The sequence below is a fragment of the Notechis scutatus genome, chromosome 9, assembly GCF_049901735.1.
Source record: "Notechis scutatus isolate UNSWTSFEM ecotype Mainland chromosome 9, rNotScu1.2, whole genome shotgun sequence".
In the NCBI taxonomy this organism is placed as follows: domain Eukaryota; kingdom Metazoa; phylum Chordata; class Lepidosauria; order Squamata; family Elapidae; genus Notechis; species Notechis scutatus.
The window spans coordinates 7,434,480-7,576,979 of record NC_142017.1 but is presented as its reverse complement, the minus strand read 5'-3'; the positions used below and the strand labels follow the sequence as shown (position 1 = coordinate 7,576,979).

Sequence of the window (142,500 nt, the reverse complement as noted above, 5' to 3'; positions counted from 1 at the left end):
TCTTTTCCTTCTTACTGGTTAAAATAAAAGTGCATCATGCATTGATTAAAATTCTTCCCTTGAAGAAGCTGAAGCCGGCTGCTTTCAGCTGATTAAAATGTTTCACAGCTACTTGCCATTCTGCTCTGGTATCTGCGTTTGTCTCTTTAGTGAAATGATCCACTTGGTTATAATTAGTTCTGGTTTTATCTCCCTTCACCTTCTCTACACACTACAAATATACTGAGATTCAACTCCCTGCTTGCTATCGGCTTAATATAGCATGGTTGCGGAATATTACCAGGACTGAGTTCACGTAACATACTAGCCAAACTCAAACAAACCACATTAGAAAGTCACATAGTGCATGGATTTATTTATCCAGGCCTCCCAAACAAACATGCTTGTTTGTCTTTAATTGCAATTAAAACATCAGGCTTATTTTCTGGGTTATAATCTCCAATTCTAGTTTGCGCATACTCCTAGACAGCAAGGGAATATCATCCAGATGTGGATCGGATCAGAATTTTAGGAACCAGTTCCTGGAGAAGGTCCACCTTTGTGGCTGCTAAGAGTCAACCTTGACTTGATGACACATAATCAGCAGGACATCTTCACAACAGAAATTAACAAAAGCCCTTCCAAAGAGCATTATGCTAGCAATCCTAAGAGTCCTTATCACTCCTTGAAAAGCACCAGCCTCTATTTCCAGTTAAGCACAGTTGGCCCTAATTTCCTGGTCTTCTCATAGATTGATCTTGATGGATCCAAGAGGCTCTCAGCAGTCTTCCATAATTCGGTCTTGTCTTGTGCTTCGGTCTTCCCTTTGCTAATCACAATATATTTGTGAGTTGGGTGGAAAATGCATTTGGAAGAGGTCAAAATCTGCTGTGGTTTAGTTGCTGGATTCTGGCAAAGTTCCTTTCTTGGTCTTCTTCCTTATCTGAAGGCATCTTGTTAGACCAGGTCCTGATGGACATCATCCAGACAGAATTACATTTCCTTTCTTTTATTCCCTCCCTTTGATATATTTTCTTACTATATTTTATTTCCCGGGGCTTTGCCGAACGTTTTGTTTCAAGCCAATTGAGAGTCCATGCCAACCCATTGATGCTACCTATTTCTTAAGTGACTTTTGCTCTGTTTGGCGACATTTCTCACCCCCGTTGTTAAGTGAAACAATGCAGTTGTTAAATAAGCAACATGGCAGTGAGGCGAATCGGGCTTCCCCATTGATTCTTCTGTAAATCAGGTAGCATGTGATGAAGTGCATGTACTCAGAGCCATTCTCCATGGAAATAAACACTGGGCTAGAGGAAGAAGTAATGGGATCATTATATATTCTTTAAGGCATCCTGGTGGTTTGTTCCATGAGGCTATTTCAAATCCTTAAGGCCAGGAATGAGAAAGATTGATTTCCCTCGGCTTCATTTGTTTCATAATGCTTGTTACCATCTTTAAAACCCCTAAAACAGCTGACTCCCTGGGTATTTCCTTTGTTGAGTCAACTCCCCAGCTGGGATCTTCGGGAAAAGATGAGATTCTCCTTCCAACTGGGAGATTTACGGTAGGCTAATCATGGTGAAACAGGCATTCTCCTAATGCTTCGGATACGAATCTTTTGCTCAAAGAGCTCAGTTGCAGCCTCCTTCTCTTTGTTTTGCAACAGCTGTGGAGAGGATTTTTTCAAACCAATTTCTGAATGTTTGATAACGTTGTTGGTCCAATTCTGTATCGGAAGTATCTGTTTCAAGTATTACTTGGGTCTTCCCTTTTTTTTTAAAAAAAAAGAGGAATTGCCCCTTCGAAGAACAAGAAGTCATCTCGGCATGGAATAACGAGGGTGCAAAAGCTACATTTAAAAACGGAAGAGAAACAGATGTCAGGGAGATTTCCACAGAGTTGGTTTCTTACTAGAGCTTAAATGAAACCGTTTGCAGCAAAAAAAAAAAAAAGTTTTCTCACATTAATATACAATGTGGGTGCTGAGTAGCTTCTGACAAGCCATCCTTGGGCTTCTTTTGAAACGGAGAATGGAGGAGATACTGGTTTGTTGTGGTTCTTTTCAAAACATTCATGCCGTTGACAATGTCATTTAAGACAAATGTGTAAACATTGTAGGATGCGTTTTATACCTGATGGGTTGCTGTAAACAAGCATGAGAAATGCATCCCTTCTCCTTTGCAAAACAGAGAGAGAGAGAGAGAGAGAGAGAGAGACCAGAACTCTTTGGAGATTTTTCAACAGAATCCAGAGAAGAAAATTCTGAATCATGACAGTTTATTTTTTTTTCTTCTTCTTCTTTTCTGAGAAGCCGAGAATGCATTTAGGAAGGAGGTTGCTCGGTTGAGAAAGAACAACATCTCATTAAAATGAGATCCAGGTTCTCTGAGGAACCGTCTCGCCCCCAATGGTGTTGGTCCCTGCCCCACTCTGTCTGCAGGAAGGAACAGATCAGACATCCAGCCCTCGCTTATCAATGGAGACCTAGTGGAGCAAGTGGCCAGTTTTAAGTTTCTGGGTATTACCATAGGACCGGACCTGGGGTGCCCACATTGCAGCCCTGGTCAAAAGGGCCCAGCAGAGATTATACGACCTGAGGCTTCTTGGGAATGAAAAACTGCTGGTGACCTTCTACCGCTGCAACATAGAGAGTATCTTAACTTACTGCACCTCTGTATGGTTTGCCAATTGCTCAGGGGCAGATAGGACAGCGCTCCAGAGGGTTAACATCATTGCCCAGAAGGATCATTGGCTGCCTTCTCCCCTCTTTGGAAGAGCTTTATAGCTCCTGCTGCCTTAAGAAAGTTCAAAACATTCTCAAAGGTCCATCTCATCCTGGGCAGCCTTTTTTTGAACTATTACCATCTGGCAGACGATACAGGATAATAATAAAAACAAGGACAAATAGGCTGAAAAACAGCTTCTATCCCAGGGCAGTAACTCTTTTGAATTCTACTGTATAGTTATAGTGCAATATTAATGCAATATCAGGGTTCAATTCAATGTGTGGAGTGTGTGTGTTTGTGTTTATTTTCATGGTCATGATGTGCATTGAAAATGGTGTTTGATTTCGTTGTATGAGGTGCAATGACAATAAAGTAAACTAAACTGGAAAAGGGGGGCATTCTATGGGACCCATGGGTCAGAAATTCAGCTGGCAAGATCTAGGAGCAATTTATGTCGTGGTCCCCTCTTTGGAATAACTTGCCACCTGGGATGAGTTCTGCCTCCATCCTGTTAGCCTTCCAGAAGGCATCAAAAGCTAGCTATGCTGGAAGCTAGCCATCAGTTTGGCTTATGGTCCATATTGGAGACAATTGGTGGATTAACTGGGAAGATGACAATCTCATCTTTTGTTTCATACCTTTGTTTCTGATGTTTTTAAATATTATGGAGAGAGAGAGAGAGAGAAATTCTGCAGAGAGAATAGAATTCCCTGAAAATGGGCTCCAGCATAAGCCCAAAATCTTGGAAGAATAAACCTTTGATCCTGGAGATTGGCTTAGATTAAATTTAGAACATTATCCTGGGACACCTATATTTACTTTCCTTCATAATATTGTCACATTTATTGTTTGAGTTGTAAGTCTGCCCGGAGCCGCTGTGCAGAACAGGATGGGCAGCTTATAAATTTACAAATAAATGTAAAATGGTCAAACTGGAAATCTGCCTCGATCCAGGGATCCATTCAGACAAAATGCAGGGAAGGTAGCTCCATCCAAAGAGATGGCAAGAATGAAAAACCTGATTTTTCTTGTTTCCCATTGTAATTAGTACAATTACTTCTGGGGTTGTCATTGATTCCCCTGAACGAACCTTTCTCTAAATTAAATACACAGTCTAAGATCCATCATTCATCTCAAGGACCATTAAGGGTGGGAGAGTTTTGGGAAGAAGCAAATTGATGCCGTATTTTTGCCTTGGCACTGGTCTCTGTTTTTTTGCATATGTTAAACTTTTGTGTTCCTTCTTGCTTGGCTCCCTTCTGCTTCAACAGTGGTATGACTGACCCTTGCAAATTACTCTTTCTTGTTCTCTCTGCAAACCAAGTGACTCAGAAGAGTGGCAATGCAGAAAGCGATGATCTCATCTTTTTGCATCATCAAGAGCTATGATGGCATGGTGGTTAGAATGCAGTATTGCAGGCTGACTCTGCCCACTGCCAGGAGTTAGAAACCGACCGACTCAAACTTGACTCAGACTTCCATCCCAAATGATGACCCAGTTTGTTGGGGGCAATATGCTGACTCTGTAAATTACGTAGAGGGCTGTAAAGCACTGTGAAGCGGTATATAAGTGTTATTGCTATATACAACACTTTACAGCACTCTCTGGGTGGTTTACAATGTAGAAGCATTATTTGCATGTTGTTCCCACCTTGGGGTCTTCATTTTACTGACCCTTCCACCCCATCAGGATCGAACTCCGGACTGTGGGCAGAGTTTTCCTGTAATGCTGCACTATAACCATAAGAGAAATCTAAGTGCTATTGCTATCTTTTATTAGGACCTTCCCGCGACCTTGCCACAACTCTGGTGTGAAAACCCACACCAAGCTGGTTATTTGCGTGGAGCAAATTAGCATATAAGAGAGAAGTGCATAAGCAAGTTGTCCATTAATATGCGTCTCGTGCTGTGAGCAAGTGTTAAGAGTCCAGCTCTCATTGGCAAATAGCTGGTAGATAAGATGACCTAATCACTATGCACATTAAGACATTTGTTTCATTAAGGGAGTCTAAAAATAAAGAACTTACTTGTGGGAAGCAGCATAGAAACTGAATCCATCAGCATGTAAGTGACAGGTATATTCTCATCAGTTCTTTCTTCACCTCATTAAAATATCCATTTGGGACCAGAGAATCAGTTCCAAAATAAAATAGGGGGAAAAGTTACTTCATTTCATAGACCTGAATGTCTGAAAGCTTGTTTTCCTGCCAGGCCTTATTGTTTTCCTAACATCCAAGGGCCACTGCAATGGCAAATCGAGTTTACAAGAGAGGTGTAAATTAGTTACTTTTTCTCTCCTTAAGAACCAGGTCACGGGTTGCATGCCCACTGATCTGGCAGTGAGTACAAAAATCACATCCCAAGCTTCAAGAAAGAAAAAAAGGAAACCAAGATCAGTTTTCATTTCAGCAGATAAATTAAAAATAAAATGAGAAGAGAAGAGCCAGAAATAGTAAGTGCTTCTTAAAATAAAACGAAGTACAACTGTCGGCTCCCCAACCTTGATATTCTCCAGTTGTGTGGATTTTGATTCCCAGAATGTAATTAATGACCATGTTGGCTGAGGAATTCTGGGAATTGAAGACTGTGCATCTCCAGGGTATCCAGGTTGGGAGGTTGAATTAGATGTAGACTTCATTCAAGTTCAATCATCCGATCAGGAATTTCAATCTTCAAAAGTGCAGTCAATAAGATGCATAGCACACACTGTTCTATATTCTCCACCGGATAAAACAAAGGTTCAGCAAACAACGAAGGAGCAAAGGAGATAAGAAGATAGGAATTTCCAGACAGGGAGAATTCTACTGATGAATCAGAATAACCGAATAAGAGTTGGAAGGGGCCTTGGAGGTCTTCTAGTCCAACCCTGTTGTATACCATTTCAGACAAGTGGCTGTCCGGTTTCTTAAAAGCCTCTAGTGATGGAGCACCCACAATTTCTGGAGGCAAGTTGTTCCACTGGTGAATTGTTCTCACTGTCAGGAAATGTCTCCTTAGTTCTAGGTTGCTTCTCTCTTTGATTAGTTTCCATCCGTTGCTTCTTGTCCTTCCTTCAGGCGCTTTGGAGAATAGCTTGACTCCCTCTACTTTGGGGCAACCCGAGATATTGGAACACTGCTATCATGTCTCCCCTAGTCCTTTTTTAAAAAAAATCAAACTAGCCATACTCATGAATGACTGGAAGTGTATTTCAGTTGATTTTTTGCAGGTTCTACTAGCACAGTGCTGAATTCTTAGAAAATTCAGTCACAACTGTTTAGAGTTTGTTCACACTAGTTCTTTCAGTTCTTTAGTTTTGAGGAATAAGCTACCAAGAGGGATTGGATTCTTCTCCGTTAACCCCAAGTTCTGGTTCTGTCCACAATGTCCCTATTGCCTTCTAACTTCACTTCTGCCTTTCTAAACTTTACAAGATCCCCAATGACATTGTCACTTAGGCTGGGGTAATTATGACGTGATCGTTGTAAGGAGGGTCCACGAGTCCCACCTCCATCCTCCACTATCACCTTCATTTAATGACCGTATAATCCCTCGTGGAGTCTGGGCAACTGAATGGAGCTAGCAGAGCATTTTAATGGCCGGCTGCCCTCCCTGTTGCCAAGGCAGAGTTTTGTTCAGCTGATAAGACTCTCATTGTGCCCAGAGAATTATCTGCCTCTACCTAGGATCGAACTCAAAGCCTCCTGATTGTGAGGTGAGAACTCCACTTCTAAGCACTACGCCCTCCATCCTTCACTACCAAGAGGCAAAACACGAAACGTCCTTGTAGCACCTTAGTATACTGCCTTTTGGAAGACTTATCAACCCAACCAGCCTAAGGTGCAATTTTTTCTGATACAACCCACAGCATCTTGATAATGATGAGCTTCTGTGGCGCAGTGGTTAGAATGCAGTACTTGCAAGCTACTTCTGCAGCCAGCTGCCTGCAATTTGGCAGTTCAAATCCCATCAGGCTCAAGGTTGACTCAGCCTTCCATCCTTCCGAGGTGGGCAAAATGAGGACCCAGATTGTTGGAGGCAAGAGGCTGACTCTGTAAACCGCTTAGAGAGGGAGGTCAAGCACTATAAAGCGGTATATAAGTCTAAGTGCTATTGCTATCTTCAAGTCATGCATTTTATTTAAACAGAGTAAATTGTGATTCTAGCTGAGAGAATCATCCTGAGCAAACATGGGCCTTTTTTAAAGGGAAGGGGGAAAATCCCCCCTCCCCCAGGTCCATATGAACACTGTTAGAAGATGAATTCAGATCTTTCTGAAAGAGAAGCCACCTCTCTCAACAATTCACCTTTCTGCAAATAACCGTATACACAGGAGCAAATGGCAAGTCAATCCAAGCATTGATCACTTTTAACTTCTCTTATTTATCGAAGTTTTGAAGACCCAACTTTCTAGACTTATTGATTTGTTATGAAGGAGCACTGAGAAGCACATCATCACATAAAATATTTCATGTGCTGCTTCGCTGCGAAATGAATATCAATACTTACCTTGAGTGTGTGAAGAAATAAAAATCCTCTGGGAAGTGAGGAAAGTAAGAACAAAACACCTGCTGTTGGAAAGATGAGATGGGCTTGGGGATTTGCGTATCTAATGATGCCGAAATCTTTGCAAAAAGTGGAAGTTGTGAGCTGTGAACAGAACCAGACCTAACCAAGGGGTGGACTACAAAAACGTTAGCAAAGGGTTCTCTGCCCGGTTGCTGGGTGGGCGTGGCCATGGTGGGCGTGGCCTAGTCAGCCTCCTGCACCACGGTGGGGGAGAGGGGGGGCGTTTTTGCCCTCCCCGGGCTCCGGAGGCTCTCTGAAAGTGGCAAACAGGCCCATTTCTGGCCTTCCCAAACTTCTGGGAGGCCTGTTTTTGCCCTCCTTGAGACCTGCATGTGCACTTACCTGCATCCAATTTGGGCTGCATGGCGACTCCTGGGAGGGGAGGGGCAGGGTGGGCAGGGCCAGCCAGGAGTGGAATTTGGGGGTTCTCCAAACTGCACTGAATCTTAGCTAGGGGCTCTCCCAAACCCCTGGGAACCCCCAACAGCCCACCCCTGAACCTAATTAAACAATACACATTCGTATATGCTACGTAGATTCAACCACTATCCTTGTAGACTTGGTCTTGTTCTTTCTGCGCCAACTCAGGAAGCTCAAACTGCCCAAGGAGCTGCTGATCCAGTTCTACAGAGGAATTATTGAGTCTGTCATCTGCACCTCTATAACTGTCTGGTTTGGTTCTGCAACCCAACAGGACAGACACAGACTCCAGAGAGTAATTAGGACTGCAGAAAAAACAATTACTACCAACCTGCCTTCCATTGAGGACCTGTATACTGCACAAGTCAAAAAGAGGGCTGTGAAAATATTGTTTCAACTCCTTCCTTCAAAACGACGCTATAGATCATTGCACATCAGAACAACTAGACACAAGAACAGTTTTTCCCCGAAAGCCATCACTCGGCTAAACAAATAATTCCCTTAACCCTGTTCAACTATTACAGTCTGCACTATTATTGTTAATCTTCTCACCACTCCTTATCACCCATCCCCTCCCACTTGTGACTGTATGACTGTAACTTTGTCGCTTGTATACTTATGATTTATATTGACTGTTTCCTAGTATGATTTGATTGCTTATTGTACCCTATGACTATCATTAAGTGTCATACCTTATGATTCTCAACTCCTGACGAATGTATCTTTTCTTTTATGTATACTGAGAGTATTTACACCAAGACAAATTCCTTGTGTGTCCAATCACACTTGGCCAATAAAGTATTCTATTCTATTCTATTCTATTCTATTCTATTCTATTCTATTCAAACATATTCAACTAGGGATTTCAAAGCTGGGCAGAGATACACTTGAGAACAAAAAGCAAAATGTTAGGAATATAAGTCACCTAACAGGTATTTGGGTTGACAATATATAAACCAGGATAGACATTTTAATACTGTCTCTTTAAGAGCATGCTAAAAACTGCAATTGGGTGTGGTTTCTCAAATGGTCATAAGATGGAGCCAGAAACCTGGGTTGTCTTAGCCTTAGGCTCAGAAGAGAGTGTGAGTGAGTCTGTTTTTCCTTCTGTTGAAGAGTATTGCTGTTCCTCCATTTTTCTTAATTGACTGCTATTTATGGTTTTGATGTAAGTCTGATACCGAACTGTTTTTGACACTGGAATTTGTTATTGGATTATCCCTGGATTGAAAACTAACTGATTTACCTGTGAATGACTTTGGACTGCCTATTTTGAACTTTGCTTAAACTTTCTGGAAGTAAAAACCAACATTTACTATACAGTGTATCTGTGTGCTGTGTGTGTATTATTCAAACCCTACTCTCTATACATCTCCCTGTATGCGCTCATTCTCCTAACGGGGAATTACCTCAACACTGTGGCAGCAGAGGATGGTTTCAATCCATCGACCTCTTTCTCTTTTAAACAGTTTCCCACACGCCCAATCAACCGGATAAGTAATGCAAGAGGACAATTTTGCTAAATATAAAGGTTTACTCAATATAGCTGAAACTGCTGCACAGCCATTACTCAAAAAACAAATTGTTCACTTTATCTGCAGTCAGGAGGTAGAAGGGTAGTAGTGCCAACAGTCTCAATGTACAGAGCTATATTTTATTTTCAAAACGAGGTGATTGATGTTAGATATAAATAGTGCAATAATAAATGGATACACAAAGCCAATAAGGATGACTCTTCTCCCTTTGGGAGAGTCATCGGGGAACTTTCAACTCTCAAGTTACGGCTTTAAGACTCACTCCAAGCAACACACGCATTTCACTATTGTGAAGCACACAACCACTGCTGCTGAAAAGGACACACGAGGAACACAGTGAAGCAGGAAATATAACCAGGTTTAAATTTAAAACAAAAAAAAAACAGGTGTCAAGAGAGTTTTAGCTGTTCTGGAAAGCATCAGTGCTTATCAGTGCTGGTTATTCTTGTTGGCTTGATAGTACAATTCGGAAAGTCAATAAAGAAAGGTTCCAAAACACCCTTTCCCGTTACGCTTGAACTGGTTGCCCGTGATGGACTCAAACATCTCCTGAGACATCTGGCTGCCTGCCTCTGGGATCCCCAACTGGCTCAGTCTCTTTTGGCACAGGTGGTTCTTCTTCAGCGAGGTGGCCCAAAGCTCCTTTGAAATCCGAATGTTGCCTTCTCCGTCATTGTCGTCACTGTCTCTTCCATCAGGGTCTACTTCGCCACAAGCCATTTCATGAGGATCTTCACGGTTCTCAGTGGTGGCACCTTCAGCATCTTTCGTTTGTTCTTAAAGCAGAAACAGGGAGACCAAATTGATTTGACAGCTTATGGGTGTAAAGCAGGGCTGGGCTGCTGGCGATTCGGGGGAGCCCCCTAACTAAGATTCTGCGCAGTTCAGAGAAGCTCCAAATCCCACTCCTGGCTGGCCCCTCCCCAGAGTCCCCACATGGCCCGTTTTGGATGCAGGTAAGTGTAGGGTGTGTGCGAAGGCTCAGAAAGGGTGAAAAATGGGTCTCCCGGAAGTTCAGGTAGGCCAGAAATGGGCCTGTTTCTGGCCTCCAGAGCCCAGGGAGGGCAAAATTCCCCCCCCCCCCAGCACCGTGGTGCAGGAGGATGACTAGGCCACGCCCACCATGGCCACACCCACCCAGCAACCAGGCAGACCCTTTGGTAAAATTTTTGAAGCCCACCCCCGGGGTGTAAGTCAGTCCATGATTGACGGTATTTGACTTAAATCTGCAATGGATTCATTGATCACACTGGGCCGTAATACGGTTTGGTTCGGTTCTGATTTGGTGCATTGGGGAACCGAACTGTTGCAGTAGGAAAACACCGGCTTAGGCTACCTTGCAATCTGTACCTTGCACCATGCCCTTTCTGCAAGCTTAGTGCCAATGCTGATAGATTTCCCTGCATCTAATCCCTTGCATCGGAGTGCAGTCAAAGCAACTGAACTGAATGGAGCTGAGGATTTACTGGCTGGGTGCCCTTCCCAATGCCTACACAGAGCTCACAGCAGATATTTTTTCCCTTTGTGCCCAGAGAGAGAAATATCTGCTGCTACCTAGGATCGAACTCACAGCCTCCTGATTGTGAGGCGAGAGCTCCACCTCTAGGCCACCATGCCGCTCATTTGCCAGTACTGTAAACAACATCAATAAAGCCATACCTGACATGCTTTCTGGCATGACCTCGCTAGCCTCTTTGGGTTTCACCAGCACCACACCATAGCCTTCATTATTGTGTATCACATTGTTCTTCATGGTTATCTTGGGAACGTCAAAATGCTCATCCAAAAAGTTCTAAAAGCCGAGAGAAAGAGAGTTGAATGAGATTTACCCAGATCAGCAGTTCTGAGAAGACTACTTTACAACTTATTTGCAGATGGAAAGCCAAAGCCCCACATGCAATGACTTTATGGAGAGCAAAGAGCCAATAACAAAAGCGAGGGATTCACATCCAGATGTTAACCAGAGATACTGTTCTGACCAAGGCTTCCTGAGACCGTAATTAAGTGCACGCTTAGTCCAAACAACTCTTGTTTTATTTCAATGCTGGGAATTATGTTCATTCCCAGCCTGTAATGAGTCCTAAATAGTCCCTCGAGATAAGCACCCACCTTTATCTCCTTTGAATTGCTGCCAACAACTAAAGTGCCAAATGAACTGTAAAAAGTCAAACGATGTACAAAGTCCACACAGAGCTTCAAGGTTTAATCCAAACAGAGCAAACAACTTTGCTTCCTGCAAAGGTTTCTCTACCTTTGCACTTCCTTTATGTCTTATGGGAGGGGCAATCACCTCCAAGCCTTTCTCCCGAGTCGCCCCTTTGGTTTCAGCTGCTCTCGCCTTCTAGCAGCTCTGCGCACATGTACACTGATAACAGGCTCCCCCTGTTCCTCTGCCTCGCTGCTGCCAGATTCTGGAGGCTCTGGAGTCAGCACATAACAAGTACAGAAAGCAGCAACTGGAATCCTCCTCCTAACTTCCTAATCCGTTTTGCAGTATTATGCAATGTTGTTTTACCAAATCTGGACAGAAGAGGTCCATGATCTAATCCTAGCTTGATCACACAGGTTTATTGGGTGACCTTGGAACAATTTATCTCTCTCTCTCAGCCTAATTTGCCTCCAGGTCTTTAGTGAGGATAAAGGGAGGAGAGATACACCAAACGCACTTTTTTGATCTCATAGGGAAATAACCCAATAAAAATTCTATCTTCCTACCAGTGGATTTTTTCCCCCGCCCTGATTTTAGGTAAAGAAATGTATTTTTTAATTGCACGATGAATATCCAATCAATTCTCATTCGTGGAATTTTACGAGTCCAGTTTCAGTTTGCAATGCTTCCCCCACTCTAGTGCAGATGTAATAAAACTGAGGGCAGCGTAAAGAGTTACTATACTATGAAAAAACACACTTTTTACTCCACAAAATGAACAAAGTGCAATGGCTGTCAGCCTTCAAAATCTTCCTTTGCTTTGCTTCTTTCTGGCTGTCATGAGTAACGGGGGGTGGAAGGGGGAAAAGTGTTACTAATTAATATTGTATAAACTGAGGAGGGTTTCTATTTCCTGCTTAGCTTTCTCTTCTCTGCGCAACTGCAAACCTTTATCTGAGTAAGCCAAGGTCAACTAATCATAACCACCTGAAGATGTCCACATGATGAGGTTCACAGCTTTTAATTGGAAGTTTGAACTATTTCCTCAGATTCAGAATTCTCTTGTTGCTACCACTTGACTTCCAGTAAAAGATATCTTTTCTCTAATTACAAGAGTCTAAGTATTCCTTTCTTGGATTTTGAACGGAGCACCAGCTGACAATGGCATTGGTTGTTTGCAAAGGAGCCAAATTTGCTATGCTTCCATTTGTGGTTCTTTGTGCTTTTTTTTTAAATTCCTGATTTGGGGGGTAAGACTGTTAAATGAGGAAAAAAATAGGAATGGCTAAATAATTCTTTCCACCATAGACTCAAATGAAGTGCATTTACTTTAAGGTACTCAGCTCTCAAACTAGAACTCACCTTGATCAGGATTCCTTCTTTACAATGATGTAGCCCATTCCCAATCAAAATGCAGGTGCTACCAGGGTAGATTTCAATCCCAGCACCCTGAAATTTAAGAGAGGAAACAGTTGAGAAGCGGGTTAAAAATAGGAGAGATCATGTCCCCAAAAGGGGCTTTTTCGAGAGGCAGTTGGGACCTTCTTTTGTTTTTCCTTTGAAGACACTTCGCTTCTTCTGAATAAGTTTCTTGGAAGAGAAGCGAAAAATGTCTTCAAGGAAAAACAAGAAGGTCCAATTGTCTCTTGAAAAAGCATCTTAGAGACAACCAAGACCTGAATGACCGAGAATCTCCACAGAAAGGAGAGACAATGAATGACTAAAGAATGCTAATTTGGTCTGGAAACTTCTCTAGGGACAGGAATCCATAAAACGGATGGAAAAGATGCAGGAAATGTAGCAAACAGTGTGAAAAACTACACAACGTTTCAAGTAGAGGTAGCCTTTGACTTAGGGCTGCAATGGGAACTGCCCATTATGGTTCTAAATCGTGACATTGGTGTTAACTCATAAAATATTTATCTGGTGTTTTTAGAGTTGTCAACAGAAATTGGGGGGGGGGCAGTGCAGCAGCTTGCAAAACCAAAACTGTGTTCCTGTTGTGGTTAGCCAGCAGCAGGTGTGGATGGCTGAAGAGAGTGAGGACTCAGATGAGGGGCCAGGACCATTAGGGAGTGGACTGCTGCCTTCAGAGATTGTGGAGCTGGCAGCAGCAAGGAGGAGGTTCCCGAGGTGCCTGTGCCAAGTGCCCGTGTGCACAGGATTGCTCATAGGAAAGAGTAGCTGCAGCAGCACGGGCAACTCGGGAGTATGGCTGCACGGTAATGGCCCCTCCTTCAGGAAGATAAGACAGCTGTGAATCAGACGTTCTTTGCAGGAAGCAAAGACATTTTGAAACTTGAGGCCTCGTGGACATTGCAGTATCTTAGATGGTATTTGAAGACTCTTGTGTTGTAAAATATTTCTGTTATCTCTTGGCAGCCTCATGGTTTTGGCGAGGCTCATGCTTATCAAAGTTAATTAGTTTGCAACAGCCTTTTAACCAGGGATTTGTAAGAATTATTAAAAGGTTTCTGTTCCCTTTGGTCCATGTTTGTTTTATTGGAAAAGGGTTGGGGTCAGAACAATTCCATCAATGTTTTCAGAAACAGTAACTAGGTGACTGAAGTTTCTGCTGCACAAAATTCTAACTGGAGAGCATGATTGATGACTCTTGGCTATGGATGTGTCCCATTGGAGAATATGAATTATGATACACCCAGGGGGTGGGGGGGGGAAAACCAGGGTCAAGGGTGACAATGAATTATATGTCTCAGAGTCGGCTATACCCAGGTAGTGCCAGACATGGGAACTCCCAATAAATCCTTTTTAAGTTTTAGAAGTTTGGCTCGAGACTCATGATTTAAATGGGGGTAACTGCCAGAGCCCTGACAATTGGGTAATCATGTGACCAGATCCGATTTTACCAGTTTTGTGGCGGTCATTAAACAAATGCCAGAGTCACAAAGCAAAAGCTGTCAGTTGTTAAGGGAACCCATTGTTCACCATATTGGGGCATTTTTGCCCAAAAGCAGAAACAAATGCTAGTTTTGGACAAAAACATTGTAAATGACAGTTATTGGACCATGGAACACTGGCAAAACAGCCATAAATGCGGGCCTTTTGCCAAACCCCTGAAATGCAGTCACGTGACCAGGGAGGGGTGAGGGTGTTGGACCTCCAGAACTGGTCATAAGTAAATTTTGAGGAGTCCGTCATAAACAACCGGTCATAAGTCAAGGATGACCTGTAGTGGAAGAGTCAGCTATTCGCTCTAGTTTGTATAAATCTATGGCTACATCACTAGCAACTAAGACATTCTGAACATAGCAAGAGCTATTTCTCAGCAAACATGCAGGGCTTCATTTTTGGACTTCTACCAGAATTTGCAATGTGCCATCGCTGAGATTGTCAATCCAGGTAGCTTCATTTGAACCCTTTATTTGTTATCAACCCATCTTCTTTTGATAAGAGGTGTCAACCACGGTGATGGATCCATAGAAGTTCTTCGATGCTCTAGGAAGGAAGGAACCAACGAATGCAAATATCTCTTCCTACCTTCGCCCCATACAGGTCAGAGTTCTTCATGAATAACTCGGCAGATGTCCGGATGGCAACTCCAGTTGTTTCACACTGCAACACACAGTTTTCCAGAGTAGTCCTTCCTTGATGAACACCTGTGAAAAATATTGTGGTCTTGAATTTGTGGGCGCACAAACAAGACTTCAAAGACAAAACTTCCCGGTGAGCATAAACAAGGAATTTTGAAATGCTTCAGCAAAACATATTTTGTCAGGTACCTCAATTCATTCTTAAGTCAACAGAATTGCTGATTTCCACAAACACAGCCATCCATTGGATGATTGGTCTCAAAACACAAAGCCCCAGGTGCATTTTGGTAGGCAAGTCCTTTTGTGGATGACACATGCTTTGATTAAAAATCAATGAGCGCAATCATTTCTTGATGATAAAAGTAGTATAGCCAACACACAGGCTTTCAGAAGTCTCGTATGAAGAAACAGAGCAGAGTTATTCTAAACAAGACAGTTAAAATAATAATAATAATAAATCTTTGAACTATTGGGTTGCTACTACCCAAATCTTTAATCTGCATCAGGCAAAGCTGGCTGGGGAATTCTGGGAGTTGAAGTCCACGAGGCTTAAAGTTGCCAAGATTGGAGAACTCTGCTCTAAAGAGTACACCTTGAGAATGAAGAAGCAATTCTAGGAGAAGTTTTAGACCACTTCTGATTTTCTCGCATCAAAAGGTAGCAGCTCATATTAAACACTTACTTTTTTTGAAAAGGACACAATGTATAAATTTACTCTGCTAAAGAATATATTAGGGACAAGCAATTAATAACTTTCTCCAAGAGTGGCTCAAGCACCCCCTACCCAATTATTTTCTTTTGGTGAGTGAATATATTTTCACATAAAAAGGTGCTGAAATAATCTTGCTAGCCCATACAGCATTTGTTATTCAAATCCACATCTCAGATGATGAAGCGTTAATTATCACCTTCTTTAAAAGGCAGAGGGACACAGCTAACAAAAATTCATCAAATTCGGGGGTGGGGGGAGAAGGGTGGAAGAAAAGAGGACAGGAGAGGTGGCTGGTCCCCATTAGGAAACAAGAGACTTTAAAGAAACTTTGAACGTCGAACATTAAGGAAGATCATCCCGTTTGTCTGTTTTAGCAGGTCACGTAAAATCAATACTATGGAAAGAAATGGATGGGGAAAGGGGAATACAATAAACTTAGAACAATGGATGCTCTAAAGCTGTTAATTCTGATTACTATAATCAAGAAGCAAGTGTTACCCAATGGATGTGATCCTCAAATGTATTTCTCTGCGGAGTCCTTGATCTTCTCTAAGCTTAGTTGTTTCCTTGCAGGTGCTTGTTACCTGAGCAGGTAACACCAGGAATAATTGGTTGCAAACAAACAGCTTAGCTCAGAGAACATAAAAGGCTCTACAGTTCAACCCTGAGTTAAACATATTGTCTACCATTGGAATATTTCTCTTTATACTAAATGAAGACTGTGTTCAGACAAGCAGTCTAGTTTAGAAAAAAAACAAAAACCTAGCAAATGCATTTCTTGGTTGGTCTTCCCCTTGATCACTTTTTGTGTCAATCATAGAAGAAGAGTTTTATGTATTCTTTCATCTCTACCAAAGAAAGTTGGAAGTCATTCTTTTTCCAGGTTTTTTTTTCTTCCTTGCGCTTCCACTATTATCTGAGCCTTTTCTTCTCTCAAATCTATGCCTGTTGGCTTATTTTTTTAACTTTGCCATTTTTTAAAAAAATTGTTAGTTAGGTCAACGAGCTTTGTATGTTGAGCCAAACCCAGCGATGGAGTCGATTCATTGTTCAGCGCCTTAAGTTTATTAGACAGGTCAGCAATCAATTTAAGGGTGCTGGTGAGTGCTTCTTGGGCGCTATTCCCTCCTGATGGCTTTTGTCATTGGTTAGCCAGCAGAAGATAACACCTTGCAATAGACATATATGGTGGTGCAGTGGTTAGAATGTAGTACTGCAGGTTGATTCTGCTCACTGCCAGGAGTTCGATTCTGAGCAGGCCCAGGCAGTGGTGGGATTCAAAAAATTTTACTGCCGGCATGGCTTTGTGTGCATGGCAGGGGAAGGTTGCTGCAAAATCTCCATTCCCTCCCCACCCCACTAACCTGCTTTTCACCTCCGTTCTCCTGTGCAGGGCAACCAAAGAAGACCCAGCCGATCAGCAGGGACTCCATGGGAGGCAGAGAATAGCTGGGGGTAGGGCCAGTCAGAGGTGGGATTGGCCGGTTCTCTGAACCACTCAAAATTTCCGCTACTGGTTCTCCAGAACTGGTCCAAACCTCCTGAATACCACTTCTGGCTCCAGGTTGACTCAGCCTTCCATCCTTCCGAGGTGGGTAAAATGAAGAGTCAGATTGTTGGGGGCAAGAGGCTGACTCTATAAACCACTTAGAAAGGGCTGTAAAGCACTGTGAAGTGGTATATAAGTCTAAGTGCTATTGCTATTGCAGGCTAACTCTGCTCACTGTCAGCAGTTCGATCCTGATGGGGGCTCAAGGTTGATTCAGCCTTACATCCTTCCAAGGTGGGTAAAATGAGGACCCAGATTGTTGGGGGCAGTATATAAGTCAGTGCTATTGCTATTTTCTTTCTTTCTTTCTTTCTTTCTTTCTTTCTTTCTTTCTTTCTTTCTTTCTTTCTTTCTTTCTTTCTTTCTTTCTTTCTTTCCTTCCTTCCTTCCTTCCTTCCTTCCTTCCTTCCTTCCCTTCCCTTCCCTTCCCTTCCCTTCCCTTCCCTTCCCTTCCCTTCCCTTCCCTTCCTTTCCTTCCCAATGGTTAGAATGTAGCATTGCAGGGTCATTTTGTCCACAGCCTGGAGTTCGATCCTGACCGGCTCAAGGTTGACTCAGCCTTCCATCCTTCCGAGGTGGGTAAAATGAGGACCCAGATTGTTGGGGGCAATAGGCTGACTCTATAAACCACTTAGAAAGGGCTGTAAAGCACTATGAAGTGCTATATAAGTCTAAGTGCTATTGCTATTGCAGGCTAACTCTGCTCACTGTCAGCAGTTCGATCCTGATGGGGGCTCAAGGTTGATTCAGCCTTACATCCTTCTGAGGTTGGTAAAATGAGGACTCAGATTGTTGGGGGCAAGAGGCTGACTCTGCAAAACGCTTAGAGAGGACCGTAAAGCACTGTGAAGTGGTATATAGGTCTAAGGCAGGGGTCTGCAACCTAAAACACTCAAAGAGCCACTTGGACCCGTTTCCCACAGAAAACACCGGGAGCCAATAATTTAACAACCGGTGTGACTGGGTGGGCGTGGCCAAGTCGATGTCACTCCCTCCCACCCAGTCACCTCCTGCTCTGGAATATGGAGCGACTCTCCACCCCCCGCCATCACCCTTACCTTCTCAGTCCAGGCAAGGAGTGATGGGGAGGGGAGGGGCCCGCCAGTGGTGGGAACAGGGAGCCGTAGCAGAGGGCCGAAAGAGCCACATGTGGCTCCAGAGCCGCAGGTTGCCAACCCCTGGTCTAAGGGCTATTCCTATCAGACACACCATTGCATCTTGGAGCATCCATGGGTTATATATGCCTCCTTTTGACCCCGGGGAGTCAAGATACTCACTCAGAATGCCTTTCTCCGCATCATGTTGGATGAGCTTCAGGTTAGAGATTTTCACATCCTTTCCGGTACATTCAACGAAAGCATGAGCCTTCCCTTGCTTTTCTATCACGATGTCGTCCGGCAGCCCGTAGCCTTGGCAAAAAATAAAAGACAAAACGAAAAGAGATGGGCTACCTTTCTGCAGGTTATTAGATCTCCAGAGACAGTAGATACTTCCATAGAGAAATACTCTCTCTTAATTGCTCCATGCTAGTGTAGGATAGAAAAAAAGTGCTCTCTAGGTTCTACCATCCCATCATGCTCCACAGCCAGGGATTATTCTAAACACCGATCGTCGATCTTTGCGTGGTTCTAGCAAAACTGACTGGGATTTAAATCATGATTCTATGCACCTGCATTACCAAGAACTGCCTGCTTTATTCAGTGGTCTCACAAGCCCATACAGGGCAGTGATGGCTAACCTTTTTGTCGTCACGTGCCGAAAGTGCGCATGTGCGCATGGCTTGCGCATGCAGGTGTGCCTGCACCCATAATGCAATGTGTTAGGAATCTGTACATAAATTAGTTGGGTTGGCAATATATAAACCAACAATGTACGTTTGTAGCTTTAAGAGAAGATCACTGTATTGGTTTGTGCTATATTCCGATTGGTTGATTGCATTGTAAGTTGCCATAAGAGAGAGCTAGAGAGATCATAGCTTGCTCTCTCTCTGACATTCTGTTGCTATCTAAGGTTCTCTGTTGTGCTTATACTTTGATATCTTTGTTTACTGTAAATGACAAAGGCAACCGGTAAGAAGACTTTGTAGTTGGATATTCTTTGGACTATTAAACGTATATGACCTGGACTGTTTATTGGACTGTGCTATTTCTTAAAGTAAACTTTAACTCAATTCAGTGTAGCTGTGTGTGGCTGAATAATTATTCATAACTACTCTCATAAACGTTTCCATGTGCATATCCTTGTTATTCAAGGGTTATTCTGTACATATCATAACACAATGCACACATGACCCCTGCTGCATGACTCGTGCCCCCCTGTACATGCGTGTGTAACCCCCAGGCTCCCCACCCTCTGTGCATGCGCATGTGACCCCCCCCATGCTTCCCTGGCCCCTGGTGCGCGACCCCCTGTGCCCCCCACCCCTCTGCGCATGTGTGTATGACCCCCGTGCTCCCCTGCCCCCTACACATGCATGTGTGACCCCATGCTTCGCCGCCCCCCTGAACATGCGTACAACCCCGTGGTCCCCACACCCCTCTGCGCATGCATGTGACCCCCTGTGCTCCCCCTGCCCCCCTACACATGCACGTGTGACCCCGGTGCTTCCCCTTCCCCTACGCATGCGCATGTGGCCCTGTGCTTCCCCACCCCCTGCACATGCACGTTCCCCACCCTTCTTGTGCATCGCACATATCTCCCGCATGCGCCCCGTCCCTCACACATGCGCAGCAGATACCCAAAAATCAGCTGGCTGGTGGGAGGTGCACGCACATGCGCAGTAAAACTGAGCTGGGGCGACAGCTCCTGTGGCGGCAGAGATGGATCTGCGTGCCACTTCTGGCACGTGTGCCATAGGTTCGCCATAACGGATATATAAGGTTTCCTGAACAGTGGGACAGCAGGTTTCCTGAGCAGAGAGTTGGACTAGAAGACCTCTAAGGTCCTTTCTAACTTAGTTATTCTGCCCAAAATCGTGGTAGTGCATTACACACAATGACTCAATTTTAAATTTTCTCACCCAAAAGTTCAGGAAGCACTATTGCAACTTCCAAATGGATTGGAACCTGATTCTTGATTAAACAAGCAACTCTTCTTAATCTGTGCAACATCCCTTATCTACTTAAAGCATTGTTTTTAAGGGAGATACTGTTATGTACCGCTTAGGAATGTTAAGAAGGCTTCATGCCGTTTGAATTAGCTTTCCTCAAATTGATATTCTCCAGATGTGCCCAGGTACGGCTCACACTATCTCCAACTACAACGCAATACACCTTGAAGGTACACTCCGGCTTAAAATAAATTCCTTGGTAATCCCTCCAAACAAATGAAGTAAGGTGCACTGGGGAAAGATACTTTTTTCAAGAAGCAGCCTCTTTTTCCTGGCCTTGTGGTCTGCCGGCGGCCTGCAGAGCTGGCAGCAGAGTCGGGCAGTGGGGAGGAACATGGGCCAGTCCGGGAGTCTGGGGAGGACTCAGATGAGGGATCTGTGTCCGACACAGAGATGGGGCCAGGGCCATCTGGGAGTTATGTGCTGACTCCAGAGCCTCCAGAGTCTGACAGCAGCGAGGCAGAGGAACAGGGGGAGCCTGTTCTCAGTGCGCACTTGCGCAGAGCTGCCAGAAGGCAAGAACAGTTAAGACAAAAGGGGCAACTTGGGACTAAGGCTTGGAGATGGGCCCTTCCCATAAGACATAAAGGAGGAGCAAAGGGACATGAGCCTTTGCAGGAAGCAACTTTGTTCGTTCTGGTTGGTTTGAACTCTGAAACTCCATGTTGACTTTGTGCTCTGTTTGGCCCTGTATAGCTAATTGGCAATTTAGTTGTTGGCAGCATTCAAGGGAGATAAACGTGGGTGCTTATCAGCCTTATCTCGAAAGACTGTGTCAGACTTCTGTGGGGCTATTTATAAAGCAACTTAGGACTAAGGAGACATTTCCTGACAGTTAGAACAATTAACCAGTGGAACAACTTGCCTCCAGAAGTTATGAATGCTCCAACACTGGAGGCTTTTAAGAGACTGGATAACCATTTGTCTGAAGTGGTATAGGGTTTCCTGCCTAAGCAGGGAGTTGGACTAGAAGACCTCCAAGGTCCCTTCCAACTCTGTTATTCTATTATAGTCTAGTCTAGTCTATTGTATTCTATTCTAAAGCTTAATAAATAAATATGTGAGTGTTCTGCTATGGGAGACCATGCTATTCCTTCCAGTTTAGGACTGATTTTTCTTTCCATTATCTTGAAATGGACAGAATTGAATGTTTTCTCATGGCAAAGCATCTGTTTGATCCCACTGTCACAAAAACCGTATCACAATTCAGATCTCCTATTTATAAACTGCGCAGGCGTCTAGGGGCATCTTTTAAGAAAGAGGGGGGCTCTGCGGCGCCAGGCTGTGGCTTCGGGCTGGGGGTGGCGCTTCAGGTCAGAAGGACCACAAAGAGGCGGCGCATAGCCCGGGAAAGTGGATCACTGATTTAAAAGGAAGAGTCTGCTGTTTTCTCAGACTTAGGTAAGTCTTTAACACCACCGCTCTTTTTTTCTCTTTGAAGAGCAAGTTAATTCAGTTATCCGCTATTGTTTACTCCAAACCACTTAAAGAAATTTATGAGCATGTAAAGCGTTTATGGCCCATCACTAGCATAACGACATGGCAACCGAGGATATCGATACCATCAGCGTGATGGCACATATATTTTTTTCTGTTTTTTAAGCATCTCCAAACTCAAAGAGATGGATCGAATGAAGAGATGCATGATAAACCTGTCAACTTTTTTTTAAAAAAATGTGAAACTGTGAGGACTAAGTCATTTTTTTTTTTCTCCAGGGCTAACCCCACCTTCTAATAATAGCTGAACGAATCGTTGTAAGTCAAGGATCCACCCATACTAGCAAGCCCAGCCTTCCTCCTCAAAAAGCAAGGCGTACTTCCAACTGCATCCTGCCAAGAATGCAACCGGTTCTCTTTTGTTTGGCCTTCCTTGCAATTATACCTCCTGCATCATTAACCCTCACAGCGAGCAGCCTCTGACATTCAAAGCCTCCCGTGACAGGGAGGGAGACTTTCTGACTCTTGATCAATCACCACATTGACTCTGTGAATAAACTTGACATGGGTTTTGTTCCTGAAGAGCTTCAGGAAGGCTGGAGGCTGGCCCTAACTGCGCTTTTAATACGCTTTTGCTCTTCCCGTTTGCCTGACCTCTCCAACGGGATGCGATTTGTCAAAGATACCACCTCATGTGCCCAAACCAGCTTATCCCTCGCCCCTACCGATAAATGAAATTTACTGCAATTCCATCTCCTGCAGGGGTTCGGCAGGCTGGCGTGGGTATCTGCATAAATCAAACATCGGAGAGGAGGAAAAGGCAAGGAAATCATCATAAAAAACAACAATGTCAAAAGGGGGGGGAAAGGGGGAAAAGAAAAGAGAGAAGGAAGGGTGGGGAAATTAGAACCTGAACAGCAGGAAACTTTAAAAAAAAAAAAAAACCTTCGGCTCTTTTTCTATTAGGGAGTTTTGACAAGATAAAGAATGAACCTTCAACAAAAGCTCGCTCCGGAAAGCCGTGAGAAATCTGGAAGAGCAATAGACATGCCTATTATGTTAACAATGAATGGCAGACCTCACCTTCTTCCTGCAGACCGAAGAAGAGAGCTCAGCCAACCCCAAAGTTTAAAAAAAAAAGATATTACAAGTGGGGTGTTAAAAATAAGGGGGTGTTAAATCTCCCAAGCCAGTTGCAGCTTTGTGCAAAATGCCTCGTTGCTGAAGGGGAAGCATTGACAATTGATATTTGAAAATATGGTACAGGATTCACTTCTGGGGGGGTGTTAGCAAAGAGAACTTCGAAGGTTTTGGAACATATTTCGGGCTTGGACAACCTAGAACTACGCCGCCTACGGATGGACTTAAGCGTAGTACACACAATTATCTGCTATAATGTCCTACCAGTCAATGGCTACTTCACCTTCAACCGCAACAATACAAGAGCACACAACAGATACAAACTCAATGTAAACTGCTCCAAACTTGATTGCAGAAAGTACGACTTCAGCAACAGAGTGGTCAATGTCTGGAATACACTACCTGACTGTTGTTACATCCACTAACCCCCACTCCTTTAACCTCAAACTATCCACTATTGACCTCACCCCATTCCTAAGAGGTCTGTAAGGGGCATGCATAAGCGCACCATCGTGCCTACCGTCCCTGTCCTATTGTCCCCATTTATTCATACCTATTTCCTGTATTCATACTCATGCTTATTGTCATCCCAATTCCGAGGAGAAGCTGACAGGGAGTGAGAGTGTGGCTCCGGTGGCTATGGAAGAAACTGGGGAAGGACACAGTCTGGCTGGGCTCTTCATCCTAGGGCATGCAGGGAGGAACGGAGAAGGGAGCAACATGGGTTATGGGGGGGAAAAGGGCCCTGATTCCCTTCATTAGCTGCAGCTGGGAAAACAGGATTTTAAAAGGGCATTTGCACACAGCACCTTGCTGGAAGCAAAGCATGAATTGTCTTGGTTTGCCAAGTCTTATCTGGGTTCTGGCGTCCTCCCAACTGTGTGTGTTTCGTTATCTTTTGAAATCTGTAATTCCTTATCCTGCCCTTTCTCAATAATTGCTGCAGCATGGTTTGTGTTGGTTTTTATTTATAATCTATATGTACTTTTGGGTTCGGGCTGAATTTCTTCCCTTTAAAAACTGTTCTTGGGAGTTTTCTTTTCTCCAGCCAAAGGTAACCTGGACATTGGGGGCCAAGTTGGAGGTATTAAAGGGACTTTACCTACTTTTGTGACTTTGTTGCTTTTGTGCCACGCCCCGGGTCATCACATTTATTCTTATAACTATTATATTGTAAGGGATTGACAAATCAAATCAATTGATCAATCAATCAATATCCATAGAAAGCACATATGGTACACCTTTTGGATTCAATGAAGGAGAATGCGTGGAGTTCAGGATTGAGATGTGGGGTCCCTGGTACTCTCTGAGCTTGATTGGTTGCTTTCTTGCAGATGTTTCATTGTCCAACATGGAAACCTTATCAGTGATAGAAGAGAATGGGGGTGGTGGTATATAAACAGAGAGCCAACCCCACTCCTTTCGAGCACTGATGATGGTACCTAGTTGGCTGATGAAACGTCTGCAAGAAAACAAGCAAACTCGGAGAGTAACAAAGATCCTTCATCTTTTGGACTCAACAGCACACAGGTGGTCCTCAACATATGACCACAACTGGGCCTGGAACCTCTGCTGCAAAACAAGCTGGGACTTAAGTGAGTTGGAACTGATTTTACAGCCTTTTGTCGCAGTTATTAAGAGAATCACAGCTACCGTTAAATACATCATGAGAACAATTCACCAGTGGAACAACTTGTCTCCAGAAGCTGTGAATGCTTCAACACTGGAAGTTTTTAAGAAGAGATTGGACAACCATTTGTCTGAAATGGTACAGGGTTTCCTGCCTAAGCAGCGGGTTGGACTAGAAGACCACCAAGGTCCCTTTCAACTCTGATTCTATTCTATTCTATTATTCTATTTCTAATTCTATTCTATTCTATTTCTATTCTATTCTATTCTATTCTATTCTATTCTATTCTATTCTATTCTATTCTATTCTATTCTATTCTATTCTATTCTATTCTATTCTATTCTATTCTATTCTATTCTATTCTATTCTATTCCATTCCATTCCATTCCATTCCATTCTATTCTATTCTAATTCTATTCTATTCTATTCCATGGTTCCATTCTTCTGGTGTGTTCTGTTGTGTTGTGTTCTATTGTTTGTATTCTATTCTCTATTCTATTCTATTTCTATTTCTACTCTATTGTTCTATTTTAATTCTATTCTATTCCATGGTTCTATTCTTCTGTTGTGTTGTGTTGTATTCTATTCTATTCCCACACATCCCGGATCTGAAGCCCTTTTGCTTTTAAATCAGAAACACTGCACAATGTTACTGGAAAGCTTTCTGTGCTCTGGGATCTAGACAATATTTTGCCTTAAGAGAACCTAAAAATAGGCACTCTTAATACAAGAAACTTAATAGTAGAATCATCTCCTGGTTCATTAAGGTTTGCCTCAAGCCTGGCACTCAAGCCTGGCACCAACTAAAGATCATCTAATCATAGTTAGGTTGCTTTTTAACCGATTTGGAATTCTCTCTGTATTATAGACTTTGAGCTGTTAATGGCATTCAGCACATCTTTCTTATATGTTTTTGTTTGTTTGCCTGTATACCATTTATGCGGCCATCCATCTCACAGCAGTGTATGAAAAGTAAAAGCAACAATGAAAATTAAACCAACAATTCAGATAACGAATGTCTAAAGTTGAAAAAAATAATTCCCATCTTACAACAGAAATTACCAACAATGAATCCAATCATCCAACAGAACTCACTTAACCTCCTGGCCCAAATGTTTTTTACCGAACGTGTTCCTTAGCTTACAATATATTTTAAATCCTCGCTTTTTAATTTAATTCTCATTTTCTTTAAATTGTTCCTTGATTTGGATTTATTTTTAAGAAAGGGGTTTTTTTTAAAAAAAAAACAGCAATTAAGCAACCTTTCATGAGCTCATCAAGGAAATACACCTTCAGAAACACTAGACAATTAATTATAGACAATTGGTGCTGCCAATTAAATAACAGAATATGGAAGGCTAGGAAAAAAGGAGTTTAATGATACTAAAAAGTTTGATCTGCACAAAATGGGCCTCGGAGTTAAGAGTTTTATCCTACTTTGCATTCAGAATCTCCAAATCTCTCATTCCCAAGATAACTGCATTATGGTGTCAAAATATAAACATCATTTAGGAATTCAAACAGACCCCCAACATAAAATAAGAGGTTAATTTACATTCATACTTAGCATTACTGTAAAAAAAAAATCTCTGAAGTGGTTTATTTATATTTCCTTTTTTGCTTCCTGCACTTTTCATCTCTTATTTTTTCCTAGCGCTTCCTTTTTTAAAATCCTATATTAACAGATCCTTGTTCAACTTTATCTTTCATCTTAAAATATATGGGAATATACATTCATGTATATACATATGAACTCAAATGGGACATCCAGCAGAGGTGGATAAATGAGGGAGGTGAAAAACTGAACACTGGTGTAGCTACTGCACATTTGGAATAAAAATCATAGGAATAGGATCACTTTATAATGCCGTGGTAAGTCCCACACGTAGAGTACTGCATCCAGTTTTGGTCACCACAATATACAAAAGATGTTGGGACTCTGGAAAGAGTGCAAAAAAGAGCAGCAAAGACGATTAGTGGGCTGGAGACTAAAACATATGAAGAACAGTTGCAGGAATTGAGTATGTTTAGCATAGCAAAAAAAAAAAAAAAAGGACTAGGGGAGACATGATAGCAGTGTTCCAATATCTGAGGGGCTGCCCCAAAGAAGAGGGAGTCAAGCTATTCTCCAAAGCAACTGAAGGCAGGACAAGAAGCCACAGATGGAAACTAATCAAGGAGAGAAGCAACCTAGAACTAAGGAGGAATTTCCCGACAGTTAGAACAATTAACCATTGGAACAACTTGCCTCCAGAAGTTACGAATGCTCCAACGTTGGACGTTTTTAAGAAGAGATTGGATAACCATTTGTCTGAAATGGTATAGGGTTTCCTGCCTAAACAGGGGGTTGGACTAGAAGACCTCCAAGGTCCCTTTCAACTCTTGTTATTCTGAATATCTGGGCTGTGGCAATTCTCCCATCCAGGAAAAAAGGGATTTCTCTCTCTTTAGGACAAGAAAGTTAAAAAAAAATACTCACCTTCTAGTGCAACAGAATCAGCGATAGGCAATGTTCCTTCAATAAGGTAATGGCCAGGACAAATTATAACCCGGTCTCCTTCGTAGCAAGCATTCAAAGCAGACTGTGGATCGTTGTGGAACTAAGAAAGAACACACAGAATAATGAAAGCTGGCAAACCCAACATTGTGGGGCAATTGCGTATCAAAAAGCAGAAAAGAAGCAGATAGGAACAACAGCTGAAGAACGAACTTGGATTCAGGGTGAAATGAAAGCTAATATAAGTCAGACAAGATTATCCCCCATTCGTTTCACCTCACCCAATCATTGCCTCAATTTTATTTATTTATTTCAAATGTTTATATGCCCGACCATCTTAAAAATAACCCTGGGTAGTTTGTAACCAATAAAAACAGGATAAAAACAATAGAAATGGTACAAAAATTCCAACTAGGAAGATTAGCCAGGTCTGGAATCTACAGCTAAAACTTTTTTTAAAAGGCTGTGGAGAGTTTGGCAGTTCAGCGACCTTTTGAGATAGTGAATGAAAAAAACCAGACATTGTGTGGAAAATGTTCAGGCATAGCAGAATAGCTGTTGTGTATTTAAAACCCCTTCAGATTGCTAACTCTGTAGTTGCTGAACATTTTAAGATGGCAATAATAAGCCATGATTACATTTGAGGGCTAAGACCCAGATCTGAGTCACAATTAATTCCTTTTACACTCTTGTTTACAGTTTAATTCGATCATTTTTCTTCCCCTTTGGTGAATCAGCTATTTTTATTTTAGTTTCCTCTTATTTTCCATGATGCTTTGGTTGTGTTCGTGTTTGCTATAACCTGGCTGGTTAGCCACCTTAAATAAAGCTTGAGGGTTGCTATAAAAAGAACCCAGGAAGTGCTATCTAGCCAACTCTTGAGCTTCTACAGAGAAAGGAAGATACCTGATCTCGCTAGAAATAATTTTAAACCAAGCCAACCTGGATTTCAATTTCTTCGTTGAAATGTTCCGGTGAAAGTTTGTCCCTGAATAGACATTGTAGGAAGCTTGACTGGATTGTAGCACAGACAACGTGGGTGATGATGGCATTAGAGGAACGGATTCCTTTTGCCTTGAGCCCAGCGTGCTTCTTATAACCAAAGACATATCTAAACAAAAACAAAAAAATAATAAGCAGCTAGCTAAGGAGAGCCAGTTCGGTCTTAGTGGTTAAGACTAGAAAGAGGGAGAATCCTGGGAACTGAAGTCTACAAGTCTTTAAAGTTGCCAAGGTTGGATACCCTTGGCTTATGTCATAATTGGTGTAACATATTGAGATGTTTCCTGCTCCAAAGTCAGAAATCTGCTTTGTATTCTGATACAGTTGGTTGCAGGAATTGACTAGGTCTAGTTTAAGGGAGGAGGGACGCGGTGGCTCAGTGGCTAAGATGCTGAGCTGGTTGACCAGAAAGGTCAGCAGTTCAGCGGTTCGAATCCCTAGCACCGCATAATGGAGTGAGCTCCCGTTACTTGCCCCAGCTTCTGCCAACCTAGCAGTTTGAAAGCATGTAAAAATGCAAGTAGGAAAATAGGGACCACTTTGACAGGAAGGTAACAGCGTTCCGTGCGCCTTCGGCATTTAGTAATGCCGGCCCCATGACCACGGAGACGTCTTTGGACAGCGCTGGCTCTTCGGCTTTGTAATGGAGATGAGCACCTCCCAGAGCTAGAAACGACTAGCAAGCACGTGCAAGGGGAACCTTTACCTTTAGTTTAATGAAAAGAAGGACAAGATAACAATGTTCCAATATCTCAGGGGCTGCCACAGAGAAGAGGGAGTCAAGCTATTCTCCAAAGCATTTGAAGGCAGGATAAGAAGCAATGGGATTAAGGAGAAATTTTCTGACAGTTAGAACAATTAACCAGTGGAACAACTTGTCTCCAGAAGTTGTGAATGCTCCAACACTGGAGGATTTTAAGAAGAGATTGAATAGCCTCTGAAATGGTATAGGGTTTCCTGCTTGAGGAGGGGGGGGCTGGACTAGAAGACCTCCAAGGTCCCTTCCAATTCTGCTATTCTATTATTCTGTAACAGTAACTGCAAAAAAATTGCAATTGCAGCTTTTAAAATCGCAGGTGGCACACGCTTCTGATTTCCTCCTATTGTCCTGACGCAGTTACTTTCTAGCCAACTCTTGAGCTTCTACAGAGAAAGGAAGATACCTGATCTCGCTAGAAATAATTTTAAACCAAGCCAACCTGGATTTCAATTTCTTCGTTGAAATTGGGGGTGGGGGGAGGGGAATTAAATCCATTAATTGCCATCAAATATTTAACCTATAATCAGCTTTGGCTCCGAGACCGAGGTAAGCAAACAAAACCATTCCACAAAAATAATTTAAACCAAGTGGGAGCGGAAAATAGACTTGAGGTTCTGCAGGCAGTGTAAATCCTTTGTTCCGGAGCTTTAAACCCTTCAATATTTGCTCTACCTGAATAGGAGGTTTTCAATCATCTTCAGCTTCTGTTTCCGGTGCTCGATCTGGTCGTAGAGTTTCATCCCTTCCGCCACAGAGACGTTGTCTTTCTCCGAGTCGGAATCGCAGGCCGAGAGGCTGCTCCTCAAGACTTGGAACTTGCGGTAGAGTTCCTCGCACTGAGAGAGGCGGCTGTGATAGTCGGACACCAGAGCGGGAGAGACGCGGTCTTCCGTGATGTCGTAATACCTAGAATGCCAAGATTGGAAACAACTGGAATAATGGAACCACACTTGCGTTGCAAATAGTCCTGGACGTCCGTGCAGAAATCCCTCAATTTAAAAAGTCTGCAAGTTTATTTATTTGTATCTCCCCTTTGTGGTTTTTACAAATAACCCGAGGAAGATAACCTATCCAACACACGTTTCTCCTATTTTCCGAACAACAACCCTGTGAGGTGGGTTGGGCTGAGAGGGAGTGACTGGCCCAAAGTCATCCAGTCAGCGTTCATGCCTAAGGCAGGACTAGAACTCACCGTCTCCTGGTGATTGGCCCAAGGTCACCCAGTCAGTGTTCATGCCTAAGGAAGGACTAGAACTCACCGTCTCCTGGTGAGGGGGTCCAATGACTCGGTCATTTGCTAAGTGACTGGGGAAGTAGGGAGGGAGGGATTGCTAGTCTCTGTTTCTCATTCAGATAAATTTCTCTTCCAGTTCTCTTGAGGTTGATAGTTTAACAGATTACTTAAACCATTGATTAGAACCCTCCAAGCAGATGCTGCCTGAAACTGAAGAGATTTTAACCAGTTTCACACTGAGGGCTTGCTATTCTTGTTGCAAATGCAGGCCTTGGTTGGAAAAGGAATATCTGGTTACCATTTATTATCCTTGCATTTGGCAAAACGGTCACTATCTGAGGCCGGCCGCTGAAAAAGGACATCCCGTATTACATGCATTTGCGTCAGACCGCACGACCCAGCGAGAGCCTCTGCTTTCAAAAGTGATTAGACCAATTCATGGGAAAAACAAGCGTCAGGGTTCCTCATTAAGCGTGTGAGCTAATGCAACCTCCGTGTTCTGAGCCGGTGCACTTTTGCACACCCGTGCCTTGCCGCTGCCTAGGATTGTAGATCAGAAGTGGACAACCTGTAGCCTCTGGCTGGATTTCAAACGCTCGTTGCAATCAATTAGCGCCGAGCTTTTGCCAAAAGCAACCTGTCTTTTCTGCAGCAGTAGACTTGCCTAAAGGTAGGAGTGGAAACATATTCCAGAAAGGCAGAAGGACTGAGTACCCACTGCTGCTGTGCAACGTTTGGGAGCGGCGGGGAGAGAGAGAGGAAGAAAGAAAGAGAGAGAGGGAGAGAGAGAAAGCAAGAAAGAGAGAGGAAGAGAGAGAAAGAAAGAAGAAGAAAGAAAGAAAGAAAGAAAGAAAGAAAGAAAGAAAGAAAGAAAGAAAGAAAGAAAGAAAGAAAGAAAGAAAGAAAGAAAGAAAGAAAGAAAGAAAGAAAGAAAGAAAGAAAGAAAGAAAGAAAGAAAGAAAGAGAGAGAGAAGAAAGAAAGAAAGGGAAGAGAAAAAGGAAGGGGAAGAAGAAGGAAGAAGAGGAAGAAGAAAGAGGGAAGAGAGGGAAGAGAGAAGAAAGAGAGAGAAAATAGGGGAAAGGAAGAGAGAGAGGAGGAGAGAGGGAGAGAGAAAAGAGGAGAAGAGTCAAGAAAAGAGAACAAGATAGGGAAAGGAAGAGAAAGAAAAAGAAAGAGGGGAAGAGAGAGGAAAAGAGAAAGAGGGAAAGAGAGTGAAAGGAAGAGAGAGAGAGGAAAGAGAGGAAAAGAGAAAGAGATAGGGAAAGGAAGAGAGGGGGAGAGAGAGAAAGAACAAGTAGGAAGAGAAAGGAAAAGAGAAAGAGAACGAGATAAGGAATGGAGGAGAGAGAGAGGAGAGGAGAGGAGGGGAAGAGAGAGAGAGAGAGAGAGAGAGAGATTTCCTATCTACCACCATTTACTCACAATAAATATCTTTTTGTGTCAATTGCAGGGAAATGCGATTGCTTTCCGATCTGCTTTGCTGGCAGATCTAATGCATCTCAATTTTCTTCTGCAGTGGAAGGAGACCAGGCTGGAATGCTGGAACGAGAAGGCCCTTGGCGTTCCACCAGCAAGGCAGGTCCTTCTGGAGATTGGCATGGCTTCCCAAGGAAGCAGACAAAATCCATTTCACTTAAGACCTTGTCAAGACGTTCCCCGACTTGAAGGAGAAAAGCAAGGACCCCAGACCGGCAGGGCCCTTTGGGAAGAGGGGCGGCGAAGAGGGCAGGGTCCCCAGCCCACGCACCCACAAAAATAAGATTTCCTCGGCAGGGTTGTTGCCAAGCAACAAGCAGGCAAGGCATTTGCTCTGCCCTGCCAACACACACACCCCCACCCACACCCCACATTTTAGGATTGCGTGGGGAAAGACAGGCTCCTGTTCGTTTGATCTGAGGATCGCGTTCGTTTTTCAGCCTCTTCAAATAAATCAGCTTGGGGTTTGCACCTCTGGGATGCAACCTCTCTGCTGCCAACATCCCAGAATGCAAAAAGAGAGAGAGAGAGAGGAGAGGGAAGGGAAGGAGAAAGGGAAGGAGGAAGGGAAGGGAAGGAGAAAGGATAGGGAAGGGAAGGGAAGAGAAGAAGAAAGGGAAGGAGAAAAGGAAGAGGGAAAGGGAAGAGGAGAAAAAGGTAGCGAAGGGAAGTAAGGGAAGGGAAAGGAAGGAGGAAGGAGAAGGAAAGGGAAGGGAAGAAAGAAAGGGAAGGAGTAAGGGAAGGGAAGAGAAGGGAAGGAGAAAAGGTAGGGAAGGGAAGTAAGGGAAAAGAAAGGAGAAAGGGAAGGAGAAAGGGAAGGGAAGGGAAGGAGAAAAAGAAAGGAAGGGAAGGGAAGGGAAGAAGAAAGGGAAGGAGAAAAGGAAGGGAAGGGACCTCCTATTTCAGGATGCTATAAGAATTTTCCAGAGGGATCAGCTCTAACGAATATTCTAAGCTGAATTTCCATGACCCAAACACGTTTTCATCAACCTATTTACAATCAGTTTTGTGCTGCCATCTAGTGGTAGATGGGTGCCATGCCTCAGTCAGAGCCAAAAAAAAATACCCCTGCATTTTCCCCTTTTCAATCGCTGCGTTTTCAGCCCGAAAATATCAATAAAACTATTTAATTCTGGAAATACAGAATGCAGAAAGGGGAGAAGAATTCCCTAAATTTTCCCTGTCGGCTCCACCCACTACTCTCTCCTGCCAACAGTAAACTAAACTCATCCAGTCATTCGCTATTTGTCCTATAGGAAGTTCTCGACATACAACATAATAGGGGCTGGAAAATCCGTTACTAAGTGGGGCAATCATTCAGAGAGGCATCACAGGAAGACTTGTCCAGGCAGTCTCCAAGAATCAAACACAATGGAAAGGATTATTTCTTTCTTTCTTTCTCTTTCTTTCTTTTTTTTTCTTTCTTTCTCTTTCTTTCTTTTTCTGATTTCACACATGGCAATCACAAGACTTCAGGATGCTATGAATGACATAAGTGTAAGCTAGTTTGTCCAGCATCTGGATTGCAATTCTGTGACACAATCACAATGCGGCTGCTGTGATGCGAGGACCAGTCATAAGTCCCTTTTTTTTGTATTAGTCATTTTCTTAGGGTATTACCGTGTTTCTCACATAATAAGGCCGGGCCTTATTTTTGACCCAAAAACGGCTAGGACGTCTTTTCGGGGTGACTTAATCCCCTTGCATCCTCGGGTGGGTGGGCGGGTGGCGACAGCTTGGATATTCGGAGACCTTCGGGTTCGGGCCACCGTTGCTTTCCCTTCTCCCTTGCTGCCGCGGCATTAGAGCAAAGCCGCGGCGTTTGGCGCAGCCACGTGCGACCAGTCAGGGCTCCTCCCTGCAACCGGAGCCCTGAGGAGACACTTGGTTTCAAGGCGCTCCGTCTTCCCTTTGCTTTCGAAGGTAAAGCGAATTATTTTACAAAGCCTCCCCTGCCCGAGAGGGCAACCCAACCCACTTGGGGAGGCTAATTTCCCGGGGCCTCTTCCGTTCCTCCCGACCTCCCTACACTGCGCGCCTCTGATGCGCCGGTCCCTTCAGCCCAGCGAGCTGTTCCACCTCAAAGAAAGGCCAGGCGGGCTGCTGCAGAGCAGCAGCAGCGGGTCTGAGCCGCTCGCAGCGGAAACAGCCACCACCCGTAGCCCGACGCGGGAGAGAACGAGCGAGGTTAGCGCCCGCCAGCCCGTCCTTCCTGCCTTTGGAGGCACCTGCACCGGCGCCTCCGCGGCTCGGTTTCCCCTACCGGCAGGACCTCCTTTCGTGCGGAGGGCTGCGGGGAATGCGCTCGCCCGAGAGGATCTCTCCCTCTCTCCCCGCAAGGTCAACGTCTGCGCTGCGGAGGAGAGGGCTGCAGCCGGTTCCTCCTGCTTGCTGAGAGGTGAGGAAGCGCGGCTCGCCGGTGAGTTTGAGAACGAGGGGCAGGAAGAGGCACACACACACCCGCGGCTCGCTTTCCCAGCTCTGCCCAGCATTTACGGCTCTGGCGCGGCCCTGGCAGGATGAGCGGAGGGTCCGGCGGGAGGCGCTCGCTGCCCGCCAGAGCCGCGCCAGAGCCGTAAATGCTGGGCAGAGCTGGGAAAGCGAGCCGCGGGTGTGTGTGTGCCTCTTCCTGCCCCTGGTTCTCAAATCTCACCCGGCGAGCCGCGCTTCCTCACCTCTCAGCAAGCAGGAGGAACTGGCTGCAGCCCTCTCCTCGCAGCGCAGACGTTGACCTTGCGGGGAGAGAGAGGAGAGATCCTCTCGGCGGCGATCCCCGCAGCCCTCCGCACGAAAGGAGGGCCCTGCCGGGGAGGCCGAGCCGCGGAGGTGCTCGTGCAGGTGCCTCCAAAGGAAGGAAGGACAGGCTGGCAGGCGCAACCTCGCTGCTCTCCCGGCGGGCTACGGTGGTGGCTGTTTCGCTGCGAGCGGCTCAGACCCGCTGCTGTTGCTCCTGCAGCAGCCCGCCTGGCCTTCTTTGAGGTGGAACAGCTCGCTGGGCTGAAGGGACCGGCGCGTCAGAGGCGTGCAGTGTAGGGAGGTCGGGAGGAACGAAGAGGCCCGGAAATTAGCCTCCCACGTGGGTGAGCTGCCCTCTCGGGCAGGGAGGCTTTGTAAAATAATCGCCCCTTCGCAAAGGGAAGACGGGAGCGCCTGAAGCCAAGTGTCTCCTCAGGGCTCGGTTGCAGGGAGGAGCCTGACTGGCCGCACGTGGCTGCTCTAACACCGCGGCAGCAAGGGAGAAGGGCAGCAAGGGAGAAGGAAGAAGCAACGGTGGGAGGTCTCCCGATATGAAGTGCCCCACCAACGCAGGTAGCACCATATCCGGGCATGCAACAAAAGTACTTCCTAACGGCAAGCCCCCGCTTCCCCCATTTCGCATGTTTAATATGGGGCTTAATTTGGGGGAGGGGCTTAATTTGATTTTATGCCAATAAAACATGGTGGGGCTTCCTATTGGTGGAGGCCGTATTGTTGGAGAAACACGGTATTAGCACTGTCATAACTCCAAACGATCGCTAAACAAACGGTCGTTAAATGAGGGAAAGAGAGAAAGTGTTTCCTTTCTCAGTTCTTCTCGCTTGATCTGCAATGCAGCCAACCGACGGTTACCCCTTTTCCTGCCCGACACATTCAGTCATTGCAAGCAGGCTGCGGGGGGCAACTTAGCAAACCCAGGCCCTAGACCTAATTCCATGTAATGCGCTACCTTTCATGCTCCCAGGCTTAAAATCATAATAATAATAATTCCTTCTGCAGGACTTACAAACGCAGACGAGGTTCCACGCATCGGACAAAGTAGTCGAAGTCGTCATCGTCTTCTTCATCCCAGCTCCGCCAAATGTGCTTATAGAAAAACCTGCCAATCCCACAAAAAAAGGTGAGGAAAGAGACTTCGTGATTTGCAGTTGCAAACTATGGATCTGGTTCACTTAGCACGTAGATTTATATAACATTTAATAGTGCTTTAGAGCATTCCCTAAGTGGTTTACAGACTCAGCATCCGCCCCTCCCCCCGCCATTTTACCAACCTCGGAAGGAGGGAAGGCTGAGTCAACCTTGAGCCAGTCAGGATCGAACTGCTGGCGGTGGGCAGAGTTAGCCTGCAGATCTGCATTCTCACTGAGTCACCATGTCTCTTTAGCAATAGCACTTAGACTTATATACCGCTTCACAATACTTCACATCTCTCTCTGAGCAGTTTATTGAGTCAGCCTATTGTCCCCAACAATCTGGATCCGCATTGACTGACCTCAGAAGGACGGAAGGCTGAGTCAACCTCTTTGAGCCAGTCAGGATTGAGCTGCTGGCAGTCGGCAAAGTCGGCCTGCAGTACTGCATACTAACCACTGCACCACAACTCTGTTACATGTTACATTAAACCCTGGCTTGCCTTAATCATTGGTCAATGAGTATGTTGCAAACCGACAGGTGTTCACAGAACACCCTAAGTCCAGCTCTAAACTACTTTCGGTGTCCTACAATGTGTAAATCTTTACTAATTGAGTATCCATTAAGTCCTAATCAGAACAATTTTGGTTTCAGAATTTAAATTAATTTTTAAAGTTCTCTATGTGGATAGGAAGTTTGATCTAGTGGCTAAGGTAGCAGGCTTACAAACCAGGAAACGGTGAATTCTAGTCCTTCCTTAGGCATGAAAGCTGGCTGGGTGATTTTGGGTCAGTCACTTTCAGCCCAACCTCACACGGTTGTTGTTGTGGGGGGAAAAGAGGAGGAGGGAGGAGTATCATGTAAATAACCTTGAGTCATTTACTAAGTAATAAAGGCAGAATAAAAAAAAATCTAATAAGGATGAGATAAAACACCAAATAAAAATATCTACATCGATCCAATATTTTGTCTTGCTTTCACACAAGTCCACCCACTCCTGTTAAAACGTCGCTTCACGATTTTCACATTTCCGACACAAATGAGAAGCACCTTTACACGTCTTAGACAATTTCCCCTGCTGATGTGTACCAATGGTGTGTCGTTTTATAGAAAATTCCCTTTTAGCATCACAAGATGGTGCAAATTTCAAAGCTTTTGAATGTCTAATCGTAACCCTGGTAGTTCATCCTGACTTCTGGCTGGGGCAGCTCTCTGCATTTCTTCCCTTTCCCTTTCATTCCTTCGCTGGTGTTATCGCCAGCTTTCACACTTTCACCCTGCAGCGAAAGTGGAAAATCGCCATTGTAAAAGGCTCATTATCTTGTTTCAATATTACTTCCTGTCACTCTCAGGGGGTCCCTCGCAACTTGGCAAAAAGTGCGATCAGCTCACAGTTCTATTTAAACTACGAAGGGAAGGGAAGAGTTTGAAACGTTGGCATGGTAAGTTTCCTTCTTTGCAAGCCACCAAGCCCAACTGAGAAAGGACCAGCTGTGTTTACACAACATGCTGAACCCGAAACTCACCAATCCCCTTTTGGTTTAGCAACTTGGTGGCGCAGTGGTTAGAATGCAGTATTGCAGGATGACTCTGCCAACTGCCAGCAGTTCGATCCTGACCGGCTCAAGCTTGACTCAGCCTTCCATTCTTCAGAGGTCAGTTAAATGAGGACCCAGATTGCTGGGGACAGTGTGCTGCCATTGTAAACCGCTTAGAGAGGGATGTAAAACACCATGAAGTGGTGTATAGAATAGGATAGGATAGGATAGGATGTAGGAATGGAATGGAATAGAAATAATGGAATGGAATGGAATGGAATAGAATAGAATAGAATAGAATACAATAGAATAGAATAGAATAGAATACAATAGAATAGAATAGAATAGAATAGAATAGAATAGAATAGAATAGAATAGAATAGAATAGAAATAATGGAGTAGAGTGGAGTGGAATAGAAATAATGGAATGGAATGGAATGGAATGGAATGGAATGGAATGGAATAGAATAGAATAGAATAGAATAGAATAGAATAGAATAGAATAGAATAGAATAGAATAGAATAGAAATAATGGAGTAGAGTGGAGTGGAATAGAAATAATGGAATGGAATGGAATAGAAATAATGGAGTAGAATAGAATGGAATGGAATAGAAATAATGGAATGGAATAGAAATAATGGAGTGCAGTGGAATAGAAATAATGGAATGGAATAGAAATAATGGAGTGCAATGGAGTGGAGTGGAATGGAATAGAATAGAAATAATGGAGTGGAGTGGAATGGAATAGAAATAATGGAATGGAATAGAATAGAAATAATGGAATGGAATGGAATAGAAATAATGGAGTGGAGTGAAATAGAATAGAAATAATGGAATGGAATGGAATAGAAATAATGGAGTAGAATAGAATGGAATGGAATAGAAATAATGGAGTGCAGTGGAATAGAAATAATGGAATGGAATAGAATAGAAATAATGGAATGGAATGGAATAGAAATAATGGAGTGCAGTGGAATAGAAATAATGGAGTGCAGTGGAATAGAAATAATGGAGTGGAGTGGAATAGAATAGAAATAATGGAGTGGAGTGGAATGGAATAGAAATAATGGAATGGAATGGAATGGAATGGAATGGAATAGAAATAATGGAATCGAATGGAATAGAAATAATGGAGTGGAGTGGAATAGGATAGAAATTATGGAGTGGAGTGGAATAGAATAGAAATAATGGAATGGAATGGAATGGAATAGAATAGAAATAATGGAATGGAATAGAATAGAATAGAATAGAAATAATGGAGTGGAGTGGAATAGAAATAATGGAGTGGAGTGGAGTGGAATAGAAATAATGGAGTGGAGTGGAATAGAATAGAAATAATGGAATGGAATAGAATAGAATAGAATAGAAATAATGGAGTGGAATGGAATAGAAATAATGGAATGGAATGGAATAGAATAGAAATAATGGAGTGGGGGATCACTGTGTTACATGTTACATTAAACCCTGGCTTGCCTTAATCATTGGTCAATGAGTATGTTGCAAACCGACAGGTGTTCACAGAACACCCTAAGTCCAGCTCTAAACTACTTTCGGTGTCCTACAATGTGTAAATCTTTACTAATTGAGTATCCATAAGTCCTAATCAGAACAATTTTGGTTTCAGAATTTAAATTAATTTTTAAAGTTCTCTATGTGGGTAGGAAGTTTGATCTAGTGGCTAAGGTAGCAGGCTTACAAACCAGGAAACGGTGAATTCTAGTCCTTCCTTAGGCATGAAAGCTGGCTGGGTGATTTTGGGTCAGTCACTTTCAGCCCAACCTCACACGGTTGTTGTTGTGGGGGGAAAAGAGGAGGAGGGAGGAGTATCATGTAAATAACCTTGAGTCATTTACTAAGTAATAAAGGCAGAATAAAAAAAAATCTAATAAGGATGAGATAAAACACCAAATAAAAATATCTACATCGATCCAATATTTTGTCTTGCTTTCACACAAGTCCACCCACTCCTGTTAAAACGTCATTCACGATTTTCACATTTCCGACACAAATGAGAAGCACCTTTACACGTCTTAGACAATTTCCCCTGCTGATGTGTACCAATGGTGTGTCGTTTTATAGAAAATTCCTTTTAGCATCACAAGATGGTGCAAATTTCAAAGCTTTTGAATGTCTAATCGTAACCCTGGTAGCTCATCCTGACTTCTGGCTGGGGCAGCTCTCTGCATTTCTTCCCTTTCCCTTTCATTCCTTCGCTTGGTGTTATCGCCAGCTTTCACACTTTCACCCTGCAGCGAAAGTGGAAAATCGCCATTGTAAAAGGCTCATTATCTTGTTTCAATATTACTTCCTGTCACTCTCAGGGGGTCCCTCACAACTTGGCAAAGAAGTGTGATCAGCTCACAGTTCTATTTAAACTACGAAGGGAAGGGAAGAGTTTGAAACGTTGGCATGGTAAGTTTCCTTCTTTGCAAGCCACCAAGCCCAACTGAGAAAGGACCAGCTGTGTTTACACAACATGCTGAACCCGAAACTCACCAATCCCCTTTTGGTTTAGCAACTTGGTGGCGCAGTGGTTAGAATGCAGTATTGCAGGATGACTCTGCCAACTGCCAGCAGTTCGATCCTGACCGGCTCAAGCTTGACTCAGCCTTCCATTCTTCAGACGTCAGTTAAATGAGGACCCAGATTGCTGGGGACAGTGTGCTGCCATTGTAAACCGCTTAGAGAGGGATGTAAAACACCATGAAGTGGTGTATAGAATAGGATAGGATAGGATAGGATGTAGGAATGGAATGAAATAGAAATAATGGAATGGAATGGAATGGAATAGAAATAATGGAGTGGAGGGGAGTGGAATAGAAATAATGGAATGGAATGGAATAGAAATAACGGAATGGAATGGAATAGAAATAATGGAGTAGAATAGAATGGAATGGAATAGAAATAATGGAATGGAATGGAATGGAATGGAATGGAATAGAATAGAATAGAATAGAATAGAATAGAATAGAATAGAATAGAATAGAATAGAATAGAATAGAATAGAATAGAATAGAATAGAATAGAACAGAACAGAACAGAATAGAAGTTAAAGACTTCTATTCTATTCAGCCGAAGGTAACCTGGACATCGGGGGCAAAGTTGGAGAAAATAAAGGGACCCTTATTGCTTATTTGGCTGTGTTGCCTCTGTGCCACGCCCCTTTGGGCCATCACAACGACCTGTAGTCAGAAATTTGAAACGTAGCATCTCCCTGAGACCTATGCCAGCGCCGTCTACCTGACATGTTCTATTGCAAGGGCGGTCTGGTCGAATTCTCCCGAGTCATCAAACACGACGGACAATTCCTGCAGCGGCAGCTGGTGTTCCTTCAGTTCCAACAGCGCGCACACCTGCTCCGAGGTGAAGCCTCCCTCTTGCACCCTGCACCGAAAAGGCCGGGAAAGGCGCACCACAGCTCTCAGGGAGGCGTAGTCCACATCAGCAACCTGGCCGGTTAGGGAAACAAGAAAGCGGAAGGGGATTATTTTCTTTCCTCCTCCTCCACCCCCTCCTCCTCCTCCTCCTCCTCTGGGAAAGAAACTCGCCCTAAAAGGATGCAAAACCTCACTTGTAACAGCTTTTGTCTGTACGTTGGCCGGGCAGATTTGAGCAGAAGAGAAGGAGGGACTTGGGGAGAAACTGAAGCGCTCCGGATGTGGTGAAAAATACAATTCCTGGCAATCCCAGGCAAAGCTATGGGGTGATGGGAATTGCAGCTCGGGAATAATCAGATAAAACAGGGCAAATGAGAGCAGGTTCAGCCTAGTGGGTTAAGGCACGACTAAGACTCCTGTGCTAGAAAGCAGGAGACAGCGAGTTCTAGTCCCGCCTTAGGCGTGAAAAAACGGCTAGGTGACTTTAAGCAGATCACCAGGAGACAGTGAGTTCTAGTCCCATCTTAGGCGTGAAAGACAGCTGGGTGCCTTTGGGCCGATCACCAGGAGACAGTGAGTTCTAGTCCCATCTTAGGCGTGAAAGACAGCTGGGTGCCTTTGGGCCGATCACCAGGAGACAGTGAGTTCTAGTCCCATCTTAGGCGTGAAAGACAGCTGGGTGCCTTTGGGCCGATCACCAGGAGACAGTGAGTTCTAGTCCCATCTTAGGCGTGAAAGACAGCTGGGTGCCTTTGGGCCGATCACCAGGAGACAGTGAGTTCTAGTCCCATCTTAGGCGTGAAAGACAGCTGGGTGCCTTTGGGCCGATCACCAGGAGACAGTGAGTTCTAGTCCCATCTTAGGCGTGAAAGACAGCTGGGTGCCTTTGGGCCGATCACCAGGAGACAGTGAGTTCTAGTCCCATCTTAGGCGTGAAAGACAGCTGGGTGCCTTTGGGCCGATCACCAGGAGACAGTGAGTTCTAGTCCCATCTTAGGCGTGAAAGACAGCTGGGTGCCTTTGGGCCGATCACCAGGAGACAGTGAGTTCTAGTCCCATCTTAGGCGTGAAAGACAGCTGGGTGCCTTTGGGCCGATCACCAGGAGACAGTGAGTTCTAGTCCCATCTTAGGCGTGAAAGACAGCTGGGTGACTTTGGGCCGAACACCAGGAGACAGTGAGTTCTAGTCCCACTTAGGCGTGAAAGACAGCTGGGTGCCTTTGGGCCGATCACCAGGAGAGACAGTGAGTTCTAGTCCCAACTTAGGCGTGAAAGACAGCTGGGTGCCTTTGGGCCGATCACCAGGAAAGTGAGTTCTAGTCCCATCTTAGGCGTGAAAGACAGCTGGGTGCCTTTGGGCCGATCACCAGGAGACAGTGAGTTCTAGTCCCATCTTAGGCGTGAAAGACAGCTGGGTGACTTTGGGCCGATCACCAGGAGACAGTGAGTTCTAGTCCCATCTTAGGCTTTAAAGACAGCTGGGTGCCTTTAGGCCGATCACCAGGAGACAGTGAGTTCTAGTCCCATCTTAGGCGTGAAAAGACAGCTGGGTGCCTTTGGGCCGATCACCAGGAGACAGTGAGTTCTAGTCCCACTTTAGGCGTTAAAGACAGCTGGGTGCCTTTAGGCCAATCACCAGGAGACAGTGAGTTCTAGTCCCAACTTAGGCGTGAAAGACAGCTGGGTGCCTTTGGGCCGATCACCAGGAGACAGTGAGTTCTAGTCCCATCTTAGGCGTGAAAAGACAGCTGGGTGCCTTTAGGCCGATCACCAGGAGACAGTGAGTTCTAGTCCTACCTTAGGCGTGAAAAGACAGCTGGGTGACTTTGGGCCAATCACCAGGAGACAGTGAGTTCTAGTCCCACCTTAGGCGTGAAAGACAGTTGGATGACTTTGGGCCAATTACTAGGAGACAGTGAGACCCAGTCCCATCATAGGCATTAAAACTGGATACATGAGTGTGGGCCAATCACCAGAGGACGGTGAGTTCTAGTCCTGCCTTAGGTATGAAAGCCAGCTGAGTGACACACACACCCCTCCCTCTGAGCACAGGCTAATTGTTGTGGGGAAAAGAGGAGCAGGAAGGTGTGCTGGGTATGTCCACCAGCCTGAGTTATTTGTAAAAATAATAAAGGCAAGGATAAAAATAAACAAATAAAAATAGGCCCAAGCTGCATAATGACTCGAGAAAGAGGATCAATAGGGCGACACACCCCTAAGTGTAAAGGAGGAGGTGGGAGAATTGTTTGCTTCCGACTTGCATGATTGTGTGAATGTAGCCTTACAATGACTTAACTCATCTCATTGTGTTTCATTCCCGGCCTATCTAGGAGGGACGATCATCTAGCAATTCCAAACTTCACTGATTTCAAAAATTAGGTCTTTTCCTAGTACCGAAATTCATCTCTCCAACATGGGTTGGAAAAAGGGCCAAATATGTGCAAGGAAAGATTTAAGCACATGCATGCACACAATGTTTTATCTTCGGCTGCACACGAACATGTTACCTTCGGTGCATTGGAGACCAACTTGCTCTTCAGATGGGATCCCATCTACCTATTAAAGGTCTTTTTGTGTTTTATTTTTAAATTGCCCATTAGCTGCTTGAAAGCCTGCAAATAAATAGCCTGGCTGTGTTATGCTTACCTCGACTAAGACTTCGAACGCATTAGTGCGCCAGATTGCCTGCCATCCGGAAGGTTCAAGGACCTTTTCCAAATATTCCGCTGTAAATTCTTTCACCTCTGAGGCTTTGCAGTCAGCTAAAAAATTAAACCAGGGACACAACATGTTTTTGCTCGGCTTTTTTTTGCCTGCGCTGCTCCTGTTACCATCATCATCATAATCGTCATCAGACTATAAATAATGTCATGACACTGTAGCGGCTATAATCCGTCACTCTCTGTGCAACCAGTTTTAATTTCAAAGTTTCCCAAATGTGCTTTAAACCTCAACACGGAAAAACTAAGTCGTAAATGATTGTTCTAAAAAGTTATGGGAACCTAACCACTTTTCTGTAAAAGAGACAGCAGATTTATCGTTGCAGACTTGCAAGTTTCTATTGTTTGAGACTTATAAAATAAAATAGAATTAGCCTGTCCGGATTACCTGGACAGCTGATACTTCTACAAAAATGGCATACGAATAAATAGAATAACAAAACACCCAGGGGTTCAATTCTGCAAGGATATAAGATTCCAGTGAGCAACTTTGCATTTCCTGCATCAGATGAGGAGAGCACAGCTTTCTCCTTCTGTCCTGGCCGCTTGTTACAGAGGCACGATGGGGAGCGTTTTGACAAACTGCATCCCTGTTTGGTTTGGTGGCCGCAGTGCCTCAGATAGAAAGTCCATAGAGAGAGTGGTGAGGACAACCGAGAAGATTATAGGAAGCTCGCTTTCTGTTATTCAGGATACTGCTCATAAGCGCTATGCACTTAGAGCGCAAAGCATTGTTAGAGACCCCACTCACCCACTCCACGGTCTGTTTCTGAGGTTTCAAAGTATTTCTAGCAGGACTACTAGATTCTGGAACAGCTTTGTTCCTTATGGTGGCATTTGTAAACTCATAGGATTCTTTTTTCTTCACTATGTATATGTATATATTCAAACTAGACTGTGATATAGTATAGTATAGTATAGTATAGTATAGTATAGTATTAGTATTAGTATTAGTATTAGTATTAGTATAGTGTAGTATTAGTATAGTATAGTATAGTATAGTATAGTATAGTATAGTATAGTATAGTATAGTATAGTATAGTATAGTATAGTATAGTATAGTATAGTATATAGAAAAGAAAATGGAATGGAATAAGAATAGGATGGGATGGGATGGGATGGGATGGGAGAAGAGAAGAGAAGAGAAGAGAAGAGAATAAAAGAGAATAGGAAAGAATATAATAAAATAGAATAGAATAGAATATGGACATAAGAATAGAATAGAATTAGAATAGAATGAGAAGAGAATGAGAAGAGAAAGAGAAGAGAAAGAGAAGAAGAAGAGAAGAGAAGAGAAGAGAAGAAAAGAAAAGAGAAGAGGACAGAACAGAATCAACAGAGTTGGAAGGGACCTTGGAGGTCTTCTAGTCCAACCCTCTGCTTAGGCAGAAAACCCTACACGATTTCAGACAAATGGTTATCCAATCCAATCCAAGATATTTTGGGGCACAACTGTGGTCATAAGAGATGTAAGAGATAGGTGAATCCAGACCACCAGAAATTTAAAATCACTCACCTAACATATAATCCTGGTAGGTCTTGAATCTCTCATAGAAGAGGAGGTTGTTGGTCTGGAAGGTGTCTGGAAGAAGAGCTTTTGCATCTGACACAAGCCTCTGCAAAGTTGTTCCAGACCTGTCGTGACTCCCATAGTCACTGCAGCTGCTGTCCTCACTCCCCTCACTCTCCTTATCTTCGTCTAGTAGCAAAGGGAAAAGACATTCACCCCCTCTTAGCAAGGGTTCACATATGCATGCAGAATACTTACCTTTGACTGTGGCTAGTATTATCGTTTAGCAACTGCCTTGTTTAATTACTTTATTGTCATTGCACCTTGTACAATGAAATTAAATACCATCTTCAGTGTACATTATGACTATGAAAATAAACACAAACACACATCCTTCACATTCTATACATTGAATGGAAAACCCTGGTGTTTCATTAATATTGCATTGTACAATAGAATTCAACAGAGCTACTGCCCTGGAATAGAAGCTGTTTTTCAGCCTATTTGTCCTTGTTTTTATTATCCTGTACTGTCTGCCAGATGTTAATAGTTCAAAAAAAGGATGCCCAGGATGAGATGGATCTTTGAGAATGTTTTGAACTTTCTTAAGGCAGCGGGAGCTATAAAGACGCCATTTGCATGACGCCGTTTAGACGCCATTCAGTGTTACAACAGTGATGAAAAAGTAACTTTGCAACCAATCTTCACAATTCGAACCTTTGCGAGTCCATAGACCGAAGGGAAACCATAAGCCACAGTCACAGTTTCGCTTAGCAACAGATTTGATTCACAACCCGGCTGTCAATCCCAATTGTGGTCACTAAAGGTGAACTATCTGAATTATTATTGTCAGTTTGTTGTAGTGGTCAAGGTACCAGGCTAGAAATCAGGGGATAAAAAGTTCCAGTCCCACCCTTAGACACGAAGCCACCTGGGTAACCTTGGGCCAGTCATTCTTTCTCAGCCCTGGGAAGGAGGCAATGGCACACTTTGCCAAGAAAACTGCAGTAACCTGTCTAGGCAGTTACCAAGAATCAACATTGAGTTGAAGACAGCCCAAAAATTATTTGTAATATATAAAAGGTAAAGGTTCCCCTCGCACATCCGCGCTAGTCGTTTCCGGCTCTAGGGGGCGGTGCTCATCTCCGTCACAAAGCCGAAGAGCCAGCGCTGTCCGAAGACATCTCCATGGTCATGTGGCGCACGGAACGCTGTGACTTTCCCACCAAAGGGGTCCTTATTTTTCTACTTGCATTTTTACATGCTTTCGAACTGCTGGGTTGGCAGAAGCTGCGACAAGTCACGGGAGCTCACTCAGTGACACGGTGCTAGGGATTCGGACCGCCGAACTGCCGACCATTCTGATCGACAAGCTCAGCGCCTTAGCTACTGAGCCACCGCGTCCCTTTTGTAATATATCCTGTTTTTGTAATATATCCTGTCATGTTGTTCTATTATATACACAAGAAATCACAACCGCCAGTTCATTAGCTATGTTGGCAGTACACATCAAATTCTTACCCACAATCAAGCTTAACATAATGTATCCTTGTAAGGTATATGTGTGGATGCAAACAGTGTGGACTTTTGTAATTGACGATGGAAACTGTGTCAATGCCCAGCTTTCAAATTGTTCCCCATGATTTTGGGGTATAGCACCCAATGTGCCAGTAATTCAGTGGTGGGATTCAAAAAAAATTTACTACTGGTTCTATGGGCGTGGCTTGGTGGGCGTGGCAGGGGAAGGTTGCTGTAAAATCCCCATTCTTTCCCCACTCCACTAACCTGCTTTCCAGCTCCGTTCTCCTGTGCAGGGCAACCAAAGAAACCCAGCCAATCAGCTGGGACTCGGGAGGCAGAGGATAGATGGGGGCAGGGCCAGTCAGAGGCGGTATTTGCTGGTTCTCCAAACTACTCAAAATTTCCACTACTGCTTCTCCAGAACTGGTCAGAACCTGCTGAATACCACCTCTGCAGTAATTCCTGAGACTACCGCACCCAATTTATGCCACAATTTTTCAACTTTGATTTTTGTTAATTATATTCTCTTCATAACATTGTGAAATCACAGTTGCCACTTCTTTTAACTGGTGCGGGCCTTCACGTCCATCAAGGTCTTCCCAACCCATTACTAAAGTTAGAGTTGGTGGCACCGACAGTCAGATGTTTCGCCTGCATTTAGAATTTATTTCTGACCGAAAGTTGACTCAGCCTTCCATCCTTCCGAAGTCGGTAAAATGTTGGGGGCAATATGTAATTAATGCTTCTACATTTCAATTTCAATTCTATTTATTAAAGTCCTAGACCAGAGACCAGAACAAATAAAAACACTCAGTAAATCTACAACTGAAAATTCTAGAATAAAATAATAAATAACAGGATAAAAATCTATGACAAAATCCAGTCTGTCAATTCCACATGGACTAAAATTACAAACCATAAACGGTGTGGCCGCATGGTTAATTGACAGCCTGGATTTTATCATAGATTTGTAATGTTATTTATTATTTTATTGTAAAATTAATTGTAGATTTACTGGGTGTTTTTACTTGTTCTGGTCTAAGACTGCAATACGCTGGATTGAAACTGCTTTTAAGTTGTAAACCACCCAGAAAGTCATTGGGCCGATATACAAGCCTAAATGCTATTGCTATTCTCCAGTTTGCTGTAGGGCAGTAAACCACTTCCGGATTTTTAAACGAAACGCCAAAACTGCCAGGAGCCGAACCGACAGAACAACTGAAATTTGGAATTAAAGTGGAATTTAGCTGCGGGGTTAGAGAGGCTCGCGCGAGGCTTGGAAGAAGAGAGTCTGGCAGCGAAGAGGGAGGACAAATAACCCTTACCTGAATTAAGATCTTTCGCGATTTCCTGGCTGCTGCCGGCGGCCGGTACGGGCGGCAAGGCGGCTTCTGTGAACCGGTTGTTGTCCTCCGGCTCCGGCTCTACCTCGGGCCGGGCTTCCCTTGCCTCTTCCCCGGTGGCTTCTGCCGCCCCTGCCGCTTCTTCCACCACGGCCATCCGCGATTCAGCCTCCCCGGCTGCCTCCCCTCCGCTCGGCTCTTCCATCGCGCCGCTGCCGCCGCCCAGCGCCCTTCGTTGTAAATTTCAAACTTCGCGCCCTGACGTCACTCTCAGGGCAGCTGCGATTGGCCCGAACGAGGGAAACTCCGGAAGCGGCGGAACCAATCGGCAGGCAGGTAAAAGGAGGCGCGATGGGGGGGGGCGGGGAAACGTTGAGAGGGGTTGCCCCGTTCCATAGGGGCGGAGCTTGAAGGGAGATCAAAGGCGGCAACTTTGAAATTGGAGGTGCCGGAGGGAAACTGAGGAAGGAAAAGATTAGCAGGGTGAAAATGTGAATTGGGAGGGAGGGGAAATGCTGCCCGCTGGCGCCGGGGAAGAGGCTTCCTTCTTCTTCCAACGCGCTGGAGGATTTCCTGTATTCTTACTCATGTTTATACTTATACCTGTTAGCTTGTAAGCGATTGACAAATCAAATAAATAAAAATAGATAAAAATGAAATAAATGATGGGAATTATAGTCCAGGAATTGTGGAGGGAGCCCGGTTGCAAAAGTCCCATTTTTCTAAGTTGTAGGTCGCGATTTTGACTGGGTTTATTTATTTATTTATTTATTTATTTATTTTAATTTTGTCAAGCATGCATTTGATAGAATAGAATAGAATAGAATAGAATAGAATAGAATAGAATAGAATAGAATAGAATAGAACAGAACAGGAAAGAACAGAATAGAACAGAATAGAATAGAATAGAATAGAATAGAACAGAACAGAACAGGGAAGAACAGAATAGAATAGAGTAGAGTAGAATAGAGTAGAATAGAATAGAATAGAATAGAATAGAATAGAACAGAACAGAATTCTTTTATTGGTCAAGTGTGATTGGACACACAAGGAATTTGTCGGTGCAAATGCTCTCAGTATACATAAAAGAAAAGATACATTCATCAAGAATCATAAGGTTGAATATATATGTATGTATGTATATATGTATGTATAAACATGATTATGAACACATGAAATAGATACGAATAAAAGAGAACACTAAGACAAGGGACGGTAGGCACGTTGGCACACTTATGCATGCCCAGTGGTGGAATTCAATTGTTTTTACTACCGGTTATGTGGGCATGGCTTGCTAGGCATGGTGTTGCTTGGTGGGTGTGCAGGGGAAGGTTTACTGCAAAATCTCCATTCCCTCCCCACTCCACTAACCTGCTTTCCAGCTTGGTTCTCCTGTGCAGGGCAACAAAAGAAGACCCAGCCAATCAGACAATTTTGTGTACTAAGCTTAGGTCAGACCAAAGGCGGTGTTAGTTCTAGCTTGCCCAAGCCCAAAATTTCATTATATCTTGTGTTAATTTTTTTGTAGTTGGTTTCTTTTAGGACGTTTTGGAATTTTTTAAAATGCTAATAAAAAAGTTTTGAAAATTATCGAGGTATTCTTCCGAAGTCAGACTGAGCTGTTTTGTGTCCTGGTTAAAAACAAAGCCACCGTGTTTGCGCATGTTAACTGAAGCTGAACTAAGTAAACTATCCAGGTTTGCACAACTAATGAAATCAGGCAACACGCAATTTAGCTGTATTGAATTGTGTGCACCCAGCCCATATATACTCCTTGACTTTCCAGGAATGAAGGAATGGAGAGAAAAAAAATGTTATTGTGCAATCAAATTATTCCAGCCACAAGGGGGCCATGTAACATTTCAAACTAAAGACTACCTGAACTTTCTGCACTTCAGTTTGAGATGGAGATAACACAGGCTTATCCCCAACAGCCTGCACCTGGGTTCAACAATGAAGAGACACAGGGCAGAAAACATCCTGCAGAAAACACAGCTCCCCATCACAGCCCTTTCAGACATTCCAAGAAGGCTCCATTTGCACTACTCCGGTAACCCTGAGGACACAGACAAACCTCCAGGTGGCCTCAACGACTCTCTAAAAAGGATGCAAACGACCACCGGTCTGCAAGGAATATAAATCCTTCCATTCCCCACCATCCAGTTAGAGCTGAAGAGGCTTCTCGGATGAGAAGTGAAACGTCTTCAAAGAAAAAGTCATTTGCCTCTTGAAAAAGCACCTTTGTCTCCTGCTTGAGTAGGAGGTTGAACTAGAACAGTGGTGACTAACCTTTTTGGGCTCCTGTGCCAAAAATTGTGCACGCGCTTGCATGCTCGTGCTCATGTGCCAGCACCCAGAAGGCAATGCGCTATTCCCCCCACTGCCCTTATTTATTTATTTATTTATTTATTTATTTATTTTTGTCAATTGCTTACAAGACAATAGGTATAAACATAGTTATGAATACATGGATACATATAAGAAAAATAAAAGAAACAATAGGACAGGGACGGTAGGCACGTTGGTGCGCTTATGCACGCCCCCTTACCTGCACTGCGCCTCACAGCTAATTTTCGGCTGGTTTGAGGCCTTTTTCGGCCTCCCAAAGGCTTGAGGAAGGCTTCTGCAGGCTTCTACAGGCTTTGCAGGCCGAAATCTAGCCCTGTTTTGTCACTTCCGGTATTTTTGGAAAAACAGGAAGTGACAAAACAGGGCTAGTTTTCGGCCTGCAAAGCCTGCAGAAGCCTTCCTCAAGCCTTTGGGAGGCCAAATAAGGCCTCAAACAGGCCGAAAATCAGCTGTGAGGCGCACGCATGCCCAGTGAGGTAAGTTTGCCTGAAGCTTGCGTGCCGACACAAATGGCTTTGCGTGCCACCTGTGGCACGTGTGCCGTAGGTTCACCATCACGGGACTAGAAGATCTCCAAGGTCCTTTTCAAGTCTGTCATTCCGTAAATGAAAAAAAAAGTGACATACTTAAAACCTTTGCAAGCATCCCTACAGTTACGTAATCGAAATCTGGGCAAATAGCAACAGGCATGCGTTTATGATGGTTAAATCATCAATGTGATTACCATTTGCTTCCAATAAGCAAAGCCAGCGGGGAAACCAGATTTGCTTAACAACCATATGTTCTCTTAATCACAGCAACAACAAAAAAAGGGGTCACAAAATTTGGCACAACTGATTTAACGATTGCCTCACTCAGCAACAGAAGTTCCAGGTCAGTTGCGGTTATAAATTGAGGGTTACCTTTCAAAATAAGGAGGAAGCCCATGCCCTCCCAGTCACACTTTGGAAGGTAAATCCCAAAACACAAGAACCAGGCATTGGTTGGGTGTTTTTTGGACTTAATATGTTGCATGCATAAATTCAGCTCTTGTAAACTAGTGTTAACCCTTCAATGCATGAACGTACCCACTGTGGCTTGTTAAATAAACCATGGTTTAGCCAATGTATCCACCCAACTGTTTGCTCTGAATTAGTCCAGAGAGCAAATAATCAGAAGAGAAGGCATTTATTCATTTATATATATATATAACCTGCAAGTCGTTCAACATACTTTGAGGCAGATAAAAAAAAAACACCAATTTATTCACTATGTTATTCCTGTCTTAGAAACAGCTGACTTATTTAGACAGTTCAATTTTTGCCAGCTAATATGGTTTTCATTGAGCAAGACTGATCACCAGAAAATCACTCTCTAATTGTCAGAATAGACCGACCCGCCTCATTAAACAAATCCAAAACTCATTGTCTTTAAATCATTAAGGCATAAATTCCTTCCTCATGTGGAATAATGCGATAATTTTGTTGGTTTCCAATCAATCTTGATTTCCTCTATAGAAATTTTGTTTTCTCTTCATTTTATTTCCCTTGGTAACCATTTATACAAAGCAAGGTTCTCCAACTTGATGTTGGACTTTATCTCCAGAACGGCCAGGCAACATACCGTTGGCCATGCTTGCAAGGAATTCTGGGAGCTGAAGTCCAACACATCTATAGAGCATAAAGTTCAAGAGAGACTCAACATACATGAATGGCCGGGCTTTAACTGTACGATTATGGCCATCATCTTGACTATAAATATCCCCATTAAGTTCAGGGAGACAGTTTCCCAAAAATTTACTTGTTAAAATTATTATTTAAAGTTATTTGCTGTCCGACTCCCAGCAATTTGCTAAACTTTTATGTGTTCTTGGATCTGGTCCTATGCCTTTGTTTGGGATGAGTGTTTGTTCTCAGAAATGTTTGTTTACAAGACTGAGCTGTCCCCACTCTCTATGCAGCTTGAAGATTTAACACTCAGGCGGGAAGCAACCTCTTCTCAATATGTCTGGAATAAACTTTTCAATGATGAAACACCTACCAACAAATCAGGCTCCTGGTGCTTCCTTTTTCTTTCTTTCTTTTTTGCAATATTTTATTTTTATCTTTTAAAAATCATCTCTATAGGTGAACAACGTGGTTCCAGGTTTTTACATTTCAATACAAACATGGCAATTATTACATATGCAATATTCATATTCAATTTCATATCATATTATTACTTGTTCCACTTTTCTTTAAATATTCTCCTACATTGTTATATTCATTGCATTCCATTTATCCAATTTCATTTCATATTGTAGCTTATTTTCATTTTTCTTTAAGTATTCCCTTGCCTAATTTTACAATATTATATAAGTTCTTATTCAATTTCTATACTCGTTACATACATTTTCTTATATCCATCACATTTGTAATTTGTTAACATATTATTATTCCATTCATTGCTCCTTGGGGTTCATCTTAAATCTTATTATCCAAAAGTGGGTTTCTTTTTATACCACCATCTTACCAAACAGGCAATGGTCTCTGGCATCACCGTAGGAGAGAAGAAGGAAGCAGGTAGATTCCAAAGGAATGATATTTCACACACCACTGGTGGTCCATGAGAAAATGTTGGTGGTCTGCAGAAAAATTATTTGCATTTTTTATATTGCACTAAATCAGGGGTCTTTAAACTAGAGCCCCATGGGCCGGATACGTGCAATGAACATTGGTGTTGCTGCAGAGTCTCCCCCTTTGGGGTCTTTTTGTGCAGGTCGGAGGGGGGCAGAATTTCTGACTTGGGGTCTGCTTCAGCCTCCTGGTGTGGGGCTTTGGGCGAAGGCTGGAGGGAAGTGTTGCTGGTGGCGAAGAGGTGGATGGCCTTGTTCCAGTGGGACTACATCATGGCCTGGAACTGTCTGACCATCTCAGCCCGCTGAGCCTCCAGGTGCTGAGACCTGGCCTTGCCATTCCGGCAGGTCTTTCCTCTGCTTGGAAAGCTCGTAGTCCTCAGTGAGGTGCTTCGGCTGAGCCTCCTTCTTGGTCAGATCCAATTTGAACTGAGCCAGCTGATTTGCCAACTCTTTCTCATGGTGGTTGCTTAGCTCCAACAACTTCCTGTTGGGGCCCTAAGGAGCCCAGGTGGGCAGGTGAGGGGTGGCTGGGAGGGGAGGGGTGAGGAGAAGCCGGTGAGGCGCCCCTCGCCGTGAGTGATGTTGAGTTGGCCATGCCCACCCAGTCACATGACAACCTAGCCACACCCAACCCGCCAGTCGTTAGGCAGATTATATTCGTGGTCCACGGGATTTAAAATTACGATTTTAGTGGTCCCTGAAGTCCAAAAGGTTGGTGACACCTGCTCTGGACTACCAGAGATCAAAGCCTATGCTTCCCTGGGAAAAGCATGTACAACACACAACTCTATCTTCACTCGCAAGCATCTTGTCTTACAAATCAGCAACATTATCCTTATTTTTATTTATTTTTAAGCTGGATGTTAAATCAGTGTCTGAGAATTTAGAAGCATCTAGGAACATCCGTTGCCAGCTCTCTTGGTGTGTCAGCTTTGTTTTGTTCTCATCATTCTGGCACAACGTTGAATGCACTGAATAATTAAGGAGTCTCAAAAGCAATGGTAGCCAAACTGAACAGATGGGCTCCAGAAAGAAACAATCCCGTTGAAGGCAGCTTGAGACACTTCTACCAATTATTTGCATGATGCAAGTGTCTGAGGGGTTGAGGCCTGCTAGTTTAGATACATTAAAGGGGGAAAGGAAGCGTGGCAATTCATGGAAGGGGAGAGGTTTATTAGCAACAGCAATAGCACTTAGACTTATATACCGCTTTATAGTGCTTTACACAGTGGTGGGATTCAACCGATGTAACAACTGGTTCAGTGAGCATGTGGAAATACAGACTAGGGCAGGGGCAAGTGGGCAGGGCCAACTGATCACTGGAACTACCGGATCTCCCGAACTGGTCCAAACTGGCAGAATCCCACCCCTGGCTTTCCAGCCCTCTCTAAGCGGTTGACAGAGTCATCCTATCGCCCCCAACAATCTGGGTCTTCATTTTACCCACCTCGGAAGGATGGAAGGCCGAGTCAACCTGGAGCCTGGTGGGATTTGGACTGCCAAATAGCAGGCAGCCAGCAGGCAGCAGAAGTAGCCTGCAGTACTGCGCTCTAACCGCCGCGCCACGAGGCTCTTATTAGGTTGAGCATCCTGTGTTCCTGAGTCATGATTTAGGCCCATTGAGGTTGTCAAAGAAACCCAAATAAAAACGTTAAACCCATTAGTTAGCCGTATCCTTGCCTGTGAATATTCTGCAGGGGAGAATGGATCCCTCCTGAACATACCTATGAATTCCCAAAACAAGAAAACACTTCGCCTTCCAGCTCTGAAACTATGCAAATAATAAACACTTCTCAAACGGAGGCGATGGAGAGAACTCCTGGCATCTAAACCGCACCAAAGACAATCTCCTGTTTCTCTCTCTTTCTTCCCACTCCAAAATACATTTGGCAAAAGAGCCCAGTGACTCAGCCTCCCTCTTTCCCACCATGGCCCTGTTGTGATGAAGCTAGCCTTCCCCAGAAAAGTGTGCGTGCCGTGTAAATGTTACACTTCCCACACAATGACTCGGGTGAGTAAAATTTCCAGCTGGCAGCTCAGGAAGGCCTTGTGGAAAAAGTCCCCAGACCAGGGGTGGGCTTCAAAAATTTTAGCAATGGGTTTTCTGTCCGGTTGCTGGCTGGGTGTGGCCATGGTGGGCGTGGCCCAGTCGGCCTCCTGCACCATGGTGGGGGAGGGTGTTTTTGGCCCCCCCTCCAGGCTCTGGAGGCTTTCCTCGAGCTTCCGGGAGGGCGAAAACAGTCTCCCCGGGCTCCGGAGGCTCTTTGGAAGCCGCAAATGGGCCAGTTTCCACCCTTCCCAAACTTCTGGGAGGCCCATTTTTCACCATCCCTGAGCCTCCACGTGCGCCCCGCACTTATCGCGTGGGGACTCCTAGGAGGGACGGGGCGGGGTGGGTGAGGCCAGCCAGGAGTGGGATTTGGGGGTTCTCGGAACTGTGCAGAATCTTAGCTAGAGCAGTGATCCCCAACCTTTCTTATGCCGCGGCCCGGTATCCCCAACCTTTTTTATGGCGCGGCCCGGTACCGGCATTAGCTGGGCGCCGCCATCTTTTTTTGATGAAAAAGTGCTTCTGGTGAGCTTTCTACCCGGAAAAGCTCACCGGAAGCACTTTTTCATCAAAAAAAGATGGCGGCGCCCAGCAAACCAGCGGCCCAGTAGGACTTGTTCCACGGACCGGTACTGGTCCGCGGACCGGTGGTTGGGGACCCCTGAGCTAGAGGATCCCCTGAACCCTTGCAAACCCCCAACAGCCCACTCCTGAACCCAGACTCAACGACAACAAGGCAGATGCTAACAATAACAAAATGGAACTTAGACTGAAGCAAGACGAGGGTGAAAGATTTTCAGGAGGAGGGTGATCGTATCTCGGGATGAGATTTTGTGGCAAAGATGCAAGTTGCAGAGAGTCTGAGAGGAGGAACAACCTCAAAAGGTAAACACCAATTCTGTTTGGCCATCCAAAGGTCCTCTGGAGGAGTGACGTGGTGGAGCTCTTGCCTCACAATCAAGAGGCTGTAAGTTCAACCCTGAGTAGAGGCAGATATTTCTCTCTCAGCCCCCCAAATATTGGAACACTGCTAACACTGCTATCATGTCATCCTTGGTCCTTCTCCTCGTTAGACTAGACCCGTCATGGTGAACCTATGGCACGCATGCCACAGGTGGCATACAGAGCGATTTATGCCAGCACGTGAGCTGCAGGCAAACTTATCTCACTGCATATCTGCGCGCCTCACAGCTGGTTTGAGGCCTTTTTGACCTCCCAGAGGCTTGAAAAAGCCTCTGCAGGCTTTGCAGGACGAATAATAGGCTCATTTCGTCACTTCCTGTAATACCGGAAGTGACGAAACAGGCCTATTATTCATCCTGCAAAGCTTGCAGAGGCTTTTTCAAGCCTTTGGGAGGCCGAAAAAGGCCTCACACTGGCCGAAAATCAGCTGTGAGGCGCAGTACAGGTAAGGGGGCGTGGGGGGATTGTGCGTGCATGTGCAGGGGGCGTGGGGGGGGGGCACGTGCATTTTCTTGTGGGTGATGGCATGTGAGCACGTGTGCACAAGCATGTGTACAATTTTTGGCACAGGAGCCCAAAAAGGTCAGCCACCACTGGAATAGACAAACGCAGCTCCCTCAATTGTTCATCATATGGTTTTGCCTTCAGCTACCAAATCATCTTTGTTGCTCTTCTCTGCAGTCTTTCTAGGACCTCAACATCTTTTTTCTATTGTGGCGACTAACACTTTGAACTTTCATTGTTGAGTCCTTCCTTGAGAGTAAGCCCCATAGCAATGATAGGACCTATTTCAAACCAGACACATATAGGGTGGTGTGTACGTGTGTCCCAGATGAATAGGACGAGTTAGCCATGTCTAACTCCTCATGCTTTCAGCAGGGTTTGAGCAGGCCTGGTTCCACATGGACGCAGATCCAGTTTAGAGTCTAATAGTGTATAAATCTGTGGGATAGGAAGAAAATATATGATACATCTGTCTAATTGGCAGAGCTGTATGAAAAGAAAGCCGACGAAACAGGACATGTGAATCAGGCTCCAGGCCCAATTATGTCCATTGTTCGTTGCCCATGAAGCAGGAAATGAAGGGTCACATTACCATGGAGACTCAAATATTGCGGACCACAAGGAGACAAACAGGGCCATTTTCATCAAAAGCCATTGCAACTTTCAGAACAAAATGTATGTAAAACAGCACTAATACATGCACATTCTATACAGCATTTAACTACCAAGAAATTATGAAGGACGGAAGCCTTCAAGGTCAAAAGCATAAGACGGGTGAGAAATGACATCTGTACACAAATATTCTGGGCAGTCAACAACAGTGAAACAAATGAAGTGAGAGTCCCTGAATATGGATGAGAATAGACTAGACTAGACTAGACTAGACTAGACTAGAGTAGACTAGACTAGACTAGACTAGAATAGAATAGAATAGAATAGAATAGATAGAAACAGAGAATAGAGTAGAGAGTAGAGTAGAGAATAGAATAGAATAGATAGTAGAGTAGAGAAGTAGAGAGAGTAGAGTAGAATAGAATAGAATAGAATAGAATAGAATAGAATAGAATAGAATAGAATAGAATAGAATAGAAACAGAGAATAGAGAGTAGAGTAGAGTAGAGTAGAGTAGAGTAGAGTAGAGTAGAGTAGAATAGAATAGAATAGAATAGAATAGAATAGAACAGAACACAGGAATGGAATGGAATGGAGGGGGAGTGGAGGAGAGAATAGAAGGGGAGAGGAGGGGAGGGGAAGAGAGGGAAATGGAGGGGAGAGGAGGGGAGGGGAAGAGAGGGAAATGGAATAAAATAGAATAAGTAGAATAGAAGTTTATTGTCATTTAATTGTATACTAATCAGCATACTTCAAAATGAAATGTTGCATACGCATGTATGCCAGTGGTGGGATTCAAACATTTTTACTGCCGGTTCTGTGGGCGTGGCTTCGTGGGCGAGGTGTGGCTTCGTGGGTGTGGCTTGGGTGGGCATGGCAGGGGAAGGCTACTGTAAAATCTCCATTCCCACCCCACTCCTGGGGGAACGTTACCACCAGTTCTCTGAACTGCTCAAAATTTCCTCTACCCGTTCTCCAGAACTGCTCAGAACCTGCTGAATACCACCTCTGATGTTCGCACCCTTCACCCACCGCTTCCATGGCCCCCTTCTGACCAGGCTGCAGCCTGGACCATAGGCTGGGGGTTGGGTCCCCTGGTATAGGTAACCCAGATGGACATAGAACCATTTTAAGTTCCAAAGGGAAGATGAACATTGTTTAGTTCTATCATGCTGCCAAAAAAGCTCAATACATTTGCATCCATGTAATCCGAGAAAGATGAAGAGAGAAGCACTACCTAACAATAAAAATGGATATTAGATAATGTTGCATTTGCATTCTATTGTTTCAGTTAATAATTAACTTGCCCTGCTCTTTCATTTCAGTTCAGTAGCTCCCACCAGTTGATTGCCATGTTCCCAACAAAGCTCTCTCACATTCAGTCAATTTTCCATCCCACCATTACACACACAAAAAAATGACAGGTTGCGTCTTTCTATTGTGGGTTCTTGTGAGGCAGCAGTGTGTACTTAGATCAACCAAAATGGAGACCTCCCTTTGATACTTATTGCAAGCTTTTGGGACAAAGGATCATGTCTCGCAACGATCATATTTTAAATCTGCTCTTTAAACCAAGCAATCAGTAGAATAAAGGAGCTCAAGTAGAAAACAGAAAATGGAAAAGTTACCCAGATGAAATTATTCCGTTATCGTCATTGAAACTCTTTCGCTGTTTTTCAAACACATAAAAAGGTTCATTGAACACCATTCACTCATAATGTGTGTGCCACAAAACGGTCTGTTTGTTTCTGGATGCTGTGAATCCGGCCACTTTTATTTTGCAAACCGCTATTAATAGTTCTGTGTGAGACGAAAACCTAGACAATTGTGATTGCTTAATAAACAAGGTATGCGGAGCTGGTGTGAATTTCCTAACAGGTTTTGGGAACGATAACCACATGTTTTATTAATAAAAATGGAATCGATCTATATCCTGAATATATTCTGGTTGTGCTTGGGAGACTATCTCCCACATCATTTTCATTTTTCTACATTATCGTTTTGTTTTCCTGCTTCCTTCCTTCCATTCTCCCAATTACTAGTTAGGTTTGGATTTTACTTCTACCGTGGGTTGCATCAAATATATACGCGAGGTTATATTTTATTCAGCAAAATAGTTTCTTTAAATTTTTTATCCAGTCATTTCTCTTCATGCTTTATTCATTCTCTCTGCTCACCTACATTTTGAATATATGCCTATATTTCTCTTTTCCTTGCTTTTTTGTAAAAAAAAAAAAATATGGACAGATATATGGGTGTGAGATGAAAGCTTACAATGTCTTTTTTGCTCAGGATGATCTGCTCAACAAAGAAGTGAGTCATTTCTCAAGGAGAGCCTTAATTATTCATTTTAATTTGATCACCAACGTTGCCCCAATTTCATACAGGTAAGTCTCAACTAGTGGCCACAATGGCTAAGTAAAATAAGCGAGTTGTGCTCAAATTTAAGACCATTGTGCTACAGTTGTTGAGCAAATAGCAATAGCACTTAGACTTATATACCGCTTCACAGTGCTTTACAGCTCTCTAAGTGGTTTACAAAGTCAGCATATTGTCCCAACCTTCTGGGTCCTCATTTTACTGACCTCGGAAGGATGGAAGGCTGAGTCAACCTTGAGCCGGCCAGGATCGAACTCCTGACAGTGAGCAGAGTTAGCCTGCAATAGCAATAGCCCTTAGACTTATATACCACTTCACAGTGCTTTACAGGCCCCTCTAAGCGGTTTAGGATGTCAGCATATTGCCCCCAATAATCTGGGTTCTCATTTGACCCATCTCGGAAGGATGGAAGGTTGAGTTAATTACTGTGATTAAGTGAATTATGTTGTTCTTAAGCAAATCTGGCTACCCCCCCATTGACTTTCCTTGTTGGAGACCAGCTGGATGACCATTGGCCAGTCCCTTTCTCTCGGCCCTAGGATTCACTTAACAACTGTCTCGCTTAGCAACATAAATTTTGGGCTCAATTGTGGTCGTAGGTTGAGACTCCCCGCACTCTCGTATCCAGGCATCAGCCAGGTTCTTACCCTGCTTAGCCTTTTGATGATCAACCAAGATCTCAACTGAGGGTTTGCTGAAAGCTATCGGTTCAAAATAACAATATAGATCACACAGGCACTGCAGCAGAATTCTTAAACCGAGACTCTGATGGGAAATGCTTGAAATATTTATATGTATAAAAAAAAAGAATAAAGCAGAAGCTGTCTTGTTCTAGGGAACATTTAAATTCATCTTTGAAAAGTGCTCCTTACATTTCCAATTCCTTTCATAATTTGACAAATAGGAATTCATCCATGTCAATATATTTTGTTCTGCTAGCAAACTAGTAATTAATCCCAAGTGTTCAAGAAAAATTAGAAAGCACATCATTCGTGCTTGAAGTGTGTGTGTGTGTGTGTGTGTGTATTCAGGCTGTTGATTTCAAGCAGTTAGATGTTTTAAGAAGATGAAATGTTCAAGAGCAGAGAGGTTAAGTTTCTCTAGGGAGAAATGTGATTCATGTGAAGTTTAGGAGATTCAGTCAAAATCTCTTTTAGCGACAACCAATTTTGTAATGATCTCTATCTTATATATAAAAACAATGATCCCCTTAACCCTTTCCCTCTCTGTAAGAAACCTCATCTGAAGAAGAAAAAAACATTTGGGAAATGCTGCCAAAGTAAGGAGCACACAATATGGAGCCGGGGGGGAGGGAATCGCATTTATTGCAGTGATGGTTAGAAGTATCACGGTAGCCTAGACGTGGAGCTCTCGCCTCACAATCAGGAGGCTGTGAGTTCAATCCTAAGTAGGGGCAGACATTTCTCTCTCTGGGCACTAAGATAAAATATCTGCTGTGAACTCCACATAGGTGTCAGGGAGGGCATCCGGCCAGTAAACTCTCAAGCTTCGTTCAGAATTCCAATTTTCTTATAAGGTTGATATATGGGGTGCTTGGTGCTCTCTGAGCTTGGTTGTTTTCTTGCAGACATTTCATTACCCAACTAGGTAACGTCATCAGGGCTAGAAGAGTGGAGTTTGAGAGGGGGAGGGAGGGAGGAAGGAAGGAAGGAAAGAAGGAGGAGGAAGACTATGGGGTCCTTGGTGCTCTCTGAGCTTGGTTGTTTTCTTGCAGACATTTCATTACCCAACTAGGTAACATCATCAGGGCTAGAAGGCGGTGAGGTTTGTTCTCTTTTTATATACAAGGGGCTTGCCCTGTTAGTGTTGGTGGATGTGTTCTTGGTGATGCTTTGATTAGGTTAATTGTTTGTCTGAGCTGACAGTTTCTTGATTGGAAGGTTGTTTACTGTTTGATTGTTGGTCTAGTATTAATCTTGGTTTTAATCTGTGCTTGTCTGGTGGTAACTTTTAGGATTTTTTTTTTCTTAGAAAGGGAGGGCTCAGTGACTTGATTGAATAAAATATCCAGGCTATAATTAATTCCACTTGCCAACATTTCTCATTCCCAAGGCATTGGTTTGCATTCTTTTTTTTTTTTTTTTTAGGTATGCAATTCAGTCATCTGTCACTCAGGTTTATACTTTACTGGTGGGGGAGTATAAGAAATTTTCTCCCTTCCAGTCAACGAATTTTTGAGAAATGACAGGAGCAGCTGAGATGCTATCACTACAATAAATAAATCCACTTGGGAGCAAAAGATTAATTTGTCATACGTCATCCAAAGAAGGCAGACAGGAGATGAGTGTGATAGATTTTCTCCGGCCATTTAATTAAATGTAGACGTGACTAATAAAAGTGTGTTATTTCTCCAGTTGATAAAGCCTTGGATACAATCCTTTCAAGAACCTGAAACAAAGCTCCTTACAAAGGTAGTAGCCTATGGGCCTTCTTTGTTCTTGGGAATATTTAAATGGCTAGTAGGGTGGAATGTTCCAGAAAGACTTCTACAGAGGATCACTTGCTTTAGAAAAGATGCTGCAGAAATCATTGCGTTTTGCAAGGTGATGGGTGAACGTCATTTGTATTCCGTGTGAGATGAGTCAGTATAACTTTATTTTATAAATAAAGCACTGAAGCTGAGAGAAAGAAAACAACGGGATGTTATTCCATTCAAGAAAGCACTCACCAACTGGCTACATCAACTGCTGGTGATTTTATATAACTGAAATGGTTTCAGAGAATGAATGTGAAGGAAAGGGGGATTTAGCTTCCTTTTTTTTATCCATAATTTCTTCATTCTGCAGGTTCACTCCAACTGCTTTTGTCCACAATAAATAAAAGACTTAAGAAGCTACCTTAGAAACACATATGCACACACACACAGCGCACAAAGAGGCTGAGAGTACTTTGATAGCTGGGATCAAACTAATACTCCATTTAGATGAGATGGACTACAACTTCCTTCATTCCCAGGCAGAAGAGTGGCTTCAGGTGAAGTAAGCTGCAGTCTATCCCCTTTTGGAAAACACCACCTTAGGGGCTGAGTCTCACTCAAGCAGGAAATGCCACAGAATAAAGATATTAACACCAACACTTCATATCCCTCTTTTCTTCAGACCATAGAACCAAACCATTATACAACTTCAACTGGGCAACTTGAGAATGGAATGGAATGGAATGGAATGGAATGGAATGGAATGGAATGGAATAGAATAGAATAGAATAGAATAGAATAGAATAGAATAGAATAGAATAGAATAGAATGGAATGGAATGGAATGGAATGGAATGGAATGGAATGGAATGGAATGGATTGGAATGGAATGGAATGGAATGGAATGGAATAGAATAGAATAGAATAGAATAGAACAGAATGCAGAAATAGAATAGAATAGAATAGAATAGAATAGAATAGAATAGAATAGAATAGAATAGAATAGAATAGAATTCTTTATTGGCCAAGTATGATTGGACACACAAGGAATTTGCCTGATGTATAAGCTCTCAGTGTACATACAAGCCACAAGTGATAAATCATGATCATAATCATAAAATATCATCATGCTGCCGAGCTTAAAATGATAGAACAGCCTACTAAACAACATTATTTCAGGAATCTATCTGAACATTTTTTTTAATGAAGTATGCAGACTTGAACCTAATCGGGGAACAAAACTAAGTCCCTGTTTAAAAATGCACCTGGACCCAGGAGCCTCCAAATCTACTGGTAATTTAGCCAGATGGATTAATCTGAAATGAACTGTTTTGAAATGCATGTGGTTTTCATGCAGTTCACATTGGCAGCCCTTTCCTCCCTCCTTCCCCGCTCCCCTCTGTAACACATGCCTGCGCACGCGCATGCACACACACACACACACACACACACAAGCTCGCACACACACACTCATACCCAAACTTGTTTGAAACAGAAAAGGAATACAACTGGCAGTGCTTTTAGCGGAATCCAGGAAGTTTATTCTCCTGCTTTGCAAGATCTTTGTCCAAAAGACAGCAATGGGGACTGCAGAAAAGGACAGAAAACTCTGAAAAATGATATCCGCTTCAGCGCCCAAAGAATGGAACCCCAAACGGGTAATTTGATCTCCCCTTTGCTCCCTCTCCCTCTCTTTCTCTCTTGACCTGGAAATTTTTCCTGGGACAAACAATGGTTATTATCTGCCCTGCCTTTGTGTGTGTTTCTTTCTTCCTTCCTGATGCTCCCTTTTATTCTTATCTTTTGTCCCTTCTGCTGAATTTCTGTCCTCTGCTTCTAGGGACCAATCTGATTTATATGCTCCGGCAGCCTACAGCTTTCCCTTTTCTCCAGCGGTTGATATCCCATGCTTAGGAATGAATCTATCCACGAATAACCAGAGTAATAACAACTATCAGACTTTCCAGCCTATTGTTTATAGTCACAGTAGTACGACAACACTAATCCGTTTTGTCTGTTCACCCCTGCAGCTTTGTCTGAGGGAACTCAAGTAGGACTGAATTTGTCTACCTGGGAATCGATCTGCTTGGGCAACGGATGTGTGACTGCTGCAGAACATCGTTTTCAGCGCCACGGACAGCTCTCAGCACCTGTCACTGTCCTGCTGGCAATACTCATGGGATTCCTAGTGTTGGTCACTGTCTTGGGCAATGCGTTGGTCATCCTGGCATTTGTGGTGGACAAAAGCCTACGGACTCAAGGGAACTTCTTCTTCCTGAACTTGGCCCTGGCAGATTTTTTAGTGGGTGAGTGAAGCCTCTGGGAAACGAGCCAAGCCAGGGGAAAGTAAAAAATGGGAGGGGGTCCAGTCCAGGATAGGGTGGAGGGTTTGTTGGTTTCTCTCTGAGTACTCAAAACACCACTGAGGGCCAGGAAAGGGGTCTTCCTTCACTGTATCCCATGAGCAAGCCCTGTGTGGTTGAACAGAGTAATAAGCAGAGTTCACACTTCTTGATGTTTATGTAACCAGTTGGTTGTTGACTAAGCTATAATAGCAATAGAAATAGCATTTAGGTTTATATACCATACAACACTCTCTGGGGAGTTTACAAAGTCAAAGGATTATTTGCATATCACCCCCAACAATCCGGGTCCTCATTTTATCAACCTCGGAAGGATAGAAGGTTGAGTCCACTTTGAGCCCTGTCAGGATTGAACTCCAGGCTGTGGTCAGATTTTGCCCGCAGTACTACTTTTTAACCACTGGGCCATCAGTGTGCAGTGGTTGGGCTGGGCTGGGCTGAGTTTACATAGGACTCCGAATCAAACCGCAAGTTGTGATGGGTTTTTGAAATTAGCAGAACTAATTTCTGCTAGAGAACATGATCCAAAGTCTCAATGGCAATTATAAAGTTAACATAGGTTTGTTGTGATGACAGTTTGCATTGATCTAATACGTTTAACCTGGTTGTTGAATTGACCCATTTGTGGATTCACATGATACAATGAACTGTAAACCAAGGAAAAAGTTAACTGGGTTTACTCAGCATTTTAAGTCACAAAATAATTAGCCAAGCTTCCCACTACACCAAACTTAACAAGCTGTGTGGATATAGTCCCTGGGTTTGTGATTTGGTCAAATGTGTTGTGTACACAAAGTCCCTGTGGAAGAAGTCAGATCCATGCAAGTTACCTTGTGTTCTTCAGAGGAAAGCCTCAGTATATGTAAAAATATGCTGTGTAAAAAATGAATAAACGTGGCACAGAAGGCAAAAGCAAAGATTGAAATCACATGGGCTTGGAATACAAAGAACAACTGCAGTGAACACAATGTGTAGTTCTAATGACATGGCAACTGCAGAGTTTAATCACTTTTTGGCTCAGTTTGTATTCATTTAAAAAAAGAAATTTACTTCACAGGGATACTATGTGCACAAAGAAAAGAGAAAAGCATTGTCGCTTGTGGGCTATAAATGAGAATTTAGTTAATATCATAGTGGCAAACTCCTGGCTTAGAGGTACAATGGCATTAATTTTTTTTCCCTTTCAGTAACAGCTGAAAGGTGACTTTTCATGTGGAATCTAAAGTGGAGAAGGGGGCAGCCACAATTCCCAACTGCTCTCTGGCATCCCTTTAAACCCAGATTCCCCAGACTAAGCAGACGGAACTTATTTACATTTACTTATTTACATTTGAAAGAAAGCAGAATTTGCTCATTAAACCTAAGACTGAAAATATCCATTGCATCTCTTGAAACCCTGGATTGTTTGCATTTGACTGGGAGGTTTCGTTGTATTCTTCTTAACACTTAAAATCAGGAAGGAAGGAAGGAAGGAAGGAAGGAAGGAAGGAAGGAAGGAAGGAAGGAAGGAAGGAAGGAAGGAAGGAAGGAAGGATAGGAGGGCCAGGGGAAGGGAAGGGAAGATAGGGAGGGGAGGGAGGGAGGGAAGGAAGGAAGGGAAGGAAAGGAAGGAGGGAGGGAGGGAGAAAAGGAAGGAAGGAATAGGGGCGATGTTGCTAAGGTTCAGAAAAAGTGCCCTAATGAGATTGAGTGCTCCATCTCTTGAGTTTTTTTAAGAAGACACTGTACAGCCAACTCTAGTTGGTTTTCCCACACATTGCAGGAGGTTTGAATGGGGCAATCTCTGCCTTCCTTTACAAGTCTTCCTTTCTATGAACTCATGCCTGATTTCCACGTGACTGTGTCATTTCAAATGTCCAGTGTGTGAACGGTTGAGGTGTGAATCACTGCTTGAGGTTAAAGTTGCCTACAATTTGGCCTCAGCTTATGGTTGTCTCATCAACCTTGTGTCCTTTGTTCCCAGGTGGATTTTGTATTCCCCTTTACATCCCATATATCCTGACCGACGAATGGAAATTTGGAAAAGGCGTGTGCAAGCTCTGGTTGGTGGTTGATTACCTAGTCTGCACCGCTTCCGGATTCAATATTGTCTTGATCAGTTTTGACCGATTTGTCTCCGTAACGAGGGCGGTAAGAAACGTTGCTTTCCATGGGCTTCTGATTATCTCCAGCCACTGGCAACTTCTCACCTGCGTGAACTCTAGGCAGGTGACATAATGCCACACTTTCTGCTGGGCAACCAACCAACTGCAACTAAATAAGCCAAACTGCTATGAAATTTAAGGCACACCCAAGTGATTGTAGTTCCACAGAGCCTCGGTTAGCTAATGGATGCCTTGTAGATGTTTAGATTAGAAAACACTGCCGTGAATTACAAGCTAGACACCCCTATTTCTGACTTAGCAGATTGAATTCTCCCAACGTTTTCTGACTCATTTTCTTTCTGACATCATCACAGTTCTTCTCCTGTATGCGACCAAGGACATGGCAACCACCGTCTTTTCCTTCTTTGAAGCAGAAAAAAAATATTCTGAAACCTCAATACCAACTTTAGGCGGTCCAATCCATGCTGGCTGGGAAATTTTGGGAGCTGAAGTCCACAAGCCTTAAAGTGGCCAAGCTTGGACATCCCTAGTCAAAACTTTCCTCAACATCACACTAAAAGGAAACATTGAAGCTGTCCACACGTGAAGCCATATAGTATCTACTTAACCATGGCTTTTTGAATCCACTCCAACTCCATAGATACATGCAACACATTCAGAATAAGACGCATAGCATGGTCTCAAAAAGTGCAGTTAAGGTGTCAACAGGCAAACCACATGCAGTTGGTATTCACACATCGCACTAAAGACATTGTGTGGATTTCTTGGTTCGGTTTCCTAAATTGTGGAGGACTACAGCTATGTAAACCTTGGTTTTAGGATAGCATGTGGTGGAAACAACGGCAATTGTGCTTTATTCAACAAGTGTAGTAAAGCAAAGCATAGCTTGGCATGTAGTATGTGAACCAGGTCTACAACTTAGCATTATGATCCAGGTCAATAGGAGGTTTAATTGTGAAAGTCCCTGCGGATGGCCATCAAACATGGAAATAGTTGTTCCTTACAGTTTTCCATCTGATAAACAAGCTTTTCATACTAATGAGATTTCCAGCTGTTATAGATCACCAATCTGAGCCCTAGGGAGGGATCAAACATGTCATAAGTCTTGAGTCCCTTCCAGCCTGCCTTGAATTCTGTTGACTCTTTATCTACCACCAGTTTGACTTGACTGTTAGTAGTTCAGATACTTGTAGAGAGCATTAGCATACAATAAACTGACATATTCATTTGAATTGCCTGGACTCCTGTTTTCCTGGGTTTGACATCTACTTTTTCTTCTAGGTGAGCTACAGAGTTCAGAAAGGAATAACCAAAACCACAGTGGCGAAGATGGTTACGGTGTGGATTGCAGCATTTCTCCTTTATGGTCCAGCCATTATCAGCTGGGAGTACATAGCCCAACAAAGCATCATCCCTGAGAACAAGTGTTATGCCGAGTTCCACTACAACTGGTACTTCCTCATGATTGCCTCCACCATTGAGTTCTTCACACCCTTCATCAGTGTCACCTACTTCAACTTAAGTATCTATTTCAACATTCGCAAGCGGACACCAGTCAGAAGTGAGAGTTCCTCACCAGCTCAAAAGGGCCGTGAACTGTTTTGCTGCAGGAAGAAACGAGACCACGTCATCGTTTTCACGAAAAGAGGGGACGAGAAGAACGAAAAGGTGAGCAGCTTCACCCCTAGCAAGCCTGCGGTGGGGGGGCCTGGCATCCATAACCTCCAGGCTCACTCAATAGAGTTTAACATCAATCAAGACTTTCCACCTTGGCAGGTAGACATTCAAACCAAATCACCGTGGGACGGTGTCTACAAGGCTCTAGAGAACATATCTGGCACAACACAGAAAGCAGAGGTGGCCAACACTGCAGCTAGCCGGTTTAGGCTTTCCAGAGATAAGAAAATAGCCAAATCTTTAGCCATTGTCGTCTGCATCTTTGCTGTATGTTGGGCACCCTACACTCTTTTAATGATCATCAGAGCTGGTTGTCACGGGAGATGCATCCACCATGATCTCTATGAAGTATCCTTTTGGCTACTGTGGTTGAATTCAGCTATAAATCCCGTATTATATCCTTTGTGCCACATCAGTTTCCGAAAAGCCTTTTTGAAATTGTTCTGCCCAGCCAAGGGAAAAATCCACCCCAATGTTTTTACGTGAGAGAGAACACTGAAGAGATGTTTTCTGCATAGATACCTCTGATGTAGGACCACTGAGCGGGAACTTATCCTCCAAGTAGGAAAGACAAATTCAAATGTTCTATCGTGAGAGATTTATAGACAACTACATCATCCTTTGGGCAAAAATGAAAGAATGGAAAAACTCAATCTAGATTTCAGAAAATGCAAGAAATTTACAGTACTTTGCAGTGCTTATGTATGCAAATGAGGACTAATTTATTCTCCAGTACCTAAGCGCAGCACGCTTTGTAAATTCCCAACCGAGTCCTCATTCTTAACAAATAATGTAATTCTGATAAAGCAATTTAACCAGAGGATATTGTACACTTGTGTTGAATTGCAAATTTTTTAAAAAAGGCAATTTCTTTTTGCATGTAAGGGTTTTGCACTGATGTGTTTTTTTTAAAAAAAAGAATTACTTGTCCATATTGCAGAAAGCACAAGTGCAATGGGACATCTCTCATTGGATGTTCTAGTTTGTGGGTGGACTTTGTTCATGTGCAGTGGTGCTTTCCCAAGGATTACTCAGAGTTCCAATTCCACTTGGCAAAATGCCACTCATAAACGAAGGTAAAAGGTAGAGGAATCCCTGTGGACTTTACTCATTGCCAACTCTAGGAAGTGATGTTCATCTCCATTTTAAGGCCATTAAGTCAGAACTGTCCTAAGACATTTCCACGGTCATGTGGCCAGCATGGCCTCACAGAACACTGACACCTTCCCACTTAAGTGGTACCTATTTATCTACTTGCATTTGCATGCAAATGCTAGGTTGGCAGGAGCTGAGGCAAGGATGGGAACTCATCCCGTCTCCTGGTGCTTGAGTCTCGAACGTGGGCTGCTGGCTTCCCAGCTCACAAGCCCAGCATCTTACCTGCTGAGCCACCACAATGTCCTACTCATAAGCAAACCTGCTACAACACAGTAGGTCAAAAAGTAAGACGGACTTCATCAGGCAATTTCCAGTCAACACAACAAGCCGTAACTTATTGAATGCATAGCTTCATCCACGTGAAAACAGCCGTGGTTGCTATGCCAGCACTCTTTAATACAGTCATCAATTGCAGTGTCTTTTTTTAAAAAAGAGCTAGAATGATCATTAAATGCAACTGGAGATAGTTGAGGCCATATCCATTAATAGCAACTTTATTGTTATACTGGCACAAATTAAGGATACAGATTGCATTTCCCCCTAATTTGACAGTACTGAAGGTTATATACTCTATAGACCACTGTCTGATTTGAATTCTCTTACTATTATCTTGATAAATATGCCCTGTGTACTATACTGAACCCTCATTGTATGTCACTTGAGTCCCCATATGCAAAATATAACTTTCTTGGTTTAATTTCTTTCCTTTTTTTAAAAGAATGGTGCTTTATAACTCCAAATACATGTATGAAGATATTCTGGGTTGGGGGGAATCTGACAGAACTCTGACAAATATGAAAAAAAAGGAGAAAGTGGAATCTGACAGACAAGAAAATGAAACGTTATTTTTTTAAAAAATAGCCACAGCCTTAGTAACACTTGCAGATGAAAAGGTGGATTAGAGATTATATGGCTTTTGGGCAGAAATGTGGGACAGAAGAGCAGGAGAAAAAAATCAGAAGACAAGGGAGGAGGAAGGGAGAGATGTACAACCACGTGGAATTTTAGAAGAACGGATTCAGTCATGCTAATTTTCTCTGCTAGTCCATACCTTGGAAATTCTGACAGGAATACTTAAATCCAAAATGCTTGGAAGGAGCAGCCTGGAACATACTTGCACATTCACACACACACACACACACACACACACACACACACACACACACAAAAGGAAGAGTGAACCGAAAGCCTATTGTTGGCACTCCCAAAAGGCACAAAAGTCTATGATCTCTAATGCAAGAAGAATGACAATTAACAAAAATGCCGTGTGTGTTGTACATGGAGAGACAGAGGACATGCGCCCACAGAATGGAACCTGGATGGGTGGTTGGGGTTGTCTTTTGTTTAAATGACCAGCCCTTCATAAATTGGCCCCTCAGATTCAGGGGATTCCCTCCTCAAGCGCAAATGCTCCAGCGTGTTCTGAAAATGTTTGTTGATCTGTTCTGTCTCCTCGGTCGATTCGAGATTAGGAAGGTCTTCCCGGATTTTTTGAATGAGCTGATTCAACACCTGAATTGTCACCTATGTTTTTTAAAAAAGGAGAAGCGTGTCAAAAACAGACATTTACACAATGCACAATCTGGTTTGTTGCCAAGACCACCGTGACGCTGCCGAACAACATCTCCCATCATCCCTCATTCTTCTCCACACTGACTGGGGCTGCCGGGAGTTGTTGCTGAGCAACAACTGAAAAAGAGGCTCTCATGTCAGAGTTTAGCAATTAAATTGAGGAAAGCAGAGAAGATGGTCAAGAAGATTCCATGAAATAATGCACCCGAGGTCATAATGATGGTCCACCACTTTGTAACTTGCCTAATCTCTTTCACATTCGCTAACCTATACTCTCTTTTTTCTCGTTCAACTTCAGTTAGGCACTGCATGTCCAGAGCGCTCCAATGGCAGAGAATTCATGTTGGGAAATGAGATGCTCAGCACCCCTCCCTGCTATTTCCTGCAGTTCTGCTGAGAAGTAAAAGACCACAGACTAAGTGTAACATGTAGTCTGCCCTCTTAAGACAAGGTTGTGCAGGGCAAAACAACTGCACTTCTCAGGAAACAACAACTGAATGAAAAACTGCTGGTGACCTTCTACCGCTGCACCATAGAGAGTATCTTAACTTACTGCACCTCTGTCTGATTTGCCAGTTGCACAGTGGCAGATAGGACAGCACTCCAGAGGGTTAGCATCATTGCCCAGAAGATCATGGGTTGCCTTCTCCCCTCTTTGGAAGAGCTTTATAGCTCCCGCTGCCTTAAGAAAGTTCAAAACATCCTCAAAGGTCCATCTCATCCTGGGCAGCCTTTTTTTGAACTATTACCATCTGGCAGACGGTACAGAATAATAAAAACAAGGACAAATAGGCTGAAAAACAGCTTCTAACCCAGGGCAGTAGCTCCATTGAATTCTGCTGTATAGTGCAGTGTTGATGCGGTGTTGGGGGGTTTTGGTTCAAAGTGTGGAGTGTGAAGCATGTGCGTTTGTGTTTATTTTCATGGTCATGATGTGCACTGAAGATGCTGTTTGATTTCTTTGTACGAGGTGCAATGACAATAAACTAAACTAAAGAAGGGAGAGTGGCAAAGGCAGCTCCAAATCTGAATTTAGCATCTGTCGAGCACTCTTACGTTGTAAGAGACCATTAGAAATTTAATTATAGGCAGTCCTTGACTTACAACCATTATTGAGCCCAAAATGTTTGTTGCTGAGACATTTGTTAGTTTTGCCTCATTTTATGACATTTCATGCCATAGTTAAGTGAATCATTGCAGTTGTTAATAACACGGTTGTTAAGTGAACCTGGCTCCCCCATTAACTTTGCTTCTCCGAAGGTCCCAAAATGTGATCACATGATCCCTGGGACAGTGCAACCGTCATAAATATGAGTCTGTTGCCAAGCATCTGAATTTTGATCACGACCATGAGGATGCCGCAACAGTTTTTAGTGTGACGAAAGGTCACAAGTCACTTTTTTCAGTGCTGTCGTAGCTTTGAGTGGTCACTAAATAAACTGTTTCTTGAGGGCTACCAGTAATTTTAAGGCCAGTCAAAAGATTGCCTCCTTTTGTTGTTGGATGGAGGAGGAGGAGAACGTTCCTTCTTTTGGTGTCATTAAAGTACTCATTTTGATGGAAATTTTGGAGAGATAGTGGGGATGATGGAGGGGGGGGGGCAGATTTTGCACATCTGCACAAAACGCAAAGCACTGCTCCTTACCGCCTCATTCTCTTTTTCATAAAAGTAGATATATCTGTTTAAAATTTCTATGAAGAGCTGAACTTGCAGAGAGGGGTCCATGCATTGGTTGGCGATCTTCAGCGCCTTCTTCAAGCATTCCATGACCCTCTTGGCTCCATGGAGCTAAGCAACAAGACAAGGAAAGAGAAGGGATGAGCACTCCCCACATCGACACATTTACCCAATGGTTTCCCCCAAATGTACGCTGCCTGACTAACATGGTTTTTTAGCAGGTTTAGGGAAGATGAAGGAATTCACAAAATCTCCAAAGAAAAGGCAATCAACTTGCACCCGATACACAGAATTCTGATTTGATTCAGAATCTGTATTCCTTCCAGGGATGGAAGGAATGTCGTTTGCAATGTCATTTGCATTAATATGAAAAAAAGATGTCATAGGGGTTATGTCTGCTGTGTAGGTAGCACTATCCCCCTCTAGCAATCATCTCTATTGTTCTGTGATGTATTTCCTGCCTCTCTAAGGTTTACCTCTATCTGCTCCTGTGGGGCATTTTCTGCTTCCTGGTGTGTGTGTGTGTGTGTGTGTGTGTGTGTGTGTGTGTGTGTGTGTGTGTGCATAGATATATATACTCCCAATGATGGCTTATGACTTTTAACTGCATTTTGATTAAACTTCTTGAAACAAACCCTGCCAAGATATGCCAAGGCTGAATTTCTCCTTAACCCTGACATTAATCCCATTAAACAGTGTTTTCCAAATTTACCAACGTTTAAGACACGTGGACATTAAATTCCGGAATTTCCCAGCCAGCTTCCCCTCCAAAGTAGTCCAGACTTGGAAATCGAAACCAAGAATCAAATTCTACCTTTATTGTGAGAATACAGCAACAGCATGTTTCCAGCCTGAAAGCATTTCCTCCCTCCCCTGCCTTTACTTTCCAAAGAACTTGGAAGGATCCATCCTGAGATGCTTTTTTCTACCCCAATGCCTTCTGTGGACTAAGATAGCTCTTATCTCTTGTCCGACTCTCAAGGTTATTCCCACAGCCCATTACAGAGAACCCACAAGTCTTGGACTGGCCTTACCTCTTCCCCATTCTTGTCTGTGTTCCGGCCAGACCAGAAAAGATGGGCGCAGGTGCTCACGGCTCGGCACTGATCTGGCTTCTTCAGCAATTTTGAAGCTGCCAGCACGCACTGAGTTCTCAAGGGATCGTGGTTCTCCTCGCCAAAGCACTTCATCCGCTCAAACGTCCCAATTATCAACGTGATTGCAGCCAGCTGTGCTTTTGAATCACTGATTTCATCTTCATAGAGAGAAAATGCCTGATTCAGACAAGGAATATGGGCAGAGGAAATAAGAGAGAGAGAGAGAGACAAACAGAGAGACAGAAGAAGTGTTATGCACTGTATTTTTTGTTCTTCTGAAAGTTAAAAAAAAACCCAAGTATTTCAGCAACTAGTAGAAATCAACTTGATTGTTGTAATGTTTGTATTTTTGCTGTTCTCTCGATGGCGATCAGAAATATTTCAAAGAAGAAGAAAGGAGGCTAGAGTGCCTCAAGAAAGGAAAAGGTCTTCTGGACCTCACCTGAGACATGAATTCATAGGCCACCGTTTCGTGGTTCTCAAAGCCAATTTCTCCAGCGGCTAATGCTCCCTGAAGGAACAGGCGGAGAGGAAGTTCCGCCAGCTCGGCTTTAATCAAAGCGCTGATGGTCTGATGAGCAAAAGTGAAGATCTTCTGGCATTTCTTTTCCCATTTGTCATCCTGGGGGGGGGGGGGAAACGACACAAATCAGAAGTCATCAGAAGAACAAAATCTGCATTTTTCTATTTAGAATTCCGTATCAAATTCTCCCTAGATCTGAAAAAATAGGTGTGTGTCCATGCAAAACCAAACATGTCATTTAACAAATAATCTCTTTTTCCCCCAACATATTATCCAGTCCAGCCAGATGCAAATAAATGTTTGCCAATCCTGGTAACTTTAAGATGGGTGGACTTCAACTCCTAGTATTTCCTAGCCAACAAGGTTGGCTGGAGAATTCTGAGAGTTGAAGTCCACACAGTTTGAAGTTGACAAGATTGGAAAACAATGGCTTAGAGATTATTTTTAGCCAATTTATTGCACCAAATTTAGGGACCTGGACTTAATTTAATCCCCTTCTCATTGGTCCCAGACTCATACAACTTGCCATTTCTTTTTTTTTGTCTATTCTGCAATTTCCAAACGATCCCTTTTATCTTAAGTAGCCATCGAAGCAAAACGTTATCACATGCAGATGCACTCACCACTTTCTCATTCTCCTTATAGCGAAACGCAAGCTGATATGCAGCAAACACCAACGGCGGCAACGTGTAGCGGATGCGCTGGTTCCCTCCGGCACCAAAGTGCTTCCGCGCGGTATTTAAAATCTAAAATGTGCAAAGGTTCCCATGTTTATATATGCGCTGAATATCACGAGAGAGACCATATCACAAAGGAACACCCTAACTTACAAATTAGAAAATTGTCTTTTAAAGGGTGGGGGGGATTGTGTACAAAGCTCCAGAAAAGGGAAGTCAAATGTCTGATTTCATACCTTCAACATTTTTTTCTGTATGTATAAACCAACAAGGTCACAGAAGCTGTGAACCAAATTATCCAAGAGTTACCCTGTAAGATGGGTAGCCAATACATTGGATGGATGGATGATTAGATAGATAGATAGATAGATAGATAGATAGATAGATAGATAGATAGATAGATAGATAGATAGATAGATAGATAGATAGATAGACAGACAGATAGACAGACAGACAAGACAGAATAAGAAATACCAACCTACCTACACATACAAAACAAATGATAATTCAAGATTTGTAATGTACACTGTTAGAAAAACTCAGCTAGGGCTGGGCCTACAAATTGTGGTTAAAACAAATAATGACTTAGTATGAAAGATGAGTGCAGGCCTACAATTGCATATGGTCACTCAATGTACTGAATTTCATTCTGGCTACCTCAAACTTGTTTCCTTTTGGTTTGCTGGATTCCCAACTCCCTTGGCTAACCTAAAGACTAGGGATGAAGGAAAACGAATTCTAGGCCCTTTGGTGACCGTTCAGTTATGGAAGGAAGACCCAAACGCCTCGGAAGGCCTCCATACCAGATACTGCTGATTGGGATCTTCTGAACGAAGCAGGTGGATAAATCTGCCTACAAGACCCTGCTCATCAGCCATGTCTTCAGGGTCTGGATCTTCGGCCGGCTGGTCTGGCTGATCCTGAATTAGCGTTGAAACCAGGTTCATGATGGCATCTACCTACAGAAGGCAAAGCACATTCAGGTCAAGGAGGGCTCCTAAAGAAAAGGAACTCACGCCGGTTTGGCTTCAAACTGCTAGCAGGACTCCTTGGATGCATTCCATTTCCTCCCTGCTGGACCAACGTAAGATGGAGATGAAAGGCTCCAGTGGAAGGAGAGTCTCTGCACATGGAGCCTTTTGCAGAAGGGAAAATGACTTCCTGTCATGTCAACCACTCCAGGGATTGCAGCTGCAATGAATTCTGGGCAATAGGCTTGGAAAGGCAATTTTTAGGGGTCAGAACAACTTCAACCCTATTTCAGTGAATTCTATTCTGAACTATTGTTTTACAGCAATTTTTGTAAGGAGCAATGGTTAGAATGCGGCATTGCAAGCAAACTCTGCCCACAGCCAGGAGTTCGATCCTGACAGGACTCCAGGTTGACTCAGCCTTCCAACCTTCCAAGGTTGGTAAAATGAGGACCCGGAGTGTTGGGGGCATAAAGCACTGTGGACCAGTATATAAATCTGTTATTGCTACTGCTAATTTGTTTTACTGATGACCGTTTTTCGGCAAGATGTTGCATTTCCTTCTAGCTTCCTTCAACTCGTAGAACATTCCTATGCCTGTTTTCAAGTTGCCATAAATTGGGGGGAATCTGAAGGAGCAGTATGGCAGGAAAACCAGAAGTACATTCCACCATTATCTTAAAAAGATTGTAGCTAGGCTACCGGATCTTCTGGCCGCCTTCATTGGAGAACATGATTGATGACACAGCCTGGCCCATGAACGTGCTTCACTGGAGAATCTGATTTATGATACACCCGGCGGGGCGGAAGAGGAGAAACCGGGTCATAGGTGACTGTGAATTACGTATGCCAGAGTTGTCTTCGCTTAGGTTAATGCCGGCATGTTACTCCTAATAAATCTTTTTTTATGAAGCTTGGATCGAGGCTCAAGATTTAATTAGGGCTATCTCCGGAACCCTGACATCAAGAGAAGCAGCCCAAGCACAACCATCCCCCCATCCCTTTTCCTTTTCACTTAAATAAAAAATGAACACTTGTTCCTGTGCTTTCCCTACCTGGTCTTGGGAGATAATTTCTGTGTTGTAATCCAGCACGTTGCTAAGCACATAGCAACTCATGGTCTTTCTGGATTCATAGTCGAAGTACTCGAACAAAGGGTGGAAATGCTTCAGTTTCAGGACAGTGAGGATGTTGTTGTAGGTATCAACAGGGATCTTCAAGAGCCTCATCAACTCCTTTGAAACAGCACTACTGGTTGCAATGCTGCAACGACAAGAGCAGGCAATCCATCAGGGTCTCCAGCTTCTTAATTTACAGGGGAAAAAATCTTTAGAAAAAGACAGAGCTGGCAGAAATCAATCTCCATCACCCCAAAAGCCAAGCTCTTCAATCTTGTCATCAACCAGGTAAAGGCACTTCATATTTGAAGCATCAGATGGTGCAGGAATTTATTTTGTTTCCCCAACGGGAGAGATTATTTTTTGCGCACAAGGCCAAGAAGTTCGCATCAACTTACTGCTCCAGGTTAAGCTTGTTAAAAATCTCCACTGTTGTCTCCAGCACTTTGTCCACATAGTCCACGCGGTCTGGGTAGCACTTCATCGCCAGGTTAATGAGGGAGACTTGTAATGACACTACATCCTCCGAAGGCATATCTTGTCTTGACTGATGGTCAACAACGGAAGCAAAAGAAGCGTATTTGGGCATTAGAGGTAACAGAAAGGATATTTCCAGTTAGTAACACGGTTAATTAAGTGAATTTGGTTTATCTATTGACTTTTGCTTGTCAGAAAGGTCACAAAATGGGATCGCATGATCCCAGGACACTACAAAGGCCATAAATGTGAGACAGTTTTGTCAACAGTCTGAATTTTGATCACATGATCACGGGGATGGTACAACAGTTGTAAGTGTAAAAATGGTCATAAGATACTTTTTTTTCAGTAATGTTGTAACTTTGAACAGTCACTAAATGAACTGTTGTAAGTCAAGGACTACCTGTAGTCACCTATCCAGACCTGAACCAGTCAAAGAAGCACTTAATTTTAGCTAGACTGGGTTTCTAGGAGATTCACCTTTGCTCTTGTTTTACAGTGGGAGAAAACGTTTCCTTCGCATACAAAAGATCTCACATTCAAACTTTAACATTTACAGGCATGACTGGGAAAAACTCCAGCCTAAAATCCTGAAATTGCCAACCTGCAATGCTCACGGTATTGAGATAAACCAATTTCCAACGGGTCAAGGCTTTAGCAGCACGCTAACTTTGCCAGAGAAGATATACTCAATTAAAATTCAAATCCCAGGCAAGTTGAAATTTCTCTACTTCTCGAGAACCTGTTGATTGCAGAGGCGATGAACATAATAAGCAGTTTGCAGAAGGCAGTTCTCTGTCAGCCTACAAATTTGCAGCCAAGAATTGAATATGTATGTGCCTTTCTAATAGATTCTTAAAGCAATCAAATCACCCTGGCCTTCCTTTAAATCAGGGGTCCCCAACCGCCGGTCCACGGACCGGTACCGGTCCACGGAACAAGTCTTACCGGGCCGCTGGTTGCTGGGCGCCGCCATCTTTTTGGTAAAAAGTGCTTCCGGTGAGCTTTTCCGGGTAGAAAGCTCACCGGAAGCACTTTTTCATCAAAAAGATGGCGGCGCCAAGCGCTTCGGTGAGCTTTTCGGGTAGAAAGCCATTTCTACCCGGAAAGCTCACTGGAAGCGCTGCGCCGCCATCTTTTTGGATGAAAAAGTGCTTCTGGTGAGGTCACCGGAAGCACTTTTTCGTCAAAAAAAGATGGCGGCGCCCAGTTGATGCCGGTACCGGGCCGCGGCGTCAAAAAGGTTGGGGATCACTGCTTTAAATGTATAAGCCAGAACTAGAAAAAGCACCAAGAGAAAATATTCAATACATTAAGTAACCAAGATAGTTAAAGACTTTCATTGCAAAGATATGTCCCTTTTAATACCCTGTACATCTGATTGGGGGGGAAAATGAAATGTATTGTTACAACCTACACTTCCCTGTTTTTCTAGAGCTTAAGGCAAGCAACATGAAGGTTTTTAAAAAAAAAAAAAAAAAATTGGTACTCTATGCCAGCCAGCCTTTTTTACTACTTCCCATGGCCTCTTAACAGATAATTAAACAATAGTTTTTGTCTTGGATTGCCAGGTGATCAGATTCAAGGATATTAAGTCAAAGCCAGCAAACACATATATTTTAAACAACACAAGAGAAACTGCAGTCATTTTCCAGTTACCTGTATGACTGTAGCCACCTGCTGGGAGAAAATGTCAAAGAGTTTAATATCTGCTGGGATCCCTGGTCCATCCTCTCGATGGGCAAAGAGGGCGAGTCTAAAGACAGAACAAGACTTATGAGATGCAGCTTGCAAACTTGTCTAACAGGCAATTGCACTGTCCAAATCAAGATGTTTGCAGTTGTACCATTCAATTTCTCTTGGAGAAAAATGGGACATGTCCTCAATCTCCTTACCTGTCAGATCCACACCCTGCTCTTCTCCTATCGTGGAATTCAGGTTGGCATGCATTAAATCCCTCCTTGGCTAAACACCAGATCACTCCATCACACTCACATCCCTCAACCACAGAGTGTATCAAGAAGCCAGACAGAGTAATCATGTGAAGGCAACCTTCCTCTGAGAAACGATTCTTTGATCCCAATTGGCTTCTATTAACACGACGGTTAATTCCACCTTTCCCTTACAATTCCCTACTCCGGTGTTCCCAAATCTCTTCCAAAAGTTGGGAAAGCCATTAGGAAAGGCAAACTAGTAAGGATTTTTTTTTCTGGAAATCACAAACAGATGGAACAGCTTTTCACCAGCAGATGGTTACCACCAGGTAAGAATTAAACATGAGCTAGGCAGGAGAGAGGAGGAGGAGGAGAAGGAGGGAAGGGGGTTCCTAATCATCATAAGAGTTGGACAAATTTCTAATTAAAGGATTCTGTTTGAAGACAATTTGACTGAATTTCCAAACAGAATCCTTTGCAAATGACACTTTGGATCAAATCATCAAACGCCCTTTGAATCGATAGGACAATTCAGAAAAGATTTCAGATACATCTCTGAAATGATTTCACGGTCCAAACTGAGTGAATCAGTTGTCAATCATATGCACGCCCACCATATTTTGCCCATAGTACAAAATAGTTAAACGGGGGGACACCTCTATCAGCACCTACATCTTTCACTATTTAGTGCATGAAAAGTATGTTAAAATAACAGTGGGGAGGTTTTTTTAAAAAAAAGCTTGCTCCACATGATATAACAAGTTTTGAAGAGTGCCTAAAACTACATTTCAGAGAAATCTTTTATTCACAGCTCCCTGCTAAAACAAAAAAAGGGACTTTAAGCTCATTACAGGAAGCTGATTTACATACATCGCTCATACAGACAGCAAACAACTAACTTCTGCAAATGTTTATTTTAAAATGTACATTTATAAACATACGTATACCAAGTATATCCAAATATTGTAGTTTTCCGAACATATGCCGGCATAAATTGCCATTTGCGGGGGAAAAAATATCACAAGGAAGGTGGGAGGGAGGAAAATGGTGGAGAGAGAGAACACTTGTTCCTTGTCTGTTCAATTTTGTTTGGCAATTAGCTGCTTCCAATTTTAAATTCTCAAATTTCCCTCCCAAAATGCATCTTTTGCTTCTTTGCAATAAGGTACTATGAAACATACTGAATTTGAAACTGGTCAAAAGTAGTTTGAAGTCTGTTTCAAGCAAGGGACATTTCAGGATGTAACACTTTTCAAATTTACATTTTGTATATTTACTAATTCATCTTTTCCTCCTATCTATCCCTATTAACACTATCACTTCTTCTGTTCAACCTCTATTAATTACATTTTTCAATTTTTGAAAACTCTTCTAAACTTTCTGGATGAGGCCCAAAGATTACCCCTCTCCTTTGCTCCAGCACAGACTTTATAATGTTTGTTTCATTACATACCTATCAATTAATGCAATTATAATATTTTTGACATTCACATTCTGGTGTAATTCTGCACACGCTCGAAGGAAAGGATTCAAAGTCTGGAGGTGAAATTCATCTGGGAAAACCTAAGACATGGGAGGACATGATGGAGCAATAGGTCAATTATTATTCTAGGTTGTTTAATAAACAGACATTTGATCATTGTGCTAAAGCATGACAGAATATTTGTTCCATTTCAACTTACTAACTTGTATAAACTCCGCCAAGTTCTGCATATTAGTTATTTATATATTTCCCCAGCTGTCAAGATTGCAGGAAGGTTAAAATAATAAAAATTAAACTTAAAACAACAGATTCCATGTCTCTAAAATCAAATAACCAACTGACCTAAAATATGGTGGCCCACTCATCATGACATTTATATAAACAACATCCAAAATCATACACCATATTGTTGAACACAATCCATACACAAAGGTTTTTGGGAGCCAAAAATGTCCATTCTTGATGCTGATTCTGCTAGCTCAAAAATGGCACTGTGGCCTTCTCGTGATTGGCTTTCTTTTCCAGCCTATCAGATCCTCCGTACCAACCTGCCAATTAACCTTCCCTTAAGCCACGTTACCTGTATGATGCATTCCATTAGGTATTCTTGAGCTAGTGCATCCCTGCAGTTAACTACTTGCTCCAATATGCCAGGTAAGACAATCTGGAAAACAGAAAAAAAATTAGACTTAAGACCACAATTGAGACCAACATTTCTTTTGTTAAGAAGTGAGACGTTTGTTAAGTGAGCTTTGCCTCATTTTATGACCTTTCTTGCTAGAGCTGTTTAGTGAGTCACTGCAGTTGAATAGTTAGTAACCTGGTTGCTAAATGAGTCTGGCTTCCCCTTTGATGTTGCTTGTCTGAAGGTCTCAAAAGGTGATCACAATACCTTTGGGACACAGTAACAGTCATAAGTACGAACCAACTGCCAAGCATCTGAATTTTGATCACACGATCATAGAGATGCTACAAAGGCCATATGAAAAATGGTCATAAATCATATGTAACTTTGAACAGTCACTAAATGAAGCCTTTAAGTCAAGCACTATTATTTGCATGCTTTCTACAGCCATTAACTGCCTAAAAATGCTTTTTTCTAGAGAAGTGATAAGCTAAATTGAGATGCAATTATTGAGTAATTAATTTAGCAATTAAACTAATTGAGGTGCAGTAAAGTAAGAGGCGCTAATTGAGAACAGAGGAGTTCACTTCACCTGTTTGTATCTCTCTACGTTGACACCTTCCAGCTGGCTGAGCCGGACCAAGTTGGTTCCCACCAGGATCCTCAGCTCTTGCCTCTCACGCTCCCTCTTCTCCCGATCTCGACTGTGCCCTTGGTGCTGCATTCGCACCCAGAGCTTATTCATCTCAGCAAAGTTCAACAGCACAAAGTCCATGGAGTCGCTGATGTCCCCAGTGGTTTCTTCGCTGTGGGCCAACAAAGGGAGTCATGTCAAGAATATGTATTTCCAGGAGGTGGATTGGATGTCTTTGAACCAAGAGACAGCATGCATTTGTGACCGTAGAGAGAAAGGATCATGAAGATAATTATCTTGGGGGGAGGGGTAAGATTTGAACCTCAGATTTAATATCGTCTCGGAATTAATCCAGCCCGACACCAATTCTGCATTAGGAAGAAAAGAATGTAGTATATTTTTTCCGGCTGAAGGGTTCTTCATCCTTTTCCGTGGAAGCAAAACTGCAACCTGAGCTGAGCCACCACAACTTTTTCACCACTGCAAAGCTACAATTATCTACACCTCAATCAGTTATGAAAGTTAAATCCATTTCTACTGTCTCATGTTACTTAAATTCTGCACAGCACTGATCACCTAATTTGCTCCTTTTTTATTTTAATGTTCATATTAATCCTACTCACAACTCACACATTTATGATCTACTCATAATTCCCTCCATTTAGATTCTTAGAACTATTGTTTTCTTTCAATTGGTTTCACGTTTTCCAAACACTTTGTTTCAAGCTCAAAAGATTTCCAGAAAGCCCCGTTTCAAATTCAAAATAGGCTGTTTCAGGTTCAAGATGGTTTGGCTTTGAAATATCTTGTGATGCTCAAATTCCAAAGCCGCCCCTCTTGCAGACACTGAGCTCCTAACTCTTCAGCAGATGACTTTGTCCCATGCCTTCAAACTGGGCTACCAGTTTGTCATATCCATCCATCACCCAATACAAACGTGTTTCTCACAGATGAAAAGATAACACATTCAATCTTTCAAAGCTCTTACTCTGGCTGCTCTCCATCATCAGGCAAAATGTTCCGGGTGCATTGGAGAAGATAGTTGCGAAGGAACAGGCCTCTTAAAGGATGCTGGACCCCACGACACATCTCCACCAAGTCTTTTAAGATGTCCTTCCGGGATTGAGGGAAAGACTTCACGTAGACCACCCCGACAGTTATTAGTAAATAGCTGAGAAATAAGGGAGATAGTATTACGAGACTCGCTTACCACAACTGGGCTAGTGTAAAAGCAGGCTGCTAATTACCATTCCAACACTCAGTTCGATTAGGAGTTTTCTTATTTATTTTATTTATAGTATTATCATCTCCCCACCATTCAAAGAAGGTTCTTGGCAGTTTACATAAAGAATGTAAAAAGGTTAAAATATACAGAGGGCAATCTAAAAACCCAACAGTCCTGAGTTGGGCAACATTAAGGGAAATCCGGATATCATAAAACCAGAAAATTAAAAAAAGATGGCAATATCAAATCATGGAAAAGCTTCACAGAACAGCTCAGATTTTAGAAGTTTTTGAAAAATGTGTGAAGTGGAGGCCAGTCTCATCTCCAAAGGAAGGCTATTTCACAACGCTGGCCAATTCCTTTAACTCCAGTCTCCATTTTTCCCCTTTTTTGAAGCATTAGCCATCCAGAATTTGCTAAGAAGAAAGCATATGTGTATTAAATATATTAATATACTGTTACTTTCCTATACTTTTTCTAATTTCATTTTTCATGCATATTGCCATCGCTGCTACAAAGAAGTTGATCTTTTACAGCAAAAGCCCATCTTAAGGTATTCTTTTTAAAATTGTCTGAAGGACCGAATGATCATTTAAATGTCATCTGATCTTTTCTTCAAGGATTACAAAGTAGCCTACAAGTAGTCCTTGACTTAGGACCACAGTGGAGTCTGCTCATCAGTCATAAATTGCAACAGTTGTAAAATGGGTCACCCACGTGACCAACCGGATTTCACAACCATTTTTGCGAAGGTCGTTAAACAAACAAAAAAGGTTCACCATGGGCTGGTTTTGCAAAACTGTCATTAAATGCGGTCACATAGCTGTGGGACATTGCAAACAGCTGTAAAGGTAGGGAGGGGGGCTTAACTTTGGAACTGGCTTGTAAGTACTCCTGGGGAAGTCCATCACTGCTCTGCACAGTTAAGTGACCAGTCATAAGTCAAGGATTACCTATAAACGGGGGTGGGCTGCTGGGGGTTTGCGAGAGCCCCTAAGATTCTGCAGTTCGTAGAACCACCAAATCCCACTCTTGGCCGGCCCCACCCCTCCCAGGAATCCCCACGTGGCCCGTTTTGGATGCAGGTAAATGCAGGGCATGCGTGGAAGCTCGGAGAAGGTGAAAAACGGGCCTCACGGAAGTTCGGGAAGACCAGAAATGGGCCCGTTTCCGGCTTCTGGGGAGCCTCTGGTGCCTGAGGAGCCCATTTTCGCCCTCCTGGAGGCTCGAGGAAAGCCTCTGGAGCCCAGGGAGGGCAAAAATGCCTCCCCTCCACCGTGGTACAGGAGGCTGACTAGGCCACGCCCACCCAGCAACCGGACAGAGAACTCTTTCCTAAAATTTTTGAAGCTCACCCCTGCCTATAAAACCTTGTGGGTTGATGCCAAAAGGCAGAAGTAGACAGGAACACATGTTTGGGAGCATTTTGTTCAATTCAATAAAGCATTAAAAAAAAAAAAAACCCACCACCAAAACCAATCATCAGAACCGAATGTGTGACCAGGAGATTCTTAATTGACTTACAGCCGTGGGATGATGTTTCCAGCATACTGAACCAGCTCATAGAGATCAGCCACCTTCCTTCCCTTAGCAAACTCATCCGTCAAGTAAACCTCTAGATAGTGGAGCTCATCAGAGATCGCCATGTCTTTTCCTTGCAATTAAGGAATCATAGACTAACGCAACACAACTTTGTTCATTTCCGTTCAATACCAAGAACAAACCCATCTCTTAGGAATTAAAGGAGGAGATGCAGAGGACACCATGGAGCTAACATCCAGCCTAATAGGAGAACATGAAAATCAGGTTGGACAAGGCTGGAGTTTGGATCAGCGGCTGCAAATGGAGAAACATGAGCAAGTCACAGATCAAAAAAAAAAAGATTGCTGGTCTTGACATGTGCATGAAACTCCCTTCGCAACTTTCCCACAACCACAGAGATATCCACAGACACTAAGAAGCATCATTTATCAGCTAAATGAGCCCCAGCCCAATGAAAGAGGATACACAATTCATAATAACTCTTTGGAGACAACATTGAAGTCCTCAGCTCACCAAGCATGTTCGAGGCATGTTTCAGGGCATCCATTAGCTTATTTTTGTCCTATCAAAACAATAACAACATGTTATTTTCTGTCATGCCATATGCATATTCACTTTATCAATTAGTTTATTTGCCAAACAAACCCCAGAGGCCAGGATTATAGCCCTTTAAGGAACAATTGAAAAAGATATTCTGGATTATCATTGTTACTAAAGCTGCAAACCACTTGAAATACTTAAGATATTAAAACAAAGCTGGAAATAGGTTTGTGAATTTATACAATTTCTATCCCAAATTTGGGGGGGGATAAAGAGATTGGATTCTTGCTATAGCCAATTTTTACTTAAAATAAACATTATTGAACATTTTACATTTAAAAGGTTTTGAAAGCAGCACAAGTTTTTAAGTAATAGTAATTATACAATTAGCATATTTATGAAACATCAATGGATGCTTGCTGAGAAGAAAAAAAACTTCTTCATTCAATGCAGCTTAAGCTCAGAGAAGTAGACACAAGACTACAAAACTAAGGTTGCTGCTTTATCAGATTCAGAGTTAACATTGGGAGGAGAAAGAAAAGAAGAAATCAAGCCGACCAGTTCTTACCAAGCAGCGTTTCATTTGGAAAGACTGCACCTTAACAGCCTGTATGGCCTCATCCAGAAGCTTCTCTTGCTCATCTTGCGGAGACTGCTGTGTAGTTGGCTAGAAAACAAAGAAAGGAATGTTTTCTGATAAGACTATCAGGGCCAGCCTGTTCAAAGGCACCAAGGAGCCATGTGGCCCACACCATGTTCCTCACTAGTTGCATTAAAAACACAAGTAACTTGTTCTGTCAGGGACACAACTGGGGAAGATACATAAAATATACTGAACGTGAACAGGCCTTCAGTTTTCTCCCCGGTTTAGGAATATTAAACTGTTTTTTTGGTTTAAAGTTGGTTTAAAGTTGCTGTAACTTATTAATTCTGTATATTTATTACTGAACCATTAAACAGGCCTATATATCAGTTCTCATTTTAAAAATCCTAAATTTGTTCTCAACAATACTGCTTAAAACTTTATGGTCAAAGACCAAAAATATAGTAGCAAAAATAAAGGCTGCTGCTTTGATGTTTTTAAAATCTTTATTCTGGTTGTATGCCAGTCAAGAGCAGCTTTGGAGAGGAATATATAAATGCCAGTAAGAACAAAAAAAGAACACATGATTATTCTGTGTTGGAGAAGACTTCTAGGAATATCATGGACAGCCAAGAAAACAAATGAATGAATCACATAGATCAACCCAGCGTTTTCACTCAAGCACAAATGATCAGGCTCATATTATCCTCCTTTGGACACATATTATGTGGAGAAGGCTGTAATGCTGGGAAAGGGGAAAGAAAAAGGATGACTAGCAGCCAGGTGGATGGATCCACTTAGAACAATGATGGGCGCATCACTGGAAGACCAGATTAGAGGCAGTTCATCATGGGGAATATTGATTTATGCAGTTGTTAAGAGCTTGAAGGCACATCACTCAAATTTTATTCTAAAGTATAGGTCAGTAAGTGCTGTGATCTTCACACGGATGACCATTGAAACGTCCCCATGATCATGTGATCAAAATTTGGGCACTTGGCAACCAGGATATATTTATGATTGCAGTATCTCGGGGACATGCGATCAACATTTGTGATCTTCTCAGCCCATTTCCAACAAGCAAAGCCAATGGGGGAAGCTGGATTTGCTTAACAATCTCAGGGCTCATTTAACAACTGCAGTGATCTGCTTAATATCCGTGGCTAAAAAAAAAAAAGGTCTTAAATTGGGTGCAATTGACTTAACTGCCTTGTTTAACAACAGAAATTATTGTGGGAAGGTCACAAAATGGGGCAAAACTCCTTTAACCAATGTCTCACTTAACCACAGAAACGTCGCTCTCACTTGCGGTTGTAAGTGGAGGACTACCCATACAGGTAGTCCTCGACTTACATTTCATTTAGTGACTGTTCCAGGTGACAAAGGCACTGAAAAAAAGTGACTTATGACCGTTTTTTACAGTCACAACCTTTGCAGCATCCCTACCATCAAAACTCAGAAAATGGGGCAACGGGTTCCTATTTATGACCGTTGCAACATCCCGGGGGTCACATGAGCTCTTTTTTTATGATCTTCCGACCAGCGAAGTCGATGAGGAAGCCGTATTCGCTTAACCCACCAGGTTAGTCATTTATCCCCTGCGGTGATTCCCTTAACAACTGTGGGCAAGGTGGTCGCAAAAATGGGGGAAAACTCCCTTAACCAACGTCTTGCTGAGTGACAGAAACTTTGGGGCTCCATTGTGGTTGGCCTGTATTTGCATATGCCAATAGAGGCAGAGCCTCGCGATCAGGAGATTGTGAGTTCGATCCTAGGTAGAGGCGGATATTTCTCTCTCCGGGCACACTGAGAATATGTCTGCTGAACAAAACTCCTCATTGGCAACAGGAAAGGCATCCGGCCATTCAACACTCAACTCCGTTCAGTTGCCCAAACTCCACCTCGCAAGGGATTATGGGGTCGTTAAATGAAGATGGAGGTGGGACTTGTGGACCCTCTTTACAATGATCAACTCATAATTACCTCAGCCTAAGTGACAAATTGGCGATCTTGTAAAGTTTAGAAAGGCAGAAGCGAAGTTAGAAAGGACATTGGGGCAGAATCAGAATTTGGGGTTAACGGAGAAGGATCCAATCCCCCTTGGTAGTTTACTCCTCGAAACTCAAGAACTGAAAGAACTAGTAGGAACAAACTCGCTAAGCGACAGAAACTTTGGGGCTCCATTGTGGTCTGCCTGTATTTGCACATCCCAGTAGAGGTAGAGCCTCATAATCAGGAGGCCGTGAGTTCGATCCTAGGTAGAGGCCGATTTCTCTCTCTCTCTCTCTCTCTCTGGGCACGATGAGAATATATCTGCTGAACAAAACTCCGCATTGGCGACAGGAAAGGCATCCAGCCATTCAAACACTCAGCTCCATTCAGTTGCCCAGACTCCGCCCCGACGCAAGGGATTATGGGGTCATTAAAAGGAGATGATGAATAAGTAGTCCAGCTTTTACCTTCACTCACTGATACATAAAAAGGTTCGCCTTATGACAACCCCTTAATATTACATTGTCATCTAGGGAGATAAAGGATTCCTTACAACAGGGCTCAACTGTGGTCGTAAGTCGAGGACTCTCTCTCTCTCTCTCTCTCTCTCTCTCTCTCACACACACACACACACACACACACAAAACACCAGATCCTTTTGCTCCCCACACCAAAGAAGGGATCCACCCAACATAATATCTCCTTAAAACCCCCTCACCCCTCTTCCAGAGAAACCCCTATAAAAGACACCTCCCCCCACAAGGGCCTCTGCCCAGCCTTGTTATTCCCCCTCAGCCGGGGCCCAGCCAGGCCCCACCATCCATCCACGCAATCCTCCCCGTTCCCCAATTTTACACGCGTGTAGGGTCTCCACACGTGCACGTGACTCGGCTTTCCCTCCGTCTGTCAGGAAATCCCGGGCTGGCCCTTCCCCATCCCTGCTGGCTGGGGAGGATGGGAGCCGTAGTCCCACCCGTCTATAGAGGCGGCGGCGGGGTGGGGGGGAGAGTGGAATGGCCTCCCGTGCGGCGTTAAGGGAGCCGTTCCTGAGGGGAAATTTTCTCCCTCTCACGAGGAGCCGCACCGGGCAGGCCCGTCAGCCTTCCCCGCTCGGGAGCCGAGGCGCCCGACTCCCCATCCTATCCCGGTCGGACAAAGGGGGCTTTTTCTTGCCGAGGGAAGCCTGACAACCCCCCCACACACACACCGGTCGCTCCCCTTCTTCCCCCTCACTCACCATGGTGGCACCTCCTTCGCCCGGCCTCACCGCCCGCACGCCCAGCGCCTCGGTTTTTTCCCCACCTCCACCTTCCCCTCAGAGTCATGTGACTGCCCCAAGCGCCCTCCCCTCTCCCCTCCTAGGCGCGCCTCCGCCTGCCACTCTTCCCTCTCGCCTTCCCCATTGGTTCGGCGGACAGCGGAACGGCTTGAGGTGTTTGGGCGCGACGGGCCAATCGGAAGCCAAGCCCCGCTTCCCTTTTTTTTTTTTTTTTTCCCTTGGACTTCGAGTCCTCCTCCTCCTTCTCCTCCCTCCCCTCCCGCCCTTCCTTTTTTTTTTTTTTGCGCGCGCGCGTCATAGAAAAAGGAAAGTGGGCGGGGCGAGAAGGACGTTCGAAAGGGGCGTGGCCAAGGGGGTGTTTCTTTGAATGGGGCTTCCGCCAGCGCGGGAAAAAAAAAAGGAGACAGAGAGAACGGCCGGGGAGGATGGAGCGGGAGGTGCTGCAGCGCTGGGCGGCCCAGTTGGGGGTCTCCACGCCCGGAGTGATCAGGTGAACAGGGGGTGGGGGGCAGATGAGGAGGGGTTACAATTGGGTGTAGCTGGACCTTAATCTTCCCTCTCCCCCCGCTCCAGGAGTAGCCCCATTTATTTATGTAATATTTTGCTGGCCCGGGATGATGGGCCCTGTAATCCATCGCCCCTGGAAGGCTTTGCATATGGGGGAGGGGGTTGTAATGCGCCCCTTAACTTCACCTCTGGTGGGTCCCAGCACGACATTTTTGAAAGATAACAGATAATCAGATTTAAAAGGGACCTCAAAGGTCATCTAGTCCAAACCCCCCCTCGCCGAAGCGGGAGACCCTACACCTTTGGGACAACCATGGCCTGGATGACTGAGAATCCCTACAGACTTCTATGTAGGGAGGATTAACTAATTGCAAAATATTAAGTGTAATATTAATTTCACAGCTGTGAAGGTAAGAGCTAGGACATTAATGTCATCTCTTCTCTTGCCTTTCATACTGATGAGTAGCCTTTTTTTGTGGTTCTGCAGAAAAGCAGAGGAATACCTCCGACTTTCTCACGTTAAGTGTGCCCCCCTGCTAGCCCAGATGAGCCCCACAAGCAGTGCTGTGATCTGCCTGGACTTGGCTGCTACCTTCACAAGGAATCCAGTGGACAAAGTAAAGTATCTCTATTCTCTTGCCATTTCCTTCTCAAATGTTTTCCTTTGCCTTGCTACACCTTCCCCTCTATTCACGACTGTAACCGAGCCCATTTTTCCCCCTCTTTTTGTTCAAAGTATTGCAGCATAAATTCAGTGCCAGAAAAGTAAACACAGATGGCTGAGGCCTCGTTTAACTTCTTTATAAACAGATAAAAGTCAATTTTACAATACCAGTTGTAGATTTCTCCAACATGGAGCAAACCCAAACAGAAGCAGACCTGTTACAGGTTCGAGCAGAACACCAACTCAGGAGCTCAGAAACAGACCTTGCCTGCTGAACTTTATTAGTTCAGCAGGCAAGCAGAGGATAAAAACAGTTTCATTTTCAATAGACAGACTCAGAGCTCAACATAGCTTCAGAGCTGCAGAGCTTAATATAGAGCCACGCCTAGGCTACTTCTAGTTTCAGTTTCCAAACAGCCCTCATTGGCTGACTTAGTTGCTATGCCTATTCATTGGCTGACCTTGTTACCGTGCTCTGTTTCAGTTCACGAATATACTCTGACAGTTTTAAAGACAGTTGTTCAGTGAGTGTTTTCCCGTTTTTTACGACCTTTCCTTGCCCCAGTTGTTAAGTGAATCATTGCAGTTGTTCAGTTAGTTACTGGGTGGTTTAGTCAATCTGGCTTCCCTGTTGACTTTTGTTGTTGGAACAACACAAAAAGGGATCAGGTGTCCCTGGGACACTTAACTGTTGTAAGTGCATGCCAGTTGCCAAGCATCCCAATTTTGATCACATGACCATGGGAATCCTGCAGTGAGTTTGTAAGTGTGGAAAACTTTTTTCAATGCGGTGGTAACTTTGATCGAACACTAAACGAATGGTGCTAAGTCAAAGGCTACCTGTATTTTTATGCCGAATTCTTGAGAATTAGACAGTAGCATTTCCCTAGAAGTTTTAACTGCTAGTAAATAGGATAGGAATAACATGCTGTTTTGGGGTTTTCTGGTGCTGGGAATCTCTCACATTGGAATAGAATAGAATAGAATAGAATAGAATCCTTTATTGGCCAAGTATGATTGGACACACAAGGAATTTGTCTTGGTGCAAATGCTCTCTGTACATAAAAGAAAAGATACATTTGTTAAGGGTCAAGAATCATAAAGTACAGCAATAATAGTCATAGGGTACAATAATTTAGTTTTGGGGGTTTAGGAAAACAGGAGATGCTGTAGCCTTGTATGCAAAGAAAGCGATATATGTAGGGTTTGTTTGATATTGTACCCCATTCGCTATCGGACAAAAGTTGCAGGAACTTTTACCCTCCCTGACCCAAGAGTTTACTAGACAGGGCTATCATTTTATCAATTTATCACAACCTTTGGGAGGCCACCAGCCTTTTAAACCTAATTTAATAAAAATCAGACTGCCCACAGTCCTGTTCATAAATATAAAGATAACCAACCGGAGTACCAATAAGGACAAAAATAGTTTGATGCCCATGGGTAAAGGTTTCCCTCGCACATACGTGCTAGTCGTTTCCGGCTCTAGGGAGTGATGCTCATCTCCATTACAAAGCCAAAGAAAAGCCAGCGCTGTCCGAAGACGTCTCTGTGGTCATGTGGCCGGCATGACTAAATGCTCGAAGGCGCACGGAACGCTGTTCCCTTCCCACCAAAGGGGTCCCTATGTTTTCTACTTGCATTTTTACCTGCTTTCGAACTGCTAGGTTGGCAGAAGCTGGGACAAGTCACGGGAGCTCCTTCCCTGACAGGGCGCTAGGGATTCGAACCGCCGAACTACCGTCCTTTCTGATCGACAAGCTCAGCGTCTTAGCCGCTGTGTCCGTTTCGATGCCCATAAGCAATATCGAATAAACCTTTTGTTAAATGGTGGCACGTGAATGTCTAGTATAGGTTTTGGGGGGAAAAAAACTATTGTTTCATTGTTGTTGTTTTTCCTTTAAAGAGTTATTTTGTGAAACTCTCTGGCTTGAACAGAGCCACCTACCAGCGCTACCTGAGATCCTTTGAAAGCCTGCTTGCTCTGCAATCCAACTTTGGCATCAGAGAGGTGGCCATTCAGTTCTCCTGTTTGGATGCGACAAACCTGGCCTCCAAAATCCTGCAGAGGTAGGAAAGTTTCAAGGACCATTTCTGCTTCTGGTTGGGAAAAAAGAATGTTATTGGAATATGCCTGTTGCTGTTTCTCCAAAACCTTCAGGCCGGAGTTTCTCAACCTTAGCCACTTTTAAGACGTTTTACAGAATATATATTTGACTAAATCCTTCCTCATCCTCGGCGCAAACTAGATCGGGAACAGCTCTTGGAAAATGATCACCAATGGGCTAAAAGATGTAGCTGTCTCAGATGCTTCTGTGCTATATTTGCGGGGGTTGGGTGGGAATTCAGCCATCACGGTCAAGAATTGTAAGTTTATTCCTAGGCCAGGGGTTATAAATCCAATCTTGGCAACCTTAAGGCTTATGGAGAATTAAAGCTGGGGAATTCTGGCAGTTGAAGTCCACAAGTCTTAAAGTTTGCCAAGACTGGAAACTTGGAGACTCCCCACGGTCTAGATGTGCAAATCGGACGGCAATCTTTGGCCAATAATCTAAACCAGTGGTCGCCAACCAGTGGGCCGGGGACCACTGGTGGTCTGTGAGAAAATTTTGGTGGTCTGCAGAGAAATGTCCCCCACCCCCCAAAGCAATTAATCCAGGCTGCGTGGGAACACAAGGCTGCACCACCCACATGGCCTGCTCACCTGCTGGCCCCCCACCCTCCGGCCGAGCACAAATCTTGCCTTGAGTAGAGCCACACGAGCTGGAACTGGAAGGTAAGACCAACAGTGGGGGAGGGAAATCCATCCCGGCGTGGCTTGCTTCACATTGGTGGGAAAGTCAGTCCCCTATTCCAGAGCTGCAGTAGGCACACAGGACTGGCCCTTTGGTCATCCCAGAGCAGCTCCTCCAGTCCATGGCAGGCCAGTGCACCTGGGTTGAGGAGCAGCTACTCCGGGGATGATCAAAGGGCCAGTCCTATGCCTACTCCAGCTTTGGAATATGGGACTGACTTTCCCACCAATGTCAAGCAAGCCACCGTCAGTTAAAATTCATATCAGTGGTCCCTGGGATTTAAAATTATGAGTTTGGTGGTCCCTGAGGTCCAAATGGTTGGTGAGCCCTGATCTAAACCAGTGATGGTGAATCTTTTCGGCACTGAGTGCGCTGGAAACCCAAAGAACAGTTGGCCAGTGCACATGTGCATGCTGGCCAGCTGGTTTTCGCATGCGCCAAAGCATCAGAAACTTGAAGACCAGCTGGCCGGCATGTACATGCCTTTTTTTTTGGCTGTTTTTCGGGCTGTTTAGAAGGTGGTTTTGGGGGGCCTGGTTTTTGGCCGGTTTTCAGACCATTTTCCGTTGCCTGCAAAGACCAGCTGGCCAGTGCACACATCGGAGGTGGTATTCAGCAGGTTCTGGAGAACCGATAGCAGAAATTTTGAGTAGTTCGGAGAACCGGCAAATCCCACCTCTGACTGGCCCTGCCCCCATCTATTCTCTGCCTCCCAAGTCCCAGCTTCTTTTGTTGCCCTTCACAGGAGAACGGAGCTGGGAAGCAGGTTAGTGGGGTGAGGAGGGAAAGGGGGATTTTGCAATATCCACCCCCCTGCCATGCCCACCAAGCCACACCCACAGAACCGGCAGTAAAAAAAATTGAATCCCGCCAATGATGCACATGCGCACCGGAAACCGGAAAAGCAGCTGGCGACAGCACACGTAGCCACAGAGAAGGTTCTGCCAAGCGTGCCATAGGTTTGCCATCATGGATCTAAACTGTAATATTAAAAATATGAAGCTGCTTGGATAGTTTGTTCCATCTGCCATACCTAAAATTAGGAAAGAATAAGCAACAATCATTAAAAGGATTTTCCTGAATATTTTAATGGTGTAAGAGTTTACACGTAGCAAGTTTTCATCGCTAAAGATGAATCTCAGATTGAATTCAAATTGTTGGGACTTCAGTGACCGGTTTCCCCTTTCAGGTACGAATCCAGCCTGCCAGAAGTTCAACGAGTGGCTCTCGATTTGTCGAAACCCTTGTTCACCACCGTGGCCTTGTTTACTGCTTGCAAGTAAGATTGGAGGAAATTACCAATTAGTTTCCCTTGGGTTGATTGTAGGGTGGGAAGGGTTGACATTTGCAGTTGGAAGAAAATTGTTTATATTCCAGATTCTTGATTTATGGTGTGTTCCACAGAGAGGGAATGAACAGATTGTGATGAAGATCACGGACAAATTATGGAACCTGATAAGACTATTGTTGCCATGAATCAATTTTCTTCTAAAAAAAATATACTGTAGGAAATGACCAGGCTGAAACCCGAGGGAGGGGTCAAACGTGTCATAAGTCACGAGTCCCTGCGCACCCACAAGAGTTCTAAGTCCAGCCCACCTTGAATGCCTTTCTTATCTCCTGCTTATTTCCCTCGACTGCTAGTTGTCCAGATTCTTGTAGGCAGCTTCAGCTCGCCCTAAAATCTTTATACTCATTTGAACTGCCTGAACGTCCTGATTTCCCCAGCACTTCACACATACCAGTTAAGAGGATACTTCTCATGGTCTCTGATTTTGATGCCATTGCTGAAAGATAACTAGCCTATTTTTTAATATTTAAAAAACTTTATTAAACAAATTCTACAATTAAAAAACAATAAAAACGTATTTCCACTCATTGCAGCATATTTGTAGTAGTGTTCACTCACTGACATATTCTTAAGTATATAGAATATTACTAAATATTATTACAATTATTTTACATTTGATTTATGTTATATTTTCACATATTTATGTACTTATTTACATATTTATACATAAGTATGCATAGTTAGGCCTATTCATACCAAATTATTTCATCACACCGTAACTTTTCATTTCATCTCTCTATTTTGTGTCTACCTTGCAGCTAATTATACCATAACAATGCCAAATTTCGTAGTGCTCTGTTTCTTCTCTCTCCTTCATTTCCATTGAAAGCCTATTTATTTCTGCACACTAAAACCTTTTTTTAATCACTGTAATTAATTTAGAAGCAAAATACATGAGAGCTATGGAATTGAGTTAGTGGTACTCTGTAATGTTCAAATAGTCCACTGAAAATGTCTTGAAGACGGTAGGTTTGAAACAGTCCAGATTATAGGATTTTGGCTCTCTTGTCCAGCCAAAGAGTCGATTAACATGATTGATGGGAATTGTAGTGTTGCTGTAGCACTCCTAAGATGTTTGGTCCTGCTGAGGTCTTTCCACAGGGAGGAGCCCTTCCCCCAAATATCACATCCCAGGAATAGTTAGGGAGGCAATGGAAGGGGTCAGGTATGTTTTGAACATGTGGTTTGGTTTTAAAATACTTTCTGTGTATTGTATTTAGTTTTAAACTACTTTATAAGGATTGTCGATTCATGGCCTGCTCTTGCTTGTCGAAAAAGCAGACTCTTGAGAAAAAAAGTAGAACATTCATAGAACAATGCAAAAAAAAAAAAACCAACGGTTAAAAAATACCTTAAATCTTTTAAAAATGTATAACAGACATGCTTTTCACAAGAAGCATCTCTAACCGTTTTTTTTATTTTTATGTTTGCTTGTTTTAGTGATGAGATGCTGGTGGGATGTAAATTCAAACTGGGAGCTTCTAATTGAGAGATTTGATAGCAGCAGCAACTGTTTACGGTGTAAGTTTAAATCGTTGGGCAAAGAAGGTCTTTTCACGAATCCAATCTTTCTTATTGCAGATCCTTGAAACTTAAAGTGGATAAAACCAAAATGGTGACCGTATCAGGGGTGAAGAAAACCATATTTGACCGGCTCCACACCCAGTTAGAGAAGATTAGCCAACAAATCAACCGTATGATTTTCTTTATGCTTTTTTTGTCTTGTTTTCGCTTCTTGCAACTTGTTTTTTTTTTTTTTAAAAAAAAAAAATCACCTCCACATTTTTTGTAAGCCTTTTATTGGAAAACTAAAGGTGAAGCGCCTGAATACAGCTGGTCCCCGCCTGTGATCCAAATTGAGCCCAAAATGTCTGTTGCTCACTGAGACTGTTGTTAAGCGAGCTTTGTCCCTGTTTTTATGAGCTTTCTTGCCACTCTTAATTATCTCCTCATCTTGAGGTGTTTCTTCATCTTTCCAATATTGTACAAAGATAGTCCTCGCTGCTAAAACATGTAATGCTAAATTCATACTTCTCTTATCGAATTTTTCTGATATCATCTCTAGTAAAAAAACAGTTCAGGTTTAAAATCTACATGTTTCCCTGTTATCTTTTCTAACCATCTATGTATTTCTGCCCGGATATTTTTTGTTTTAGCACCAGTCCACCACATATGATAAAATGTGCCCAATCTTTTGGTTACATTTCCAACATTTGCTAGACCTATTTTTAAACATTTTTAGCTAACCTCGCAAGTGGTAAATGGCATCTATAAAACATTTGAAATAGATTTTGCTTTGTAAGAAGGGAATAATTTTGAGCTAGGCCAATCACTTTCTAAACGAGACCAAAGCCAACGAGTAGAATTAGCCAGTATCTACCCCACATTACAACTTCTAAGGCATGGGGGGAAATCAGTATGGGTAGTCCTCAGTTTATGACCATAATTGAGCCCATGATTTCTGTTGTTAAGGGAAACATTTGTACCCCATTTTACAACCTTTCTTGCCACCGTTGTTAAGTGAATCACTGCAGTTGTTAAATTAGTAACATTGATTGTTAAGTGAATCTGGCTTCCCCATTGACTTTGCTTGTCAGGAGGTCCCATAAGGGGATATGACCTTGGGATACAGCAACGGTCATAAATATGAGTCAGTTGCCAAGCATCAGAATTTGGTTCATGTGGCCACAGAGATGCTGCAATGGCCGTCAGTGTGAAAAGCAGTCCTAAGCCGCTTTTTTCAGGGCTGTAGTGACTCCAATCGGTCACTAAACAAGTGATTGTACATCAAGGATGACCTGTATCAAGCTAAAAATATCAACCTAAGCTAGGAAGCTTTTCATGGGGGGTATGGGGCAAACATAGCTACTGCAGTTTGTAAAGCCATGGCTTATTAGAAGTGTGACCAAATTCAATGGTAGCTTACTAGCAAACCTTGTTTGAACATGCGAGAACTCAACAGTTCGTTTGACTCAAAGCTGTTCCTCCAGAGTTTGAATCAACTATTTATGGCTAGTTTCAGTTGTAGACAGAAAGAGCAAATACCTGGATAAGTGACTTTGGGCCAGTCCCTCTTTGTCATCCCACCTCATAAGATCACTGTGAGGAAAATAGGTGGCACCTATTATTAGGTAGGCTCACCACCTTAAGTTGACAACTTTCTGGACTTGGGTTGTCCTGTTTCCTACAAAGTACAACCAGTTTCTTCGTTCAGTTTATTTCTTATGGCTTATTCAACTGAATGTAGCCATTGTTGTGCATTCAAATGTTGCCCAAACTTGACAATAGTTTCTTCTTCTTTTCAAGGAGAAGGTGATTCATTGAAGTTTGAAGAACCTCAAAAATCCTTCCTTGAAGATCTTGCAAAGGAAGAAGGTAAGATAGACCTATTTATGGGCAGGTTCCTCAGCTAGGAAACATCCTTATCCTACTGCCCTCAAATAATTCACAGCTTTTATAGCCGGAACACGGCTATATCCATCCTGGTTTGGAATTCTATAAACCAAACTCCAGAATTGCAGAAGTCTCATAACAACCAAGCTGGCTGAATGCCCAAGTTGTTCATCTGAATCTATTCCAAAACGCATATTTAAATGCCAGCTAGAGGTTCCACAAACAATTTCTTAACAAGCAAGAGGGCTTCACTAATTCTGATGACCTAAGAAAACTGATTCTTCGAACTGTGTGTTTGTGCACAGACAAATATATCTTATTTTTTTCCTCATTAGTTCTGGAAGCAAAAGTCCCTCGCAAGCATCCAAGAAGTGAAATTGAGCCTAAAGAAGATTATGAACAATGGAAACGAAGAATCTTAGAAAATGCTGCAAAATCACAAAGGAACAGTGTGTGAGTGGAGTTGTTTCTCCGGTGAATGCAAATGTCAGTCTAGTCGGTTGGCCATTGTCAGGCTGGATAACTAGTCTGTTGGGAGAAAAATAAACCTCTGAATAAAACTTGAAATCCTTGAACAGGCCGCCATGAAGCCTAGATAGACCTGCTTTTAAATGAGTTCAGCTCATTGATACTTCAGCAAAATGTGAGTTTTGTTTTTTGCGTTGATACAACTGTAGTTCAGATAATTTCATGATTTGGCTCTGATTTTGGGCAGCAAGATATTTCCATGTCAGTTATAGCACACACTTAATGCAGCAGTAAAATAACTCTTCTATAAGAGGCATGGATTAAGAATATAATGCAAGATGCCTGGCTTTTATCTTCCCGTGTGTAACTAGTGGGAATCACAAAATCATACAGAATAAATGTCCCATTAACTCTTTTTAAGATTGGTCCCTCTCAGCTTTGATTATTTAATTTTTTTTTAACGATGACTTGTGTTAATTCCTCTCTGGCAGCCTCAATAAACTTTTATTTGTGCTATAGTCTTCTGTTTTGTGGTTTCATTCTATAAATCCAGATATCAGCTTCTGAATTATAGCTTTGTCACCTCCGTAATGATACCCTAATCATAAATGAGCAGAGCAACGAATTGGTTAATCATTTAAGGAGGACTGGCTGGGGAATTCTGGGAGTTGAAGTCCACATCTTAAAACGGCCACGGTTGAGATACATGGATTGAGATGGTGAAAGAAAAATGGCCATGGCAGCAGGACCTCAAACTGAATTTAGGACAAAAGATGCTGCCAGTATCCCAGTGCGCCTTAAATTGTCCAGCTGGATCCAAGCATTTCCAAATCAAGTTGCAAGGATCTGACTTGAATGTTTGAATCAATTCAGAAATTCAGCTCCAAGGAATATTTCTGTGACTGAGGATTTTAACAGTTTTAAATTCTGTTCTTAATCTTTCCCCCACTTACATTGTCAGCAAATTAAGTCGTTTTTAATTTTTATCTCCCATTTCCCACCAAACCCCAAGTTGATATCTTGATGTCCAAAACAGTGGCAAATAATTATACAGATCATCGTTTAAGAAAAAAAAAAGTTTAGGAAAGTTAAGCAAAAGAGAAGCCATAAGTGAGTGTATAAAAGGTAACTAATTTTATTTACTTTTCACATTTCTGCCCAGCTCAACTCCCTCCAAAGAGGGACTCTAATCACAATACAATGTCTTGGCAAGTGTTCTTAAAGCTATTGATCACTACCCAAAGTTCTACTTTAAAAGCAAAAATACTGAATTCAGAAAATAACTACCACAATCTCTGCAGAAGCTACATTTTCTGCTTGAAGAAGTTCAACCTTCCAACCATGGCTTGACATTCTCAAAACCCTAACCTCCTTAAAAATAAGACAACCGGTCCCCAGCAGAAAAAGCCATTCCTAACCATTAAAATGTGCAATTACGGAAATGAAAGTCTAAGAGGTATCATTCAAACTGTTTTCTTCCTCTTGCAAGCAATAGGTTGTAAGACAACCCATTCAGTCAGACCTCTCTGGTGTAGGGAAGTCCCAAGGTGTCTTCTTAGGCTCGAAGGCTCGTAAAAGCAGACGACTGGCTGTAACAATTGAGGAAGAGGAGGAAAGAAAACGTGAAACTGGTGGAAATGGATGGGTCCCTAAAAAAATATCACCCAATCTCAGTTTTCTTCAGCAGTTGGAGACTCAGCAAGGTTAGGGAATCTTCTCAATCTGTTGGCAGCTGTGACCACATGGAAGTGCTTCTGTAAAAGAAACAAAAAAACATGTTGGAAAACCAAGACTCTTGCAAGATTCCTCCAGGGTTGGATTGTACCTTCACCAGAACAGATTTCATCATTGTTCTGACCCACGCCCTTTTCCAACAAATCAAACACAACCCAAAAGGAACAGAAACCTTGTAATGCTTTTACAAAATAATTAGCTGTGATAAACACAAGCCTTGCCAGACTGTGCGAGACTTGCCAAAAGATCACAGACAAGAAATAATTTGCAAAATAAGAATCAAACTCAGGATACTGGAATGTCCACGAGGCAGGAGTTTCAAAACGTCTTTGCCTTCTGCAAAGAATGTTCATTTCACAGCTGGCTTTTATCTTCTTGAAGGAGGAGCCATTACCTTGCGGCCTTACTCCCGAGTCGCCCATGCTGTTGGAGCTGCTCTTTCCTACGAGCAATCCTGCGCGCATGTGCACTTGGCACAGGCTCCTCGGGAACCTCCTCATTGCTGCTGCCAGCCCCCACAATCTCTGAAGGCAGCAGTCCATCCCTAATGGTCCTGGCCCCTCATCTGAGTCCTCGCTCTCCTCAGCCGTCCGCACCTGCTGCCGGCTAACCACAACAATCATACAGATTTTTGAGATCTCTGCCCATATGGCTTTGTTTTTACATAATATTACCTAAGACTTTATACCAGTTGTCTACTCATCACGTTCAGTATCTATGGAGACTCTCAGTCCTTCAGGTCATGGTTGTCCCAAAGGTGCTGTTTTCAGGAGGCAACTGGACTTTCTGGTTTTTCTTTGAAGACATTTTGCTTCTCATCCAAGAAGCTTCTTCAGCTCCGACTGGATGATGGGGGAATGGAGAGCTGAAGAAGCTTCTTGGATGAGAAGCAAAACATCTTCAAAGAAAAACCAGAAAGTCCAGTTGCCTCTTGAAAAAGCATTTTTGGGACAATCATATTCAGTATGTATCTTCTGCTAGATCAAACTTATCCGTTGCTTAAAACAAGCTTGCTACAGTAGCAGATAAAAAGCTTGGATATACAACGTATTGATGTAATTAAGAGAAAAAGAGGCATAATTGTGTTCAGATCTGGCTTCTCCTGTACAGAAATATTGTCACCAATGAAGGTAAACATACGTGTCCATGGATAATGTTGCAGGATCCAATCTGAGTCGGTCACCGGGACCAAAAGTTTGTTTTTTCCAAGCTTCTGGTGACCGGCTTGGATTGAATCCCACAAAAATATTGTCATCCGTAGTAAACAAAACTGTTCTGACCCAGCTCCCCAAACACGACAATCCCTCTGTAGTTGAAGCAATGATTCCTTTATTAGGAGCGCCAGCAGCCCCAGCAAAAATTTTCTCTCACCGCCGGCTAACAAGTCTGTCCGGCAGGGAGATGAATAGTTGTTTGCCACCCCCTGCCTTTTATCCCCAGAGCTAGGGTGGGGCTTCGCTAGCAGTGGTGACTCTTCAGTCCCAAGGACCGGCTCATAGATTTCCACTGCTCTCCTCTCCTCTGCCTTCTGTGCATCTGCCTGTCAGGCACTGGACCCAGCTATTCCTCCTCTTCCTCATCAACCACTTCCAGACTTGGGGGCTAATGACTCTCCATCTGAGGGTTGACAGATGGCCCAGGGTCTGCCTCCATCTCTCTCTCTCTGACAGCTCCTTTCCCTCTTCCACCTTGGAGCTCCCAGATTACCTGACTCCCACACCTCCTCCTCCTCCTCCTCTGCCTGCTGGAGGGGCCGACAGGCCACCACAGCAACATGGAGCTCAGAAAACGAAGAGGAGCGGTGTGGGCATTTACCTTCCACTTCTTCTGGGCCATGTATTTCTGTAGAAGCATCTGAGACTTCAAGCGAACTTTCGATCTCTTCGCCTTGGTGGACAGATTGGTCAGCCACTCGTGTTTCAAGCAGTTGGCTGCGCTTATTCTGCCACTGGGATATCAGGACCAGAGAAAGGAGAGAAAAAATATTTGTGAAGGGACAGGTTGCAATGCAGGACATGCTGTTAGACCTACAGGTAGTTCCTCGACTTAACAACATTTCATTTAGTGACCAAGGTTATAATGGCAGTGAAAAAAAGTTTGACTTGTGGCTGTTTCTCACACAAAAATTGCCATATCCCTGTGGCCATGGGATTGACATTCAGATGCTCGGCAACTGACATGTATTTATGACGGTTGTATTGTTGTAGGGTCACCTTTTGCAACCTTCTGACAAGCAAAGTCAACAGGAAAGCCAAGTTCGCTTAACAACCACGATACTAACTTAACAATTGCAAATGCACTTAGTAACTGTGCTAAGAAATGTTGTAGAATGGGGCAAAACTCAGTTAACAACTGTCTTGTTTAGCAACAAATATGTTGGGCTCAGCTGTGATCCTAAGCAGACGACTTCCTGTACATGCACACCTTAGTCTGATCTGTACATCTTAAGCCATGATTGATAGAATAAGCACGATGGATTGGGTGCGGGCAACTCAATCCATTAAATCGGTGGTCGCCAACCAGTAGGCCGGGGACCGCTGGTGGTCCACGAGAAAATTTTGGCGGTCTGCAGAGAAATGTCACCCCTAAGACATCCCCCAAAGCAATTAATCCAGGCTGCACAACACGAACACAAGGCTGCAACTCCAACATGGCCCGCGGGAACACAAGGCTTGCATTGCGAACAACATGAAGTAGTGAGGAGAAGGAGGGGAAGGGCGGGGGAGGAACTTGGCCCACTCGCCCCACATGCCTCGCCTGGCCATCAGGCTGCTTCTTCTGCACACAAGGAAAGCAGCAAAAATCTTTCTTTCTCTTCCCCCAAACTCCACCAGAAATGAGTCTTTGGGACCCTGCAAGTCCTCCTGCTCCAAGAGGTTGGCGCAACAAATCTCACAAAGACTCATTTCTAGCGGAGTTTAGGGGAGAGAAAGGCTTCTGCTTTCCTTGCACGAGGCCAAAAGTCTCTCTCTCTCTCTCTCTCTCTCTCTCTCTCCCCCTCCCCCCCCCAAGAATGGAGCTGGAGACCCTATCCTGCGATCTCAAATAAATAAAGAAATGATCGATCGGTATGAAGACGGGGTGGGGAATTTTCCTGCAGACTTTTGGGGGGGATTTTTCCCAGGGTCTCTGCTGCCTTCTGCAGAGACCCTGGGAAAACGTCAGCAAGCCACCGTCAGTCAAAATTCATATTAGTGGTCCGCGGGATTTAAAAGTATGAGTTTGGTGATCCCTGAGGTCCGAAAGGTTGGCGACCCCTGCATTAAATAACAAGGGTGGATATGTGGGTAGGGGGAGAGACTGAGAGGCCTAGGAAGAGAGCTGGGATAAGACACCATAGCAAGTTAACACCTTTTTTCCTTTATTAGAAGTCTGGAAACAAAGTCTTTGGCCTCCTCAGACACTTGTTCAAAAGCTTCTGCATCAAAATCCCAGTTGCAGTTGATTATGTAATTCATGGTCTCTGCGTCCGTCTCTCCAAGGAAAGGCGACAAGCCACTGACCCTAAAAGAGAAAAGAGACGTTGCTTGGAGATGCTTGAGGGGTTGCAGCTGATAAACCACAGTTTGGAGGGCAGAGCTCCAACTGCATGGGGGGAAAGGGGCCAAAATGCAAGGAAACGTCTTCAGGTGATGATGTCTTTGGGATGAGGTCATCGCTTGATGTCTACATAGTCTCAATCGGGCCATTTATTTTTTTTGGTCAAAGATAGGGATGTTTGCCAGCTTTCAAGGCCAGACAAGATAAGCCAAGTGCTGCCACTGTTGAGACAAGGAACAATCTGTACAGCTGTAATCCTAAATAAAAACATACATGTTGACTGAAACAAGAACTATGATTTGCTACGAGTCGCACTCCCCCCAAAATAAGTAGAATTGGACGTTCCACGCTGTATATTGGCGTCCACAGAATTCAGGAGGAGTTGGACTTACACCGTTTGTGGGAGCGTAATGATTCTAGGCTGATGACTTGCTTAACGCAGCCCCTCCCCAGCTTTGCCTGCTGTTCTACAAACTTGGTCCATCGTGATCTGGTGGATCTTAAATACTCTACGCAAAACCTAGCCACAGGTGCTGCAATAAATGGCAATTCATGTAGGGGCAGCCTCTAGGCATAGGCCAAGTTTAAGCAATAATGAAGACAGGTTAAATTCTTCCCAGCCTTAAACACCAAGAGATGTTCCCTTGATGTGGCTTAACCTCATTCAGCCTTCTCCCAACTGCTCCATCTCATAAAGGGAACCAAAAGAACAACTTGTGAAAGATCTAGCCATCTTCTGCCATTCTGGCGCTCTCAAATGTTCTACCTGCTCTGACCTAGGCTTCCCCAACAGCACGAAGCAGACGCCTCACCCCGAAAACTCATTTTATTTAATTTACAGTGAATTCCTCTACAGCAAAGTCCCAGCCAATAGTCATTCAAGATATTTCCCAATTATAGACCTTTATTAGACTTGGAGAGGTGACAGGCTGATATCTTTCAGACGCCACACTGTAGCAGACAATACTAGAGAAGAACGCAGGAACAGATCTTCAAATGAACTAACTGTCTCCTGCAAAACCCCACTCCCCTTTCGCTCCTCTTTTATTCCCTATGGGAGGGGCCATTCATCGTCCACCTGTTGCTTTACTCCCAAGTCGACCCCTGTTCCTTAGCTATTCCCTTCTCCTGGCAGCTCTGTGCATGTGCACACTGGGAACAGGCTCCAGCTGTTCTTCTGCCCCACTGATCTCCAACTCCAAAGGCAGCTGATAACGGTCAGATGGCCCTGGCCCCATCTCTGCCCCTGACGCAGAGCTCTCGTCAGAGCCTTCCCCAGATTCCAGGACTGGCCCATGTTCCTCCCCAACCTCCTCACTGTCTGAATCTGCTGCCAGTTCTGCTGGCCGCTGGCGGGCCACAACACTACCCTGGTCTTCCCTACTGAGCAGTTGTTGAGAATGCCCCCCTTCTTTTCCTTTGAAAAAAAAAAACAGGGTTTACTCACAGCATGTACGCTATGATGCCTACGCTCCACATGTCTGTCGGGAAGGACACAAAATCATAGTTGACAACTTCGGGAGCCAAAAATTCGGGCGTGCCAAAATTGACTTTCAGCTTCTCACAAGGCTTGTACCTTGAGCAAAGATGACAAAGGGAGACAGATGGCTGGTGAGCGTAGAGAGACAAAGATAGACAATGAGTTTATAGCGATAGAGGCATCGAGGCGCAAAGATAGTGTGATCACTGTCACATTCTAGCAAGAAGGGCTTTTGAGTGAAAGCTCGGTCACCATGGCAATGGGTGGCATTTTAGTGAACTTCCAGACGAGAACACAAAATATTTGTAGCGTACAAGGGGAGATGCCGAAGGAATAAAGAAAACAAAGCGTAAAGAGGAGGAGACACTTACCGCCTTGCGAGTCCAAAATCAATTATTTTAATCTGGTTTCCACTGTGGCTCACACAGAGGATGTTTTCAGGCTACAAAAGAAGACAGAGGACAAACTTAAAGCTTAATCTTTAGAATCCTTTTCCAGAATTCATGCATACCGGTAGTAGGTTCCAAACTTGCCTTCAGATCAAGATGAAGGATGTACTGTTGATGCAGGTAGTAGATGCCTTCACATATTTGTTTGGTAAACAAGATAGCATCCAACTCAGTAAGATTGTAGTTTTCATCTATAATCCGGTCAAATAACTCTCCACCATCGACACTTGTGGAACAAGAAAAGGCAGCGTTGAACAAGGACAGTTGTCATGGAGGTGGACAACTACATATGCCCCCTTTCCTTGGAAGTGGCAACCCCTCCCCCCATGTCATACATAGGCACTGACTTCTGATTTTTAATTGCAATAGAAGGAGGACATCCATCCAAACACAATGGACACCCATCACAGAGCTGTCAAAGCAAGCCATATTTAAGGTGGTCCAATCCAGTCTATCTCTTTATGGTCATTCTAGCTTTTGTTTGAATGCATTTCCCTTGACCAGAAGAAACCAGCTTCTCAGCGCAGCTAATTTACACCAGAGAATGCCATGTCCCAAATTTAGCGATCAGGTCCTGCAAGAATGTGAGGGGTTTAGCAACTGAGAGTTTTCACAGCTCAACCCAGAAAGAAGGTCCTTTGAGTTCAGCAAGGCTCATTCCTTGGCCCATGTTCTCAAGATCACACCTGATGGCCCACAACCCTCTCAACCCTTTCACAGGACAGTAAGATCTGGCTGATTTCCACAGGCATTTGAGCCAGGAGGTCAGATGGGGTTTGCTACTATTGATGTGTTTTCTTTTTGTGACTGAGGTGTATTGTTAAAACCTCAGGCACTATGAGTTTCATGTTCTGGCTGTTGTTTGCTGCTCAGAGTCCCTTTCGTGAGACAGAAGGCCACCTCAATTATCTAAATAAATCGATATCTTAAAGTTCACTAATCAACAAACATCTCCGAGGCTAAATTTTAACAGGGGAGGTTGAGATCAAGTTAAGATTGCTGAGTGTGGAGCAGGAGTCATCAGGGTACCCTTCCGAGGTTATATTCAGCCCACACAATACCACATCTAGAGTTTCCTGCAATTGCACTATTGCTTTGGTGGCAAAATCAATGGATTTCAGCAGTGTGATTTTGGCCTGCCTGCTTTTGTGTTGCTTTGAAGGAAAAGGAAGCAGTGGCTCAGTGGCTAAGACGCTGTGCTTGTCGATCAGAAAGGTCGCCCGTTCGGCAGTTCGAATCCCGCGTAATGCACCGCCTAATGGAGTGAGCTCCCATGACTTGTCCCAGCTTCTGCCAACCTAGCAGTTTGAAAGCATGTAAAAACGCAAGTAGGAAAATAGGGACCCCTTTGGTGGGAAGGGAACAGCATTCCTCCGTGTGCCTTCAGTGTTTAGTCATGCCAGCCACATGACCACGGAGACGTTTTCAGACATCATCCTTTATCTTTTTAAAGGAAAAGAATTGGGGTGTTAATCACTCTTCCGAAGGTCCAGAACTGGCCAAAATATTTTTGGTTACTTCCTTTTCAGTGATATCATCAGGTTGCCCTCTGCAGATATTCAGAAGGCTGGAGGATGAGTTGGAGAGCCTGCCTATCAAACACTGTTACCCCTTTAGAGTAGTCCTCGACTTAACAACCATATAGTTAGTGGCCAGTGTTACAACAGCACTGAAAAAAGTGACTTATGATCGTTTTTTTTCACACTTATGACCATTGCAGCATCCCCATGGCCACATGATGAAAATCGGATGCTTGGCAACTGGCATGTACTTATAACGGTTGCAGAGATCCCGGAGTCACACCCTCCCTTTTTGCAACCTTCTGACCAGCAACGTTAATGGGGAAGCCAGATTCACTGAACAACGGGGTTATTAATTGAACAACTGCAGTAACTCACCTATCAACTAGCAAGAAAGGTCATAAAATGGGAAACTCAATTAACAAATGTCCCGCTTTGCAACAGAAATTTGGGGCTCAGTTGTGGTCATAAATCAAGAACTGTCTGTGTTAAACCTTCCAAATATGCTCAGGCTACTTTTCCATAATTCCCTGCCGTGGGATAAGTCATTTTCATTCTTTTTCTTTCTTGATGAAGATCCCAAGATCCGTATTTTGAACTCACCTGAGTTGAATGGGCCTGTTGGTTCATTTATTTTTAAAATTCCCTTTAAAAATCATAATACTTATTTTAATCTAAACACTCTTGTTAGGAAACGTTCTATCTTCCCAGCTACTTCCACCAAAATGGTTTATGAATCCCAGACCCTGAAAGATCTCAAAAATCGTTCAACTCACTATTCCATGATTAAGGTGAGGTTGTTCTTGCTCTCAAAAGCATCATAAAGTTGAATTAGGTTCACGTGGCTTAACTGGTTCATTATATTTATCTCATTCTTCACTTCTTCCTGAAATGTGAGTAGTGAAATAGATTATTAGCAATACCCATAGCAAGAAAGTAGAGATCTGTGCTCAGGGGTGGGATGCTACCGATTCGGCCTGGTTCAGTCAAACCGGTAGGTGACCCTTGTTTCCCAGTTTGCTCTTTAAAAATTATGATTTAATCCACCTCGATTTAAATCAAACCTTTTTTTGGGGGAACTCGTGATTAAAATCATGATTGAAATCATGATTGAAATTGACTAGATTTAAATCAAATCCACCTGGACACTGACTGAAATAAGAGGTCTCTTTTAATCCCGGTCTTTTGCTTGTTTTCTTTTATATTATATATATATATATATATTTTAAGAGGCTCTCCTTACCCTTTCTTTTGCTAATTTCACTTTGATGATCTTGGCGGCCAGACAGAGTCCCGTGGATTTTTCTGTACACTTGTGCACTTGACCAAAACGCCCCCTGTTGAAAGATGGAGAATACAAAGCGATGAAACCCACAAGGAAAACAACCCCAGGTCCAAAGGGGGGAGCGACACGCCACCGACGCCTCCTGAGACCAACTATTCTTATCGTCAATTAAAAATAACTTGGTACAAAGCGAATGGAATCAAAGAGGTCAGCAGCCCGAAAGCTCTTCTTTCTCCCAGCTTAGGAAGGATTAAGCTTGATCTTTCCAGAGACAGTTGTTCGATGCTTACGTTAAAAATCTTACTCCCCGGTTGTATTCTTTCACGGTGGAACAAAATATGATAACCTGGAGGCGGCCTGTGGCATATTCTGCAATTGTACATGCTTTGCCGGTTGAGCAACGAATAACCCAAAAGAGGGAATAATAGTTTTTAATCAATTTTATTAATTTTCTACTGTGTTTCCCCCAAAATAAGACCCTGTAAGTAGTAGGGCAGCTCTACCCTCCTAGCCCCACCCTAGCTTAATTTTTACCCGTGTCCTCTGGAGTGGGCACGATCTTAATTAGGGCTTATTTTGGGGGGGAGTAGGACAGATATTGGGTGTATGTGTAAAAATCAAGCTAGGACTTACTTTCAGGGTAGGTTGTATTTTTGGGGAAACAGGGTATTAGTTATTTTTCTTAGTGCTTAATAAACATCGTGTGGTTTGGGTATTAAATTTGCTTAGCAATAAAAATGCCATTCTTACTCTCTATCCCGTTTTTTCCAACCATTGGTAAAATAAATTCCAAGTTTAAAAATATTCTGTGTCTTCTTTCCGTTTAATTTAATTCAATGTAAGACTTACATTGAAAATTACACAGAAAGAAGACACAGAATATTTTCTGTCTCATTTCTGCACCGTCTAATATCTTCTTAATTATCTCCTCATCTTGAGGTGTTTCTTCATCTTTCCAATATTGTACAAAGGTAATCCTCGCTGCTGTTAAAACATGTAATACTAAATTCGTACTTCTCTTATTGAGTTTTTCTGATATCATCCCTAGTTAAAAAAACAACAACTCAGGTTTAAAATCTACATGTTTCCCTGTCATCTTTTCTAGCCATCTATGCATTCCTGCCCAGAATTTTTTTTTATTTTAGCACCAGTCCACCACATATGATAAAATGTGCCCAATCTTTTGGTTACATTTCCAACATTTGCTAGACCTATTTTTAAACATTTTAGCTAACCTCGCAAGTGGTCCTGGGTCACTGTTTTTTCAGGGCTGTTGTGGTTTTGAATGGTCACTGAATGAACTGTTGTAAGTTGTAAGTCGAGGACCACCTTCTTTTAATGACCCCATAATCCCTTGTGGGGTGGATTCTGAGCAACTGAACGGAGCTGAGAGTTTACTGGCCGGATGCCCTTCCTGTCACCAATATGGAGGTTTTTTTTTCCCAGCAGATATGTTTTCCTCGTGCCCAGAGGATCGAACTGACAGCCTCCTGATTGTGAGGCGAGACCGCCACCTCCAGGCCACCGCGCAACTATCTGTGCTATAATGACATTAAAAATTGTACAAGCAGCCCAGTGATTTTCTATAAATCCATTTGGAAGGGTCTGATTGTTAGAAACAAATTCCTTTGCAACTGGGCAAGGCAGAATCAGCAAAATGTCTGGATTCAGGCAAAAACAAGGAAGAATTTTTGGGAGTCCTACAAACAGATCGGTTTACTGTTTGATAAGTTGCTGGGGAACTTCATCAGATATCCACGAATTATAGCCCCGAAAAGAAATATTTAGGCCACCAATGTATACAAGTGGCCACTTTCCTAAAGTCAACAATGTACACCCAGTACCGGTAATCTCTCTCTCTCTCTCTTTTTTTTTTTTTTGTTTAACAAGGAAGTGTGTGCTTAGATTGCCAAACAAGAAATTTGTGACATTAATCTTCCATCCCTTAGAACAGGGGTGTCCAACCTTGACAACTTTAAGACTTGTGGACTTCAACTCCCAGAATTCCTCAGCCAGCTTTGCTGGCTGAGGAATTCTGGGAGTTGAAGTCCACAAGTCTTAAAGTTGTCAAGGTTGGACACCCCTGCCTTAGAAGAAAAACGACAGCAGCACAGATGGCATGTCTCTCTTCTCTCTCTTTCTCTTACCCAAGAAAGTGTCATTAGATCAAAGCAAATGTTCCTCCTGAAATTTTCTTCCAGCATCAGGTTTCCACCATCCATCCAGTATACATTTGTCAGGTTGTTTTGCCAAGGAGGTTTCAACACACAGCAAGATCTCTTTGGGTGTGGAATGGACAACTGCCGAGGCTTCATCCCAACCTCGACCACTTCATACCTCTGTTTCCAGTCTTCAGAATGAGCGAGGCTTTCACCCAACCAATACGGGCTTTTCAGGGCTATATTCATGGATACCTGATTAAGTTCTCCAGCAACTTATCAAACAGTAAACCGATCTGTTTGTAGGACTCCCAAAAAATTCTTCCTTATGCATCGTTCAGTGGTTGAAAAACCGATTTTCAGATTTTGCATGATACCTTGAGATTCCTACACTAACAAAAAAAAAAAAAAAGGTGGATTTGCTATGCAACGGCCCCGTGTTAAGCCTAATCACAGCAAACCCAAGTAGCCCATGTTTAAAGGTTCCCCTCACACATACGTGCTAACCGTTTCCGACTCTAGGGGGCGATGCTCATCTCCGTTACAAAGCCGAAGAGCCAGTGCTGTCCGAAGACGTCTCTGTGGTCATGTGGCCGGCATGACTAAACACCGGAAGGTGCACGGAATGTTGTTCCCTTCCCACCCAAGGGGTCCCCGTTTTTCTACTTAAATTTTTTACCTGCTTTCGAACTGCTAGGTTGGCAGAAGCTGGGACAAGTCATGGGAGCTCACTGCGTTATATGCGGCGCTAGGGATTCGAACCGCCGAACTGCCGACCTTTCTGATCGACAAACTCAGCGTCTTAGCCACTGAGCCATCGCGTCCCCTTTAACTAAGTTTAGCATCTTACAATTGCTAGAAGTTGCACTTGCCTGGGTAAGTATATCAGTGATCCCCAACCTTTTTTATGCCACGGCCCAGTACCGGCATCAGCTGGACGCCGCGAGAGTGCCCGGTGACCGGCACCGAAGCACTTTCATCAAAAAGATGGGCGCTTCCGGTGAGCTTTTCCGGTAGAAATGGCTTTCTACCCGGAAAAGCTCACCGGAAGCACTTTTTCATCAAAAAAAGATGGCGGCGCCCAGCAACCAGCGGCCCAGTAAGACTTGTTCTGCGGACCGGTACTGGTCTGCGGACCGGTGGTTGGGGACCCCTGAAGTATATTATTCGAGCACTTCCTTTGAAATAATTCTTACCTTCTATGGATGTGGGTGCTGTGACCTTCATTGAACTAGCTGAACATGTGCAAAAACAGTCCCTGGAAACTAATAGTGTGAGGACAATATTTGTGACGGTCTTACAGCAGGCTTTAAAAATGTTTATATAACTGGAGGGTTGAGAAATTATTTGCAAGGTAATTGCTTCATGATCGCGCTATACTGAAACTTACCCTCCCAGCACTTCATCGTGGCTTACAGCATATAAAGTGGTTAACTCAGTTTGTTTGAGGCTGACAATGCGATGCTCGAAAGGAGCTGGAGGAGGAGGGCTGTCATCTGAAGAAGAAACAGAGGAACATAGCTTTGTTTTTTTTCCTGCAACAGACCGATGGACATCATCCTGACATCTTTCATCTCTTTCACTAGCACTGATAATGTTACCTAGTTTGGGTAATGAAACGTCTGCAAGAAAACAAGCAAACTTAGAGAGCCCACGGACCCCTCATGTCAACCCTGAGCTACAAATATTCTCTCTCTCTTTCTCTCTCTCCCTCTCTCTCTCTCTTCCTTCTTCCCTCCCTCCCTGTATTCCTTCGTTCCTTCGTTCCTCTTTGGTACTAGCAACTGATGATGTTACCTAGTTTGGGTAATGAAATGTCTGCAAGAAAACAAGAAAGCTTGAAGAGCACCAAAGATCCCTCATGTCAATCCTGAGTTACAAATATTACTTTCTTTCTTTCTTTCTTTCTTTCTTTCTTTCTTTCTTTCTTTCTTTCTTTCTTTCTTTCTTTCTTCTTTCTTTCTTTCTTTCTTTCTTTCTTTCTTTCTTCCTTCCTTCCTTCCTTCCTTCCTTCCTTCCTTTCTTTCTTTCTTTCTTTCTTTCTTTCTTTCTTTCTTTCTTTCTTTCCTTCCTTCCTTCCTTCCTTCCTTCCTTCCTTCCTTCCTTCCTTCCTTCTTTCTCTCTCTCTCTCTCTCTCTCTCTTCCTCCCTCCCTCTCTTCCTTCTTTCCTCTTTGGTACTAGCAACTGATGATGTTACCTAGTTAGGGTAACAAAACGTCTGCAAGAAAACCACCAAGCTCAGAGAGCACCAAGGACCCTTCATGTCACCCCTGAGCTACGAATATTTTCCTTTATTGGTGCTTCTTTCTTTCTCCAGATGGAGAGATATAAAATAAGTAGATCAGAGACTATCCACAGCTCAAGATGTTTGCAATGGTGTAGGTAGAAGGGAAGAAAATGATAAGTATAACTTTTTGGAGAGTCATACAAACTTATAGCCATGTGGTGCTTTTATATCTCATTTTGTAAATGTTGATAGCTTATTATTAATCTAACTATTTCAGACACCTGGAGCAAGTACAAAAAGTTCTGAGTACTTCATTTACATAGACAATTGGTTTCAAACATCACAAGAAATTGTGATTTTTTTAAAAAAAACTAGTTACTTGAATATTTGAAAATTTGGTTCACTCATAACAAACATACTATAAATTATAAGTCCACAATTCTCATTTGCAGATATGTACTTTGCATTAAACTAAACCATTAATCTACACTAAACCAAAATAAAACCATGTTATTATTTAATGTAAGGTTCTTCTTTGTCTTCTTGAGCCAACGTCCGTTGATGGGTATGGCACAAGAAGAAAAAAACACTTTGCATTAAATAATAACATGGTTTTATTTTGGTTTAGTATATTGTGCAAACACGGCAAGGGTGCTTATCAAACAAACCAGGGCTTACTATATATAAATTCAAGTCCCACATCAAGGACAAAAAAAAATTAAGCTAGCTTTTGCCTCAGTGTGCTTTTTCTTTTCCATTTTCTGGAGGACCATTCAATCATATTTATCACGGTCTTCTCCAAACGCAACTTCACCCATTCAGCAGCTGTGATAATCTGCTCTGCAACTAAACATACCTTAAAATCAGGGGTCCCCAAACTTGGCGACTTTAAGACTTGTGGAGTTCAACTCCCAGAATCCTATGCTGGCTGAGGAATTCTGGGAGTTGAAGTCCACAAGTCTTAAAGTTGCCAAGTTTGGAGACCTCTGCTTTAAAATCATAGGAGCTGCTCTCTAGGCCGTATAGTCCGCTCCTGTTCTGTATACAAGATTTTGGATTTGTAAGTAGATGCAACCCAAGAGAGAAGGTGCAACTAATCCAGAAATGGTTACTTACCGATGACCATCTCTTCTGCTTTAGTAGCTCTTACGAATGCAGTAATCTCCGAAACTTTCTCTGGTCCCTGCCTGGATCTGCTTTCTCGTCTCACTAAAGAAACTCTCCTTGATTCCACCATTTCGGGCTTGCCGTCTTTGAAGGTCTTTGCCATCTCCTTGGGACTTTTTCCTGAGGCCCCCAGATCTTCACCAAAGTCTTTTGGGGTGGAACTTGGACATGGGAGAGTCTTGCATTGACTTTCTCCTTTGTCTTCAGCCTTTGGAAGTGATGCTGGTGAAGGAGGACCTGACAGTTGAGGAATCTGCTGGCTCCTCTTATGGGGAGACTGGACTCCTTTCAGTTCTTGTGTGGACTCAGTCTCGCTGTCCTTTGAGGGCTCCTTGGCTTTAGGAGGTTCTTGCAAATGCTTCCTTCCTTCACCTATTGGCCACAGAGACAGCAGAGCCAACCCTCCAGCGTGTCTACCTGCAGAGCTACCAACACTTCCTTCTTTGCTTCTCAAAGTCTTGTCTGGAGCATCGTTCATCGGTGCAATGACTGAAGGCCTGCAAAGAAATCGGGGTTTAGATCTTTCCTCATAGCGTTTGAATTTAATTTAATCAATATTTGACCCGGTTGCTTCAGGAAGGCCTGGACTCAGGAAGAGCTTTCCTGGAGTTGGCAGGCTTCAAAAGTGTCTACACTGCACTCTACACTGCCCAAGGCTAGTTAGTGATTATGGATCTATGTTCTAACCTCTGGAGTACACTGGGAGGGGTGTGGTGGCCTAGAGGTGGAGCTCTGGCCTCATAATCAGGAGGCTGTGAGTTCGATCCTAGGCAGGGGTGGGCTTCAAAAATTTTAGCAATGGGTTATCTGCCTGGTTGATGGGTGGACGTGGCCTAGTTGGTCTCCTGCACCATGGGGGGGGGGTTGTCTTCCCTGGGCTCCGGAGGCTTTCCATGAGCTTCCGGGAGGGTGAAAATGGCTTCCCCAGGCTCCAGAGGCTCCCTGGAAGCCGGAAACAGGCCCATTTATGGTCTTCCCAAACTTCTGCGAGTCCCGTTTTTCACCCTCCCCAAGCTCCGCACATGCCCTGCACTTACCTGCATCTAAAATGGGCCTCATGGGGACTCCTGGGAGGGTTGGGCAGGGCCAGCCAAGAGTGGGATTTGGGGTTGTCCGAACTGCACAGAATCTTAGCTAGGGGCTCTCCTGAACCACTGCGAACTCCCAGCAACCCACCCCTGATCCTGGGTAGAGGCAGATATTTCTCTCTCTGGGAACAATAAGAATATATCCACTGAATATAACTCTGCATCAGAGATAGGAAGGGCATCCAGCCAGTAAACACTCTGCTAGCTCCATTCAGTTGCCAAGACTTCACTCCAGTGCAAGGGATTATGGGGGTCATTAAAAGGAGATGATGATCTGGAGTACACCAGGTTGTGGAAGGCCAACAGAGATCCTATAATGAAATTTTGTCTTGCACCTCTTTCAGATGTGCTATGGATATAGACATGACGATAAAATAGCTCCGTGGTCCTTTGCATCCTATACGACTATTCTAACTGCAGCAGGTCTCCAATCCCTTAAGCCAGGGGTCTCCAACCATGGCTACGTTCGACTTCAATTCCTAGAATTCCCCAGCCAGGGGGCTGAAGAACCAATGAGTGGAACCACAAACAAATATGTGTGATACCCAGTGGTGAGATTCAATTTTTTTTACTAACGGTTCTGTGGGTGTGGCTTGGTGGGTGTGGCAGGGGAAGGATACAGTAAAATCTGCAGTCAGAGATGGTATTTGCCAGTTCTCTGAACTACTCAAAATTTCCGCTACCGGTTCTCCAGAACTGGTCAGAACCTACTGAATACCACCTCTGAAGCAGGGCAATAAAGATTAGGCTAGAAACAACACCAGAATGTTTCCTTCCTGCCTTCCTTACAGGATTAGCCCTGTAAAGTGGGAAAAAAACAAAAGATTTCTTCCAACAACTGGTTCTCTGAACTGCTTAGAAAGTTAACAACCAGTTCTAGCAAATAGGTGTGAATTGGTTGAATCCCGCCACTGGTGATACCCTTTTTTCTTTTTACCACTGCTTCTTTACCAAGCAGCAGACTAATGGGAGGAAACCGCTTAGCAATCACCAAAGATCTGAAGTGATCTCTAATGTATAAATATTGAAATCAGAGTTGTTGCAAATTGCTAGCATCTCTCTTTGTCTTCCCTGGGAAGAGAATGTTAAGCAGACTTAACTGGATGGGGTGTTTCATAGTATCTAAGTCTGTTTAATTCTGTACTCTCTTCCCCTGGGGGAAAAAAATTACAGCATTTGTAAAATAGAGATGGATTTTTGCAGGACGTTCAATTCAAATGCATCGGGGGTTTTTTTGTTATCTGTTGATGCCCCCTAGTGGATTATCTCTGTATCAAAAGTAATCAGTTGAGCTAGTCTTTTATTAACAGATAACAGATAATCAGAGTTGGAAGGGACCTTCTAGGTCATCTAGTCCAGCGGTCGCCAACTGGTGGGCCACGGCATGGGAAAATTTTGGTGGGCCACAGAGAAATCTCACATCCAGAGCACCCCCCAAAGCAATTAATCCAGGCTGCGCGGAAACACCAGGCTGCGCCGCCCACATGGCCCGTGGGAACCCTCCTCACCCACTCACTCCTTACCCGGCAAACTTGCGTGCTAAGTTGCTATTTTTCCTTTTTTCCAACCATCATCTGTTCTGCTGTGCCTGGAGATTTAGATTGGCTAGGAAGCAGGAAATGGTTGGATTTCTTGCTTTCTAGTTAGTCTTTAGATCTTCCGCTCTGCTTTTAAAGCACAGCCAAACTTCCCTTAGGACTGAAGGTTCTATTATTCAGTGCAGACTCACGGCAAGCAAATTTGAGAGACTGTGCTAGCCGATGGCAGATAGATAGATCACTGAATGATTCTGTGAGCAACTCAATCTGCCTGCCTTTTTGCTTGATTTTGGGTAAAAGTTGCTCTTTTTTATTAAAAAAATATATCAATATTTATATAAATATTTATAATATTTACATACAAGCCATGCCCAGCCATTCACATGACCACCAAGCCACACCCACAAATTAGGCCACGCCCACAGAACCGGTTAGTGGTCCCTGGGATTTAAAATTATGAGTTTGGTGGTCTCTGCGGTCCAAAAGGTTGGCAACCCCTGATCTAGTCCATTATTGAGTCAAGACAATCACATTTGGATCTATCCCCAAAGTCAATAATTTTTTCACCTTCTGCCACCTTTACACATTCACAAAGGATAGTCTGGACAATCCTCACCTCAGGATCATCCTAAATCTTATCAGATCTCAGATCTTGTTGAGATTTCATCAGTTTGTCCTTGGAGTCTTCAACTCCATTCTTGAAACTACCTTGAGACTCCCAACTTTGTAAACGTGAATTAGGGGGGAAAAAAAGGTTTTCCCTCCCTATCTACAAATATTCTTTTCTCAAAAGATTATATTATCTTTCTATTTCCACTTGGACAGTTTTGCAGAATTCTGTTTTTAACAGCACATCTCCTTGTAAGTCTTAAGGTCAAAAGGACAATACCGCTGTATGAAACTATAACTAAAACATATCGCAAAGTAGCACTGTTGTATTGCAAGGTGCTAACTTGAGAAGCACAGGAGATGCTATGTGTTGTAAGTATTTGTCAGGATACAGAAGGCACCGATACATTCCCTTGTCAGTAAGATTGTTCAGAAAGTTTCAGTGCAGGAAATGCTTAACAGCAAATCTGGATCCAAAGAGGTCCATGCACTTTTATTGTGCTGTATTCCTTGGGGTTGCTCATTCACACAATATTGTCAGGAGGAACTGATTCAAAAAGTACTCATGGAAACATAGAATTCAGAAGGTCAGAAGTGAGCACAGAATCATCTAGCAGTGGCACAGTGGTTAGAATGCAGTTTGCAGGCTAATTCTGCCCACTGCCAGGAGTTCGATCCTGACTGGCTCAAGGTTGACTCAGTTTTCCACCCTTCCAAGGTTGGTAAAATGGGGACCCAGATTGTCGGGGGCAAGAGGCTGACTCTATAAACTGCTTAGAGAGGGCTGTAAAGCACAGTGAAGCGATATACAGGTCTACGCGCTGGTGCTACTAACCCTCCACAAAATGCAACAAAGCCAATTTAATCATCCTTAAGAGATGATTCAATTGCTGCTTCTTAAAGACCTCCAGAGACAGAGAAGCTACAACATTTGTAGGTAAAGGTACAACTTGGTCCTCAGGAATTTTTTTCCATATATTCAATAAAATAGTTTATATTTACTCAGCATTCAGTTAACTTCATAACAATTGCTTTCACAGGGGGAAAAAAATTCAAGTTGCTAGGTTATCTAGCTTTAAATCAGCTTTCCTTCAAAGGAAAACTATCAATGGAGGTTGTACATCTATAGATGGTGGACCACTGAATGCTGGTCATGACAAAGTACCCATAAAACCTACTGCTTTTAAGCTGTCTGAAATATCATGGTGGGGATACAGGAAAGCATGAAGCTGGGTGAGATGCACCTCTGTTCTATTACAATCTTCTTTCTCAGAATCCAAGAATTGAACATCAGGAATTACCAATTACCTTGTCCTTATAACTTCACCACCAGACTTTGAGGTAGAAGACACAGCTTCCCCAGCAGGAGTGCCAAGTCCACTTGTTTCTCCTCCCTTCTGTTTTGGAGTCACCTGTTTCTGGGGAGATTTTTCTCCATCCATATTTTGGGTCTCCGTGGGATTGCTACCACTTGAGCAGAAAGGACCATCGTTCTGGACAATGTCTTCTTTTTGTCTGGGGCAATCCTTGGAGCCATTCGCCCATCCCAAAGGCTCTGTCGGTTCAAGCTGGGCCATCTTCTCTGCAGCACATGGCCTGGAGTCCTCCTTGGAAAGGACCACGCTGGACAAGTTTACCTTTTCACGTGTTCCGTGTTGCTCATCCAACTTGGTTCCCGTTTTGTTTTCTACAAAAATATTTTCACAGGAATAAGATAACCACTGGGGAAACATTGACAAGAGTTCACATCGCAAAAACAACTGTAAGAACTTAACAACTCCTCTCTTTTTATCATTTCTTCACATTTCTGAAATGTGTGCCTCATTGACCAGAGCTTATACTCTCTGAAAGAATGAATCTCTTACTTGTGGTTTCCCCCAAGAACCCAACTTTTACTTCCCATCACTGCCACCCAGCACAACTGCAAAGGCCAACCTGGATCTTGCACTGGCATCAACATTGTAATGTTCATTAGATGTTGACCAGTTGTTCTGCTCCTGCCATTGACATCTCTAGTTTTTGTCCCAAGGGCTTGACTCCTTCTCTTATTGGCAACACTGAAGCAGTGGGGGCAGCTGTTCAGAGGTCACAGTCCAAAGTAAAGAATTTGGTGCCCTGGCTATCACCCTGTGCCTCTCAAATTAGACTTCAGGTGTAATCCTCTTGCCAAAAAAGAACTCAACAGTTGATCTCATTTTAATTTGGACTTAGAACCAAGGGAGCCAGCCATGTTCTGCAGCTTTCTTTTTATGGATGTTTTGGGCAGCAAAATATTGCAGTCAACTGGTGGCAGCAACTATATTCCCATTTCTCAAGGGCCAAGCAAGACCAATCTCTGGAGGGCCACGGATGTTAGGTGTGCTGAATAAGCTCTTGTCCTACAACGCACAGGTTGTTTGGGATATGCGATTTCAGATATTTGTGCAGGGTGGGGAAAGAACTGCAAGGTGGAAAAAAAGCCATTCCTTGAACAGATCAAAGTGAAACTCAGAAAAGCAACATACCTAAAGAGCAATTTCCACTTTAACAGTAAACATAGCACCTGAAGAGGGTCAGAATCAGTCCTGGCTAAACTATCTTCAGTTGCCAAGTGAGTGTATCTTTTGGCAGGTCTAAGGCTTAGAGAATGGGGCCTCTATAATTGTAAATGGCATACCGTGTTGAACCAATTAATTGAGTCAAATATTTGCTTTTTCAAAATATAGAATTCATACCACCGGCTAAGCTGGAATCACAAGGCTTTAAATGATTTTACAATTCAGTATATTGTGAAAATCTAGCTGTAAGAAGCAAGCTGTCACGTTAAACTATACTGTGATTGAATATTGCTTGCTCTGTGAATCGAATAATTATATCAAAATGGGTTTAGAATTTGGGCTTTTGGGTGAATCCAAATACATACAGTGTACAATTTTATGAAACAAATTTAAATCAAATATAGGCAACCTGGATTTTGCCAGGTGATTGGACATCAACTTCCATAATCCCCAACTAGTAGGGTCAATAAGAAATTAGGATGTTAGTAATCTTTTCAGCATTTGGAGGTCACCAGGTTGCCTTCGCTGGCCTTAAACAGTCCTATTAATTTATTACCACACATTAAAGATTCTGCCTCAACATTATTTAACAGAAAGTATCTGTAAAATACCTTCCAAAGAATTGTTGCTTTCTGTTTGTATTCCTTTCTTGGGAGTCGCATGCTTTCCTTTTGAACCTTTGTCTTCTGGCTTATCTTTAGTCTAGAAAAGTTTTAAAAAAAAACCACAAGGTCAATTATACCCATTTCTTGCTAAAACTGAAACGCTGTTTATTGCTTCCAGTGTGGACAGCACAGGAAATCAAAGAAAATGAAAGTTAAGAGTATTTCATTACTTCCAGCTACTGTTTCTTCTTGCCTGTTTGCAGACATAGTAGGGGAGAGGTTGCTGGTTGAATAGGTAGATTGAATTATGGAAATCAAGAGGTGCTGAACACCTTCAACAATGTGAAAGAATTAACATCCATATCTCAAGTTTCCTCCATTTGTTGCCCTTGCTCACCTAGGATAATCTGTCCCAGACATACCAATTAATGGTTCCAATAAGGGCTGCATCCTGTATTGTGAGATATCCTGAGTATCTATGACATGAAACTCATTTCAGAGCTCAACAAATCACAACATTGTCCCAACCTGATTGGTGGAACTCCCATTCCAGAAGCCCTTGTGATGATCTACCTTAGATTAGCAACATACTTGTCCTTAACCATGCCATTTTTGGAAAAGTTAAGCCTTAGGTACTAGATCCACAATAAGAGCTATCCCATCCTTGTGTTCATTAGCTTCTTCTGGAGAATTACCTTGCTAAGAATTAAGCTACTGGTCTATGGGACACCATGGCTGCATGCTTCATGAGTTTAGTTTGCTTGCTCCTGTTCCTTACCACTCCTGCTACTATGAGTCGAACTTTGATGCTTACAATCCATAAAATTCATTGCTAATTACCATTAGCAAACCCCTCTATTCAACCATTCCACCAGCTATTTCAAAGTCAGGTGATTTTGATGTTTATTTGATGTTTATTTACTTCACTGGACTCACTTGAGCAAAAAGGGACATTCTCAAGAGACTCTGGGATTGTTTATGCATTCGAATTTGGAATCTTTACTTATTTGGCTCCAGCTTATCTACGCCTTCCTAAGTGATGAGAGATCTATCACACCATGTGGCAGAATGAGGCATATCTCATGCAACCTTTCTGAAGCTTTTCTCCATCAACTGATAAAAGCCCACATTCAAAACAAGGCCCCTTATGGCAAACCTAAGATTTGTAAGTGCATTAGTTACTTCCCTTGGATTTTTTTTCTCTTTCAAAAAGTGAACAAGCTAATGTGAAATAATGCTCTGGCTGAATATAGTTTGCCTGAGGAATCTACAGAACCATCCCAAAAAGGAACCTTAGAAAATGATGGAATGAGGATGGACTATCTCTTCTATGGGAAGATATTATAGTGAACAAGACTCTCTCTCAGTCATTATTTTATTTATCTATTTACTTATTCAATTTCTGAAGGGTCCTTGGTGCTCTCTGAACTTGGTTGTTTTCCTGCAGACATTTCATTAACCAAACTAGGTAACATCATCAGTGTTGGGAGCAGTGCTGGGAACACTGATAGTGTTAACTAGATTGGTTAATGAAACACCAACAAGAAAACAAGCAAGCTCAGAGGGGATCAAGGACCCCATGTTTCAACCCGGAGTTAAGAATTTTGTACAAATAGATTGGCCAGATGGACAGCAGATGAAATTTTTAAAAAATGGAATGTGATTCCTAAACATTTCTCACCTTATAGGTGTGCTTATTTCACTATTTCAGAAGGAAAAATGATAAAATGTAGCCTGACGAAGAGTAACAGCATTTGTAATCACGTACTTTCATTTACACACTCATTTTTAATGCCTGTTTTGGAAAAATTGCAACACTTTTACTGAACTGAGTAGCTCTTCACTGCAACTTGAATTTAGAAAAGATATAGAAAAAAATGTTCCCAAATACTGGAAGTTTAGAACAGTAACTTTCCTTATTCCCACCCTCCAAATCGAGTCTTAAATCTCCAGTTATGACTGACATTCCCAATTTAAATGTTATTTTAAATGCCTGTGTTTTCTTTTCTTGCACTCTTCAATCACTCGGTATACAAGTGAGAAAGAGCTCTTGATTTCTTTAAAACGGTTGACTTCATGAGTGTGAGTTGCCCTGAACGGTTAAAATAATATTATGATAACTTGATCATAATGTTTATATCATTTAATTTTTTGGAAAGAGAAGTTTGGACTTTCATTTCTTGTTGGTCTTTTTCGTGTCTACCCATTTTTGTTTAAAATACAGCAACACAAAAAGAACAGAAGCAGAGCGTGAATAATGATTTGACTACTGAATAGCAGTAGTCAAAAATACAAAACTATACCAAGAGAGTCTACATGGGATATAATTTCGTCAAATATTCCTAGTGTGGGAAAACACAGGGAATGAGAAGGTGCTCACCTTCTCCAGGATTTCAAGCAAACTCCCTTTCCACCAAGGAACACCCCCTTTCAAAATGAAATCCACCATCTTTGAGTTTCTGAACATTTCTCCCAAACATTTCACCATCTTGTCAATAGCATCCATGGCGGTCTCCCATCTTCTTCATCTTTTCCTGGTACTTGGAAGCATCACGATGGTGTCATGCCCCTGTCGGAGTCTGAATCAGAGGAGGAAGCCAGACAGCTGACAGGGAGTGGGAGTGTGGCTCCGTTGGCTGTGGAGGAAACTGGGGAAGGGTAAAGTCTGGCTGGGCAGAGCAGGGAAGAGATAGAACAAGGGAGAGATAGTTCAGAGGAAGAATCAGGCCCACCCCCTCTTCATCCTAGAGCATGCAGGGAGGAATGGAGAAGAGAGCAACGTGGGTTGCCTGGCTTACGAGGGAGGAAAGGGCCCTGATTCCCTTCATTAGCCACACCTGGGAAGACAGTTGATAAGAAAGGCAGGCTGTATGTGGCAGGCTGCTGGGAGCAAACATGACTTTATCCTGTGTTATCATGGCTTATCTATGTTCCTGGCATCTTCCCAACCGTGTGAGTTTTGCTGTGCCTTCAAGTCTGAAATTCTTGCTTCTGTCCTGCCAAACGAATTACTTCAGTTTGGTTTGTTTGGACTTTAAGTTTGTGTTGCTCATGTTTTGGACTTAATTTTCTGCAGTCAAAGACTATTCCTGGGAGAGTTTTTCTCCAGCCAGAAGGCAACCTGGACATTGGGGGCAAGGTTGGAGATAATAAAGGGATTCTTATTGCTTATCTGTGTTGCCTTTGTGCCACGCCTCGGGTCATCACAGATGGCTTGCTTCCATCAGGTTCAAAAATCTCAGTGTACAAATTTTGAGTTTCTACAGATGAATTCCACAGATTGGGTCAACACAAGATCATAATACACTTAGCCGATGGAGGCCTTTTCCAAAGTCATCAATCCCTTCGTTAAATTTCTGGAGTTTTTCCAGTCAAGCCTTCTTGGAAATGCAACAGCTTATCTACCTTTTCATTGAGAAGGTTGAGTTTTCATCCATGGTGTTTACACAAGTGCCTTTCATAACCTGAGGCCTATTTATAAATGCTTCTTCAGACCTCGGGGTGCTTTCAGACATTCTGAGAAGGGATTAAATGGCCAGGCGCTTTACTTGCTGGAACTAAAGGGCAGTGCTTGGAAATTATATCGGTCTCTAGAAGGAAGCGAACATTCTAGAACCTGCTAAGAGCATGTCATCTATTAGCTGCTATGTAACCCACTCGTTTCATATTATCTGTTTTCTTCTTGCATGTATATAATGATGATGATGACAAGTTGGCAGTCGGTTTGAAGAGTCCCTCCCCAGCAGCCTTCCTGCCGTCACAGAACCATTTAAAATTCTTCCCTTGAGAGGCTGTTGATAACCAAGCATCTTAAGAATTGGCAGCAGCTGAATAGCTGAGATTCGTCTCGAGAAGAGGGAAGTTGGAATTCTGTACCGGATTTTCTGATGGTGCAAAAAAACCAGTTTACAGAGTGATTTTTTTCGAAGGAAGGAGGAGGGTGGGAAGGAAAAAACTGAATGGGGAATTGAAGCAAGATTAAACTCCGACTCGATAAAAAAAAAACAGGGGTTTGTTGTCGAATACAAAATGTACACATGTTGGCCGACACGCATACTGGCCATGCTTAAAATTGGCCAGCAGTCAGGATGTTAAAAATAGGACGTTAACGACAATGATACAAAACATGCATCCCTCGCCAGCGTGCCTTTCAAAGCAGAAACAACTCAAATCGAATTCTTTTGGTTGTGCCAAGAAAGCCTTCTGGCCTTTTTTTAAAAAAAAGAAGAAATGGCAGATCAAAATTGTTTTTTATGATTAATAGCAAAATCATTACTGTTACAGGCTACTTCACACACACACCCCCCAAAAAAAATTCTTCTGTTCAAGTTTGCATTTTTACACCAGGGATCTTTTAGTAGGGGGTTTAACATGAATTACATTCCCTAAGAGGACACAAAGGTTTGCCTACTTTTTCTATATTCACACAAATGAAGGCTATTGCAGCGGGTTGTTTGAAGGGTATTTTCCCCCCCTCAATGTCCAGATTTTTACAGAGTGTGAAGATTAAGGTAGATGGTCTCCACAAGCAAGGTCAGTTGTTTGTTACTCTTTGGTCCGTTGAATGAAGAAATGCCATCCAGAAGAGCCTCTTCCCTTCACCATCCAAAGCCTTTCACCCTTTGTCCTCCAATGAGATCCCGTTTCCAGAACCTGTATTTTAATCTCCAGGGAAGATAGTCCAGATTATAATTGAAGTCACAAATCTCACTCCAGCCTCTGAACCAACAGTCCAATCTGTATTGGATCTCTAGCAGTGGTGGGATTCAAATGTTTTTACCGGTTCTGTGGGCGTGGCTTGGTGGGTGTGGCTTGGTTTGGTGGGCGTGGCTATAAAAATCTCCATTTCCTCCCCACTCCTGGGGGGAGGTTACTGCAAAATCTCATTCCCTCCGCACCCCACTGACCTGCTTTCCAGCTCCATTCTCCTGTGCAGGGCAACAAAAGGAGACTCACCCAATCATCTGGGACTCAATGGGAGGCAGAGAAGAGATGGGGTTGGCGGGGCCAGTCAGTGGTGGTATTTGCCGGTTCTCCGAACTACTCAAAATTTTCACTACTGGTTCTTCAGAACTGGTCAGAACCTGCTGAATACCACCTCTGATCTCCAGCATCAAGTTTTATGGGAGATTGGCATTTTAATAACTGTTATCTTGATTAATTCATGTGCCCCTCTGGACACCTTCAGGAAGCAGAGTGGGATTAAATGAATACAGAGAGTGAAGCAGGTCCCCAACTTTGTGTCGTTCTCTCTGTGTGTAATGGTATGTGAGGATGGCCTTGGGAGACAGGAGGGAGAACCCCAGTCTGGATAACCTGTATATAAAAGGTATCTCTTCCCACAGAAGGAGGGAGGATGTGGGAAAGATTTTAGAAGGAACCCTCCCAATGACAGCTACTGGGAGTTGTGATCCAACAAGTTTACAGATTACAGATTAACAGACTTGGAAGGCACCGTGTAGGTCATCTAGCCCAACCCCCTGCTCAAGCAGGAGACCCTATACATTTCTGACAGATGGCAGTCAAGTCTATTCTTGAAAGTCTCAAGTGATGGCGCTCCCACAACTTCCGAAGGCAACTTCTGTTCCATTGGTTGATTGTTCTCACTGTCAGAAAGTTTCTCCTTATTTCCAGGTTAAATCTCTCATTGATCAGTTTCCATCCATTATTCCTTGTCTGGCCTTTGGGTGCTTTGGAAAATAGCTTGACCCCTTCCTCCTCTCTGTGGCAGCCCCTCAAATATTGGAAGACTGCTATCCTGTCTCCACTGGTCCTTCTCTTCACTAGACTAGCCAGGCCCAGTTCCTGCAACTGTTCTAAAACACATGTTTTAGTCTCCAGTCCCCTAAGATGAGGAGAGCTATCTCAAAGGTGCCTTTTCCAAAAGGCAGCTGGACTGGGTTTTTTCCCCCTGAAAAGGAAGAAGAAAACATTTCGCTTCTCATCCAAGAAGCTTCAATGTTTTAAAAGAAGACAAGAAGAAAGAAGAAAGCAAAATATTTCTTCTTCTTCTTCTTCTTCTTCTTCTTCTTCTTCTTCTTCTTCTTCTTCTTCTTCTTCTTCTTCTTCTTCTTCTTCTTCTTCTTCTTCTTCTTCTTCTTCTTCTTCTTCTTCTTCTTCTTCTTCTTCTTCTTCTTCTTCTTCTTCTTCCTTCTTCTTCTTCTTCTTCTTCTTCTTCTTCTTCTTCTTCTTCTTCTTCCTCCTCCTCCTCCTCCTCCTCCTCCTCCTCCTCCTCCTCCTCCTCCTCCTCCTCCTCCTCCTCCTCCTTCTTGAGGAAGAAAACACAGTGCAGTTGCCTTTTGGAAAAACACCTTTAAGACAACTATGACCTGGATGATTGAGAATCTCCGCAGACACATGTAAGAGAGCAACTCTCACCACGCTCATGGGATTGAATGTGTTCAAAGCTCACTCTTGATCCCTGTTGTGCACACAAAACCTATGTTGTTTTCCTCAGAGAACTGTAATTAACTTTTCATTCACCAAGTCCTCACATCAGGAGGCATTTACAACAATACGTTTTACAGCACAGGGTGTTCTAACCACTCAAGCTAAAATAGCTATGATTAGCACCTGGTTTTGCCCCCAGCTGTTATCTTGGCATAGTTTATCCAGGGCGCCACATTCCCCTGTCCCACTTACTCCCCAGCTAGTCAAAAGGCGCAAACCAACATCTTCCTCACCTTAACTCATTCAAATGTTTGTCCTTCAACGTCATCACTCTTCTTACTAGCTGCCCAAGTGGACTTTTAAAGTCAGATTGCTCTGACACCCAGATCTCCCACATTCTAATTTCAGCCTGGCACACTCCTCTGCCAGCTCTCTCTGTGACATTTGCGTTTTGACGTCATTCGCATGTACAAGAATAAATTTATCAGTTGGGGGGGGGGGAAGGAATCAGCAATCCGATCACAAGAGCTAACCTGGTAAAAGAAACAGGTGAATCCTCAGGTTACCCACTGTTCAGTATAGGTAACACTTAGGCTGTTGAATTACTTGGGTGCCTCTGCTGATCTATCAGAATTATTATAAGATATCTTCCCCACCCAGCAAGCCGACTCCAGTGAGCCAGTAGCAAAGATGACCAATGACTAGTTCACTCTCCGCTCAGAAATCTTCAGTGCCCTCTTGGTTGGGAACGCAATAGAAGACCAAGGTTCTTGGTACAGCAGTTGAAGCTGAAGCTTTGTGGAGCCCATATTCTGTAAGCAATGGCCTCATGAAGTCAGAGTTGCTTGGAGCAATTAACATACTCTAAGTGGTCAACATTGTAAGCCTCCATTGGATGGGACTGGAGCTGAGACCGACAGTGATGTTTTTGAGAACATCTAGGCCTGTGATGGCAAACCTATGGCAGGTGTGCCAGAAGTGGCATGAAGAGCCATCTCTTCGGGCACACCAACCATTGCCTGTTGCTCTTTCTAGTTCCGGCATGCACCTTGCACTGGCCATTTGGTCTTCATGTGTGTGGGAGCACAGAAACTGGAAGAGCAGCTCCCCGGCATCCATGTGCATGCTGGGAAACTGAGTTTCCGGTTTCTGGTGCGCGTATGCCACCTGGTCTTCTAGCACGCATGCACGCCAGAAACCAGAAGACCAGGTGGCCAATGCACATGGACGTGTCAGGGAGCGGCTCTTCCAGTTTTTGGTGCTCCCCCACCCGCACGCACTCCCGTTTCGGAACTCGGTGCCGAAAAAATTTGCCAACACTGATCTAGGCCTTCCCAATCTGAGATGCGCTTTCGGTCAAGAATGTCTTCATTCATAATCACCTACTAGTCACCATTTTGCATCAAATGGTTATCAGGAGCCCCACAGAGGTGGCATTCAGCAGGTTCTGACCAGTTCTGGAGAACCGGTAGCGGAAATTTTGAGTAGTTCAGAGAACCAGCAAATCCCACTTCTGACTGGCCCTGCCCCCATCTACGGTCCGCCCCCCTGAGTCCCAGCTGATTGGCTGGGTCTTCTTTGGTTGCCCTGCACAGGAGAACGGAGCTGGAAAGCAGGTTAGCGGGGTGGGGTGGGAATGGGGATTTTGCAGTAACTTTCCCCCAGGAGTGGGGAGGGAATGGAGATTTTACAGTATCCTTCCCCTGCCATGCCCCCCAAGACACGCCCACCAAGCCACGCCCACAGAACTGGTAGTAACAAATTTTGAATCCCACCACTGCAGCTTCCCCCCAAAAAAGACACCACAGATTTGAACACTTGAGTAAAGACCCTTAATTAAGATCCATGCTCACTTCAACCCACAATATTTTGGCACGTAAATGTATGACCAATGCGGGAAACTATGCTCAAACTAATCTGGTTTGGAAAACCAACATGGCAACATGAAAATGTCACTTTTAGCATTCTCTGCCAGCATCCTTAACTTGGTGATCTGTAATGCATTGGAAGCTACAGTCTGGTGGAGATCCCATGAGGAATGGCTGCTTAAGGACTTCTGTAATCCATATTTCTGCTTATGTGTCCCAACAGAGCTTACATTATCATGTTTAATTTTCTACGGCAATACTAACAGCCTACTTATTTTTCTGAGTGCCAGTTCTTAGATACTTAAGGGATACCATCTATATCGAAAGGGAGGGAATTAGAGGGCTTTGGTGAAGACCATTTTTAAGAGAAGCACAATGAAGAGAAAAGAAAGAAAGAAAGAAAGAAAAATGAAAGGAAGGAGAATGCCATAAAAACAACCCAATGAAGCTTAAGCATTCACAACGAGTGTGCAATTGTAAGAAGCAGAAAAGGGACAGAAATCACGTACTGCAGAGAAGGGAAATGAACGGAGAATTCTAGAAAAGTGTCCAGCTGGTTGCATTCCTAAAGAAGGAAGTAGTGTTTGGTGATATGCACAAAGGAAGAAGAGACAAAACACCAGAATTTGGCCAAAAAGCTATTTTTAGAATAAAATGCCTGGGGAGAAAAATAACTTGGATGCTCGCATCCAGCCAAAAGATTGTCAAGTAGAATATGAGATCTAGTGAGTAAAGTTACACTAAAATTTAACCTAAGCCAGGAAAAACTGTATAAGAAAAGAAAATACAGGCATTGTGATATTGGTTAATACTTAAGAGAAAGACTAGCTGCCTCACTAAAATAATGTGTGTGTGTGTATGTGCGTGCGCGCACACTCACATCTATATGTTTGTGTGTCTGCATGTAACAACAGTGTTCCAACCATGGAGGCCCCTGTTAAGAACTTCATTTCTGAATTTCTTTCTTTTCTTTTTTTAATGATAGGTTTCCTTCCTTTCCCGACTCCTGCAATCCCCTCTCCTCTTTTTCCTTCTTGTAAACAAATATATTCTGGCTAAACAGTTCAAAGAAAAAAGACAGATGAAGTTGTGTTTAGATTGCCAAGAACATGAGAGTAAACTGGCAGCCTGCGATTTAGAAGAAAAATGTTAAACCTCGGCAAAAGTTGCCTCTTTCGAAAGAAAAAATGCAAACCCAGAACACAGCTTCTGTCCAAAAGGGAATCACAGTCGCATTACGTAGTCACATAGATATAATGAAGCATTTTTAGAAATTAGCAAACGAAGGAGGATATGTTGCATGTTTTGCACAGTTCACCGAAATAAATATCACAAGGCTGTGAAGGATTCCTGTTCTCTTGTCATTTTTAAATGGCTAAAAAAAAAATTCTCTGTTTCAAACAGTTTGTAACCTCAAGCTTCATCTGGACAATTATTTAGAAATGGTCAAACTCACACTAGAATTGCAGGATAGAGAAGACATGGGATACTATACGGTCTGGGGGAAAACAGTACAATTGGTTAAACCGTAGGAATAAAAAAAATAATGTAAATATGTATATATTGATTTAGTTGGAATAGTTGCTGTCACGCCACTGCGAAGAGTGTATATGTGTTTGTTTTTATACGTGTTGTTGTTATACGTGTTGTTTTTTAAACGTGAAAAAGTTTAATAAGTATTATTTTTAAAAAAAAGAAAAGAAAAAAGAAATGTGACCTGCATCCATTGATCTCTATACTAAGATTTCCTTTCCTTTTTAAACGTATCACATTATATGAGTCTCCCCCCAGAGTCAGTTGGATGTTGAGCATGTAAAGCTACAAATGGCTGTGAGACCTTCTGTTTCTTAATACTAACCATCAAAGCATGGAAGGAAAAAACAACAACAAAGCAGAAGAAATCTTCCTCCAAACCCCCCCCCCCCAATCAATCAATCAAGATGATTTCACCCTTATAATAAAAAGAGGATTCCAATGAAACCACGGCAGGCAAGGGCTTCCTGGAAGTAGCGCCTGAAAATTGAAAGAGAGACTTTTTCTTACCGCAAATTTCTTGATGTAGTCGGAGACGCAAGATCCCCCCATGCTCAAACCAAGGGACTTATGCAGTGAAGAACTCTGATAAAGGGTGCCCATTTTTCTTTCTTTTTCTTTCCTTTTCTTTTTTTGCTATCCCCTCGCACTTGTTGGGCAAACCACCAAGGACGGCCCACAGCTTTTGACCCAATTGAGGAGGAATGGAAGCCTGGCTCAATCTTGGCTGGAATTATCTGTCGCCCGAACGCTGAACCAGGCATTTCAACCACTTTCTTATCTTGAAGGGCCGAGCTGTTATCTGTTATTCCTGCAGCTCACTTCCTGAATGGCTGATAGGGGCCATGGCACAGAGCATTGGCGCTGACGGGACTAATGAAATCTGTGCAGAGGCCCCCCCATTCTACTGCACGGACGCCCTTTGGTAACCTGTGTACACCAGAGGCAATCCCCAGGCGTGTTACTTGCAGGATAAGAGGATTATCCTGTCTAAATTAAATTAAAGGGTTTTGGCAATGCGTCGGGTGCAATTCTCAAAAATTACTTCAAAAGTAGGTAGGGGCATGAACAAAGCCTACCCTTAGGCAAGAAAAACCAAAAGGACACATGTAGACTGGGTGAAACCAGGCTCAATAGCAGGAACTGGGAGAGGGATCTTGGCGTCTTCGTGGACAACCAGCTAAATAGGAGCCAGCAGTGTGCAGCGGCAGCCAAAAAAAGCTAATGCAATCCTAGGTTGCATTAACAGAGGGATACAATCGAGATCAAGTGAATGGATGGAAACCAGTCAAGGAGAGAAGCAAACCTGAAACTAAAGAGAAACTTCCCAACAGTGAGGACAATTAACCAGTGGAACAGCTTGCCACCAGATGTTGCAGGTACTTTGTCACTGGCGATTTTTAAAAAGAGACTGGACAGCCAATTTGTCTGAAATGGTATAGGGTCTCCTGCTTGAGCAGGGGGTTGGACTAGAAGATCTCAAAGGTCCCTTCCAGCTCTATTCTGATTGAACATGGATGCAAGTCCGTAATAGGTTCCAAGGGACATGCACAGCCCAGAGCCGAAATGGTGAGCTAGAGAGTCATAGCTACATGCAAAGGTTGCAAGAGGAAGAGAGAGGGAGGGAAAGAGGAAGGAAGGAAGGAAGGAAGGAAGGAAGGAAGGAAGGAAGGAAGGAAGGAAGGAAGGAAGGAAGGAAGGAAGGAAGGAAGGAAGGAAGGAAGGAAGGAAAGGAGGCAGAGAGAGGACAATCTTGCATGACAGCAAAGGTCCCCATTAGGAAATCTGGCAGCTGGTTTGGAACAAACAAGCTCCAACCTGCCTCCCTTAATTAGCAGCTCTAAATACAGACGGGTGGTGTAAAAGGACACCCTTGCTACCACAGTGGTTAACATAATACATGAAGATAACTGCATTATCAGTCAGATTTCCTCTGCCTTTGGGTTTCTTCTTTTAAATGCAAGCAGTTTTTTCTTTTTTTCTCTGAGGTTCTGCCAGAGGGTAGACAGGAAGATCATCATGCAGATAGATAGATAGATAGATAGATAGATAGATAGATAGATAGATAGATAGATAGATAGATAGATAGATAGATAGATAGATAGATAGATAGATAGATAAAGACACAGACAGACAGACAGACAGACAGACAGACAGACAGACAGACAGAAAGACAGACAGACATATGATAGATGACAAAAGGAGATATTAAATGAGAGGTTAGATAGATAAAGATGATATCGATGATAGACAGACAGATGACAAAAGAAGATATTAAATGAGAGGTAGATAAAGATGATAATAAATGATAGATAGATAGATAGATAGATAGATAGATAGATAGATAGATAGATAGATAGATAGATAGATAGATAGATAATAGTAGATAGACATACGGACAGATATGATAGAGATAGACAGACAGACAGACAGACAGACAGACAGATAGATGATGAAAGAAAGAAAGAAAGAAAGAAAGAAAGAAAGAAAGAAAGAAAGAAAGAAAGAAAGAAAGAAAGAAAGAAAGAAAGAAAGAAAGAAAGAAAGAAAGATATAGATTTGAAGGTACATGTCCTTTTTAGTTTGGCATTATAGCTTCATCGTTCCCAGGGAAATTTTGAAGGTAGCAATGTTTATTACTTTTAGAAGGGGAGAGTGGAATTTATCATCATCACCATTATTTTGCTTTGATTGACCATTTCAAAATCAGACATTAAAATGAAGGTCTACTTAGAAGGTGTTATTTTCCCAGCTTATCTCTGAAAGCGGCATCACAAGAATGGAAAAGAACATTCTCAAAGACATGACTCAAATGTTGCACCTCTGTAGGATTAAATGTTTGAAGAAGGATCTTGGGAAATGCCTAAGGTTTGCCCCTGGCCACCTCCTCTCGAATGTTCAGAATTGCTATTGGCTGCTTGGATGAGCATCATCTGCAGCTCAACAGGCAGAAGACCTGTCCGATGAATAAACCCAACTTATCCAGAATGTCAAACTGCTTTCCCAAGCAAGTAAAAATTCCTAGCGTTAATTCCAAATATGTTTGGGGGAAAAAAATAGTTTCACGGGCTCCTGCCAATAGAAGGGATCGTGTATTTCAGCGGCTCCTCTTGCAAACTTAATTCCCATACAGGTGATCCTTGACTTATGACCACAATAGAGCCCCAAATTCCTCTTGTTAAGTGAGACATTTGTTAGGAAGGTTTTGCCCCACAGTTGTTAAGCAAATCATCACAGTTGAGAAGTTAGTAACCCGGTTGTTAAGCGAATCAGGCTTTTCCCTTTGAATTTGCTTGTGGGAAGATCACAAAAGGGGATCACATCACGTGACCTTGGGACGCAGCTGTGGTCATAAGTGTTATGCCCCTGGTGGAGACTGAATCTGAGGGAGAAGAGGAACAGACGACAGGGAGTGGAAATGTGGCTCCGGAGGTTGTGGAGGAGGCTGGGGAAGGGCAGAGGCCGGCTGGGCAGTCAGAGGAGAACCCAGACCCATCCCCTCTCCATCCTAGGGCACGCAGGAGGGGAGAGGATAAGGGAGAGATGTGGTCTACTCAGGAGGAGAGGGCCTTGTTCCTCTTCATGGGCTGCAGCTGTGACAACTGGATAAGAGGACGGACATGAGTATGGGCGAGTGCTGGAAACAAAGCATGGAAATATCTCTAGTTTATTGTTCCTCTCTGAGTTTGGCGTCCTTCCCAGTGTGTGTTCTGATATCTGTGGACATCTTCAAGCCCCTATCTTGCCTGGGCTGGTTTGTATTGTTTTTTACTCTTTATAATTTTAAACGGCATTTCCTCCTTCTTGTAACTGTTTGTGTGGGAGTTTTTTGTCTCCAGTCAAGGATATTTGGAGCTTGGAAGCAAAGTGAAGGAATAAAAGGGGATTCACCTGTTTTTTGTGACTGTGTTTATTTTGTATCTGCTCCCTGGGTCATCACACATAAGTATGTAGCAGCTGCCAAGCGTCAGAATGTTGATCCCTTGATGATGGGGATGCTGCAAAGGTGGTCATTGTGAAAAATGGTCCCAAGTCACTTTTTTTTTCAGTGTAACTTTGAATGGTCACTAAATGAACTGTTGTAAGTTGAGGACTACCTGTGCTCTCCTAATGCATCTTCTAGCCCTCTAAAGAAAATACATAAATGCTGCTTTCCCTTTTTTTCTATGAGTAGACCTCTGCTCACAGACGCAACTTATTGTTTCCTGCTTCAGATGGAAAAATAACTACCGTGTTCCCCCCAAAATAAGACTGGGTCTTATATTAATTTTGGCTCCAAAAGACGCATTCGGTCTTATTTTCTGGTTAGGTCTTATTTTGGGGAAAATACGGTACTTCTGTCTGGCTGACAGTCTTAATTGGGCCTTGTTTTTGGGGGTAGGGCTTATATTACGAGCATCCTGAAAAATCATGTGAGGTTTTCTTTTCCGGTTGGGTCTTATTTTCGGGGAAACATGGTAGTTGCATTTTGCTGAAAATAAAAAAGGTGGTTACTCCTGCAGGCATCCGGAGGAGAGAAGAGCTGTGATCAGCCTTCCCAGACCTGTTCCAGTGTGGCATTTTATCCCAAGAAAGCCTGCTAAGAAATAAGTAGCAGGCAGTTTGTAAGATTGGGCAGAAATTTCGACCATGCCAACCAGCTCCCAGGCATAGCCTGAAGTGCTTTCCTGGTGCAGCAAATTGAGCCATTGCCACTTTCACAGTGAACTGCTAAGCAGAGACTGAGGTGCAGAGTTGGGGAAAAAAAAACCTCCATAACCAAAAAGAAATATATGACACTTCACCTCCCTTCCCATGGCAACTGGGCTTTTGAGTTAATTCTGTTTGTTCCAAATCCTTTTTCTAACCTAACGATCCTGAGAATTTCTTCCCGAACTGCCCGTAACTACTTAGTCACCAAATACTTCTGCCCTTGAGGGGGAAACATTGCAATGTTGTATTTTGGATTTCACAAAAGCTCCTTGTTCATTCTGCTGTGCTGTTTTAGCTGTAGCATTGCTAAATGTCCGGTGCCAAAATAAAGCATGTGTAGGAAATAACAAGGTTCTTTTTTCCCATTTGCTTTGCTGTTTAGAAAAGTAATTTCTGGGCACTCAAACCAGGAACCTCATATCCATAATGGCCCATTGAAAATCTCATTAATACAAGCAAAATCCTGTGTGTTGGTCCCTTTAGCACTTACTTTTTCTTTTTTAAAAATTTTATTGACTTTTTATTAATTATATTTCTTAGTGCTTAATAAACATCATGTTGTCTGGGTATTTAATTTGCGTAACAATACTGGTTACGTTCTTAATCTCCACTCCTTTTTTCCAACCACTGATAAAATAGATCCCATGTTTGATAGTATTCTGTGTCTTCTTTCTGTATAATTTTCAAGGTCAATCTACCCATTTCTGCACAGTCTAGTATCTTCTTAATTATCTCTTCATCTCGAGTGTTTCTTCATTTTTTTTTCCAATGTAGTGCAAACATAACCCTCGCTGCTGTTGCGACACGTAATATTAAGTATGTACTTTTCTTGTCTAATTTTCCCCGATATTATACCTAATCAAAACAGTTCAGGTTTACAAATCTACATGTTTCCTTGCCATCTTTTTGAGCCTCCTGTGTACCTTTGCCCAAAATCTAGCACTTACCTTTTCATTGCTCTTCCAAGAAGTCAACGTAGAATTGGATACTAGCATAGAGCACAGAGGTGTCACCAGGAAACCTGTGGCAGAAGAGGATCTCAGGATCCTGGCTAGATCTTTATAAATCAGGAAAGACCATCCGCAAAGCTGCAACTGGATAGAAATCAAATGGAAACCCACGTTTTCTCCTGCGGGAGCATCCTCATCCAGCCCTCCTCTCTCTCTCTCTCTCTCCCTCTCTCTGACGGCACAACTTTGGCACCAACGCATTTCAAAAGGTGCTTCCCTCCGGATGGATTAGAAGCAAAAGGTCAGAATCTCTCCTTGGCTTCCCTAAAATAATCGAGATTTGTCTCCCGCGCATCTCGCAAAGAGGGGACATTTCAAGGCCGAGAAGATCCTGCCTTTAAAAAAGAAAAAAGAAAAACTTCCACGGTCTATTTTGAAATCATTCCCTCTGGGCCATCACTGATCCCAACCTTGCTAATGACTGCATGATGTAAGCTGTTTCTGTTTAGGAAAGCGGAGAGGGAAGGGTGTGTGTGGAACACACACACACAGGAGAATGTGGTCAGATTGAGGCCGGAGCGGAGTAGGTTTTTAAAAAAACTCCCAACTTGGTGATGGACACTGGGGAAAGTACAGCAAGATGGCAGGGGCACCGTCTCCCAGCATGGCACGACCAATCGGGTTTTGAAGTAATTAACGATAAAGGAGAATATTTGTAGCTGAGGGGCGTCTGATGATGTGCTGCGCACTGATGTTACATAATTTGGGTAATGAAACGTCTGCAAGAAAACAACCAAGCTCAGAGAGCACGAAGGATACTACAGTCCTCCTCCTCTTCCTCCGTTACTATATCATCATCATCATCATCCACTTCCTCTTCTCTGTCAACCCCCTTCCCTTTTAGCACTGATGATGTTACCTGGTTTGGTTGTAAAACGTCTGCAAGAAAACAACCAAGCTCAGAGACCACCAAAGGCCCCTCATGTCACTCCCGAGCTACAAATAGCAATAGCGATAGCCCTTAGACTTATCTACCGCTTCACAGTGCTTTTCAGCCCTCTCTAAGCAGTTTAGAGTCATTCTCTTGCCCCCAACAATCTGGGTCCTCATTTTACCCACCTCGGAAGGATGGAAGTAGAGTCAACTTTGAGCCTGGTGGGATTTGAACTGCCAAATTAATACTACATTCTAACCAATGTGCCATAGAGGCGCCTCAAATATTCTCTGTCTCTGTCTCTGTCTCTCTCTCCCCCCCTCCCCTCCCCTCCCTCCCTCCCTCCCTCCCTCTATTCCTTCCTTCCACCTCTTTGGTACTAGCACTGATGATGTTACCTAGTTAGGGTAATGAAATGTCTGCAAGAAAACAACTAAGGTCAGAGAGCACCAAGGACGCCACAGACCTCCTCCTCCTCCTCCTCCAAACCCCACTCCTTTCTAGCACTGATGATGTTACCTAGTTTGGTTGTGAAACGTGTTCAAGAAAACAACCAAACTCAGAGAGCACTAAAGTCCCCTCATGTCAACGCTGAGCTACTAATATTCTTTCTCTCTCTCCCTCCCTCCCTCCTTCTCTTCCTCTGTTCGTTCCTTCCTTCGTTCCTTCCTCTTTGGTACTAGCACTGATGATGTTACCTTGTTAGGGTAATGAAACGTCTGCAAGAAAACCACCAAGCTCAGAGAGCACCAAGGACCCCACAGCCCTCCTCCTCCTTCTCCAATCCCCCCCTTCTAGCACTGATGATGTTACCTAGTTTGGTTGTGAAACGTCTGGAAGAAAACAATCAAACTAAGAGCGCACTAAGGACCCTACAGTTGTCCTCTTCCATCTCCATCTCCTCTTCTTCCTCCTCCTCCACCATCACCACCACATCATCATCATGCACTTCCTCCTCCTCCCCCCCCACAAACCCCACTGATCAAAATTCGTGATCAAAATTCAGAGGCTTGGCAGCTGACTCGTACTTATGACAGTTGCGGTGTCATAGGATCTACTTTTGCGACCTTCTGACAAGCAAAGTCAATGGGGAAGCTAGATTTGCTTAATTACCATGTTACTAACTTAAACCACAGCAGCGAATTCACTTATAACTGTAACGAAAAAGATCACAAAACAGGAAGAACTGTTTTGCTTGGCAGTGGAAATTTTGGGCTCACTTGTGGTCGTAAGTCGAGGACTACCTGTGTAATGGGATTCTTTTTTTTCCCACAGGAAAGCAGCACCATCTAGTGCCGGAAGATGGAAAGGCAAGAAGAGAATAACAACCAGCAGCAGGATAAATCCAATTGGAATACGATACAATGGTTAAATTTGGGAGAATCTATCCCATACAATGAATGTGCATGTATCTGTGCGGCTGAAGAGGTAGAAGATCCGATACATATATTATTCGATTGCTGTTTGTATAACCGGGTTGCGAGACAAGGACCTTGATCCACATATTAAACGTGGGAGGCCCATACATCTACCGCAGGTGTGGCCAGCATCTGAAAACATTTAATACAGCACCATTTCTGATTAAAATGGTCCAACTGAGATCAGTATATGTGAACATGATTGGGGAAGATTGCAGAAGTGATAAAAGAAATCTAATTTTTATCTAATTTTATTCTATTTTATATATTTATGTATTAAACTTTTGTAAAACTGTGGTATTTTACCCTACTTCTCATTTTAAGTTGTTTGTTTAGAATTTTATTGGTAATATGTGTTTGAACCTGTATGTTGACATGGCCTATAGGTTTCTCTCTCTCTCTCTCTCCTATCATTTAACTGCTATCTACTATCTGTCTATATCTATGTCTAACGGTATCTATGTCTATCTATCTATGTCTGTCTGTCTGTATCTAGTCTATCATCTATCTTTTAGTATCTATGTCTATCTATGTCTGTATCTATCTATCTATCTAGTCTAACTGCTATCTATGTCTATCTATGTGTATCAGTATCTATGTCTGTCTATGTCTATCCATGTCTGTCTTGTCTATCTATATCCAGTCTATCATCTATCATCTAACTTCTACTATCTATGTCTATGTCTATGTCTATGTCTATGTCTATCTGTCTATCTGTCTATCTATCTATCTATCTATCTATCTATCTATCGATCTATCATCTATCTATCTATCGTTATACACATACACACACACAATTTAGAATAGAATAGAATAGAATAGAACAGAACAGAATTCTTTATTGGCCGACTGTGATTGGACTCACAAGGAATTTGTCTTGGTGCAAATGTTCTCAGTGTACATAAAAGAAAAGATACATTTGTCAAGAATCATAAAGTACAACACTTAATGATAGTCGTAAGGTACAATAAGCAATCTAATCATACGAGAAAACAGTCCATATTTGGAATATGCATGACCCTAGGGAGGAAGGCAGAGAGTGATTTCCAATGGTGGGTTTTGTCTTCCATGATTCCACTTCTGCAGCAGGCTTTCCTTCTCCTTGCTCAAAATGTGGCTAGCCTTATTTGAGAAAAATAAAGCCAGATTACTGGTAGGCCTCAACTTACGACGGGTGACTTAGCAATCATTCCAAGTTACAACAGAAGCCAAAAAAAAATGGGACTTGTAACCCCCGTATTCAAATTTCCAATATCTGTTCCCCCCTGTCATACAACTGTATGTTGGTCACTTGGCAACCTGTCCACATTTAGGGCCCTTTGCAGCACCCCGTGATCAAGTGGGAATTTAGGACATTTTTGTCAGAAATCACAACTTGGCAAAAACTGCCCCATGGCGAACAAAAGGTTTGATTAAAAACCGTTGCAAAAAAACAAAAACAGGCTGTAAAATCAGATGTTGGCGATACAGTGAAAGGACATTAAGATCATCACAATTTACGCCCCAAACGGTGGATTTGATTATAGTCATAAGTCAAGGATACCCAACAGCTTCCTCCCCCCCACATTGTTATGAAGTTTCTGAAGGAGTATAGATCAAGCTTGAATATTCTTTCCTTTTTATTTCAAAGGGCCACTGTTTTTTTTTTAAAAAATCCCCATTCCATTCTTTTCCATTAGGTTAGGAGAGAGGCAGGGATAAAGTCAGAAGTTTTTACTTGAGTGTGGAGCCGTTATGGGCTAGCAGTCATACACAACCTCACCTTGCAAAGCAGGAAATTGGAGCAAACTACTTCTCCTTGTGGGAAAATGTATAACGCCCAAAGTTAAAAGAGGATAACCTCAGATTCTTAAGAACAAAATTGTGTTTTGTTTTGTTTAAAAAAACCTTCTGAACCCATAGAACAGAACAGAATAGAAAAAAAAATAAAAAGTACTGGCATCCGGCCGGTAAACTCTCAAGCTTCGTTCAGAATTCCAATTTCCTTGTAAAAGACTGATCTTGGGCTGGGCTGTGAACTGGTGGGGAGATTTCTTTACGCGATTGCAAGGATCCCTGTTTGGGATAAGGAGAGTGACTTTGGATCTAAGGGAACAGGCAAAGAATCCAAAAGCCTGGGAGAGGGATGTGGTCTTCATTTTGTTATGGTTCCCCCCCCCCCCCCATTATATTTATGCCATTCAAAAACGTGCAACTTGATTAAGGGAATGCTCTCAATGTGTGCAGGACGCATGTGACTTTCTCGCCTCTGGAGAACAAGGCTGCAATTTGGGTAAATGCGTGTTATTGCATCTTACGCTTGTTGTTGTTGGTTTTAGTGAAGGGTCCTTATAGCTTGAGTGCAAAACCTCTGCCTAGTCACAAATTCAATACAGGCTTAAAGGCCAGATAAACAACCAAAGCAATTAATGGAAAGAATAGAATAAATAGAATAGAATAGAAAACAGAATAGAAAACAGAACAGAACAGAACAGAATAGAATAGAACAGAACAGGAGTAGAGTAGAGTAGAGTAGAGTAGAGTAGAGTAGAGTAGAGTAGAGTAGAGTAGAGTAGAGTAGAGTAGAGTAGAGTAGAGTAGAGTAGAGTAGAGTAATGGAATGGAATGGAATGGAATGGAATGGAATGGAATAGAATAGAATAGAATAGAATAGAATAGAATAGAATAGAATAGAATAGAATAGAATGGAATGGAATGGAATGGAGAATAAAATAGAAAAAAAATAAAATAGAATAGAATAGGAAAGAATGGAATGGAACAAAACAGAACAAAAAATTTTATTGGCCAAATATGATTGGACCCACAAGGAATTTGTCTTGGTGCAAATGCTCTCAGTGTACATAAAAGAAAAGATACATTCGTAAAGACTCAAGAATTATAGGGCACAACACTTAATAGTTTGGAAGAACGAAAAGCAAAGGCATGAGAAATCGATGGGATTGAGGTGTGTGTGTGAGTGTCCTACAAACAGGTAATAAAAATGAAACTACAGCCAAATATGTTTGACACCACGTTCGTTAATATAAAACCCTGGCTCCAGCTGGGAAGCATTACTTTAACCACATTTAAGAGCGATGAGCTAATTTCACCCCTATATGGATTTTTTCCCTCCTAATTCATTTCCTTATTTGGGGAAAAAAATAGGGACAGCTGGCACGAGAGCATATAAAGCCTGCATACAGCTACCAAATAAATATGGCTCTTGTGTGTGTGCCAGTGTACATATATTATGTGTGTTTGCGTGTAGAGATATTGTTAGAAGAATTTTCTTGCTTTTCTAAGCCGAGGCACAAATAAATACAAACGGTATAGCTGCTTGGAAGTAGGTTAATTGAACACATACATCAGTTGAAGGTAGCCGCTGCATCCGTGATGGCAAACCTATGGCGCATACACTCGTGCGCTGCCCAATAGCTGATTGTTGGGTATCTGGTGCACATGCATGGGGGGGGCTCAGGAGACGCACGTGCATGTGCAGATGTGCAGCACACATGGGGGACCTCATGCATGCGCAGATGCGCAGCAACATGGGGGGATCGCGCACACATGTGCAGGGGGCGTGGGGAGGCCAGCCCACATTGCCTTCTGGGTACTGATGCCAGCGTTGCAGGGAACATCCATTCCTGTCAGTAACTCCAAGACAAGGATAATCTCAAAAGTACTTTGATTAGAATAGCACCTGGCACATCTGTGGAATTCCGAAACTAAGTTTCCCAGACTTCCCCACAATGTCCCAACCTACAAACCACCCCCTTTTTACTCATCATCGCATCACACGAACCAATCCCAAAGTAAGTTCCAATTCTTTCTGCGCCACACCCTTTAACCTTCAACTATCAAAAGAATTCTGTTTCGTCTACTAAGAGCTACTCAATTAACATCACCCTCCCTCCCACTTTCTCCAGCTATGTGGCAGCAATGAATCAGGATTCCACAGCTGACAGGCGTCCCCCCTTGAAAAATTCACCTCCTATAAGAAAATAAGAAACAAAACATAACCAGGGGTTAATGTGATGTCCTTAACCCCATGTGTCCTTAATCCCTATGTGGCAGCGATGAATCAGGATTCCATAGCTTGACAGCTGGCATGCAAGCACATGAGCGCAATTTTCAGCACGGGAGCCAAAAAAGGTTATCCACCACCGCCCTACATCATTAGGGGTCTACCAGGAGAGGGATATATGACGACGAGCTGGCTTTGATGTTTAGATGTGCAGATTGAGGTGCTTTGATCCTGAGGTACGCATTGAATGCATACAGGTATTCCTCAACTTACCACCCCAATTGAGCCAGTTAAGTGAATTTTACTTATGACCATTTTTCACACTTATGACCAGGGATGGGCTTCACATTTTTTAGCAAGGAGCTCTTGGCCCTAATGACTGGCTGGGTGATCATGTGACTGGGTGGTCATGGCCAACTCAGTGTTGCTTCTTTGCCCTAATTACCTAAAAAGATACATACCAAAGTTCTTGTATTATTTCATGCATTTAATAAGACAAATAAAAGACTGGGTGAAACCAGGATTAAGAGCAGTGACTGTGAGAAGGATCTTGGAGTCTTAGTGCAGTTTCTGGTGAGTTACGTGATTCTTATAATTTGGGAATTAATCCCCTCGGAGGCTAGTGGCTATGCTATCTGATTTTCTCAATGGTGCTCTCCCTCAAGCACTGAATGGATTGTTTATCTAGCTTGCAACACTTTTACGAGGTGTGAAATTCTCTTGGCTGAATGCCCAGAAGTTCAATTAAGCCTATTAAGACCATTCCCTTGCTGCTTGTCTTTCTGAGGTTATTGGGGGTTCTCCAAGCCCTGCAGAGTCTTAGCTAGGGGTTCTCCCAAGCCCCTGCAAGCCCCTGGGCAGCCCACCCCTGCTTATGACCAGCGCCCCCATGGTCATGGGATTAAAATTCAGACATTTGGCAACTCAACTCATATTTATGATGGTCACAGCATCCCGGGGTCACACAATTCCTTTTTGTGGCTTTCTGACAAGAAAAGTCAAAGGGGAAGCCAGATTCACTTAACGACCGTGTTAAGTTACCTTTCTTGCTACAGTTAAGTGAATCGCTGTGCTTGTTAAAAGTTAGCGGTCATTAAA

At 43.2% G+C, this 142,500-nt stretch overlaps 5 protein-coding genes across 8 annotated transcripts; 2 read left to right on the top strand and 3 right to left on the bottom strand.

Annotated features, from left to right (window-relative positions):
- Nucleotides 1-9,197: 9,197 nt before the first annotated feature.
- On the bottom strand, nt 9,198-47,615 carry SHCBP1 (SHC binding and spindle associated 1). The gene is made up of 13 exons (XM_026675982.2): nt 47,338-47,615; nt 44,498-44,680; nt 42,908-43,023; nt 40,125-40,333; nt 35,222-35,314; nt 29,420-29,653; nt 27,928-28,096; nt 26,968-27,088; nt 18,450-18,581; nt 14,859-14,977; nt 12,723-12,809; nt 10,871-11,003; nt 9,198-9,987 (listed from the first exon to the last, which is right to left on the bottom strand). The coding sequence occupies exons 1-13, from the start codon at nt 47,558-47,560 to the stop codon at nt 9,686-9,688; spliced, it is 2,121 nt and encodes a 706-aa protein (XP_026531767.2). The 5' UTR covers nt 47,561-47,615; the 3' UTR covers nt 9,198-9,685.
- A 15,132-nt stretch (nt 47,616-62,747) lies between these two features.
- LOC113417535 (histamine H3 receptor-like) lies at nt 62,748-69,458 on the top strand. Its single transcript, XM_087971502.1, has 4 exons — nt 62,748-62,902; nt 63,275-63,550; nt 65,571-65,737; nt 66,994-69,458. Exons 1-4 carry the CDS (start codon nt 62,887-62,889, stop codon nt 67,873-67,875), a joined length of 1,341 nt encoding a protein of 446 aa, XP_087827628.1. The 5' UTR covers nt 62,748-62,886; the 3' UTR covers nt 67,876-69,458.
- On the bottom strand, nt 69,026-88,531 carry VPS35 (VPS35 retromer complex component). Its single transcript, XM_026675908.2, has 17 exons — nt 88,456-88,531; nt 85,212-85,310; nt 84,569-84,665; nt 84,086-84,209; nt 82,325-82,507; nt 81,295-81,508; nt 80,658-80,741; nt 80,048-80,157; nt 78,320-78,416; nt 76,582-76,730; nt 76,121-76,328; nt 74,898-75,053; nt 74,041-74,163; nt 73,337-73,516; nt 72,832-73,071; nt 71,765-71,908; nt 69,026-70,071 (listed from the first exon to the last, which is right to left on the bottom strand). The coding sequence occupies exons 1-17, from the start codon at nt 88,456-88,458 to the stop codon at nt 69,892-69,894; spliced, it is 2,391 nt and encodes a 796-aa protein (XP_026531693.2). The 5' UTR covers nt 88,459-88,531; the 3' UTR covers nt 69,026-69,891.
- A 6-nt stretch (nt 88,532-88,537) lies between these two features.
- Nucleotides 88,538-98,194, top strand: ORC6 (origin recognition complex subunit 6). The gene is made up of 7 exons (XM_026675981.2): nt 88,538-88,987; nt 89,492-89,621; nt 91,575-91,738; nt 93,653-93,742; nt 95,396-95,508; nt 97,121-97,189; nt 97,543-98,194. Exons 1-7 carry the CDS (start codon nt 88,923-88,925, stop codon nt 97,662-97,664), a joined length of 753 nt encoding a protein of 250 aa, XP_026531766.2. The 5' UTR covers nt 88,538-88,922; the 3' UTR covers nt 97,665-98,194.
- A 592-nt stretch (nt 98,195-98,786) lies between these two features.
- On the bottom strand, nt 98,787-135,368 carry MYLK3 (myosin light chain kinase 3). Of its 4 annotated transcripts, XM_087971499.1 has the most exons (14): nt 129,916-129,998; nt 121,995-123,498; nt 119,621-119,711; nt 117,781-118,159; nt 113,187-113,734; nt 111,233-111,338; nt 107,642-107,735; nt 107,175-107,284; nt 104,963-105,104; nt 104,801-104,871; nt 104,397-104,525; nt 102,761-102,913; nt 101,225-101,357; nt 98,787-99,429 (listed from the first exon to the last, which is right to left on the bottom strand). In XM_087971499.1, exons 2-14 carry the CDS (start codon nt 122,118-122,120, stop codon nt 99,346-99,348), a joined length of 2,166 nt encoding a protein of 721 aa, XP_087827625.1. In that variant the 5' UTR covers nt 122,121-123,498; nt 129,916-129,998; the 3' UTR covers nt 98,787-99,345. The 4 variants fall into 4 exon arrangements, with proteins under 4 accessions (XP_087827625.1, XP_087827624.1, XP_087827626.1 ...); XM_087971498.1 differs by lacking the exons at nt 121,995-123,498; nt 129,916-129,998 and adding an exon at nt 135,045-135,281; XM_087971500.1 differs by lacking the exon at nt 121,995-123,498 and having other exon boundaries at nt 129,916-130,302.
- Nucleotides 135,369-142,500: the final 7,132 nt, after the last annotated feature.

What these genes read in the sequence shown, in the direction of transcription:
- SHCBP1 (XM_026675982.2), bottom strand. Translation starts at nt 47,560, where the DNA reads ATGGAAGAGCCGAGCGGAGGGGAGGCAGCCGGGGAGGCTGAATCGCGG. An exon ending in CTACCAGGATTATATGTTAG is followed by an intron (nt 43,024 to 44,497) that starts GTGAGTGATTTT and finishes TTAATTTTTTAG; the next exon opens with CTGACTGCAAAGCCTCAGAG. An exon ending in GTGGAACCTCGTCTGCGTTT is followed by an intron (nt 29,654 to 35,221) that starts GTAAGTCCTGCA and finishes TTGGCATTCTAG; the next exon opens with GTATTACGACATCACGGAAG.
- MYLK3 (XM_087971499.1), bottom strand. Translation starts at nt 122,120, where the DNA reads ATGGATGCTATTGACAAGATGGTGAAATGTTTGGGAGAAATGTTCAGA. An exon ending in CACGATGAAGTGCTGGGAGG is followed by an intron (nt 107,736 to 111,232) that starts GTAAGTTTCAGT and finishes ATCTTTCAACAG; the next exon opens with GGGGCGTTTTGGTCAAGTGC. An exon ending in GATTTTGGACTCGCAAGGCG is followed by an intron (nt 104,526 to 104,800) that starts GTAAGTGTCTCC and finishes TCTTTGCTCAAG; the next exon opens with GTACAAGCCTTGTGAGAAGC.
- ORC6 (XM_026675981.2), top strand. Translation starts at nt 88,923, where the DNA reads ATGGAGCGGGAGGTGCTGCAGCGCTGGGCGGCCCAGTTGGGGGTCTCC. An exon ending in TCCACGCCCGGAGTGATCAG is followed by an intron (nt 88,988 to 89,491) that starts GTGAACAGGGGG and finishes GTGGTTCTGCAG; the next exon opens with AAAAGCAGAGGAATACCTCC. An exon ending in GCCTTGTTTACTGCTTGCAA is followed by an intron (nt 93,743 to 95,395) that starts GTAAGATTGGAG and finishes TTCTTATTGCAG; the next exon opens with ATCCTTGAAACTTAAAGTGG.
- LOC113417535 (XM_087971502.1), top strand. An exon ending in CCTGGCAGATTTTTTAGTGG is followed by an intron (nt 63,551 to 65,570) that starts GTGAGTGAAGCC and finishes CTTTGTTCCCAG; the next exon opens with GTGGATTTTGTATTCCCCTT. An exon ending in TTGTCTCCGTAACGAGGGCG is followed by an intron (nt 65,738 to 66,993) that starts GTAAGAAACGTT and finishes TTTTTCTTCTAG; the next exon opens with GTGAGCTACAGAGTTCAGAA.
- VPS35 (XM_026675908.2), bottom strand. An exon ending in GATGATGGAGAGCAGCCAGA is followed by an intron (nt 81,509 to 82,324) that starts GTAAGAGCTTTG and finishes GTTGGCCCACAG; the next exon opens with CGAAGAAACCACTGGGGACA. An exon ending in ATCCCAATCAGCAGTATCTG is followed by an intron (nt 74,164 to 74,897) that starts GTATGGAGGCCT and finishes TGCACATTTTAG; the next exon opens with ATTTTAAATACCGCGCGGAA.